Source organism: Anopheles moucheti, chromosome X (assembly GCF_943734755.1).
Source record: "Anopheles moucheti chromosome X, idAnoMoucSN_F20_07, whole genome shotgun sequence".
Classification (NCBI taxonomy): domain Eukaryota; kingdom Metazoa; phylum Arthropoda; class Insecta; order Diptera; family Culicidae; genus Anopheles; species Anopheles moucheti.
The window spans coordinates 14,157,173-14,278,139 of NC_069142.1; the positions used below are offsets into that span (position 1 = coordinate 14,157,173).

General features: G+C 43.4%; 11 protein-coding genes across 15 annotated transcripts; 4 read left to right on the plus strand and 7 right to left on the minus strand.

Annotated features, from left to right (window-relative positions):
* Positions 1-1,505: 1,505 nt before the first annotated feature.
* LOC128306866 (uncharacterized) lies at positions 1,506-12,109 on the minus strand. Its single transcript, XM_053044499.1, has 4 exons — positions 11,694-12,109; positions 5,917-5,964; positions 3,695-4,150; positions 1,506-3,613 (listed from the first exon to the last, which is right to left on the minus strand). The coding sequence occupies exons 1-4, from the start codon at positions 11,973-11,975 to the stop codon at positions 3,101-3,103; spliced, it is 1,299 nt and encodes a 432-aa protein (XP_052900459.1). The 5' UTR covers positions 11,976-12,109; the 3' UTR covers positions 1,506-3,100.
* Positions 12,110-39,990: 27,881 nt separating this feature from the next.
* On the plus strand, positions 39,991-44,689 carry LOC128307034 (bifunctional arginine demethylase and lysyl-hydroxylase PSR). Of its 2 annotated transcripts, none has more exons than XM_053044745.1 (4): positions 39,991-40,445; positions 41,681-42,039; positions 42,117-42,461; positions 42,604-44,689. In XM_053044745.1, exons 1-4 carry the CDS (start codon positions 40,373-40,375, stop codon positions 43,048-43,050), a joined length of 1,224 nt encoding a protein of 407 aa, XP_052900705.1. In that variant the 5' UTR covers positions 39,991-40,372; the 3' UTR covers positions 43,051-44,689. The 2 variants fall into 2 exon arrangements, with proteins under 2 accessions (XP_052900705.1, XP_052900706.1); XM_053044746.1 differs by lacking the exon at positions 39,991-40,445 and adding an exon at positions 40,870-40,947.
* An 858-nt stretch (positions 44,690-45,547) lies between these two features.
* On the plus strand, positions 45,548-73,666 carry LOC128307030 (kinesin-like protein Klp10A). The gene is made up of 10 exons (XM_053044740.1): positions 45,548-45,942; positions 47,425-48,011; positions 60,548-60,768; positions 64,760-64,913; positions 70,282-70,379; positions 70,869-71,395; positions 71,497-71,743; positions 71,829-72,488; positions 72,559-72,733; positions 73,025-73,666. The coding sequence occupies exons 2-10, from the start codon at positions 47,942-47,944 to the stop codon at positions 73,165-73,167; spliced, it is 2,295 nt and encodes a 764-aa protein (XP_052900700.1). The 5' UTR covers positions 45,548-45,942; positions 47,425-47,941; the 3' UTR covers positions 73,168-73,666.
* On the minus strand, positions 67,385-68,503 carry LOC128307036 (uncharacterized). Its single transcript, XM_053044749.1, has 4 exons — positions 68,353-68,503; positions 68,130-68,268; positions 67,790-68,063; positions 67,385-67,702 (listed from the first exon to the last, which is right to left on the minus strand). Exons 1-4 carry the CDS (start codon positions 68,501-68,503, stop codon positions 67,385-67,387), a joined length of 882 nt encoding a protein of 293 aa, XP_052900709.1.
* A 4,770-nt stretch (positions 73,667-78,436) lies between the features above and the next one.
* LOC128307028 (AP-3 complex subunit delta) lies at positions 78,437-85,456 on the minus strand. The gene is made up of 10 exons (XM_053044738.1): positions 84,626-85,456; positions 84,077-84,442; positions 83,744-84,013; positions 82,818-82,891; positions 81,854-82,002; positions 80,534-81,774; positions 80,319-80,460; positions 80,065-80,241; positions 79,767-79,896; positions 78,437-79,695 (listed from the first exon to the last, which is right to left on the minus strand). The coding sequence occupies exons 1-10, from the start codon at positions 84,719-84,721 to the stop codon at positions 79,095-79,097; spliced, it is 3,246 nt and encodes a 1,081-aa protein (XP_052900698.1). The 5' UTR covers positions 84,722-85,456; the 3' UTR covers positions 78,437-79,094.
* A 470-nt stretch (positions 85,457-85,926) lies between these two features.
* LOC128307031 (cystathionine beta-synthase-like protein) lies at positions 85,927-89,584 on the minus strand. The gene is made up of 6 exons (XM_053044741.1): positions 89,159-89,584; positions 87,672-87,778; positions 86,703-87,603; positions 86,481-86,615; positions 86,211-86,401; positions 85,927-86,139 (listed from the first exon to the last, which is right to left on the minus strand). Exons 1-6 carry the CDS (start codon positions 89,326-89,328, stop codon positions 86,030-86,032), a joined length of 1,614 nt encoding a protein of 537 aa, XP_052900701.1. The 5' UTR covers positions 89,329-89,584; the 3' UTR covers positions 85,927-86,029.
* A 6,389-nt stretch (positions 89,585-95,973) lies between these two features.
* On the minus strand, positions 95,974-98,274 carry LOC128307042 (microsomal glutathione S-transferase 1-like). 2 transcript variants are annotated; one of them, XM_053044756.1, is made up of 3 exons: positions 98,048-98,274; positions 96,367-96,452; positions 95,974-96,294 (listed from the first exon to the last, which is right to left on the minus strand). In XM_053044756.1, exons 1-3 carry the CDS (start codon positions 98,171-98,173, stop codon positions 96,048-96,050), a joined length of 459 nt encoding a protein of 152 aa, XP_052900716.1. In that variant the 5' UTR covers positions 98,174-98,274; the 3' UTR covers positions 95,974-96,047. The 2 variants fall into 2 exon arrangements, with proteins under 2 accessions (XP_052900716.1, XP_052900717.1); XM_053044757.1 differs by lacking the exon at positions 98,048-98,274 and adding an exon at positions 96,546-96,671.
* A 1,264-nt stretch (positions 98,275-99,538) lies between these two features.
* On the plus strand, positions 99,539-100,789 carry LOC128306657 (zinc finger protein 33A-like). The gene is made up of 4 exons (XM_053044235.1): positions 99,539-99,676; positions 99,754-100,284; positions 100,349-100,500; positions 100,561-100,789. Exons 1-4 carry the CDS (start codon positions 99,539-99,541, stop codon positions 100,787-100,789), a joined length of 1,050 nt encoding a protein of 349 aa, XP_052900195.1.
* Positions 100,543-102,511, minus strand: LOC128307043 (microsomal glutathione S-transferase 1-like). Its single transcript, XM_053044758.1, has 2 exons — positions 102,335-102,511; positions 100,543-101,394 (listed from the first exon to the last, which is right to left on the minus strand). The coding sequence occupies exons 1-2, from the start codon at positions 102,458-102,460 to the stop codon at positions 101,065-101,067; spliced, it is 456 nt and encodes a 151-aa protein (XP_052900718.1). The 5' UTR covers positions 102,461-102,511; the 3' UTR covers positions 100,543-101,064.
* Positions 102,512-103,059: 548 nt separating this feature from the next.
* LOC128307032 (uncharacterized) lies at positions 103,060-107,891 on the minus strand. Of its 3 annotated transcripts, none has more exons than XM_053044743.1 (5): positions 107,483-107,891; positions 106,962-107,058; positions 105,094-105,736; positions 103,989-104,135; positions 103,060-103,924 (listed from the first exon to the last, which is right to left on the minus strand). In XM_053044743.1, exons 1-5 carry the CDS (start codon positions 107,882-107,884, stop codon positions 103,843-103,845), a joined length of 1,371 nt encoding a protein of 456 aa, XP_052900703.1. In that variant the 5' UTR covers positions 107,885-107,891; the 3' UTR covers positions 103,060-103,842. The 3 variants fall into 3 exon arrangements, with proteins under 3 accessions (XP_052900703.1, XP_052900702.1, XP_052900704.1); XM_053044742.1 differs by having other exon boundaries at positions 105,094-105,742; XM_053044744.1 differs by lacking the exon at positions 103,060-103,924 and having other exon boundaries at positions 103,964-104,135; positions 105,094-105,739.
* A 6,001-nt stretch (positions 107,892-113,892) lies between these two features.
* LOC128307035 (lipid storage droplets surface-binding protein 2) lies at positions 113,893-118,079 on the plus strand. The gene is made up of 3 exons (XM_053044748.1): positions 113,893-114,386; positions 116,371-116,808; positions 116,885-118,079. The coding sequence occupies exons 1-3, from the start codon at positions 114,200-114,202 to the stop codon at positions 117,214-117,216; spliced, it is 957 nt and encodes a 318-aa protein (XP_052900708.1). The 5' UTR covers positions 113,893-114,199; the 3' UTR covers positions 117,217-118,079.
* Positions 118,080-120,967: the final 2,888 nt, after the last annotated feature.

The window sequence follows — 120,967 nt, forward strand, 5'->3', positions numbered from 1 at the left end:
ACTGTTATTTGAATAATAAAACAACAAAAAATATTTTTAGTTAAATTATTATGTACTTTAAACATATAACTCAATAAAAAATCATAAATCAAACTTATTGTACAAGAAAAATTTCCAACCGATAAATAACATTATAAGTAAATGGAAAAGTAAATGAAAGACGTAGAGAACAGCAGAAAAGAAAAGGAAACAAACAAAACAAATGGAAACCAAAATTAGTAAAATGATATTCTGAATGAAGAAAAAAACCCCTACAATTGCTAAACATCAAACATTGCAACATAATCGGTACCGAACAAAGGCTAAACAATCAGTAGATGCAGCAAGCGTGATCAGCGGATATCGACACGATCGCGCACACACCATGACACCCATTGCCATTGCGCCGAAACGATTCCCCCCCGCGGAACCATATTTTTTGCCGTCCCGTCGGGAAATAGCATACAATAACCGTCAGTCGGTGAGATTTTGTTCTGTTTGCGCACGATCCAATGTTTTTTTTCTCCCCCTCCTACTGGGCGATTATTTATTTTGTACCATGGTTTAATCAAATGACAGTGTCAGCAAAATTGGGACGCACCAATCGGATACGGCACGCCAGCGCTGAAATGGGGAATATTTGTCGACCGCTTTCTTCGTGCGTACCGGGTGAATACTGTTTAATATATTTATATATTTTTGTTTTTAATATTAACATCTCGCTGCAAACGCAATACCGCCAGACCGTTCCACTAGAAATGAAAGCAATACATATGCATCTTACTGCAAATGTCAGCAAATTGTGGGAAAACCATGAAGATGAAGAAAAAAGGAAGGGATGGTGTTTTGAGGTAAGCAGACGGCAAGATGATTTCCTGGTGCACCCATTGCCGTGAACGGGGACGGGGAAAAACGACCATCGATCGATTGCAAAGATGAAGATAACGGAAATATGGCCATTTCAAGCAGCCAAAAGCGGCCTGAATCTGTGGCAGGCATGTCAAACTTCCCAAATAAAAACTGAGGAATAATGTTTAGCTTAACGTTATAAACCACTTACCAAAACTAATGAATAATATTTTATAAACTCATCCCACAAATTGCCTCATACTTACTGCAAAGGATTTTTTGCTGCATCTTTTTTCTATATATCAGTTGGACATCTCTGACGTTAAAAATACAGCACACATTCCAATCAAAACTACCATCTTCCCGATCAGGCGCAACCTGATCCGCAATGATTACCACCCAGCCATCCCCAGACCGTCAGTGAACTAGCTCTCCCTTAGTCATCGAAACGAACAGGCCATACATATCGTCATAGTTATACGAGAGCAAACATGCGAAGTGAAATGTATTTATAGTATCACCAACGTTCTGATGGCACCATGGTCCGTTGCACGAAACGATCCTCACATCCACAAGGATCGCGATGCATCAAAGCAAACTGTCATCATCGGCACAGGGGTGTAGAAGTACGGCATTTGCCAAAACAGCAAGGTTTCGCTTTGTTATAATATATTTTAAAAGAGCTTTATTTTACAATGATCTTGAGTCAGTCTTTTTACACAAATGTACACATGCTTGCTTTATTCCTTTATATTACACCCACCATCTCGAATAAATCGCTTCCGCACTGCCCGTTCGCAGTGTGTAGAGGGAGATACTCGAGATACTTCATTTATTTCCATTTGTCTACTCTAGTGTTTAGCTGTTAGTTACGGTTGGACCTTCCGAAAACGGGTTTCCTTATCATTCTTTTATTTCCTCTCTTGCTGATTTCCTTCATATGTTGCTTTTGCCATTTTTTCCTAAATCATGTTGCATCAGTTATTCATATTTTACAAACTGCTTTTCCCGTTTCGGTACTGTTTGTGAGTCAGATTTGTTTTAGTTGCTTTTCTTTCTACCTTTGTACGACTTTCGACACAAATTGGTAAGCCTAGTACACCCTGTTTTCTGTTCTTAGCTACTTACTTATCCACTTTCACACGTGATTCCGTTTTGATTTGGTTACCCCAATTGTAACATTTTTCATCTTGTTTAATTCTTTTTTTAACCTTTCCAACACACGGTTGGTTTGTTTTGGACTGGGACGCTCACCTTGGGACAGTTCGCATATGCACATGCTATCTGTCGAAGGAAGATATTACAGAGTCGCTGCCTCTATCTGATGCTTTTCGGTTATCGTTCACTGACTCACTTGCTATTGAAAATCATATGTATCTGCATAATTTGGTTTATCTGTTATTTCTGCTGCACTCCTCCATTCACCGGGAATGCAAGGTAAGGAGAACATTGGTAAGGTTGCTAGTGCGGGTATGGATGTTTTTTTTTTGTTATCTTTCCTTCACACATCTAAAACCATTTCTTCCCCGCACGCTAACGTTCGATATCTCTTAGCTAGTTTCACAGTGTTGGGCACCCCTGACATCCCCTTATTTGTAGACTAAATTTTTTAGTAGTTTCAACACGTTTAAATATCTGCCGGTTCACACATCACTCAGAGCAATTGCCCCAATAGTTCCCCCAGTTTTTTTTTTTTTTTTGGTAGGCGTGGGTCGGGTCCATGGTTGGATCGATCACCCGCACCGGCCGAAAACAGAAACAGAAAAGAAAGCTCACCTCATACCTTCCGCACTGCTACGAAGAGACTGTCCACACCTGACAGCAGGAGGGAAGAATCTAGGCGAATTGCCAATTTTACACGTTCTAAGACTAGTATTTCTTGCTTGCGTAGCTTAAACCTTCGTAGCTTGCCATATCTTCTGCTTCCTATATTCAATTAGTAATAACTTAGTCATGATGCGCGTCTTGTTGGAGAATGGGAATAGATAGATAAAGAGATATGCACCCGAATTCCTTGGGGTATCTTTCGACATTACGATCGAGATTCGAGAAAGCGAGGGAGACGTGAAGGAAGCAAAACAGAACCCTATTTCTCCCCATAGCGAAAGAATAAACCAGAAACGTAACGGGTGGACGAAAATGGAAAATGGGATCACTGTCAGCATCGTCAGACATCGAGCAGAATAGACTTACGCGCTCTTAGGATCGTTGATCATAAATAGACTATTTACAGCAGCGAACGACGCCGGCGTCTCGGTTCTGCATTCCTCTATCAAACGTGCAGAATCTTCGGTAGGATTTCGCTCTCGATCAGCAGCTCCCGGTCCTCGTGCGGTCCCGGCTTCCGGCGGACCATTATCACAACGGTGAGCGCTACCAGCACGAGCGCAAGCAGGGCCACGAACACGCCCAAGATGACAATCTCCTTGGAGCTACCGGACGCACCATTCGACAGGTCTCCTCTGCTCCGATTGAATGGCCAAAAGCTATGATGCCGATGGTGTTGCTGTTGCTGCTGCTGCTGCTGCTGCTCTGCAAACATCTGCAGATCGTCATCATCCACCGGGGATGGTAGATTATCCTGGTCGGCGTCTACCCGGTTGGAGGTGATGGACTGGATGGCCGAGTTGATGGAACCATTCCCCAGCGCCGGTGGTGGTGGTGGCGGCGGTGGCGAAGGTGGAGGAGTTTCAGTCGTAGTAGAGGTAGTGCCCTGCAGACTCACAATCACCGCCTCGCTGGTGTCGACGAGCAGGGACGACGAGCGGATAAGGGAATCCGTTTCCTGCCAAGAGATGATGTGTCCCCGGTAAGAACACGGCTAACAATCTAAAGGATTCGCAACCCCCCCCCCATCAACACTTACCTTATTTCGGCAGGTAACATGCACGTGGTACTTTGTGTTTGGCCACAGGGACAGCTCCACCTTGGACGTTTCCGTCAGCAGGTTGCCGGTGAGGCCACCGCCGGAAATCTCCCACGACACCAAGCATTGGTGGTACTCCTGCAGGTGTGGTTCTTCACTGGGCGGGTTCGGTGCCGGTCGGTTCGCTAATGTCTGCATGATGCGCGACACACCGTCCCGCGCACCGACACCGTCCCGTGCGATCCGTGACAATCGCTCGACGTTCTCGCTGGCTGCGAGCGGTGAAGGTACAACCGGATGTGGCTGATGCTGTACCAGCTCCTCCGGTGTCGTCCATTCGATGTCGGCCGTCACCACCGACTCGTTGCGTATCAAACGCACCAGGCTCAACAGTAACCGGTGAGCGAGCTCGTTCTCCTTCCGGATCTGGTGGTTACGGTTGCACACGTCCCAGCACTCTAGAAGGAAGGACCGGTTAGAGAACTTCTGTGGACCACAATATCCTGGAAAGTGGGGGGGTTTCTGTCCATGAGGTACTCCTTTACTAAACCCCTAAACTCGCTACTCTTACGTCATGATTAAATCTGCTCTGATTTCTTCAAAATGTTTTCTCTACAAACTGTAAGATGTGTTCGAAATGGGCACCATATATCAACAAATTCCGTTCGCCGCGACTCGTATTAAGATTACGACCGCGACACAGCGGTCTAAATCTCCAAAACCCGCCTAATGGCGCTAATGCAACACGCATCCACGCATTAGTTTGCCCGATTTTTTGGGGGCTTCACCTTCACTGCGCAGTAATCCTACACCTTCCGAAACACACAAAACATCCGAAACCCTCAGATGACTAGCGGGTTAAGAAAACCCCCACAAAGCAACCATGGGACCTTGCGTGTCTGGCGAAGGTTGTCCCATAAATCCATAACCATTCTTCGGACATCTCGTCGGGATGCTCGTTAGGGTCGGCCGATAAGCGTTATACACCGTCCAACAGTATCTTCTCCTGTGCCGTGGAAACCTGTTTCGGCGCCGTGTCGAACCGTTCGGGAGCGTTTTGTCTTTGCGCCTTATTAGCCTGTTATCTGTGGGTCGCGGCAGGACATAGTTTATGGGCTATATGCCCCAAAACCCATTCTCGCAACTCCCGCAAACGGTTCCAGTGACACTTCAAAGAATATGGATGGCCACGGACACGGTTCATCTTTCTGGTACGGTAAGCCAATCGGCCGACCTTCGTCTAGAAGCAGGTGCGTTCCCCGTTCCCCGTGAGCATCCGTTGGAAATATTCCCTTTTTATTGGTCTTCTCCAGCATCTCATCGAGGCTGATTGTTTTAAATATCGATCGTTTCGACAGCATCCGAAAGAAAAGCAAAACAAGGCCCGAAGCAAAAGCATCACCTTACAGATCCTTTGCCGATCGATAAGCGATGCCTTCGGGTTACATCAAACTTTTCCGTTCCCGTTCTGGACGGGAAGGTAGAAAGTGGGACCATCGCCGTCTCGCACGAACCTTCCTCACCGGTGGAATGCAATCAGCACTGCATCAACACACCATTATCGCAACGGTACGGTCTCATCCATCCTATCGGATGGACCCGCAACCACCGTAAAAATGTTCACCGGCCAAAGGGGTATCTAATGGAATTGGAACATCTACAACCCTGCCGACCCCGTCCCAACCCCCCAACGGTAGACCACTTTTCGCTGCAATACACCCGAGACGACCGCATCACGGAGCCGGAGCTTAATTTCACTCTTTTCCTTTTGTGGACCAGTGTGGTGCCTGGTGCTGCTGTGTGGGTGTGTATTTATATGAAAAGGGCCACAAGGCGGCACAACTTTCAAAGAGGGCTACTGCTTCATGTTTAATTGCTTTTCCGGCAGTATCTGTACTTGTTTTCATACATACTTCCACTTCCGGGTGCATCCGGTGAAATTCTAACCGATACTCAACATATTTCTTTGGAAGTGAATTTACTTTGATGTCAAAGTGTTGATCCTTAGGTTCTCGGGACTTCACAAGTACCTGGTGTTATTTCTCTGGTTGTAAACCCTTTTTCCCTGGAAAGGCATTCTTCCGACAGCGCCAGTAGTTCAGTTATCGTATTAAATAATTAACAATTTTCTCAAAACAACAAAAAGAAACCCCTGACTATTATCCTTTTCCTAAGCTACCGTACTGCCCTAGACACTTTCCGTACATAGAATTATCGCTTACCATTGAGCATTCGCGCTGTTGTGTGCAGAGGATGTCCTTTATAGATCGCTGTGAAGAAACAAAAAGACAGAAAAAACAGCACAATTAGTATAATAAAAGATAGATAAAATTGCTTTACGTAATTTTATGACCACTCTGGATAATACAATCAACCTATCAGCATATTATGCTAATATTTCTACATTGTTTTTTTTTTTTGTTTGTTTCGTTCAGTTGTTGCACGCTGACAATTCTGGGGCGCAACCAACCCTCCACACGCGGAAAACTATTCCAACTTCAAGCCACCCTGGTTGTACTACATCATCACCTTCGGTCCCAACTCCCAGCAACCGGCTACGGCTACTTCACACGCTAAATGACAGCTAATTGCTTGGCTGCCTCTTGCTGCAGATAGGAGTTTTAAGGGTACCAAAGCGAAGCAGTAACGGCAGCAAACACACAAAAAAAACAACAGTACTCTCAGCAGTGCTGGACGTGCGCCAAACCAGCCGTTAAGTTATGTCCACCATTTAAACCTGGCACAGTCTGTTTTTCCGGGCGATCTATTTTATGGTTTATTTGTTTTTTTTTTTTGGCTTTCCGTTTCCGCCGTTAGCTTTATTCCCAATTCCTTTCTGGTGCTAAAAGAGCTTCTTTTTTCCTTTCCCCCAGCGAGGAATAGCATTCTTTTCCCGCGTTGGGAAGAGTTAAGATTATGTGCATTTGATTTTGGCCAATATCCCAGGATTTGTGTTGTGGGCTTTGAAGTAGTTTGCCAACTGGAACTCTTTTGATAGTAGACTAAGAGGATGCTGACCAAGTTTTGTTAAGTAAAGTGTTGAAGGTCCTCTTAGTATTGCTTTATTCATATTTGCTAGGTTGATATGTAAGACATTCCTGAATTTTAACCGAGCGGATGTGTTTGAGGTGTAATAAATGAATGGCCGCATGATATTGTATAATTAAGAAGGGTTCAACGTAAACACGCAATGTACAACTGAACAAGACAACCAGAACCGTCTGAGCCGGCTGGAGACAACAAGCCTGCACGAAGAATTTATTAATTCGTACCAGATATCCTGTGAGCTGCAAGGATACAATTAAGCGTCAATATATCCTCTTTAGACATGTCCTATGCACATAGACGAGAAGCCCCAGAGATGCTCGGAACTCTCTTCAAATCGATCACCAATATAAATGCCTTGTTCAATAAGGATATACCGCTTGGAAACCCCAAACATGGGTTAAGACACCGGGTGTGCTGACCCGGTGTCCAACCAATACCACAACATCCCGACAACTTCAATTTCCGGCCCATTTCAACCATCCAACTTGGAAGGTCCCTTGGCGGAGACTTGGAAACGAAATTATGCCGACGGTTTAATCACCGCTGTGTGCTGTTTACCGAGCCCGAAAACCCACCCAAGACGGCCGAACCAAAACGTCTTCCTGTCCTGATGGACAAACACTGCCGTACGCAATGTCCCGACGCCAAGATCTCCCCCGGGGAAGGTGACGATGGTGAGATTTCCGTACCGAAACCCGGGCAACAATTCTGCAATTACGTGGCTTTTCGATTAAAAGCACTTCCGTCACGTTCCGTCCAACCGTCGTCCCGGTTGGGCATCTCTAGGACGGTCTGCTCTCGGACAACGTTCCGTTCCCCCGGGGAAACCCCCTTTTTTGCACCCCGCACAGCCCTTTACCATACGCTTAATTGGTATTGTTCGCTGGAAGGCAGTCGACACTATTACCGGGTTTGATCCCGGAAGTGTAGCGGAAACACATTGCGCATCACGCACCGGGACACACCGGGATGTACTACTCCATCCCGTACGAACACTCGATCGGGCCGGTTCGTCAGTGTTTCGTGCTTTCCATTCGAAATCCGATATCCGATTTCAGATACGCGGAGAAGAAATTGCCACTTACTCGGTTCGGTTACGCGCCGGAAAATTCGGTATCCATCCACTCATAACCATCGCCCTCGTATAGCCATCGCCAGTCGGAGGGGGGATGTGAAAATCCGTACCGCAGTCAGTGTTGAACCCAACCCACGATTTGCATGTCTGATGATTTTTTGAATTTATCCATTTCCGGGTTTTTCGAAACGGGAGTACCCGGGCTCGTGGCTCGTAGGAGGTGTTGGGATTCGAACAACTATCGATAAAACTTTTGCCCACTTTGCTGGCAGCCGGTGTACGGTGAGCCGCTCGGCTGGAGTGCGGGCTCGGTAGGCACGCAAAAACAAAGCGCACCGAACCAGCTTGTCCAGAGCCATGCCATGGGTGCGCACGGTTTGCTGCTGTGATGTTTCAATAATGCAATTGATGGTGATGGCTTACCCATCGTACCGAACGGTCTCATGTCATCGGTGGCAACGATGGACCAGTGTCTGGGTAACGAAACGCTACCCAATGTCTAGGCGATTTCCAACATTTCCAACCCATGGCAGGATTTTCATCGGTAAATGGTAGCCGCAGGGCTAATATATCGTCCTGTGGCTTTGAGGTATGGAGTCCCATCTGTCGCTAGGCTTTGTGAGCACACCGAATCGTGTATGCGTGGTAGCGAATAATTGAAGAATTTCAATACAAAATTCCACTTCCATGTTCAGAAACAGTTGCAAAGCTTGTTCGGAGGAACTGTTTTGAGTGATTAAAAATATTCCCTTCCCATAATAAGTGTCTATAACTGAACTCCAAATTTTACCAAATATTTAGTAGACAGACAGAGCTAGCTATATTGCGGTTGCTTTAAATCTCAGAGTTGGATCTCTGGAAGTTCAGATACTTCATGTTAGAACGAAACTCACTAGAATGAGATTTCTATAAATAACCAAACAAATCTTAAATATTTTTAATCGTCTCAAACTAGTTGGACAACTTAACTAATGGACAACTAGTTGGACAACTTAACACAAAGAGCATATGAGGAATTTCTGATCTGAGCGCAAAAGCTCGTGCCCTTCAAAATATTCTTGTAGTTTGAATTGTCTATCATACGTTTTTATTGTCAAGAATTCTCCTGTATCGTAGAATTATCGACTTGACTTGCTAAAATTGACAATATATGACATTGGTTGGTACACTTACCCTCCCAATGACAAAAACCTCCGTCTTTCAACATGGTGGCCCCTTTGTGCAGGTCCAATGGAAAGGACACGAAATTAGACGACCTTTCCGCTCACACGCATTTTGCGGCACTTTTTCTTGGGTCGCCCAAGAAAGTTCGCCTTTCGCTCTATAGGTAGGGTCGCCCACTATTCTGCTGCCGTACACACCATTAAAGAGGATACGCGTACCCAGCAGACGAGAGGGATCAAAATATGATAAATAAATTCAGTACGCATCTTTACTTCCTTTCCCCCATTTTCTGCTCCAAAACCCTCCGTACACCACCGTCAAAGAAATCCTTTTCTCGCATCAAATTCGATTCGGCCCGATAACGATGTGGTACGATCACATTTATTGAGAGCGCCAATTTCTACCGAGCAAAGCGAAAATAAAGCATTATAAAGCCAAAGCACCACCATTCGGGAGTTCATCCAGTCGCATCCTTATCACCCTCTGTCACTTCACGCTGTCCTGCCAGTCCTGGCGCTGGTTGACTAGCGAGCGCATTCACCTCACGTACGGCGCTGGGTGAGTTTTTCGGGGGTTTTTATTTTCCTTTGTCTGTTTGCACCGTTCCCTGGCCACCCATTCGGGGCGGGTGAGCAGGCTCCAAACTCCTTTCACCCCCCTCAGACACATCGTGTGACATGGCGCACAAATATGAGGCAGCCACGAAGGAGAGTTCATTTACCTACTGGTTTTCTTCGCGAACACTTGAGAGCGAAGAGGAGTCTTGTCTTCTCGGTCGGATGCGTGTCAAAATGCTTCCTACGGGTTGGATGCTGAATAATTTGCATGCTGTGTGCGCACAAAATGGTCTGCCAAGAATGTATATATGTGTATCGTAGTAGTAATAACAAACGATTTTGATGCTTTACAAAGCTACAAATGCTATTTTTCATAACAATTGTTGGTAGCATCGACGCAGAAGTTTCGTTTTAGTTTGAAGCTTAATAAATCAGATTGGTCTTAATAAGCAAATAGTTGACAGTAAACAATTCCACCTACAAGACGGTAGGCAGGTATCTGAGATACGTAGAAGCTTCAAATAGGACTTATTGCAAGGCCAGCACTATCTGGGATTTATGCGACTACTGAGGAAAGATCAGAGTGAGTTCATAAAAATATGTTCAAAAATTCGTTTAATAAATCGGAACTGTAATAACAAACGATTTTGATGCTTTACAAAGCTACAAATGCTATTTTTCATAACAATTGTTGGTAGCATCGACGTGGAAGTTTCGTTTTAGTTTGAAGCTTAATAAATCAGGTTGGTCTTAATAAACAAATAGTTGACAGTAAACAATTCCACCTACAAGACAGTAGGCAGGTATCTGAAATACGTAGAAGCTTCAAATAGGATTTATTGCAAGGCCTGCACTATCAGGAAGTTATGCGACTAGTGAGAGAAGATCAGAGTGAGTTCATAAAAATATGTTAAAAATTCGTTTAATAAATCGGAACTGTAATAACAAACGATTTTGATGCTTTACAAAGCTACAAATGCTATTTTTCATAACAATTGTTGGTAGCATCGACGCAGTAGTTTCGTTTTAGTTTGAAGCAAATAGTTGACAGTAAACAATTCCACCTACAAGATAGTAGGCAGGTATCTGAAATACGTAGAAGCTTCAAATAGGACTTATTGCAAGGCCTGCACTACCGGAAGTTATGCGACTAGTGAGAGAAGATCAAAATGAGTTCATAAAAATATGTTAAAAATTCGTTTAATAAATCGGAACTGTAATAACAAACGATTTTGATGCTTTACAAAGCTACAAATGCTATTTTTCATAACAATTGTTGGTAGCATCGACGCAGAAGTTTCGTTTTAGTTTGAAGCTTAATAAATCAGGTTGGTCTTAATAAGCAAATAGTTGACAGTAAACAATTCCACCTACAAGACGGTAGGCAGGTATCTGAGATACGTAGAAGCTTCAAATAGGACTTATTGCAAGGCCAGCACTATCAGGAAGTTATGCGACTACTGAGGAAAGATCAAAGTGAGTACATAAAAATATGTTCAAAAATTCGTTTAATAAATCGGAACTGTTGTTTTTTGGACATTTAATAATATATGTTTTACTCTCTCTCTCTCCAAGCACCAGTTCACCAGTCCGAAGTATAATTTTCTATTCTCCACACCGCAAAACAATCGTCCATATTTATTACCCAGGGTGAAATCAAAACGCTCAAATTGTACACACATACAGCTGGTCCGGATGCACTCGATTGAGATAAATTTGCAACCAGCCAGCCTAAATAACAAAACAAAAAAGGCAGACATCGTCCCGCCAACTGCAACCGGCGGCATTTATGATCATTGCTGATTAATGTTCGTCAAGCGAATGCGTTGTCTTTTTGTTACTTTTTGTGATTTAAAGTGAAATAAAGCGCTGGGGCAAATGGTGTACGCCCGACGCATTACGGCGGATATGATGCATTTGAGTGGGACAATCTTTTCTCGGTTTGACTGCCTGGGAAGGCAACACTGAACAAACACAACGAAGAACGATGTACGGTTCAATATTTTTTGTTACCTTTCGGACGCGATGAAGCAGCCTAAGGTTGTCCTATTCCCCATGCAACTTCGAACATGATTTTTACACAAAGATATAGAACAGATTCGACCTATTATCGTGGTCCACCCTTCCCAACAGTTTTGGCTATTGAAATGTTTACCTTTTGCAGGCAGCCCTCGCGGCAGCGCGTCGTCGAACGGGTTCGGGCCGGTGTTGGAGCAGTGGCCAACCCGGCCGGCACACCGAGCCCATCGGCACCGGGCGTTGATCGGTCGTCGGTTGATAGTGGACGCCTTGGTTCGATTCGGTCGACCACGAACTTGGCATGGAAACGGCGTGCCGGCGGGACGCTCAAATCGGACGTGTCCGGTGCAGCCAGCAGGATGCCAACAAGCGCAAACAGTACGCCGGCCCGCACGGCAACGGTTGAGATGGTAACCATCTTTCCAGCACCCGGGACAACACTAGCGCCAACAATTCTTCCCTTCCCCGCTGGGAAGACACCAACAAGATGGCAGGCGGTTTCGCCCAAACTATGCGATCGTACAGAATATGTTAGCCTTTTCCTCCCGTGAGTAATACGGTAAACTTGAAGACACCGTGCACTATCACCGCTAAGTCTGACTATTGTACCCGTTGATGTGCTAACGCGAGACGAGTCACAGCGGATAAATGGCCGCAAACGGGAACGGCAAAAGGTTATCACTACACGGCTCCTGCTGATGGGAGCGTTTTTGTTTTGAGACGGCGCCAGCGATACGATAAGTGCGATGTATCTTTCAGCTACCAGGGATGATTCACTGCGCCTATACGCTTATCACCGCTTTAACACCGCCGTTCGGGGCCTCCCGGATCCGGTTTTCTTAAACTCATCACTTTTATTCCGCCAGTTGGCCAACGAAAAATCACTCGCACACAACCTTTCTGGCGCACTTTCCTTCCAGCAAGCCAAAACTCAAAAGAAAAACGTACCAAATACACATGCACACGAAACCAGGCAAGCAAACACCTACTCAGGCAAGGAGACCGTTGCACAGGCGGTGTGGAAATAATTTTCTACACACAGTGAAGTATTTTTCCCGTTTTGCACTTCCGTTTTATAAATACGCAACGATTTGCTTGTGTTTGAAGTTGATTGAAGAAATTTTTGAAAACCAATTCGCTCACCACCTCGGAGACACCGGGCTTCGTTATTTGTTCAGCGCGAACACGAGCACAACTGTTTTTGGGCTGGCGGGGTTTTCGATCCAGTAGAACCTGTCTCGTCCGTTGCACGAATGAGATTGAACGTTCGCACCACTTCCAGGCGCGTTGTTAGCTTCGCATCACTCAACTGCCGAGCACTCACTCTCACCACACCGTACGTACATGTGCTCTTCGCTCACTAGCTACCCTTTTCTACGCACCGAATTCGTACACGAACTCACGCGAAACGCTCACGCAGTAACTCACTCTCCCGTGTTAGCGCGCGAACTCGTGGAAAACTGCTCGAATGCTTAAAACATAACACCACATACATTTATGTTTTATGGCAAACTGTGCCTTGTACTGCTAGGTTGTTGCTTGTAAGAGCATCAGAGTCCTTCCTTCTTTCCTATTTGTATGCGGATGTGAAAACAAATTTCTTCCATTTTCATATTAATATTCAACGCTGATAAATTGTTGCATATTTTAATCCATTCTTTAGCTAAATATAATACTTCAGACAAATATGGTTAAAGTTAAGTTATAGTTAAGTAAATAAATATGTATGTTGGGCTTTATTGATGAAAATTACTGTTTATAAACTATTTACATACCAATTGGTTCAACCGGGTTCGTCGCTTCACTCGCGCATTTGTTCGTTGAAGTCTTTCTTATTTTTTTGTGTTTTTTCCGCTTTCTTTGAACAATTCGCCAGAAAAAACGTCTCGTCTTCTTTTTTCGTACTTCTCCGTTGTCTATAAGTCTAATTCCAGTTGGTAATACTCAGTATTTTCCACAACGATGCTAATTTGTGGTCACCGTTGCACATGCTGTTCGCCGTCCGCGCGTTTTCTAGACAAATTTACACCACTTATATCGCTTGCCCCAGTCACGGTATGATCCACGGTGCGAGATTGTGCACGAGCCGGTGCGCCTAAAAAGGGCAAAGAATTCGGTATGATGGTATGGACCGAACTTACCGGAACAGTATGATCGAGGATTAAAGCCACTCGGATCGAACTCTGTTCTGTTTTGCCCACTCATAAAGGTACCAAACGGTGCGTGCGGTGGTGGTAGACTTATGGGTGCGTTCTCATTCTCCGAATTGTTTTTTTTTTTCTTCTTAAATGCTGTGACGTTACCCGCATTAAGGTTGCGTGCAGAACATTGAGCGGTTGCATCGTCTCCCAGGAGAGTCAAACGAACCACCAAGCACTGCAAGCTACAATCGATGGAATGCAATGCGTTTTGGTCCACTTCCGCGTGCGGTTTTGTTGTCGTTGGATCGCTTTGAAACGGCCCGCAGAAAGTGAACAGTCGTGTTTACGCGCCAACCTTCATGCCATTCATGCAGTAACGCGTCTCCAACCACTCGGCTAAGGTACAGTGAGGTGACATTCCGAAACATCCGCCCCGAAACACCCGTCGAAAAGGGTGTCCTTTTCGGAAAGTCGCTTCACATTCCGGCACGTTTCTCCTAGGACGCATGGTGTGCCGAACGTGTGAGGAAGTTTGCTTTCCGTCGCACAAGGGCTATGTTATGTCATGTTACATTTCTCACTGATTTGCTACATTGTTGCATTCGCTCGCCAACTAGCTAAAGGCAGAATGAGTCGTATGACTAGCAGCTGGGGATCTGCTGTGTAGTATGCGATGCAAAAACAAGAAAATCCAAAGTACCTCGCCAAACAACTTGCCACGTTTAAAGCGGAAAATCATTTCAAAAAATCCATAAATGAATTTTTGAACCATGTTAAATGATCCAATCAGTCTATTTCTTTGTGTTTTTATTTATTTATTTATTTACTTATTTATTTACTTATTTATTTATTTATTCATTTATTTATTTATTTATTTATTTATTTATTTATTTATTTATTTATTTATTTATTTATTTATTTATTCATTTATTTATTTATTTATTTATTTATTTATTTATTTATTTATTTATTTATTTATTTATTTATTTATTTATTTATTTATTTATTTATTTATTTATTTATTTATTTATTTATTTATTTATTTTTATACTTATTTTTATTATTTTATTTTTATTTTTTTATTTATGTTTATTTTCTTTCATTTATATACGTCAGATTTATTTCGTTTTATGCTTTATTTAATACTGTGTAATGTGTGTTGTATTTTTTTTGTTAACTTAAGTTGATATTTATTTAGTTTTAATCAGGATTTTTTATCAGTGTTCTAATAATTACATTTCAATATTTTTTTTTCTTTTTCACCCCCTCAAAATTAACATGCCAGTTGAACCTAGAAAAGAAAAAGTCTTTTTTACGGAAATCAAAACCGAATCCGACTGTCGATGGCAAAAAAACAACTCCCGGGACTGTGCCGATTGCGGCGCTCGGGACAATCTTGATCGGCGCACACACAACAGTTTTACTACCTTTATTGCGCACATAAACATATTCATCGGTTTCGGGCTATCTTTATTTCTTATTTATCGAGCAATAAACGGACCGGCTCGGCTTAAGCTGTCTGGCGGGGTGTTTCTTTCTTTTCTTGTTCTGTTTTTTTTTTGTTTTGTTTTCAAAACCCCCTACGCTTCGCCTACCATCCACTCGCGCCCCACCCGTCGCTCTTTGCCATTTTTGTTTTGCGTTTTTTAATCACCGTCACATCGATGCGATGCGCCTTTCGCCAAAGACGACCTAGAGCTCACCGGTTTGCTTTTGGGACTGGGTTGTGCGAGCATTCGGTAAGCCGGGATGGTTGCTTCTTCGCGATCACGATCGAGTTTTTTTGTTGTTGTTTTATTTCCCAACTGCCATACTCCGTTTGCCTTCGTTTGTCTCTTCACCGCGGATTTCGTCGCCGGCGCAACCAATTTCGCCTGTTGATTTTAGCGATCATTTATTTTATTCCATTACGTTTTGTACTTTCTGCTCGCACTGTTCTCTTTCGTTCGATCTCGTGCTCTTGTTTTACTTTTCGGAGTTTTTTTTCTTTCCTTGTTTTCTTTTGCTTTACTTTTTTGTTTGTTGCTTCGTTGGGCTACTTATCATGCACGTGTGTGTTCTCGCTGCTGTGCATTTTTCCACTCTTTAAACAATTTTTTTTATGTGTTGCACTGATGCGTTTTCATTTCTTATTTCCCTATGTTCTCCAATACATTTATTTGTATTTATTTTGTTTGTTTTTATGTCATCCTTTAAATTATGGATTTATTTTCAATCCTCCGAAATGCATGATTTTTTGGTTTTCTTGATTTGTTTTGCTTTCTATTCCAAACATTTGTGGAAATATAGATGATTTCTCTATCCATTCTACTAGTGTCCACCTTTTACTCTTTATAATATCACCATAAAACCATAATCTCTCTCCTCATAAAACCAACTCATATCGAACAGTATTCTTCACTCTACGGTGGATTAACTTCCTGTTTTGCTTCCAATTCCAGGGGCAATCGACTTAAATGGGACCACCTTCAACTGTATCCGCTTCTAACGAACGTTTCCAGCACAATGGTACGTGTTTCAACAAATGAAACCCCAAAGAGAAAGTTAGCAGAAACAATAAAACACGTGCTCGATCCATTCCGTCCATGTGGGGTATACAATCTTAAGCCGAGCCCACAACGTAAAAAGCCCCCAAAAATGCATTACGAGTTTTCCCGTGGGCAAACCGATTCGCCCCGGGATGAAGTGTTTCGGATTAGGTGGAAAACAAAATAAACAAACCGTACAAGTGGACCACGAATGGCTACCGTGTGGAACGCGCCAGATAGATGTTATACTGTCGTTCACGGGCAGCCTAAGCCCTTTACGAGGAGTGAGCGTTTTTTTGTAGAGAGGAAGTACAGGGCCTACTCGACTGCTTGATGGATTTATCGTCAGTTCCTTGCTGATTGATGGACCTACCCTAGGTACGTTCTTGCGGTCACGCGGTCAAATTTATAGTGCTGAACTCGATTTAACCACCATAAATGGTTAGCATCCACAAATGCATAGAACGTTGATAGAAGCAGGTGAATGTATAGGTGAGGATATACTTTATTCCCATAAGCATATCTTTGTTTTAACAAACCTAATAGTATGTGATGCGGTAAACAACTGCTTAATGTTATAAAAATTGGTTTGAGAATTGGAAAAACACTTTTTCACACACTGCGTAACATAACTATACAACTAGTTGTTATTGTATTTTTTTTAATTTAAAAATTAAAACTAATTCTTGTTCCAAAATAAGAAAATTTCTATTTATGGTCTTGGTAATAATCAAAGTTGGCAATACGGCTAGGCCGTTCTTTTTTATTAAAAATTGCAATAATAATCACTGTTGAATATAGATTCTAAAATTCTTTTCAATTATATTTATAAAACAGGCTGACACATGTTTCCTTCATATGTATAATCACATATCTCGAAGAATATTCCATCCTAAATCTTAGCCTATCTGCAATCATCTTTCTCTACCTTCTTTTTTGCATCACCTCAAATGACAAATCGGTCACATTTTCCACACCACACGCCCATCACAACCGTTGACGGATCATGTGTGACGATAGTACATGTTCCAGCGAATACAATGCACCCATCATCGTCCATCATGGCTAATGATACGCAAATGACATGCAGCACAACGGTTGCGAATATTCCCCCCCCCCCCCCCCTCCCCCCAGTGGAACCCGGGTGCATGAAATGGGTGCACAACGGTCGGAAAACGAGAAGTACCGATGCATGCAAAATGCATTCAATCGCATAAGAGATGGCGGTAAAAGATGACAAAGGCAATCGTCATCGTCGCGGCGCCCCTGCCTCGACACACCGCTATGCTGCATTTCGTTATGCAGCCAGAACATAAATCGAACTCTCGATGCTCATGGGTGAAAGAAAATAGGAAAATGGCCGGTGGATTCATGGGGACAGGGAGGGACAAGCGATATGAGTGCAAGGGTGACACGCGCATGACAAATTGGCTCGTTTGCTCCCGATTGCGCGGAATTTTTGCAATCGAACCAGGGCTGAATTGAGATGGAGAAAGCTCCATTTTGTTTTGCTATTTGGAAGGTTTTTATTTTATTCGCATGAGTTACCAACATTGTTCAACTATTTTTACTTTATGAATACACTTTTGTGGAGAAAGCTCCATTTTGTTTTGCTATTTGGAAGATTTTTATTTATTTTATTCGCATGAGTTACCAACATTGTTCAATTATTTTTACTTTATGAATAAACTTTTGTGGAGAAAGATCCATTTTGTTTTACTATTTGGAAGGTTTTTATTTTTATTCGCATGAGTTACCAACATTGTTCAATTATTTTTACTTTATGAATAAACTTTTGTGGAAAAAGATCCATTTTGTTTTACTATTTGGAAGATTTTTATTTTATTCGCATGAGTTATCAACATTACTCAATTATTTTTACTTTATGAATAAACTTTTGCTTATTTAAATATTATTACTCAAATCTGGCTCTAGCCTCGAATAGCGGCTGTCAAATATTCACCTTGTGTGATTAATGTTTAGTCACCTTTATTTTAAATTCGATGAACTCATGCTCCACGAACTGGTAGTCCGAAAGTCAAAAACCAGCTCGGCTAGAATAAGACCAGGTTGGTCTAGATTAAGAGAGCGGAAATGTATGACTAACTTCTAATAAGCTGCTTAGTTTATCTGACATCTCATGATGCGTGATTAAAGGATTATTTTACATCAATCGGGTACTCCTGATCAGAATAGCAACATTAGTCCAGTTCTCCTGACAACCAAAGGTTAGTTATGAATCCAGAAGGTCGTTACTGCATTTTACTATTGTATTTTCTTATGTATTTTCTATTATCCACTAAATTTTTGTTTAAATCATCACATCTATTTAAAAGTCCCTGAACCATCAGCCTTCGCCTATATAATTTTAAACTCACACAGAAAGAAAAAGAATCATTACCTTTGCCATTAGCCCCACATTCTACCTACCGCATGATGGCTGCTCGCAAGTAAAGTTAGATGGCGGATCGATGGCGGCGACAACGGCGATCGTTCGCAACGGATCATATTCTTTAATTCCGTTGCACCTCATCTTTGTTGCATGCGCACCGCACCCTGGAAAACCGGTCCCCCTCCCCCACACGGTCGACCCGGCGCACGATCTCTGCCCGCTGCAGATATTGAATTATTTCATTATCTTCCTCCGTTCGCCGGTCCACGCCGGATCACGTCCACCCTCGGTCGGTATTGCCACTAAAAAAAAAAAAACGCTCCCTCAAACGCCGCTCCCGGTGCCGATGACGACAAATCTTCCGATCTCCGCACACAGGGCGATGAGAAACGGCGGCAATGAAACGATTACACAAACGAGACCACCCGAAATGTGATGAGAAAGTCGTGCCATGGCTCGGTACCTATCCCATCCTTCCGATCCACACCGTCTCGCCACTGGAATTATTTTGCTCCATGCTTTGGAAAACACAACGAGGTGAGTTGATAGATTTCCGTGTGTCACACGGATCGAGTGGGGCTTTTATTGAAGAGTTATAATTATTTAAGTTAATAAGTTTGAGTTAATTATTTTAAGTTTCCTTAGTTTCGCTTTGGTGTATCAAACGATTTCGAGTTCAAATTTAAGCATTTTCCAGGTTATATTCAAAATAAACTGAAATACATTGAGATTAATCTCTCATCCTTCCCTCTGGAACTTGTAAGAATTCGAATGAACTCTGTGCAAAGTATTCTGACTCAAAGCTTTGAAAATGTGAGAATTGACAAAGCTTGGAACAGAATCTAAGTAAATTCCTCAGCCATTCTCTCTGCATCTCGCTTTCCATGTTTTCGTAGCTATTTACCGTGAAATCATGCTACTCTTCAGGTACATTATTCATGTTCGCAAATCTAATTTGATAAGCGTAGTTTAAAATAGTTACCGCAACAGTGTGGCGATACATGACTACACGAACTAGCGAGCGGTTAAATCTTCCTCCTGCATCCTGTACCACTTTCTCAATGCATCAAGGCCAAAGGGCATACCCTTTCCATGCCCGTTTCCTTAGCGTTCGCATAAAGCACACGCGGCACCGTTCTCGGATTGCACGCTAGCAACCACACTGATACACCGCGTTCCGATTTCTATTCTATCCCGCTTTGTTCTTTTTACCACCAGGAGTTGTATTTTTTTTGTTGCATCAATTTTCCGAATCACGATTTATCTTCAATTGCTTCGGCGCGGTTTCCTAATGGGCAAATGCCACTACCTCTCCACACGTGGTATGCGTTCGTACCGAGGGCCGAGCTTTTTTCCCGCTCAAGCCCGTGCCCGATCATAAATCAGCAAAAGCCGTGTGCCGCGCGAACACCCGAACGGGCGCGCTACAATGTTGCCAAAGTGCACTGCGGACTGCTTTTTCAACTGCTTGCGCTTCTGCCCGTCGCCGGTAAGATGTCTTGATTTCCGCTCGTCTGGCCGCGTACACCGGACCATACCCGCGCCAAATCGTTCCGGAGCAAGTGCACCAACAACCCCAAAGCGCTTAGCCCAAACCTGGCACGAGAGACATCGCTGGGATAAGGTACGGAACGAAAACATATCGCTTTTTTTTTTGTTTCGGGCTCCAGAATCGATTACAATGTTGGTACAGTCAATTGTGTCAGCAGATACAATGTCTCTGCTTCCTCTAGAATGCAGTGCCAACGGCTACGGTGTACCTCACCGGGGTGTACCGATTAAGCAGTGCGATTATACCGCGGGATCTGCAATCGATCGCAGCCCAAGAATTCCAATGGAGGACCATGGCGCGCTATCCGAGTCACCGTGGAAGTCACTGAGCGTTTATTAAAACATCTCAGCAGGCAAAACGAGCCGCTATTAACATGTTAATTTGAAGTTAAACACAACCCACCGCCACTCGGTAGGTGTGGGAATTGTACGGTACTGTACAGGGAATTTCTCCAAGGATTTCCTGGTGACAGAACAAAGCGACAAACTACAAGAGTTTTGTCCATCCCCCCGTCAAACAGTGTCCAAAGTATTCCCAACACCAAAAAAAAATCGCGAAACGACATCTAAAAACATACTCACACACACACAATTAGTAATAGAAAGAAAAAAACGATGACTAGCTGTTCACGAATAGCAATAAAACAAAAACCTTCTGCAGCGCACAAAACATCCCCAAACTTCCCGGTCGTGGTAAACTTTCCTAAAACCTAAATTCCCGAAAACAGCCAAGTTGTGGACCCATTAATTGGGTCTTTTTGGTTGTTGTTCTGTTGTTTTTTTCCCCCCCTCATCGAGGAATGTAATGTGCATTCTGGTCCACGCACACGCTCACACACTTTTATGCACAAAAACAGCCGCTTTGGCAACCATCCATATAGCCAACGAGGGCGCCTTATAGCGTATGTCCTCCATTGACCGAACCCAGAACGGAAAACGCTTCCGCTCTGGTGGTTAAGGAGTCGTCCAAGCTCACCAGTTTTGGGGAGTGCACAAAGTTTGTTTTTTTTTTTGGTTTTTTTGGAGGGGATGGTCCACAATGTCCAACATCGGATGTAAACCCTTCCCATCCTGCTAGAAGAGAAGAAACCAAGAAATAGCTAATGGCCAGCCGTAACAAAAGTGTACTACTCGCAAGCAAGTGACAATAACTCGTTAGGTTTTTCTGTGTGGCTCTGTGTTGCTGTTGTTAGCCGGTCTTTCTGCCCGTACTTCAGATGCACTACTAGAGCGTAGCTCAGAACAAAACAGTACACGCCAAAGAGCATAGACAGGATGGTGGAGTTGGTAAAACATTTTTAATTTGAACACATTCGCCTGCCAGTAGCGAACTGTTCGCGGCGAAGCGTGTCTTCAGATGGAGGGGCGGCCTTCTTTTAACTTTCTTCCCTGGTTGGGCGTTTTTGCTTTTTTCTTATTGTCTTTTTTTTTTGTTGTTTTCAACTATCCAAGTTCTCCACCTCTTGCAGTAGAAGACGAGAACAACGTGTTGAGATACAGATACAGTGCAATTTTCCAGCTTGACAACTTTTTGATTGAAATATTGCCCGGGTTTTCCCTGGGTTTTTTTTTCATGCCTGCCTGCCAGTTAACATGCCCTTTTACGCCCTTTTTGTTTTACATTTTCCACTAGCTGATCTCTTTACTGCGCTGCAGTGAATGGATAATTTTTCCTTTCTTTACACTGCAGAGTTGCATGCCGCTACTAAGGTGCTTTTAGGTTTGGGTACGTTTTGCTAAGGTGGACTTTAGTCTAGTGTTATAAATATGTTACAAAGCTGTCAATTAAAGTAGATAAAATAATAGCTTTAACGTTATGTTTATTATGTTAACTATTATAACTTTTACACAATTATTTTTATAATAAAATAGCTGTTAGATAAGTATTCAAAATATTACATTTTTTTGACAGTTACAATTTGACGCGCCTGACGTATGCGCTGTTGACATACATACACGTTAGTGTCAATTTACTTTACAAACTTTGATCTTTTGTCACGCGAATGCTTTCAACTAGGCGTCCCAGTTTCTTCACCTCCTGTTTGACGTACTTTTGACTCCATTTTCCCAAAACGGCATGGAAGTTTTCCCGCAACAGCGTACGTATGCATCGTTCTGCAATGACACTGTAATGCCACGAGTACGGGACCATACAAGTCCTCCCGTTTCGCCAATAGTTTCAGGGTTAATTACAAAGTATTTCTGCTCGTGTATTTTTGCGAAGATTCCCTTTTCATTCTTTTTTTCTACCAAACACCCTTTCCAACTGTGGACAGCTCTGGAAGTTTGTCGTTCCGTGTCTACCATTCTCCGCGGTGTATCCTTGGTACCCATCAACTCACAAATTAAAGTTTAAACAGCCGAGGATTTGTGCGTTTGGTGTTTTTAGCTTCTTTCTTGTTGACGCTCTGTTTTCATTCTTTGAGAACTCGAAAGATTTACAGATCCAAAACCAATGAGCACAATGCACCACAGTTTTAAGGCAACTTAATGCATTTTGGAGTATTTTCATACCCAATTACCTTAAAGTATGAAGGAAGAATGACTTCACAAATTAACGGAAATAGGCAAACTCAAATATCCTCAATATATTGTTTATATGATTCTAGACTCTATAGTTTATATTGTCTTGTAGATTTTCTTTATATGAAGTAAATATATGTAGACTCTATTTGAATCTTTGTGTCATTACTACAACAAAGAAATAAGTAGACATCTTAAGATTTATGACCACTTGAAGTGTTTAAGGTGGCTATGCACAGTGACATCACATCTGTGAGTTAATTTGGTAGGCTCTATGTGTCCTCGTTAGTATTTTTTACAAATGATAACAGTTCGTATTGATTGATCGTGAACGTATGCATATTCGTAAACACCGAAATCTCTGCTCCGCGTTGATGTGGCGATGTTGGGAAAAAAGGTCCTGGCCGAAACTGGCAGTCTGTCAGAAGCTGCCAAAACACTGCCCAGATTCCAGCAATGCTCGCCAATCTCGACCCAATAGCCATGGTCATGCAACCAACTTAAACCACCTTTGAGCACACACATACATGCCCGCTTCATAATCATTAAAATAATCCCACACGCTCACGGTTGGCCCTACGCGCGGATTGGCACATTTGGTGCGCATTCTTGCAGTCCACCCGGTCTCGTGACCGAATGGTGGACCGGGCCTGCGTGTCGGCATGTGGATGTTAATTAGCGTAGGGATAAGCCTGCGCGCACGAGCGCATCCTTTCGGCTGTTGACCCCATAGCTGGGCCCGGGATGGGTAGCAGAAGCATTGCGAGCATACACCCAGCGCATGGGAGCATACCCTGGGCGCGATAATGGATCCTGCCCCCGGCCGGCTGGTGTTCGATCTGTCGAAGATTACGATCACTTTAGGCGTCAATCAGTTTGATGTTTTACTTTTAGCGGGCGCGGAAACCGCTCAGGAAGCGGTCTTTAGGTGTCTGACTCGCCTGACAGGGTCTGATGTCGAGTGGGTTGGTTTTGGGGTCTTGGACGCATTGAGTAGCAACACGACAGAGAAAAAAAATGAGCCACTGGTAGATAATGGCGGCAGCACGATGTCACAACATCAAGTTTTCAAGACTTTGGTTACGTTTACACAAGAGAACACTTTGGGGTACTTTGATTGATATCTTGTAATAGAGTTACTTTAACGCTTAGCTCATGAAATGCCTGTTTTTGTACCAGCGTGAATAGGATTGATGTGAATCAATCGTATACCTAATTAAACTTTCAAAAGATGCCTAACGTCTTAACACAAGTCCGAAGACTTCAAATTCACCCTTCATCAAGAATAATAACATATCTCTAGCTAAGAAATTACTTAAAACTGTATTCTAATGTCTCTTAGACAAAAAAACAATACCTTTATATATTGGGAACTTAAACCTAGCCAAATTCCTTGAAAGTTCCCTTTTTTGTTTCTATCGACTCATTGGAGGAATTGGAGGAATTTCAACCTCATATGTCCATCTTCAGAAAATTAAGTTGAAATATATCAAACATAAGCTCTATTATTTTATGCCAGCATTTTGCACACACACACACACTCAGTATACGTGATGTCCTGCATTCGTGGCATGTCTTCAAACCAGTAGCATCAAAATATGACGAGTCGTTTAGAAGTGGTCCATGACCAGGCGGAGAAAGCGCACATTAGTGAGTGTTATGGCGTCGGCAGAAAACCGCGGTATGCATTGCCCTGCAGAGGACTAGTAGTAGTCCAACAACAACAACGAAATCCAATAAAAAAAAAACGCGGCGGCGAAGATCCCGATCCGGTCCTTAAAAATGACCGGGACCCAAAAAGAGTCAAAACCAATTCCGACAGTACATCGCCGATGACAACCGCTAATGGAATATTAATAAGGTTCGATAACAAAAAGGCAAGGGAAAGAAAACCAAACCAATGTTCAATGCGGCTGCCGGGCTCACGGGAGTTGTTTTCGTTTTATTGTTATTGAAAGACACACACGCACAAAACAGCGGTAGAACGGGTGGAACAAACGTTTTGGGTAGCGAACTGGAACTGCACGGAAGCGTAGGGTTAGCAGGAAAAAGGGGGAAAATAAATCAATCGAACGGCCCCAGTAGGAATCAGTAAATTAGGCAATCTGATCGTTGATTTAGTTTTCTAATTAATTCAATTTTACGGTTGTGGATGGGTTCACCTTCTTCTTATGTACGCCATTGTTATCTCCGTCGAAGATCGTCGAATTTCGGTCAGTCAGCAGTGGAGAGCTATGCCGATTTCTGCTGCTTTAGCACGCTTAATGGGTGTTTCTGATGTTGGTGAGATGTCTTGGGTACGTTCTGATTGGAAGAGGCTTAATATAGAATATTTAGATAGCTTGCTGCGAGATAGCACCCGGATGGTTATGCAGGTGGAAAAAAGCTCATTTTATGATTTGTGGGCCACCTTCGTACGCTTTTGGAAATGTATTCAGCGGTTGGAGGGTGTAAAATATGTTTCGGTTTTGAATGCGATAAAGTTTTATTGGCAAAGAATTTCGATACGGATTGATTGGAATGAATAAATCCTGTACGATATGCGAAGATTTTATTCTTGGCTGCTTAAATGCAAAGGTTAAGCACACACCATACAGACTAGGTTCCGTGGTCGTATACGTTCGCGTGCAATCTAACTCACCGCAGGTCTGTGGATCTAATCCCATCTCGCCCCAAAGCCTAATTTACCTTAATATATTGTATATAAAATCTATCTATGCTAAGGTCCCACAAAAAAGCATCACCAAAACCGAATTACTAATGATAACGTATGCTTTTAGTACAAGAAAAACCTTCGCAATTTGTGTTCATCTTCCGCTTCACCTTACGCAGGAGGTATGTCCTCATCGATTCGTTTCGCTTACCAATCACTTTCAGACTACCGCATGTCTTCGCTCCATACACCCTGATGCACGGGCCACTTTCACAACGCACCCCGAAGAACTGATGAACAACAAATCCGGTTTGTTCTTCTATCGGATCGGTTGCGGCCGTATGGACGGTTGGTTTGCACAACCATTCGGATATCGTCCTGAAACTGGCAGCACATTGACAGACGACAAACAGTGTAATTGGAACTGCGGAGGAGATATTTTTTTATAGAGCTTATAACTTATTTTATAGGATCTTACATAATTATTAAGCCAATGGCCCAATATCCGTATCCGTAATAACAGCAGTTAGTAGCATTGGAGATAAAATCTATTTTATATATCCAGCATTATTTCCTACACGTTCTCTTAACCTTTTATGCAAGTGATTCTATCGTACAACCATTTGCCAAATGTAAATTCTAAAGCGAACAATAAAAATGTCCTAATGTTTGTATTCTGGCTACTTGCGATGGCACATAAAACGCTGAAGTTAATCAGAAGGCTGGATGAAGCAGAACTTCTAGAGGAAATAACACTTTCCTCCAAAAAACTTGAACCTGTTTTTTTTTTGTTTTGGCAGAGCTCTCAATACAAGTACGCATTTTATGGCAAGCGGCACGGTGCATTGGCATAGCGTAGCAGTTGCCCGGGACACGAAACTGCAAGATAGCAACAGAGCACCGAGTTGACTTTCAGGTTCATGAACATCTTCCTCCTTCCCAACAAGCAGCTGTTTTTGCTGGTCGAAATTGGTCTTCCAAACCTGGGCCAAACGAGAAAACAAGTGCACGAGTTGGGGGATACAGCAAAGTTTTGCACACGCCGCACCTAGCGTTGCGGAATAGTGTTGTTTAGTCTGTCGGACGGTCAGATAACAAACTGCAAGCGAGTCTCGCACGGTTGAGAAAGCAATCTGCCACTGTTGAACTTTGGTGCCCCGGTACGGTGCCGGATCCGCCGGTTGTTCGCCTTGATCTTCGTTTGTGTAGATGTGCGGTGCGTGCGACGTGTATGTGTGATAGAACTTCCCGTCCGGGTTTCTTGAGAGCAAAATCCAGCTAGATATACGCCACCATTTTGGGCGAAGAATTTCCGCACTGGAAAGTTCTGACAATAGCTCGAAGCAACCGAAGGTCCCATCATCTCCGCGACATTATTGAATGTCGAAACAGGCACACCCACAAGCTTCCGTCCCCAGCCAGTTGGCCAAACTTTGTGACCGTGACGCAAAACAATAGCCACCAAATAGCAACCGGCTCGCGGCAGAAGTTCGTGCGGTAGCTTCCGGAACGAAACGAAAACTTTTTTGGAGCAGCTCGGACGACATCTGTCAACGCAAAACCACGCTGAAACGTCCCAAATGCGTCCCAGGCGGCGGGTAATCAAGTTTATCAAACAATTTCACCGAAAATTAACGAAAATAGCCCCACACTAATTACGTACCCTGCAACATCACCATCATCATCATCATCTTCTACTCCTTCCTTCACGCTGCGAGCGTGGGGCGACTTATTTCGTTCTCCCATCGGACGCATGCTCATCGTCTTTTCCCCGTTTTCGCAACGGTCAATTTGCTGCTCCACTGGGTGGTCGCGAGGATTCTCCAAATAATTTCCTTTCCAACGCCCGTCAGCCATGACGAGCATCCTTCCACTTCTGAGCCCCGAGCCTGACCTGTTTCAACCGCACCGACAAAGCTCACCTTCATCCAAACCCCCAATAAGATGCGTCGAAATTGATCGAATAATTCTCGATCGAATTCATCTCTTCGAATTCGCCACAATCGAAGGATAGAAATAAAAACAACAACCCCGGATGCTTCAGAATGCCCCCCAAGTATGCTCCAGAATAAAGCGACTTCAATACTGGTCCTCCTATCTGCGGACTACATCCCTGACCACCTCAGGTGAGCACCGAGGAGCAAATTATGCAGCTTATCTTCGTCCTGGTAGTGTGTCTTCTCCGAGCGGAATCGAGTAACTCGGTTAGTTGTCGAAAAGCTGGGAGACCGAAACTCTAAGTGCTGCAACCCTATCCCGCCACTGTACTGTTTACACAGCTGTTCCCGGCTGCAGCAACTCGTGTGCTCCAACTGCAATAACAAAAACCAACGAACCAAGTCTAAGAAAAAAAAAACAAGCTGGGAAAGTAATCCCAGGTCCGCTGAGGTACACCCGTCAAATCACGAAAGGTCATGATTATCCGAGAGGCAAAAGGCATTACCCGGACGTCGGTCGGTCCAGTTTTGTGGTTTTGTTGTCTGTTTTTTTTTTTTATACTGCTTGCTTTATGTATCTCTCCACCACTGCTCAGGTTTTTCAGCCCCAGAAATCCTCCTCCAGCTCATAAAATTCGACTTGCTCACCGAAAAAGAAACCGCCTGTAAGAACTCACCAAATTCACCCAGAAACCTATGCACCTCCGAATCTTTGGGTATTCCAAGGAATACCAGGCGTGCAACAGGGCTGCTGCCTGCACCGTACACCACCCAGCCACATAAGCAAACACACGCATTTACACACGCTCCTGCCCGAAAAACGTGCACCGAAAAACTGCAAAAACAACGTACACGAACCAGCGCAAACAGCGAAACTCAATCTTAACAAGATAATTACTCACTTTAGCGATGAGAAACGTTGCCCTGCAGGATGCCCACACGCAGTCAGGCCTCCGAGTGGTTTCGAAGCGATAAAGCAAAGGAACGACACGACGGGGAGGCAAGAATCAAATCCCACAACGATAGCTTTCCCCGTGCTTTCTGCCCGCTTACCAACTTCCAACCTAGCTCACCAAGCCCAGGACCTCCCGAAGTTGGCAGAATTGGCAGATGTTGATCCGACTGGCAAATGAACATCATCATTTCGTTCCGTTCCGTGTGGCCGTTAATGAATTCTTTCCCTCGGATTCTTCCCGCCGGTCGATCGGTTCCGAAAACGTGGAGTACGTTGAACAGTGTTACTGCAAGACGCCATGCCACCGTTTCCGGTGCCACTTCAGCTGATGTCTAGGCAGTGGTGTGTGAATACTGAAGACACCTTTTACGTCAGTCTCGTGCAAAGTTGTTACTAGGAACTTTTGTAGTAATTGACTTCCTTTTGAATAAATCTCAAGACATGTGTAAGATATATAAAGCATCCAAGCACCTATTGGGGAGTCCCAATTCTAAAAAACGATTGTTTAATCGTATTAACGCCCAAAACCCTGATGTTCTCTTTCCATCCGAATTTTTTGTTTCATGTTTCTTCAATGCATTCTACAGTACGAGATCTCCAACACCACAGCCACACCGTTATTCGAAGCATTTGGGATAAATGATAGGCACACACCATCATCCTCCAACCTTAATTGATACTCATTTCCAACCATGCGATCATCGCCACTACCCCTTCATGCAGTAGTTCGCCAGAGAATTGAGACCGCACCGTGTGCACGACGCTGAGCGACGGTTGCCCGTTTATGTCGGATTGTTTTCCGTTGTATCTGTGTGCCTGTGTACTTAAGCTGCTGGCAGCAAATCTTTGCGGTAGGTCTTCACTCTTCAAACCAGTGTGTCGGACTATCTCAGGCGCCCTCCCGTTCACAAGACCAAACCCAACCATGCCGCGAGCTGTCCGCTATCCGAGCAATAGGGTGTTCTGCTTCCCATACCGCAACTACAAATAGCTCCCCTTTTCGATCGGATACATCTTCCACCAGCGGATCGTAAGTGTGAAAATGCAATCGCCATTTCCTTTTCTGCTTGTTCCGTTTGTGTGTCTTGTTTTCTTCTTTCGTTGCTCATTTGATTCGTTCATAGATTTGCGATCTTTAACCACTGTTACTTCGCTTGCGCAATGTTGCGTTTTACATGCGCTTTGAGTTTTGGTTTGGCTTGATAATTTAAAATGTTTGTTTTGTTTTACATTTGTTCTTGCTATTTTCAATTACTTTTTTATTTATTTATTTATTTATTTATTTATTTATTTATTTATTTATTTATTTATTTATTTATTTTTTTATTTATTTATTTATTTATTTATTTATTTATTTATTTATTTATTTATTTATTTATTTATTTATTTATTTATTTATTTCTTTATTTATTTATTTATTTATTTATTTATTTATTTAACACTCGGTTATGCTTCCTGTTACTTCTCTTTGTAGTTTACTATTCTTTTTCCAACCGATAAACAAATGCAGGTGATTTTTTTCGTGATTTATTAACACAACTTTTCAAGATCAATAAATTCCTTACTCAAATTACAACTCATCTTTTTATAGCCATTCTTTTCATAGTTTCAAGAAACACACAAACCCTTGCCAATATTTTCCGTTATAGTCGGACCTGTGAACCGAAAATCGATCATCCAGCAGAACAGAAACGACTTCATCCTCCATGAATCCCGTTCCAACCGTGGCATCCTTCGGAAAAAAAAATCTATGGGCCATTTTCCTGCGTGAAAGATCTTGCATGTATGGGGCGGAAAGGCGAACAAAAGAAATCACGTACCGCATAGGGACAGGGCATTTTTAGGTCGTGCAAAACGGGAAGAAAAGTTTTAAAGGAAGCAAGTATGATCCACCATTGAAGCAAAAAAGAAAGCTCCCACATATACACCTTCTCACACACACACACCCAATGTATGCGGCAGCGCGGAAAACTGGAAATGGAAAACTTTATCTCCTTCAAATTTTTCGCATCATTGAATTTTCATGAATTATAATTCGGCTTATCGGGAACGTTCGCTGAAGGTACCGAGTGTGTCCGACCGGTGGCCGGCAGACGCAGGGCACGCGGCAAAGTTCATTTCGTTTCGTATTCCGAAAGGAAAATGCGCTGGAAGGTCGAACAAGTCGAACCGTTCGTTCGGTGTTGGACGTGGTAGAACTGTGACAGCTGCTTGCTGTCTTTCGCTGAACGATTTTTTATTATTCTCCCTATTTCCGATTCGTTTTTGGCTGGATGTTCGTGGATAAGATTGGAATGCAAAGTGTGTTCTTCTGGGTGGGTGCGCATCACATACTTTTGCGAGCGTACCCGAACGTGAAGACGGCAAAGCTTCTTCCCCTTTCGGTGCGGTGGCGAGCTTAAGGTATATTTTGGACCTGTTCCCAATGGCTTTCGATTGATGGAAAGAGTTAGCGTTACAAGTTTCGGGACACTACACCGACTCGAAAATAGTAGCAAAGAACACCCAAACTTACCGAAACCAGTTTGGTTTGACTATCCGGAAACTTACAACTACTTTTATTAGTGGCGTAAACTTATTCATTTAAGTTTTAGCATTGTATTGAGACGAGTGAGTTCTGATCCAAAGTTAGCAATGAGTAACGAAACATATGGAAAACGAGGAAAGTAACAATAACTGTCACCAAAAACAGTGTCTACTATATTTTGATGAAAGTCTTTTAAACTTCTTTACCCATTATGCCGTAATAATACAATTTATCTTATCTAAATTATCCATTCTATCCCTTTGCAATACTAATTTCTTGAGCTTTAATTGTGTGAGAGTTAACGTGACGATATTGTGGAGTTTTAAGTATTTTATACGACCATCCGCTTCGAAGTGACTCCTTTGCCAACTCTTCAAACTTTGAAGATGAAGATGTTAAGGCCCTTTCAAGTAGCTAAACATAGCTAACAGATTTCGTTCTCTTCAGATCCGGTTAGTCCAACTGCTCGGATGTAGATAGAGGTCCTTATAAATAGAGAGATAGACAAATAGACAGAGACCAATCTTAAATCTTGACCTGTGCATCAGAAGACTTGAAGATGTTTTCGACTACCTCAGAGCTTAGCTAAGTTAGGACTATCAGTTATTTTTCCTGATCACATTCCTACGTCCGTAGATCACCGATCAGACCTCAGATCCCTCTCAGATTCTTAATAGCTCCTAGAGTAATAGCGGATATAGTCAATACCACATTCGTCAACGATCTCTTCCGCATATTTGTCACATTGCTCAGTCCTCCATTTCTTTCTCAAATTATTTCAAGCGAGTAGTTGTCGAACACTACTCTATTCTGAACATATACGCAGCTGCAGCATAAATTCCACAAACCCTTTTTACAAACCCAACAATTCCAATGAACTCCTGGATCCTGGCGATTCACTCCCTTCCTTTAAGAGAAAGTTACCTTCGTGTCGTTTCTGCACACCGGCGTCCATATCGCATCTCCGGCACAACAGCATAACCTCATTAATAACCGCGGTAGGAAGCCGTTAAAAAATGATGGAGCTCGCTCTCAACTCGCACCAGGTCTCCCTCAAATGCCCGGCACATTCCCACTTCACGAAAAGCTCGCCTCTGGCCGGATTGAAGGCGGTACCGGTCTTCACTTTTGGCTGAGAAAAAAAACCCATTCCATCTCGCTATCGTTTAGATGCTCTGACGTTTCCTCACCGGACCTGCCCCTGGACTCACACGATATCTGTTTTGGCCGTTCCGAACATTTCCCTACACACATATTTTGAAACGGCACAAATTGATTTTTAATGTACCCTGTCATCAATGTCTGAGTGGGCTGACGGGTGTGCGCATATTTTTTTATGGTAGTATTATTATTTTATATATTCTTTCCGCTCCTCCTTTCCTGATTCTGGTATCCGTGGCCACAGCAAGAAAGAAAATCTTGGCAGTACTGCCGCGCTTGGCGTTCGACGGCAAGTTGCCAACATGTCGCCGACACACAAACGGATATATTTAATGCGAATATCGTAAGCGAAAATCAGAATCAATAGCAACGAAAAGAAACAAAGAAATCATTTCCAGCAGGAGAGAATCCCAATCATAAACCTTTAACTCCCTCCTGACTCCACGCCGTCTGTGCACCGGTTGAGTAGGTTGAAATATTTATCAGTAGTCAACATATATACACACATTTCGATGAAGGAGATGCTTAGAGCGAAGGTCTGAGCAACCTTCGTACATCTGTCTCCAGTTTTTTGGAGATCACGGTCCGTTCTCCTGTGCAGGTGAAGAAGAGGACGCAGTTCACTGACGGGATGGGATGTCACTTTAGGACTGATATCGATATGCTAATGTGCTACCAATGGAGTTCGAGACACGGAGGAGGGGTCATAGAGGTCGAACAACTGGCAACACCTGTTTGCTTCCGTCCGTCCCCTTGCCTCATACCCCGGTGATATTCGAACGAATCCGGCAGCATGTTCGAAAACCTCAACTTGCACAACACCACGTCCATAATGGCCCTCAACAACCGTACTAGCTTTCCAGGGAATCCGTACTGCTGCATGCCGTTATCTAGTGCTCTCGGCATGTCTGGAGGATCTGCCGTAGAGTAATGATTTGGTCGATGGTCGTCCGATGGGCCTCCGATGCCTCAGAGATCGATTAATCTTTGGAGATCCTTGAATCGAGCTTTCAAGAATTCATGAAGCATTAGGGAGTTACTTCGAATGACATTTCACTGAAGGTTCTTTTGGATAACTATCCTAAAAAATACATTAGGTACAACTCACAATACGATCGTCGTCGTTGTTGGCCGTTGTTGGCCGTAAGGAAAGAGATCTCCTGATAACAACGCTTCGACATAAAATCGGTAATACGCACGTTTCTTCCCGTCTATTCTCCTAAAAATACACGACGAATTGGAGCTTCCGTTGCATAAAGCTCTACTGAGCTTCAAAATGTCGTGACAAATTGTTAGTTTCGCAAAACCTCTTCCCATGCACCGCAACGTACCGCACTAAACCTAAATGCCCGGTGTGTTGTTCACCTGCAACCCTAAAGGGCAACACCGTTAGTCCCATACTCGGGTTTGCGATTACCTTCTATTCCCATTTTGTTCCACCCTCCCGTACCAATGCCAACCAAACCCTCGATAGGATTATTTATTTATATTTACTTCTGATGCCTTGTGCCGTCCACCAACGAGGGAGAAGGAGAAGCAATAAAAAAAAAACCAACAAACTCGCTGGCTTCAGCCACCTCCTCCGACGAAGGAGGTTTGATTTTCCGAGCGTCATCATCCCGCTACTTAACGCCCGGGTGCTATAATACATTTTAATTAGCACTCGAAAATTATAGAGTTCTATTTTCTATTCCCGGCCCCGCACGCTCGCACCGCCGCCCATCCGACTTGCTCGGTTCCTCTTCAATTAAGCCGGATAAGCTTTCATTAGCCATGCTCCGTGAAATCACTCAGCACCGCCACCACCGACGGGCCGACCGGTATTAATTCCAGCTGCTAGGGTACCGTGCCTGCCTACTGCTACGTGCTGTCGTTCTTCGAGTTCTCGAAAACGTTGAGCTTTCCGCTCTCGATCGTTCCGAACCGTTGCACCATGCAAAGGCACGACGTTTCGAGCGGGAGGTCTCCGATCGGGTTAAAATCGCAGTCGCTACTACCTTCCAGCATGGTGGACCGTGACTCGCAACAATGCGCTATACACCTCGGAATAAGAACATTTTGACCATCAACTGGTTGTTACAGTGCGAGCCCCAAAAGTTCACAAGTGTCACTCGTTTCTTTTTGATTTCACATTAATGCTATTCGAACATACTAATTGACTATACGTTTATTCCAGAGTTAGAACAAAATTGTAAATGTAAATGGTTATCAAACTCTATAAATAAACATATAACACGGAACGCACTGTGGATTGATTCGTCCTACTTCAATTCTTCTCACCTTCTCGAGTGTGGGCATGCAACAAGATGGAAACGGTAGGTAAGCAATTAACCTAACGGTGCACCAATGTGCGCTCACTTTCGGGGCAGTGTAATGGACAAGGCCGTATATGCAATCTTTCCCACCGATGACGCAAGACCGAGAGTGTGAATTTTTAGATTATTTTTGCATTCTGCGTAAGTGGCGCGGTAATCAAAATGCTTGCGAGATAGATAAGCATCAAGATGTTTGCACACCCTATTATAGCACAGACGGAAACGCCTAAAGGTATACAATTTATTTTATTGATGTAGAGAGAAGTTAGTATAGGGAACAATGGAAATTTAGTCTTTAGTATGTGAAGATGTCAGAACTATCTTTTGAAAGACACCGGCCAGTAAAAATAATTCCTATATGTATTTATATTGCATACATTTAGGCACTGGACGGTGAAGAACTTAAAATGTCGGTTAAAACGGCTTGAAGCACGGACATTGAAGACAATTTTGCAGACAAAGTCCGAATTCAAAAACTCATGTCAAAAATTGACACATGCCCAAAATGCGTAGCAAAACTTGCACATTTCCAAAAGCTGTCAGTAACACAATGGGATTACCAATTAGAGCATTTACTTCCAGCAGCATTGCCCGTGCGCTTCCGGTACATCTCCAGTAGCACACCAACTTGTGCGCTCGCATTTCCGTTTTTGCATTCCTTTGAGCCATTCTTCTGCAGCCCCCACCCCATTTTTTTTTCTGCCCCCACCGTCGCGTCGAAGTTTGCCGAACGGCAAGATGCTACCGCTGGACGACAACGCCACTCCGCCAGATACAACTGTCAAACAAAGTCGGCGGAAAAGTAAAGCGCACGAAAGTTACCAGCTCTTGACGCATCCCGGGGGTGGAAAACTATTTCAGCGAATTAAACTCCCCCATTGACTTCGGGTCGAACTTTTGATTGGTACAACTTGATTTCCTTCTTTTCACGGACAGCTGCCAACGGGGGCGCGCACAGCAACGGTTTGCGTGTTACACTATCCCGGTTAGCTGTTTCCTGGGAGGAAAGTGAGAAAAAAACACTCTGCGCATTGATAGAACTTCCTTTCGTTACAGCAACGTCTAAGAGTTTGCCTGCACGGTAGATAAGTATTTCTGTCTAGACGAGGTGTGCAAGGCAAAGTATATGTTTTTTTTTGTTCTGGTTGTTTGAAAAAGATAGTTGTACAACATACTCTTTGTGAACTCGTAATATCGACAAGGAGTTTAAGTAGGACTTAAAATTTATTCAAACGGGGAGTTGGCACTACGGCCACGATTATATCATTGAAATAAGCTTCAAACACCATTTTTAGAAGTAAATAAACGTGTCTTCAAGCTCTTTGCTATGGTGATCATTTAAAGTTCAGACAGTTCCCGAGATACCTCGATTTCTCTTATACACGGATTCGGATAAGCGGATTTTTTCCGAGTTATCTTAGTCCGCTATAATAGCGTATCTCGGCAAGTGCCTGAACTTTATAACTGCATACCAACTACCTTAAGGCTGACTACTACGGACTTACAGGAATATTGTTCAGAGAGATAGAGAGATCCTCTGTAGTGTGGGAGTATCATCCATGACTTGGTGAGGTGGATACCTCCTCGATATTTCGATCTTTTATCTAGTATTTTGGATCTCGACATATTAAGGCCCCTTCACAGCATATCACCCTTCTACATTCTCTTCCGACCATAAATCAGTCATCAAGACATTCGAAAACTATATCCATCGTACATTTAGAATCCAAGCTAGATTTGTCTTCTCCTAGAGTTACAGACGAAGTTCCACAGTGTTCCAAATTTTGTCAGATGTTCAAAAAAATCCTATCCGAGTTTGACTCTTTACGCTATTTGTGCCGGGTGTCGTCTAATGCACTGATATAGCATCGAGTTTAAGTTTAATGGAAGTACTACCTAGTGATTGGGATGTTCTAGGGAGTTGAAGCAATATTGCGTGAAAGTTCTTTCCGTTTTGTTTTATTTTTGTTGCAACGAGGTTTCATTTAGCTCCAGATGTGTCTCCAACTGGTGTTTTTGCTTGACACAATGGCCTACTCTAAAGTTAACTTTTTGATGTCAATTTCTGATTCTTGAGAAATTCCTACTCACAAATTTAAAGATTTTGTTTCAAACACCTTCAAGCGATGGACCTCTTCATGGTTAATATTTATTTAATCTGAATATTTATGGTTGCTAGCGATGGTTGCTGTCAGTAGCATGCACCGGTTGTAAGTTCTGTCAAACGTGCCGATTTCTTCTCGGCATGCCTGCACCAGAAATCGTTCCCAGAACCAACGGTCTGTCGGTGAGCGATGGGAGTACGCCCTCACGCCAGGTCTTGGGAAAGATCGCTTTAGATATGTAGAGGGTGGGGTCGGCACTACACCTGCAGACACCCGGTGCAAACGGTTCGGTGAGTTGATTTATTTGCGTTTGCTGCAACGTACCCGTAGAACTGCATCTGGCTACTAATGTTGGCAGGAAGCTACAGTTATTCCCTTTCCACAGGAAGTAGGAGATTTACAAGCGGTCAGTTAACAAGTTAAAACATTCGCAAACGTATGGGTGGTTTGTATGCATAGATTTACGCAACTTTAAGAAGTAGTTTGAAGAAAACCAGAGTAGCTATGGTTAAAAAATACGCTTTGTTCATGATAATGGATAGAATAGTGGTAACGTGCATTCCCAACAGCATATCCACACTTGTTGATTTATGTAATTCCTCTTGACGCAGAAACTGTTCATTCGTTACTAATATCTAAATTATATCTTCCTGTACACTGTACCAAATCGGCCAACAAAACGATGCATGTTTTAACTCAATTACATGATTTATTTTGCCACTCACAATTTCTTCTTCTATATCAGCATAACTGCCTCAAGAGGTCTAGGCCTACCATTCCTGGTCTTCTTTGACTTTATTTGCTCGTACATGGATAGTCAGTCCTGCGTACGGGCTCTACAATTTAACTCCTTTTAATATCACGTATGCATAACACATCATAACTTCCAAGAATTAAAAGAAGGATTACTGAGCTACTTTTTGGATAAAAACGATTGAATTCAGTCTTCAGTGAGATATGTGTATATCCCTTTTGAGACCATTTACAGTTGAGATGCATTCTCAATATACGATTGCTTTGTGATGCGAGTCATCGAGTGAGTTTTGAAATAACTGAAAACACAAAACTTAATCTTTGAGAGTTCTGAAAGGACCTCATAAATTTCGTTCGGCAAGGTAGATGGTTTTTTTGGGAATGATGCGAAGCTGAGTTACCAAATATCCAATGAATTCGATTAAACTCAGACCGTACGAGTGCTCCAGATCCGACGTGGGCAGAAGTATTGTCCCCTTGTGGGTGTTATCGTTCGGCAGCGTGCTCTCAAAACCATTGTTTAATGGCTGAACGTTAAGCTTTCCGCCGTACCCGAAAATGCGCCCGGGAAGTAAAGCGTAAAGCGAGACCTGGTACGTATTGCAATTACTGGTGCATTAGGTGTTAGGGCTCATTCAATTATTACGTAACGCTGATAGGGGGGGGGGGGGAGGGGGTCAGTACCAGCGTTACGATTTGTTACATAGGGGGGTGGGGGGGGTTAACTTTTTGTTACGTAACATACAATAAGATTATACTTAGATTCCCGCTTCATATTCTATATATGAAAAATTAACTTATTTTAGGGATTTTTATACCAATTCCATATTACCTATCTCCTTTTTGATCATTTAAAGGTCAAGTTTCTTGGTATCTTTTGATACCCACTCATTGATGACTTCTGATGTCCACTCAGATGGTGATTTTGGAACCCTGTATGTTGTAGTTGATCCAGTTTGCATCCATTGTCACATAGCAAGCATCGTCGACTCTTAAAACTTACATTGAGCTTGAAGAGCTCTAAACAGACTCAGAATGATGCATCCAAGTTATCCACTATCGTAAAGAGCTTCATACACCAGTTAATTATTCGATATCATTTAGTGCTCGAAGCTCATTTACGGTGCAATGAATAACTTTTGCCAACTAGAACGTGCAACATCGTGATCTTTGCTTGTATGGCTGTATTCGAAGTCAGCATACCGGTTAAAATTGTTGGGCCGTCTATTCTGCTGTACGACTGTAGGTTCGCCGTACAACCCATAGAGCTCATCATTGTAGCGGCTCCATTGTCCTTCCACACATATGTTACGGCCAAAAAACCTTCTGAGCATCTTCCTCTCGAACTCGGCTAAAAGGGTTTCGTCAGTTTTGGACAAAGTCCATGTCTCACTGGCATATGTAAGTAATAGAGCTATATAAGTTCTATATGCTCCTAGCTTAACAACTGAAAATTATTCACTCAAATTCAAATCTACTTTACCAACAAATGTATTTATACTTTCGTCATTTTTAAAGATCCTTTAAATCTGTGTTTTATAAAAAAAAGTTAGTCAAAAAGGTGAATGAATAATGAGAATGAACAGAAGACAACTACACAAAAGAAAGGTTGTTAGATAAATAAGAGAGCAATAGTACTGATAAATAATTAACGTACGAAATCTTGTTCTTAATAGATTACATCGATTCGTCATGTAATGTAAACTTTAAAACGATCTTCTTAAGCTTTTCTCAGTGGACGATTAGCGAATGAAGCCTTCGTTTGGGATCTGTGGTGTTAAAGACTTTTATACGTAGCGTCTTCCAGAAATTACTATCTTTATCCAGAACCTATCCAACCTAGGTTTAGTTCACTTTGTACATGCCAATGATGAATTATATTGATGAAAGATACGGACAGCCTATTAACAAACATGGTTAATGAAGCATCGTATGCAGAATCGTAGCTGTATAGATAGAAGTAGGTTCTAAAACCGCTTCAAATTATTAGCAACGATGAAGCAAGTCAGCCTGGCGTGAGTAGTAAATTTATTAGACAGTATGTTTGTTTCTTTTTGCATTAGTCGAAATACGATGGAATCACATAAATTACTCAAGAAAACTTCATTTTTTTTAATAAATGGGGGGGGGGGGTCAACAAAATGTTACGTAATTAATGGAGGGGGGTTGCGTCCAGTGTTACGTTTTGTTACAATAGGGGGGGGAGGGGGTCGAAAATTGACTATTTTTGCGTTACGTAATAATTGAATGAGCCCTTAATGATTTTCCTTCCCTCACTGTCATCCTTGTGTCTGTGCTCACAGCGTGAGAAGCGAAAAATTATTCTTGAGCTAGCTGAGACACAAACCTATTTGTGAATATATTCGCTTTTGGAGTTGGAATTTCATGCCTCTCCATAGATAACCAAGGTTATGCGGACAAGTTCCAAGAAAATAATCATGATTTAAAAATTATTATGGTGTAGTGAAAAAACAGTTGCAATCCGTATCGAATGAATACAAATTTATCTAATCTCATAAATCGTTTCCATTGTTGAAATCCGTACAAAATCACATCGTTTATGTAAGCACCTTATTTCACTATATTTTTCGCTTTTTGGAAACGGTTGGATCATCTGTCCGCCATGTTCAGCAAGAATGTCAAATTATTTAATATTCAACAGTAAAGCACTTATTTCACTATCGCCTAGAACTATGAATGATTCATGTGCTTAAGTTCATAATCTTTCAAAATGTACTCTCTGTTCCATGCAACACTGTTCAACAAAAGTATTATTTTCTCTCTTCTTTTAGGTAAACTTCATTGGCGCTACCAGCCCGTCGCTTATTTGATCGCAGCTGTCATTTTTGCCATTTTGACAAGCAGCTAGCAGCCAGATGGATCCGTACCGAAAGCAAGCTTGTGAAAATCGTTCAACCACATAAAAAACGCCACCACCACCGACGGAAGGAAACCGTGCGTGCATAAGGGGACGGTTGCCACTTTCTTTACTGCGGGCGTTTTGTCGGTGGATTCGGTTTTTTAGTTTTCTGTTCCGTTTTTAACTTTTTCCCGCCTTATTGACGCAAACCCGGTGCCCGGTTTCCCTGGGTGCGTTCACCGACGCCAAACACTTCTGCCGCCTTCATTTTTTCCACCGCACAGAAGTTTCATCCGGTACTCCGGCGGACAGCAATCAACCGTACGAGTGCTCCAGATTCAACGTGGGCAGAAGTATTGTCCCCTTCTTGTGGGAGTTATCATTCGGCAGCGTGCCCTCCAGCCCCATCGTTCGATGGCTGAACCAGTTAAGCTTTCCCACCGTACCCGAAAACGCGTCCGGGAAGTAAAGCGTAAAGCGAGACCTGGTACGTATTGCAATTACTGGTGCATTAGGTGTTAATGATTTTCCTTTCCCCACTATCACCCTTGTGTCTAAATGTACGCAGATGGGTAAGGTATGTATCTAATGCATAAAAGGAGGTAGAACTAGTGGGATTGTTTCAGCAGCTGCAAAATTGCGAAACGACTCGATAATAAACACCCCTATCAACCTGCAGCTGACAAAAAAGAAACGACAACGAGCCACAAACATCTGTGTATGTCTGACGTTTCTCGTGACGGATCAGCAGCGAGATGACTTTGAAATGCAATGCACACAAAATACCTTCTGGATGCTTCGTCGATACATTCCGCAACAGCAGAAAATCCTTTCCGGTTCTTCCTCCCTCCACTGAAACACACACACACATCCTGGCGGCTTTTACACTGGATGCTTCGTATGTGAACTTACTGCAGATTAAGTTCATAATGATTCTTTATTCCTTTATTGCAGTTAATAGCCGATTCACAAGTCTCGATAAAGTCAAGGTGACTGACAATTTGTTGCAAGCCGAAGGTTATGCACATTTATATCTTGCTGAACGTGATAAAGGCATGTAGTGTGTTTGTGTCTACAACGATTGATATGTTACACAAAGTAAATCCCGGAAAAGAGGGTCAAGCAATGAAACAGCACACAAAAGCTGCTACAATTGTAATCGAGATTAATTTAAAAGCATATTCACTAATAATAGATAACACACCACGACGCATGCAGTAGTAATGATGATGAAATGGAGACTTTGATTGCTGAGGAAATTTCTCGTGTCCCCGAGCATGTAGTGTTTATTGTAAACAGTCATCCTAGACAGGAAGATAACCGTCAAACAATAATTGGTATCTGTGCCGGTAGTGACTTCACGTAGCGTCGTCTCTTTCCATGTGTTAGGTCTAGTAAGATAATTTATGAACCTTTTGAAAAGTATCGTATCATGCAGTGAAGAATAACCTGCATCATAAGTCCACTTTGGTATCTCTTACATGATTGGTTCCGACTGATTCAGTTGAAAAGTTTACCTTTCTATTCTATTAAAAATATTCAAATTTATACAATGCAATATGTATGAAATTCTATTTCATAATTCTTCAATATTGTTAGAACGAAAATACTAGCTGTATTGGACGGTTGTATTAATCGTATTACCCGGCCAAACTTGCCAGAACAAATTTTATTAACTTGTTAAACGTGAATCGTACCCCTTTCCTCTTACGCCATCCACAGAACTGTCAGACAAATCGGCATGGGTACAGCTAGGCTATCATGAAGAATTCGAACCCTTTAGTCAGTTCGAGGACAATGTGAACCGTATCCACGTAGAGAAGGTGAGCCCGAAGGAATTTATCGAGCGCTACGAGCGCATCTACAAACCGGTTGTTATAGAGGGGATGCAGGATGGATGGAAAGCACGCCACAAGTGGACATTGGAACGACTGGCGAAAAAGTACCGCAACCAGAAGTTCAAGTGCGGCGAAGATAACGACGGTTATAGCGTCAAGATGAAGATGAAGTACTACGTCGAGTACATGCGCAGCACCACAGACGATAGCCCACTGTACATATTCGACAGCAGCTTCGGCGAAGTAAGCGCGATTGCTTTTACAAACAAACACAAGCAGAATTTAAGCAACTCTCCTCGCTCTCTTTATTTTACGTGTAGCATCACAGACGCAGAAAGTTGCTAGAAGACTACGACGTACCGCTCTACTTTCGTGACGATCTGTTCAAGCATGCGGGTGAAGTGCGCCGACCACCGTACCGGTGGTTCGTGATGGGACCGGCCCGATCCGGTACCGGCATACATATCGATCCGCTTGGTACGAGTGCCTGGAATGCCCTTGTCCATGGCCATAAACGCTGGTGCCTGTTTCCGACCCATACGCCCAAGGAGCTGCTCAAAGTGACCGGTTCAATCGGGGGCAAGCAACGAGACGAAGCGATCACCTGGTTTAGCTTGATCTATCCGCGCACGAAACAACGCGATTGGCCCAGTGACTGTAAGCCGGTACGTATGCAAAAGGCTACGCTTAAAAAATTCTCCAAGCCACTCTGAGCGTACAGTATTTTGGGTTAACCCGGTTTTCCCTCTAGCAAAAAAAAAGGATTATACCCGTCACTAACCGGTCCACATACGACTTTCTTTATAGATTGAAATACTGCAAAAACCAGGAGAAACGGTGTTCGTACCGGGCGGCTGGTGGCATGTGGTACTTAACCTGGACGATACCGTCGCCGTCACGCAAAACTTCTGCAGCCGTACCAACTTCCCGGTGGTATGGCACAAGACGGTCCGCGGCCGGCCAAAGCTGTCGAACAAGTGGCTCAAGGTGCTGCAGGCGGTCGAACCGGACCTGGCCAAGATCGCGTCCGAGACCGACATCGGACAGAGTACGGGCGTTGCGTCGGACAGCTCGAGCAACTCTAGCTCATCGTCTTCCAGCTCGAGCAACTACGACGACAGCGACTGTGAATCGAACACCGACAGCGGCCAAGAGTCGCTTTCCGCACACAAATCAAAAAAGCATAAAAAATCTAACGGCATCAACGATGCCGATAGCACCGTTGACAATTCTCTAAATGATTTTCCACTTTAACCCTAATTCAGCGTATTAATAGTTTGTTTCTTCAAATTCTTAACTTTTGTTTTGATTACTCATCCGTCGTAATCTATCATCCGCAAAGCGCCAATTTTCTCACGGGACAATCGGTCGAACAACTTTAAAGCGACCAGTGAAAAACATAAAAAAGGAATATTGCAAAAAGTATGTTCACATGATACAATTTCTGCCCGATTTTTCGACCCTCAGCGAATCTTTTATTTGCATGTGTATTCGAGCAGAGATTTGTTTGCCACATTTGCAGCGAAATATTACCAGAACGTCGGTGTTTGCATTCGTTTGCCGTATTTTAATTTATGCGTCACGGATTAGAAGTGCGAAGGAATTGGCAAGTAGAACAATGTAGAATAACTAATTCAATTATAGACTATCGCAGTACGTACCGCGCACTGATTGAAAGGGATATGGTGTAATGTTGTGCAAAAAAACGCAAATGTATTGCGTGCTCTATATAATGCAGTACGATCAAAGAAGAGGCTCTTGTCAGGGATGCGATCGGTGGAAGATAGTATGGGGAAATTGTTGCTGCATTGACTAAGGAAAAGGGCTGCTAGGACGGAGGAGCATCGACTGAGGTAAAATTAGAAGAGATGTAGTATGTGCGATACAAGCGCCAGAAGCATCAAACGTAGAGTTTCACACACAAACACGACAAAATTGCATGTAATCAGCGGTATTGTGCCTTTTGTAACGAATGGGTGAACGAAGCAAATACATGGAAAAAACAAAACAAAACGGAACAAACAAGCAAAGGAAAAGCAACACATTTTGACGGTAGATTTGGTAGGTGCATTATACCGTCTCCTAAGATTAAGTAGCTAATATACATACCCGTACCCCAAACGAAGCAAAACCTGATACGAAAGACAAAAGCATAGAGCAACAACCTCAAGCAATCATCCGTAATAGCAAACGCAGAGAAATAGAAAAAGTTTTGGCATTTATTGTTTTTGTTTTGTTTGTTTTTGGGTATTTCAATGAATATTTTTTTAGCACAACGTTTACGGGACCCTTTAATTTGACGGGCGCCTGTAGGGGTAGGTTAATGAGAAACGCCCGTAAACCCGTAAGTGTTAGTTAATCGTTTTTGGTATTTAGTTTGTTACAGCATCCAGCAACATGTTGAGAATAGCGAAAACTGAGGTAAATCTATTAAATCTGAATCATAAACAGCGAAAGGAAGAGTGCGTTTGTAGTACACGGTACAACGACCATTTAAAAACACTACACTAATGACCAAGCTATACGATTGCAGTAGAACATGTAAACCACTCAAAGCAAAACATACCGCTGGCATATACGAAATACAGTCATTTCTCGCGTTACGCGAATGATGCGTGCCAGTGAACTCGAATACCCTTTATAACATCGTTTATATTTTAATAATGATTTTTCTTCGTTTAGTTACACAAATAATAATGAAACGTAACGAGTGTGTAACTCGGGAAACGACTGTAGTAGCCGAAGGATTTCATTAGGAATCGGTGCATTTGTACCACGAGGAGGCGTGCTTGCAAAAAGTCGAGGATTCTATTTGTACAACCCCCTTGTCGTAGTCAATACAAAAAGCAAAACAGGCTCTCCCACCTTCCTCAATAATAAGCAACATGCAAAACGGTACATAATTCCTGAAATTCTAGTTAGGAAGGATAACAAAGGAAATAGGAAAAAGAAATAAATGAATTATGCCAATGGAAACACATGATTGTTTGTAGTTATAGACAGGAAGTTTACAACGAAATGAGATCAAAAAGATCATCGAATTCTTCCAGGCTGTCTTCGGAGATAAATCGGAATGAGCACAGCAAGGTGCCCCGAGGTGTTCCGGTAGGTGCCATGCAAAATACTCGTTCTCTCCAATTCCTTGGCTTCACGAATGATATCCAGAAATTATAGTTTGGTCGGTAGCTAACTGCCGGTGCGGTACGGTACCGGTGGTAGGTATAGCTAAACTGTTTTTGTCGGATCAAAATACCTGACCTGGCAAATCCCTAACAGATACGATGGTAGGAGCACATAATGAAGAAAGCGGACTCATACGTAAATAGGCCTTCATATATCGTCTGCTTCGTTTAAGTTACATTTCAATTTGAATCGAATTAATTTTGCGTTTGTCCCTAACAAGCGTTTCACGAAACGCTTAACGAAGCGTTTTATTCAACGCTAGATATTCCCAGCGAAAAAATCTAAACAAAATGTTATTTTGATCTAACCCAATTTGATAAAACACATTTTAAAATATTAACAAAACAATTTAAACCCGTTTTGATAACTTTTTTACTGCATGGTAACTGCACAAGGCAGAAATGTATGTTGGCAGTTGAAACAATTGAATTAGCAGTGGCATTTGATGTAGCTGTGTGCAAAACGCGTGTGCATGTGTATGACTGTGTATGGAGCTGTCAAACGGTTTCGCCCGTATTCGCCGCATACCGAAACGGGCAGCCGCAGTCTGTTCGAACGCCTCATACCAGGCAGGTGGGCAAAAGCGATCAAGCATTTTAGTGTGGCTAGTGCGTTAAAACAAACCCCGGATTTGCGAATTCCCTGCCCCGATTTTCAACAATCATTCCAGCAAGCAAAAATCGCGCGCGCGTGTGTGAATATCCCTCCCCCCGGGTGGCAAAACATTAAGGAAGAAAAGATACTGTTTCTTTTTTGAGCATCGCGTCCCGTCCCAGCTTCTTCCTTTTGCGGTGGGTTTCGGTGTTCTAGGCCAGCACAAGCGAACCAACACAGCTGCAAGCCGCACACGCACACAATTTTCGCATGGTTCCTCGCTTTCATCGGATGGTTTCGGTGCGTTGGCGATTCGTGTCGATCCGTGGGGAGCAGCTGCTGCCGCTGGCGGATGTTCTCACCTGCACGGTAAGCGTCTGCATCACCCCAAACGCCATCAAAATGGCGCTGGTTGCAGTAAAAGAAAAAATGGTTGTGATGGGGAAGTGTTCCGGCTTCAAACTGCGGCGCCTAGCGGCTTCTTTTCATCTGGTGATATAAAAGGGAGGAATGGGAGGAGGTACGGGAAAGAGGGCGAAGTTGCCACACCGCCCCACCGAGTCTCTAAACCGTGTTTTCGGTGCGATTAGTAGCGTAAGGGCTGTTTTTTTTTTTGCTGCCAGACAACAATTGTTGGAAGGAATATTCGCGTTTCTAGGACACAGTATAGGATTATAAAAAGACACAAAGGTACAAGAAAAAGGAACCCATCTTTCTTGGTGTTCCAAGGGGAAAACCCCTCCCGTGTAAAACCAGGGAAAAGTAGCCCAATAGTTTGTGGCAGCTGCTAAAGGAGCGTCAATAGTGTTTTCTTTTTAGTCTTTTCGAGCTTGTATGCTTATCTGTCAGTTGTAGCAGTGAATTGCGTACAGTGTTACCATTGGAGCCCCCACGGGGGCCCAGATTGCGGAGCTCCACTCCACTGCTCTACTGACCAAATGGTCAACCCAAAATGGCACAGAAAAACTGACCATCGTGTGGAAAAACAATATGGACAGTAGAGTGGACCCATCTTTCTACAGTTCCAGGGAAAATTCCGGCCCCAATCCTGTCCACAACAAGACAAAAGTAGCCCAACTGTAAGGGATGCGAATATTTTTTTTTCAATTCGTTTTTGTGGAGATTGAGTGGCATCCGTGTAGTTAGCGTTATATGCGTACCGGTTGGTCATAACTGCTTTATTCGGGTGCTCAAAATGGTACTGTCAGAGGGCACAAAATGGGGAGCCATCGTCAGCCATGCATGACTAAACCTAGAAAATGGCCTAGAAAAAATGGAAACTTCAGGAAAACTACCATTCGAATGAGGAATGGCAAAACACATCACCAAAATTCCTGCAAAAGGCTTGATGAGAACCATATAGCGTTTCAATTTCCATTCAGGGCTTCCATTTGATATTAGAACACATAGAATAGGATCCTGGGTAGCCGGTTCTTAACCTAACAGGGAATTAACAGGAATCCTGAGGTAAGCCTAGGAGGTAGGAATACCTTGAACAGCATGATGCTACATACATGAGGTCAGACATATGGTGGCATGCCTTAGAGGACTTGAGTTTGTTGTGTCGACAAAGAAGCAGAATTGAAGTCTTCATACATCCGCTAGCAGCTAATGTACGCGTGATCCGCCAGTATACACGACACCGTCTTTGATGTTACATTTCGGAATTTTTATACAAGTAGATTTATATTATATTGCAAAAAGCATATATGTCAGTGGGTGACTGTTAGTCCTACGGAGAGTTAGTAGATACATTTTTTTTTGAAATTTAAAATCGTCCAAATTTGCCAATTACTTTTATATTTGAGTTGATTCATTTGTTTTTTTCTCTCTATTTGTTGTTCTTTCCAGTTGCTGACCGTAACTGCTTGACGCAGACGTGTCTTGTGCTTCGTTAGTGCTGTACTCGTTGTGTGCTCGTACGTGTGAATGTTAGGTGTTGTCAAAATTGTCCATTCACCAAAATCTGTTAGCTCCTTCGTTCAGTACCCGCGGTTTAATTGAGCATTGTGCGAAAGGTCCTTTAAAAAAGTACCCCGAACCCCGGGGGAGGTGTAAATATTAAGTTCGGTGAGCATCGGGAAATAGTCGCATCTTCCCCACACCTTGGTTGTGTTGTGGGTGGCGTGCAGTGTATGTGTGGTAGAAAAAGAAGAAAGTGAGTGGTATAAACGCCGAAAAATACATACACATAAATCCGACAAGCAAATTCGCAGCATACAGACAACTGCAACACCCAAAAAAGCAACAATCAAACTCAATTCCAACCAGTGTGTGTTCTATTGTCCGTGCTTTATCAACAACACCACCGGAATAGTCCAATTTGGATCCGATTGTATCGAGCAGTAAGGCAGACGCATAGAACCGGATGGGAACAGAGCAAAACAACATGGATATCTTTGAGAAAGGCAACATCATATACATCAAGCGAAGCGATGGTAAGTCAACAATTGTTTATTTGGCATAGTCTTACATATATGGTCAGAGTTATTACATTCGAGTACACATCCATGTATTGATACATTATGCTTATTTTAGCACGCATATGCTTAACGTGTGGAGGAAGAACATATTTTTGATCGTATGTACGTATTCGCAGTAGGGCGCACAGCAGTTACGCGTACAGACGCGGGTGAGAAAGTATCCAAAAATAAATCTCCACCGTTTGTCGTCTGCTTCCCGTCGTACCGTACCCGGAGAAAACTGCAACTATTGCAATCGCGCGTATCTCTTCGCGATGCATCTGGCTCAATGCGCCACTTTCGCTCTAACGCTCACAATCAAGGGACACACATTTAATGCACTGACGTTTTCTCACGTGCATCATTCCCACGCCACTGTTGATGCGCACCGTGTGGTGTGCGTGTGTGTTTGTGCACATTGCAGCATAAATTTCTCGCTTTTCCACATCATATGCGCCCGGTGTAGTTTTATGCTGTAGCGTAAGTGTGTTGGTTAGCGCACAGGACATTTTCATACAGTAGGGTTTGCCCTTTCGAGCCTTTATTTGTCTATGTTAGTAGGGTTTTACGATATTCTCGAGGTCGCGATACAGAAGCAGCTGTTGTAAACCAACATTTGTTACGCTACATCAATAACTTGAAAAACTAAAATATATATTTTATTGAGTACTATTTATTATTTATTTTAAATATTTTATTGAGTATTGAGTATTATTATTTTATTTATTTTTTTTTTCAAATCTTATGTGTATTCACCTATTCCTCTGTAAAATTATATATAATAAATATAGTTCATTATACATTATCATTTTATACAGAAGAATCAATAATTTAATCTAAGATTCTATGTCTCCATTGGGGTAGTTTTAGACATTATTCGAAAATGGTCGCTTAAATGCACTTCGTGATCGTGAGAGCATGTGACACACTGCACAACGGGGAAGGCGCACAAAAATGTGGTGCCTATAAATAGCTCGGCGTCCTCCAGCGAGCGAACAGGGAGCGACCTAAACTTGTGGCCGCCGTTTGGAAAGCAGCAGTGCGAGTAATTAAAAACTAATGAAAATTTTAAACACTGCTCCCACATACCGGAAGTGAAAAAAACCGTGCGAGATGTGTAGAGGTGGTTTGCAGAAAAACGGAGGAAAAAATAGGAATTCCTTTTTCCGTCTGTATCGTGGCATTGCGATGGAAGGATGGACGAACAGTGATTGATGTCTATAGTTAAAACCTTATGCACCTGTATTATCGTCTTTTTGGACAGCTTTAAACCATATTCTACAACCAGTATATCTGACGATCATTTATTAAATGGAGATCGAGTAATAAAACCAATACTGGGCACTTTCTTGAGAGGTGATGTTATTCTAGATATCTTCTTAGACGATGGTGTATGCCTTCACATTGCATATGCATTGCCCTCATTCATATATTAAACGATTTTTGCATCTTTATGATTGGTTCACGTCCAGTTCCGTTTGCGTACGACTCGATCGCCTTGGATATTGGACGCACTCCCGTGTGTCTTTGTCTTGCGTGGGAGTCGCCAACGGTGTGTGCCTATGTGTGATTTGTATCGAAAATGTTTACTGTACCTATTGAAGACTCAACATTTTATTTGAACATTTCCACAATTTCGAATGGCAGTTGCCACTCTCAAATCTTCGGTGTACTTCAAATCGAGAAAATGATTTTTTTTCAAGGGAAATTAAAATATTTATCGAACATGCCTTCGGAAGCATGGCTTGCATTCGCATGCGACATACGCTACGGCTTGTTGAACGGTGTACCGGTGCCAGGAAATCCATGGGAAGGTTACGGAGTAAAGATGCCCACGCGAAAAGCCGCATACAAAGGCACGTACACACACACCACAGTTGATCTTGAAGTGGTCTCTAACACAGTTGCCAGCAAAATTATTACGAACCGCCCCTGCATTTCGCTGTACGTGGCCACCAAAGGCACAAGCGAAGTGGACTCCAACTCCAAGCCCCAACATTTCCCCCCTCTGGTACGGTCCAGATGTCTCCATTTTAAGTTATAACGTACACACACACAAGGCCTTTGTCGAGCTTTTGTTGAGAGACGGATCAATTCGTGTATGTGTGTGTTTTTTTTTTATGTTTGCTTCTTCAGCAATATCGTATCTTTTTTTGTTTTTGCTTGCTGCAACTTCCGGCCATCGAAGAGAGAGGAGGGAGGTCACCATTTCGATGACGTCCCACCAGCAGTCGGTGCGAATTCTTGAAATTCGGTGCGAAATCTCCTAAACAGATAAGAATACTCTCTTCAAACCTACAAACGATACTTGATACTTGAAACAATGATTGTTATCATCATATTCTTAGCCTACAGAGATCTTCATTCATAACCAATACCTCAAATTGGCTATTTCTTCCTTACTTGACGAGCGCATTTCATACCGGTTGATTTCAGACTGACAAGCAAAGCTACGGATAATTTTGCTGGAATGTTTTGTGGGTGCATTGATCTGCATGCATCTTTCCTCATGGAAAATAAGAATAATAGATCACACTACTAATCTAAACCGCGTGCATGAATGTGTGCCGAATTTGCTACTTGATTCGATTATCTGTGTTGGTTCTATCTGGTACCATTTTATCCAAAAGCCGGTAGGCACGCTTATCTCTATCTGTGATCGTTAGTATTGGTAATTAGTGTAGCATCCCTTGCGAGTGCTGTCGGCACGCTCGGCATTGTAGTTTATCGCGCCCAAACAGTCGTTACGGTAACTACCCTTAATGGGTAAGAACAGGTGGTAGACTTTTCCTGCACAATCGCTCTAATACAAATCTTTATCACCAGGTGTGAGATAGTTTCGTACCGGGTGGACGGGAAATAGTGATTACGACCTGTCCTTTGTATCCTATTATCGCCACAAGTGTTGGTGTGTGACCGGACATGATGGCAGCCCGGGGAAGTCACTGTAGTCAGCGTCTATTGAGTGCAGTAGGTGTTGTTTGACAGATTGTGTGATAAAATATAAAGTGTGCCGTGGCTTCATATCAGAAGTGCTCAGTCAAACCGACCAGGATGGCAAAAGTGGAAGGTAAAAAAGAACAAGCGTGCAAGGTAACGTCTGAGTATCGCCTCCGTTGCTTCACCCGCCCGTTCTTTCTCTGTGTTCCTGCAGCGATGGTGTGTTGTCCGAGTTCATTTCCTTTTACGATAGAGCGCGTACTGTCGCTGATTTATTCTTTTATTGCTGTTCGATTCGTAGCGCTCTTTCGCTTGCACGACCTTATGCTTAGCCGCTCGATTTCATCCGCTCGTACGCGTGTACCGGCATTTGTTGCGATCTTGACAGCGCTTTGGTAGGATCTCCCCCCCGCGAACCGGTACGTCTGCGTGTGGGTAGCCGGATGGGTACTATCTGGTGCCTTCCGGAGCACGTGTGTTGGTGTGCGTACGCGCACCTATTACTTGGAAATCGACCACAAACACTAGAGAAAAGAGCGTATTTCATTGCGTAGCGGAAACCGTTTCGGGATGGTTATTTTTCTTGAGCTTTGCCCCACAATACGTTAGCGTTTCGTGACTCATCTGGACAAACACACACACACACGCGCGCAGACGCCACAAAAGATGACGTGTAGTGCGTGCGGAACACCGCGAGCAAAGGCAGTTGCGCCTGGCTCGATTACTCACCCGTAAGAATGTGCGGAAGATTGCATTCGTCGTGCCGTGGTTCAACACTTTCGAACGGGGGGTCTGCATGCTCTCCGTGTCATTAATGTGTACCACATGGTTTCGGTTCTCCCCATACTTTATGTTCAAATACTTTCCCAATGACCATTTTCTTGTCCTTCCTTTTGCTCTCTTGTTGTAATTAACCATAAAAATAAATCTTGTAATGTTGTTTTTTTTGCCTTTTCAACAAACGAATTCTATACACTTATGCTACAGATTGATGGTGAGTTATGGCAGACGAGGGAATTTTGACAGAATACTTAAAAGTTAATTAATTTTTAATTAGTAATGCTCGTATTGCATACAGTCCTTTAGGGATATTAATTATCGGCAAATGAAAACGTGACAAACACGACACGTTGTACACGATTCTTAGGGCTACCGGAACAGAAATAGAATTTAAACCCTTTCCACGTCGATTACGAATAATTCTAACATCTGGACTTGTAGGTTCCGTTTTCAGCATTCAAAATATAAATGGATCAAATGGTAAACATGCAGTAAAATTGGTACTGGTCGATGATGTCACACATGATGATGACTGTAAAGCTGCATTGATTGAGCCATGTGGACTAGCGGAGGCTACACCCGGGCGAATACGAGATTTTGACTCTTTATAAACACCTTTGTTTGCGGACATGATCCCCCCCCTCCTGCTGGCATTTAAAAGCATCTACAGGCCAGATCCACACCCAAAACCCAAAACCCGGATATTTGTGAGCAGGATGCGAGGGTTGGATTTAGTTATTACACTTACCTTAGTGTCCTATTTTTCAACTACAGCACATTAGCGTATTACTCTCCAGAACAATATTTGAATAACGCATTAAAACAACTCTTCAACAAAACATAAACCTGCAACTGTGCTGCAAGTGTTCTAAGAAATGTGTTTGACATTTGTTGGAGGGTTTGAAGATGAATGATATTACGTAATTTTTGTACGTTTTGACAGATTTGGCATTGTATGCGCATCTCCATCTCTCGCTATAGTTTTCTATAAATTCCTGTACACAGAAAAAATTCTCGCTACTAGGTGATGTTTTATGCTCTGTTTGCAAATTGATTGCAAAAATATAGTGGCAAACAGCAAAAGGAGGGGAAGGGGGAAAGGGGAACACTATTTACTATTTCTGGTGTAACTAAACACACTTTATAGCTTATCTACACTGGGGAGGGGGGAGGGTATCTGTACACTACTGGGAGGGGGGACTGCAAACTACCGGTAGCCGAACCATAGCCCATTCACAAGCAGCATCCCTACTTGAGAATATGCCTGGAACTAGCCAGCCGATAGTTTGCAATTCGTGGTAACGGAACGTTAGTACAACCGGGAATCGAACCCGATACATCCTCAATATCGCAACATTTTGGACAGATCAGGCACTTTACCGCCTGTACTACCGTCCCGGCCGACGAAGGTGACGATTTTTCTCGATTAAAGCCAGCCGAGCCGATAGTCGGTGACATGTTCTCCCACAGCCTCACTCTCTTTCCCTCACACACGCACACACACACACACAGTCAGGCGTTCTTAACCCGAAGGGGAAAAAGGGATGAAGGTGCAATTCAATGACGACTAATGATTGACACTCACAGGGGAAGTAATACGCCATTGCAAAAAAAAGGGGAACTACTAAGAGAAGAAGAAACACTCATTGCTCAGGAAAAAATATTTTCTCTCAATCCATGTGCGTCATCATCTTTCTCGTCCGTGACGTCACGCGCTTACCGATTAGACTAAAAAGGGCTAGGCGTGGCGCGCAGATCTCAAGCGGCTTAAATACGGCGCATCGTCGGTTAACAAGTTTCAGTACAAAAACCCTATAAGTTGCAATATTTTTAACAAAAAAAAAACACATGTGTAAAAATAGCATAAAAATATGTAATTAAAAATAGAAGAAAAAATAATCATCGAACCATCTTAAGCTAAAGTGTTTTAAATATGCCAATGACACGAACAGCAGGGCGTATCGCTTGCACACCCTTGCCAATAAAACTAGTCGCAGTGGTAGTTAAATAAGTGCAATCGAACGCACTCGCAATTAAATTGGTTTCACGAGCAATGAAATGAGACTGTGCGAGCTGTGCTAAACATCATTCGGAGGTTAGAAATAAAGCGGTCGGTAATTTTTTTTATAACCTGCGTAAATTTTTCATCGAAACAAGGCAATCATCGGCACACCTCTCGATGCAACGACAACGGGACTGCATTATAACGCACCGAAGTAGGTTTAGCAGTAATGTGCCCGGAGACAGCAGTAAATGTATGGTCATAAATTTGCTATAAATTAGGACAGCTTACGAACGAGCGCAAGCGCCAAGATCGTAAACCAACAGATGAAGAAAATATTATTGCACTTGTTAGGGGTTCATCGCTTACGGTCGCGTATCATTTATCCCTCCCACATCCTCTGCTTCATCCTGGTGACGGTGGTACACGCAAAACGCATAAAAATCTCAAGCTTTACATCTTAATTTAATCACCCTTTTAAACGATTGCAACTAAACGCATGCGTGCTGCTGTGCGCCGGCCGTTGGCAATAGAAAGACTTGGCCAGTAACGAGCAACGAACCATTTTTAAGTATATTTTTGATTTTCACTAAACAAATAAAATGTTTGTTTTTTTTTGTTAACGCACGGATTTGAAAGTGGATTAATTAAAGCAAAGGGGAAACCAAAAAATAACACAAGATACGGCATGATGTAAACGTACGTTACGTGTGTGAAAATGAGACCGAAATGTCAAAACAAAAATTAACATATACATTCACTTTCAGCGGTATATTTATATGCATTACATATTGTTTTGTTAGTGTTTTCTGTTGAATTATTGATGTTGATTTGGCGGTGAAGTAAACTTCAAGTTACTTAACTTAAGCCATCTAATAAAAGCTGTGGATAACGCAAGCCTTGTGTGTTTGAAATAAAAAAAAACTCATTGCGTTTGTATTAATTTACAATACAACTTTTGCAAACTACCATCAATACTGCTGAAAACTCTCTGTTCAAAAAGTTATCCAATATCCTATATATATACAGAAATTCTTAAGAGATATATATTCTAAAAGTTTTTCTCTCCCAACCATGAAAAACCCACTATTAATTTTTTTATATTTCCACCACGTTTGGAATGGGTAATTTTACCGCCACCGTGACTCAATTGATTATACTTTTCATTTTCCTTCCTTAGAGCCACTAGGGACAAAAGCTACCGACTTGGAAAATGAAAAAAAAAAAGTGATGTTAAAACCAGCTCGCGAAGCAGACAATACGTTCTACCACACACCGCAGATACCACCGTAAAATTAACGTGTGGAAAACAAGGGAAAATCGATCGGAAAACTCTTAATCCGTCCAATCGCGATAAGTCCATATCTGTGTCCGTCATATCGGTAATTTTGCCTAGCCATAGTGTATGATAAAGAGCGGACGAGTTAAGAAAAAAAAAGAAACATACTCGATGGGACAGGAAAAGAAAGGGGAACAACATATCTCGTCCACCGGGCCAGCACACACAGCTTCACAACATCTCTCTTTTTCGCCAGCGATCAACCTGGTATGAGGTGAGGAAAAACAACGTGTTTTTCTCCTACCTCCTTTCTATTCCGCTTGCTGCTGCTAAATGCATGTTCGTTTTAGTGGGGTTTTCTTCGTTTGGCTTTTCTTCTGCTGTTGCTGTATCCTCCACATTCCACCACGTCGTTACCCGGCGCACACACAAACCGTGTGGCGTCAACTTTCCAATCACTTCGTCTTGTTTTTGGTGGTGTGCGGGGCTTGATGGATGGATGCATCGACATGGAAAATTTCTAAAACATTACAAAGAGGAGAGAAAAAAGATAAGAAGCAAATATTACGCATATGATGAAGAAAAACCGGTGATCAATTTAAAACAATAAATACAGATGGAAAACTATGACAACTTTAAGAAACTGAAACACTTCCAACTCGTACAAAAACTAAGTGTCAAACGAATCACCTAACCCTATGTTCCCTGTTCTTTTCTACCTTTCGGGAACGAATTGCTTATCTATTGCAAAAACGTGGGAATCGTGCTCGGGGAGGATGTAGCTTCCGGGGCGTCGGGTTGCAAGAATGTAACATCTTCCGTAGGGGATCTGCGTGGCTTTTGACGAACCGGATGAGAGGCAAGCAGTGAAGAATGCACCTGTTTCCGTAGGGGAGACGCTCCATCAATCGGTGATAATGTCGTCTAGCTCCACTGATCGTATGATATGCAGACGACCGGATCACACGTGCGACGTAATTATGTGCTTCCATTGGGCATCCAATACGCAGCTGCCCTTCCCTTCATTTGTCATACGTTGCCGGCGATTTGTTCCTCTATTAAGGCAACATTTTCAATCGCTTTTTTTATCCTTGAACAATATGATTTAAGTCACATTTTATGAAAAGAGACAAAAAAAGGAATATAATTTAAAAAAACCGTGATTATATCACATGCCACCCGTCACCATCTTTCTCATCCGTGACGTCACGCGCTTACCGATTAGACTAAAAGGGCTGCACACCGTCGGTTAACAATGTTCTTACAAGGTCTTTTTTCATCAATTTTATAACAAAAAACCTTTTTCCAATAAATCGTTCAGTTGGAACTAAACGAAAATTAGACTTAAAATGAATATTAATTTAGGAGACAAATGAAAGTCGCTAAATTATTACATGGAATTTTATGCAAAAACAAAATCAAACGAGAATACGATGATTAATCGTTATCTACATACACCGTATTGTTGTATAATGATAAATATTGGGAAGAATTTTCTGTTTTGTTTCCAATTTATCTTAGTGTTGCTTGGAGTGAAAATGTGTTTCTATGTGGTTTCTTCAACTCATCATTGTTTTCTATTGATTTTAAATTGATCACTTACTAGCCTTACCAGCAGTGTTTCTTCTCGTCCAGCGTCGCTCGCTTTACACGGCACAATACAAAAAAGGAAGTAGAATAAAATAGCCACATACAGACACATACACTCGCTTTAAATGTGCGTGTGCAAGGGGGTAAAAGCTGGAAAAGGGGCTGAGTATCTAGTGTTGTGCTGCGAAGAGGAATCACTTTCCGCAGTTTGTTCGGTTTCCTATAACCTGCCCCGGACCAGTTACCATGATTGGGCATGATGGTCTGCTGTACCGTGACCGTGACCCTGTATGTGTGTGCAATGACGAAGCAAGTATCCCCCCCCCCCTCGATCCGCGTGACATTGTTCCAGTATGTGTGTGTGTGAGGTTTTTTTTTCGTGTTCTCTTTGCAAAAGGCTGCAACTTTTATAATGCAGTCAAGCGCTAGCTTAGAAATGCACACAGACAGCATAAAAATAGGGTCGGAAGGGGAGGGTCGGTATGCTTATCTTGGGGTCGATTGAGCCACAAATAATCTGTGCTTGTGTGGTTGTGAAGGATAAAATTGTTCCTTATTTTTCAAATCACATTTTCTTCCTTTTTCTTCGCCCACACCATGGTTTGCGTCCAGCGCTGTTGAGAACCATAAACTATAATGTATTCCCATACCCGGCGTTGCGCCTCTCCACGCGTTGCTGCATTTTTTTTTTGGTGCGCCTGTGCGCTTGTGTCAGTTGCAGTTGCAACGGCTAGGGTCGCCCAATGCCGACAGTAGGTCCCTTTAAGGCGCCTTCTACTAGCGCCCCGCCGCGTTTCGTGCATTCGCCATTGACAATAATGTCGTGCGGCCCAAAAATAGTCCTCTCACGGTCTTTGCGCAACTGCAAAACGTCACCGGTAGGACGGAAATGAGCAAATTGTGTGGGGGGGGGTGGGGAGGTATGGGGAGGGAGGTAAAACGCAAGGTCGCCGTCAGGACGTCACAAGAGAAGAAAAAGCTTATTTTTTCTTACAAAACAGTGTAAGAATGAGACGAAAACGCTATAATTGGTGTCTTTGTTTGTACTATTAGTGGTATGCTTTTGTTTAAAACGCACATTTCTTTCACGCTATTCTGTACATTCGCAATTATGTTACAAATATGAGGAATATGAGTGTAGTTATGAGCCGTCATATTTGTTTTTTAATCCCTCCACCTTTGTTTGCACAATAATATTCCACTTGAAGCAAAAAAAACAAATACATATTTTCCTATATGTTTGTCGATTGTGCCATACATATTAAATTGGATACATTTTTGTGTGATTTAGTTAATATATCTCTTTTCGAAATCGTTAGGCAAACAAAAAAAAAACGTAGTATGACGAAGAAAAAGAAAAAGAAATTACTATCTATCGATGGATGGTGTGTGGAAAGTTATGTTTCACCTGTAGGAGAAAAAAAAGAGTTACGAGGAGTTTTTCCATGCCGGTATTGCTTTTTTCTTTAATTTGCTTTCTTTCTTTCGCTTTTGTGGAGTGATGAAACTCTAACGAACTGTACGCCACAAAAATGAAATAAAATTCAATTCACCGGGAGACGATTGGAGAAAAAGGGAAATGTTTTTTTTTTCGGGCGTTTGTGGGGTGTAGATACTTGTTTGGTAATGTAGGCCCCTGTTGTTGTTTTTTTTTTTATATGGCAGGAAACGGTTGAGCAGAAAACAAAAATCCGGTGCGCTGTGAATTATTGATCAAATATCGAGGGGGAAGTTCCGGAATGGAACAGGGTAGAGACACACCAGACTGTGGTCGGTAATGGAAAAATTAGAGCAGAAGCAGTACAGTTGCTCTGAAAGTTACACTAAAGCGAAAGGAGAGGGTACCATGTGTCATTCAATGTACCTGTCCTGTGGACATTGCGTTAGCCGAGAGGTAACAGACGGAAGTTAAAATTCTTTCATTCGCTTCCAAGACATGAAGAACAATTTAACTAATTCCTTTTTATGAAATTAATTGTAAATTTTTTTGATTTTTTTTATCCTGAAAATTTAACCGTGAATCACACGTAAATGCCACAAATCATCACCAAGGACAACTTAACACAAAGGCGGAAGTTAAATAAACCCTATCCATCCGTAACCCACCGACCCCTTTTTACGGTCATATCGTTAGGTTCCAAACAAACGTCAATCCGCTTGTTGAGGTCCTTAACATCACGCTGTTGTCCTTTTTTTATTATTGTATGCGTGTGTTGTCTGCTGGAGCAGTAAATATAAGTTTGTTGGGAAAAAAGGTACAGAGAAAGAGTGTGTGTGTGTGAGAGAGAAAGAAAGAGAGAGACAGCTGAAAGTTTTGGACCCCCAGTTCCACTGCAACATTGGGGTTCACAGGCAGCTGTCCAAATAAGGATATATCACGGTTGGTTGCCTTCAAAACCTTCTCGCGACACACACACACACACACATACGGCCCTTATTTATTAAGGGTGGTTGAAGGATGTCCTCACTTTTCTGCTATCCACGAGCTTTGGGAAGTAGTTCTGGTTGTGGAGTGTGTCCTTCCGGAGCACATTGTTTAACCCGCACCCGAACCAGTCGTCATCGTTCGTTGATAGACAGTGGACGTTCGTTTGTAGCGAACCAACTAACTGTGACTGTGTTGCTTTTTCTCATCTCTCAATTTAAAAACAAGAAGCAACGCACCACCACGTGATCATTACGAGGTCATGCACTCGCCATAAACACAGAGTACGGGAAGGAGATCACACACATCATCAGCGTGCGGAAATATCTGCCAAAAAAGGCGTGATTCAATTGCGGAAAGACGTTCGGAACGAGAGGCCATATTTTAGCAGAAGTAACGGAGAAAGAATCGCCCCCCCGAGACGCCACCATCGCATGATCAGTTTATTCGACCTCGCACGCTACCACACGCATGAAATGATCGACGGATCGCTGCACATTGGTGTCATCGGGTCACTTCATCTTCCTTTTGTGTACGACGGATCTGTGCACTGTGCCTCTGTTTGCCGTTGATCCTCCCCCAGTTGGTAACGCCGCGGTCATTGAATATTGGATATATATTGGATGATCGACGCAAAGATATAGAGATTGGCCATCAGGCAGTCTATATATATGTGTGTGTGTGTGAGGGCACCGGAGGGGCTGGAGGAGGTGCTTTAGGAGAAAGAGGCAGTAAAAGTGAAACACCAGTGAGAGCGAGCGGACACCACGGATATTGCCACGGGACGCGTGTCTGCAGTGTTGGTGTTGCGCACGGTCCTATACGACGGCTGGATTGCCGAATTCACGCACACACGACCGGAGTGCGGATCGGTACATTGTACGCTTGCTCAGCGGTGATCGGTTCCTCCACTCGACCAGTTACACCGAGAACACTCGACGCATTGCACACTGTGGCTCGTTTGGCTTGCATATCCTGTAGACGCGTGTTTGTGTGGGGTTGACTTTGTTTGTGACTCAAAGAGTAAAAGCCTCCAGTCATGTTGTGGTTTAAGAAGCGGCTCAGCACACTGTTCGGTGGTGGTAAACGTGCGGCTAAGCGGGGAGAGCAGGGCAAAGATCCTGGCGCGGAGGATAGTGGACGTTCCGCACCGGCCTTGGATGGCACTAGTGTCCCGACATCTTCAACAGGTTCCTCCAGCACGGTGTCGACGGACATCATAAACGCGAGCTCCTCAGATACAGCAGGCAAAGCCACGAGCAAGATTCAATCGAAACATCCGAAAGCGGGCAGCATTCGGAAGAAGAACCACGGCGAAGGTAGCACTGTCCGCTGTGAACAGTGTGCTCGCGGGAAGCAATGTAATCTTAAGCCGTAGTATCTCTCAAACCTATTTGCTTCCTTCTCTTCTATATCAGCCCCAAAAATTATCCATCCCATATTAGACCACACTAACATTCTTTCTGTATTTCATTTTCTTTACAACATACATCCAGGTCGTATCCATACGGCGATCGTTTCGCGGTTCCACGAAGCCACACGCTCCGTCACGGTCGAATGGTACGAGCGGGGCGAATCGAAGGGCAAAGAGATCGAGATCGATATGCTGCTCGAGCTGAACAAAAACATCCAGCATCAGCCACAGCAGCATGCACCGGAACCGGTAGCGGAAACGAACAACGAGCGGGAAACACCCGCACCGGCCAACCTAGCACGCGTAAGTATATTCCGTTTGTTATTGCACCGTACTGACAAACTGTCCCTTTCCGTTGTAGCGAATAAGGAACTCCGGGCAAGAAAAAAGGGAAATATTAAGTGAAAGCTCCCAATAAAACGGAAGTATTTTCATGTATTTCCCGATTCTAGTTCCTGAGAGCCATTTGCAGAGCCATTGGCAAAGTATCTTTAAAGCATTTATTGCTCACCGCAAGTCTGTCGTTTGGTTGCAACAAAATCTCAAGCATACAACCCCTCTACGCAAAGAAGTCACGTCGGATCGAACTGCAGAACTTCAAAACGAGTTGGCTTTATTTAAAGGGTAGAAGATTAATCGGGAGTTCGGTGATTTCATACAATATCTCCGTCGTTGAGTCGTGACTTAGTGCCACCAGAACACTTCGTTTAGACTCTTCAAGGTTTTCAAGGGCTGAGTTCTTTTCCAGCATAGAAAAAGCACTTGCTTCTGTAAAATCAACATCTGTTGAAGTCCTGCTTCTAAACAGAAAGAATTCCCTAACTAAATAACGCAATAGTATTGAATGCTATATAGCTTTAAAAGGCTGGATCAGTCAGGATGGGTCTTCTATGCTTTCAGCATATTAATTGTTTTTCGATAAGACACGCGCAGGTTTGACTTACTCAACCTTGACTTATAAGGTATACTATGTACGTGTCTGGCTATAATCATCATTTTATTTTAGCTAGTTTTTATTGTCTATAGAAAATTATGTTTTTGAAGTCCTGCTTATTGGCAGGATCGGTACCTCACTAGATGGCGCCACTAGTGTTTGTTACTATTTTTAGAACTTGTATTTTTTGGAGAGGGAGGAGAAGCTGCGATGAGTTTACCTCGGCTCTCAATCGTGCCGAGAGAAGTGATGATGATGATAATGATGACGGTTGGCTGAAGAAGTCCTGATTATTTGGCAGCAAATAGACACCGCTAGGTGGCGCAATAGTGCTAGATGCTATTTTTAGATTTTAAGGTTTTTGGAAACGCTGGATAAGTTTTTAGGGGATGACTTTCCTTCTTCCATGTTAGGAGGAAGGGGCAAAAAGTATAGGGCATGATAGTATTGCTATTTTTAGAATTTTAGGTTTTTAAGGGCCAGTAAAGTGAGCGAGTTTGGCCACACAATCTTTTCTTACCCGTGCTAATTATTTTGACCGAATTCGGCGCAGGATTAACTTACTTTGGTTTTGTTGCAATCTGAGGTATATTTTTTTTTGCGTGTGATCGATGAAAACTAAAACATGTACGAACAAACTTCTTGTGTAACTTTCACATCAACGTACAAAATGTTGATAATCCACGCATATCGATTCGCAAAGCAAATGCGCTGTTTTGATATGGACATTGAATCCCCCCAAAAAAAAAAAGAAGCATAATATACACGTGCTTCTTTCTAATCATCATTTTTATTTTAGATGTTTTATTTTTCGTGTTTTTCGTTGTCAAAACAAGCTACCATTACCGTGGGGGTAGGTCCGCTTTCGGTAGCTAAGGTACCGCATCCTTCCGGTTGCCGTTTTGTGCACGGTCACCACGGACAAGGCCGGTGCGGTGCCGGGATGCGAATGGCGTTTTTGGATTGCGCAAAGCACAAGCGCACTTTTGCGAAAGGGGAATATTTACCCTGTTTTTTTTAATGTGAGGTTTCCCAACAAACATTGCCCAAAGAGAGAGGACCAAAAAAAAACAACAAAACGATGCGCCCATGGCAACGTACTGATTCACGAACAAACGGTTTCGCTTTGCTCTACTAGAAACCCCCTGGAAGGTGAACGAGATGTGTGTAATGTTGGTGGAGGAAATTGGGAAAATTGGGCCGTTAGATAGAGGTATACATCCCTTAAGGAGCAACCGCCAGTAATCCGCCGAATACGGAAGCGAGTGGACGCATGTGTGTGTTTTTTTTTAAGTATCACCCCCCTGTTGTGAACTCTAAATATCTATTTACCTCGGTATCAAGATCTGATATATTCTGCTGAGCCTTGAATGTCTGGAAGAACTCCAAGTGGCACAACTGTGTAACACTCGTCAACCCATCGTGTAGAAAGTAAAGCACAAACCAACGGCAGTTTGTGTTGTGCAGTGTTTCAGAATGTTCCCAATATACTTTGAGATCAACCTTCATGATCCTGGACAACCGTTGGCTACCCGGCTGGCGCGTCGAATTCCACGAATTAAGCGAAAAGACATTAATAACAACGATCGTAACGGTCGAATGGTTGGGGATGCATCGCCGAGGGATATCGCGGAAGATGATGATGATGGTGAAAAGCGTCCGATCAAGGTAGTAGGTCGAGAAAAGGCTGGTGAAGTACTTAGATATCTCAAGGTTGGGTTAAAGGTTTTACCGGGATAGGGCTAACCTGGGCTAAAGGATGGGGCCACCGGGCCGACATGATGATAGCGGCGCCGGTCTTCACACGTACGGACCGGACCAAAATCGGATCCGAACCAATCCTCTCCCCGTAGCAAGGACTTTTGACTATCTGGCTACGTGGTTAAAATAAGTCTAATAAGCTAGAAATAGGGCCCAGGCATCATGACCTAGTAGTGTAGTAGATCTCCTTTACAATGTTAGAACATAGAAACTTTGAGTTTTGCTCCAGCAATATTTCAGCTATCTCTAGTCTAATAAAGACCTTATATGATGGCGGTTATATTTTAACATGCTTTATAATATTCCTGTTTCTATCTCCTTCTCGCTTTCTCTTTATCCATGTTTTTAATTTCATCTCAATGCCGCTCGTTATAACTCCCTATAAAACGTCTTATTTGTTCCATGTTTCGTGCAATATCATCTCAATTGTTGTTTTGTTTAATTTCGTCATTAAAAAAACAAACATTCCACCCTGCAAACAAATTCAAACTAACCTTTACCCTTAATTTACCAACAAAACCATACCCATTCACCCCGCTAGCGTTCGAGTTCCGTCGAGGACGAAGAGGATTCCCAGCCAGAACAAACGGTAGGCGGCTTAGCAAAATCATACTAAAAGCTCAAGAACATTCCACCTAGTTGCATCCACGTTGTATCTTTTTTCCATCTTTCGGTATCTTTAATGCACACGCCTGGCCGACTTGTGTGATGTGCACTCTCCAAACACAACGCTTCTACCCTTCTGTGTGCGCGCACTTGTAACCTGCTTCCGTTATCACTTCCGGCCACTTTATTCTTTACTTTATTTATTTTGTTTTGCTTACTGTTTTTAAAGAAACAAGTTTGAAGTTGGTTTTTATTATAATCTTAAAGTTTATTAACCCATTACACCATTTTATCGACATTTCGTAATACAATTTGTCGTCTTTTTTTATGATAATTTATGACTTAAAGGACACAACTACAAAATATTAATATAAAGTGTTTGTAAAGTCATAATTTTCTGATAGTTTATTGGGGAAGAAGAACATAAATCAATGTTGCCCTAATTGGTGACGTTCGCCCATTTTCCGTGGTGATGTGATTAAAAATGATATTTACAGTAAAGTTGAGTTTTGTGCTGTTTCTAGTTTCTCGTTATTTGTAGAAGTTTGAATGAGAGTTTTTTTTTTGTTTATTTATTTCCAATGGGTTAGGGTGGTTAATTAGAATGTGGTTTCATTTTTCTGTTGCAGCTTTTTCCCCTTTGCTGTCATCTATTTAAGTATTCTATGCACCCGACTACTGTTTTATTAGTTCATGGTTTCTTTCTTTTTTGTATTTGAAACACCTGCAAAGCACACAACACACCCAGCGGGATTTTCATCGCTTTTGTTACTTTTTTAAGTGTTTTCAGTAATGTTTGAAATGTTTTATTGTTTTGCAGCAAAAATTATATAAAATTGTTCATTACACATTTTTCTAATCTGTTCTTTTCGTTTTCTTTTCATCTCGCCTCCGTCGAACGTATGGATACAAACCTCAAACGTTGCTTTGGCATGCAACACAACAAACGATCAACGATCTTCCATCAAATGGCTGATTTCATTTATATCGCAGAATCCGACACAAGCAATAATACGCTACAATAATATATTAATGCAACGTGCCGAATCGGGCAAATCTGGAGTACCGTCGGCATACAATCGGGCCACCGTCGTCACGGGACAGTCGAACCGTCCGGAGCAGTCCGGAACCGGGCGTACAACCAATGGTAAATACCGCTCGCTTTGTATCTCTGCATCCGCTTAGCAATAGTAATTGAAACAACGCTGTGTTTGATGCCATATTTCATCCTTACCTCCTAAGAACGTGATATGTGTTGAAGCTGTGTTTCGCAATAGGTTAGTGCCAGGAACTGAAATTCGGTTGTTCATACGAAATACGAAGGACATAGTACGAAGTTACGAAGGATAGAAATAGTCGTATCTCTTACTAACGAAAAGATGCTTCATGATCTTAAAAAAACACCCAGCATCGCACGATCGGCGATAGTATTCGATCATGGAACGACTTTTTCAAACCAAACAAATTTAAAGTACAAGGTTGCGAACAAAGTAAAATATTTATTTCGTTGTATATGCGGTAGCTAAAGACGTATGGTCGTGGTCATCATCATAACGCTATCGGGATAGTTGTAAAGCCTATGTCCAAGGGAAAGGTCATTGAAATACTAATGACACAAGGTAGTGTTACGGTGTAGCGGCTAGGGAACTCTACCTTAGTAATTACCGCCGTTGCACATTTTTATCCATTTTCCGTTCGCGACAGGGCATGCACACAAAACACCTCACATATGATTCCCACGACCTCTATACGTGTGGGTGTGTGTTCAGGGTGAGAGTAATAATAATTAGTGAACTAGGTTCTTTCTTTTCAATCATCATACCCACAAAGCTTTTTATGTTGACGCGCAAAAAAATCCTTTTTGTTGCAGTTTCTATTGACCATGTTTGTGAGAGCGGAGAGAGAGAGAGCGAGAGTTTTCCCTAGAGTTCAGTACAGGATGTCAATCGGTTCTGGTTTACCCCCAATAACACCGTGTGAAAGGATAAAACACAAATGACTTGGGAAAAAAAAAACCGTGAGCCCCCTCTCCTTGCGTGGTCCTTCCGGTCACGCACACAGACACCAAGGCATAAAAACTCTGACTCGTCCTGTGACCGAATTAAATAAAAGAAAAGGGGAACCCACCGAACAAGAACGATTAAATCGAACGGTTGGGTCTCGCGTCCTCTGCGTACGAGGGCGGATAATGGGGAAGCAGGATAAGGAAATTGCTTCATGGTCGCGTTGTTACCCACACCCCGAGCATATATCTCCTTCATGCGGCGGGGCCCTCTCCACCAACGCCGTGTTGTTTCGCGGGGAGGAGGGTGGCCCATTCAGAACGTTAACCACACACAGCTGCCAGTAGTTGCAGAATCGTCGACTAGTGCAGAGGACACAATCCCCGTTCGGTTGGTGTTAAAAATCATTATCCTGACATACGTTTGCTTGCCTCGGGTGCATGTGGTTCACCAACGGTTTTAGGGGGGGTGGTAAGCTAGCGTTGTAGCGGTCGCGGTGGAAGGGTTCGGAAATTGATGATGCATGTGTCTGTGTCCTTCGATCGGTGGGCGAAAGGGTGGAAGATACGTAGATAAACCGCGTTGAGTCATAGGAAAGTGGCCAGCCAGCGATGGCGCGACTTCATTGTGATCGATTTGTATACGACTAACACACTAGCCCAGCGAAGGGAAGCAACCTATTTTCCGGCTAGCTTTTGAATTATAACACTTCATTTATGCTGTGGTACAACCGTTTTTCTCGAGCGTTTTTTTTTTCTCGCCAGACCGTTTGTGAAGTTCAGCGTTGTGCAATGTTCCATATGGTGGTGTTTTGCTGTGAATAAATATAGCTCCGATATTGGACCTTCTGAGATTGGGCCATGTGCTAAAAGAAGCAGAAAGAAGGTGTAGAGAAACAGTCAATCGTGAATAGTGGAACAGCAATTTCAGGGATATTATACAGTGTTGAATAGTGCACTCCAAACCTTGCTGATGTAAACAACATGTGAAGGTATAAAGTTGCAGGTAATGCCGCAATCCTTTCCCAAAAGTTTCTATCAGTGGAAATAATTGCGATTTGTGCAAAAAGATAATACTTACCCCCCACACACCAAAAGAGAAGAAAGGATTTGAAGTGAAGAGTGTTTAAATGCTGCGCGGCCTGAAGAGAGTGAGATTAGAACCCACAACCCAGTTAAAGGCCAGATCAGCCATTTTGACAATTGAACTATTGCTTGTTCATGTATGCGTTGAGCAATTCGGACGTATTCGGACGGTACACCGCAATACATGCTGGGTGTTGCATACTTTAACGCTATCATGCAATGCGCTCAGCTGTGTGCGTGTGGTTGAAGGATGTGCAAAGGAAAGTGCTGTCAAAGATTGATTGTTTTGCGCTTTGAAGTTTTGAGATTCGATGTGCCGTGGAGGTCCGTATTTGTTAACTGTAAATGCTTTATTAGTCCCCAAACCGTTTGCCCGGGTTTGCCATAATAAATCGCGTCTGTGGGCGTAAATCGGTCACTTCACAAATGGGCATTCCTTAGCGTCTAATGTGATTCCGCGTGCGTGGAACAGTGGTGAATAGTGGTGCGGCTTTGCTCAGCTTCTTTGTGGTGTGTGCTTTGTTTTTGCATTAAGCCCGTAGCCAACCGACAATCTCATCACCGGTCATCGGTGCATTACCGTCACACTGCAGCGAATCCGATGTACCGTCCGCGAACTTCACCATACTTGTGACCAACCGGTCAAAGTTGAGGCTGTGCGAGTTGAGCGCATTGTTGATCGTGTTCATCGCGTAAAACTTGGCACCGCTCAGCAACCGGCTCAGATACTCGATCTTCAGCTTGCCAGCATTGAACAGCTCCACCAGTATGGGTAACGATTTGCCGATCGCTTTGTTCCAGATCTTGCTCAGCTTGGCACTCTTGGGGAAGAGTGAAGCAATCTTAACCTAGCACGAGAGGACGTACACAAAGTGGTGCATGATAAAGATGGGAATGTAGGTGTTGTGGGAGCGTTTTCTAAGTGTTGCTATTACCTTCGCATCTTCGAGGAGCACCGAACCGCTCAGTTCGGTCACGTAGAGCAGATCGTCCTTTTCCTCGTACTGTGCATCCAGACGTACAGTGATGTTGCGCAGCTCCAGGAAGGACGTACCGTTTGCACCGTTCAGTGAAGTGTGAGCGAATGCGGTCACATTCGGAAAGGAAAGTGGCACGGTGGCAGACGTGCGGGTAAACCGTGTCCGAGACGGATCCCAGCTAAACTCGTTAAGCCCGTGCACGGTAAAGTTGGATGCCACCACGCTGATTCTGCAATTGAGAGTGATTTAGTTGTGACAATGTGGCAATGCAGCCATAGCGGCGATAGTGGCTTACTTCTTCAACGAAAGCAGATCGAACGACGTCTTAAGGGTGTAGCTTAGCTTCAACGGTACCAGCGAAGGTACACCAAACATCGGATATCCGCACCGTAGCTGACTCTTGACGGCGGTGAAGAACCGTTCCACTGTGGGTTCTGTGTGGTGTCAGAGAGGTTGGGGTTTATACGAGGTAACACTGACTACGACCGACCACCACTACGACCGCTGCTTCGACTTACCATCGAAAGGGAGGGGCTCGGTGGGACTCGGCATGGCCGGTGGTACGCTAACCGTTTGACCCTGCGTTTCTGGATCGGCCTCCGTAGCGACCTGGCCCACCACTAACAGCAGCAGAATCGCCGACACAGTCTCAACTGCTGGACGTTTCATTTTAGGTGCCAAGTGCTCGGGATTCTAATAACCCTTGTCACGTATATATACACCGGCAAACAGATGCCAACAACACTCGCAATCAAACGGAACAATCACACCTACGTCAGCTTCTTCGTACCGGGCACACCAAAACCCCGATCTGACCTACTAACTACTTCACCTATATTCGAACTCCGAACTTTAAACACTTCCTGTTTTTGCCGCCCGCGGTGTACCAACACAGCGGCCACGAGATCTTACCGGTTGTCTTGCGGTTCGTCGATATTCTGACGCTCGGAATCAGTTTTCCACTATCATTTATACCTTTTTTGTTTTCGTTTGGTGTGTGTCGTCCGTTGCTAAAGTCGTGTCCCCGAGCCGTGCCACGATGAAGAAAGTGGCGCTGAACTGAATTTTTGAAACTGGTTTGCCTGTCGGGTTGAATGCCCCACAACACCCAACCCGCGGCCCAAAACCTCTATTGTTCCCGATATGCTCGTTTGCTACTCTTCTTTCACTTGTCCTGCGGAGGAAATCTTGCCGTGTGGATTCTGTTTTCGGTTCTCTTTCGAAACTACACCCCGCGCGTGTAACGGTTATTTGGCATCGAAGGGATCGAAAAATGGGTTCGTTTTTTTTTTGTTTTTTTACGTATAGATGTTACGCCGCTTTCGGGATTTCGGGAGTGTGTATGCGCAACTCTAGAATGTCTACCTTGCCCTGGCGAATACTTGTCCCTATGTAAAGCTGCTGCTTCCCGAGTTGTTCTTGATTTTGTTTGTGACATCCAGCATGTTGTGCACCAACCGTCAGCTCTCTCGAACTCTTGGGGGTAGAAAGCTAGGTTTCTATTTTGTGTTTTGCTAATGCAGCCTTTTTTTCTTCCCCGATTTATCCAAAAGCGGATGAACGCAGGGAAGTGGGTGGTCCAATCGAAATGTAGGGCTCCAATAAAACGGGGCGAAAGCACTAAAGCCTGGAGACACACGCATTGATCTAAAGATACCTACCATTCACGAAGCTGTTGCGATGCAAGGAAACCCGCTAATCAGCTGTATTTTTGTTATTGTTGAACGCGTTGTCTTTGTTTTGGACCGGCTTCCTAATGTCTGAACGCACGTTTTATCCGGGGACCCATCGCCAAAGGGTGGGGAATTGATATATGCTCCGTTCGGATCCGTTAGATTTATTGCGTGTGTTTAACATTCTCCTGTCTTCTACCGGGAAATATTGGACAGATATATTCAGGCTGTCTCAAGTTTTCTTCACCACCACCGTCTCGTTGAAACCCGTTTATATTTTGCCCTTTCAAGTTGGGTGTGGGTGGATCGGGAAGTAGTAATGTTTCGATCAGTTGTGCAGACCGTGTTCTGAGCTGGGTTTTAATCTTCACGAATACTGGGTCACTCGTTGCAACGGACGAAGAAAATCCAGTCCTATCTCGTAAGGTTATTGTATTACGGTAAAAAGTATTCCCGCTTCCAGGAATATTTTTTCCCGTATTGGTGTAACCTCAATTTTATTGTAGAACAAGCTCCTCCACATACTAACTGTTAGGGCTGACTCAGATGCACATGCGGTCATGGTCGAAATCTTGTTGAGATATGAGGTGCTTCAATCGTCTTGAAATCTCTTCGTTGTACTCGGTGTTGTTAGGCTAAAATTATTCTAAACACCATACGATTCGATGACATCGTTAAGTCACTCGGGCTTTACAATCATTACTACCTAAGCTAACCCGAAACCCATATACTAAGAATTTATTAATATTAAAGTTACCTATTACGCTCTTTCAGCCACACGGAACATTACCAACAGCAATCACAACGCACGTGCTACAATAGTCAACAACCGAACAGCCGAACAACCAACGGAATCCAGAACACAGCCAAAGGTACTTATGATTGCAATATCGTATGCATTGAAGAAATAGACTAATTTTATCGTTTTTTTTTTTCATACGAGTTCTCTCCCCTCGCAATGTTGAGAACCGTGAATAGTAGCAGTGGGGCGCAAAACAAGATAAAAAATAGATAGGGTTATCAGCTAATTTGTATCCGGTAAACCGTAAAAAAAGTATTTCTTTTTTGTCCGGTAAAAGTATTTGTAAACCGGTCAGGCAGGCAACACCGCGAAGCGAAGAAGTTACACATAGTGTGTCGCTTCGTATCTGCCGGATATAAACTATCGGAACTTTACGATATCCGAACAAATTGAACATTGTTATGCTAGATTATCTTACGGTCGTTTGTCATATTTGGAAACAAACAATTCAATAGGGAATCGCTAACTAAACCCGAGGGTTCAACTTCAATTATTATCAATATTTTATTATTTATTTATATTTATCTGAAATATTTATCTACTACTTTACTCCTTGCAGGCACTGGGAAAAATGTCTATCAGCAGCAACACCCAACAGCAACAACAGCAGGCGGCCGCACCAGCAGCAGCCCAGCTGAACGCGAACAATGCGGTGGCCGGTTCGATACCGCGTAAGTCATCCTGCGTCGTGACGGTCGGCATGATGGAGGAGAACCGCATCAAGCAGCGCGACAAGTTTAAGGAGATACGCGAAAAGAAGAATGCGCTGATGAGTCAGGACGGTGGTAACCCAAACTGGGAGTTTATCAACATGATTCGGGAGTACCAGAACACGATCGACTTCCGTCCGCTGGTCGAGGGCCAACCAGTCGACGTCCATCAGATAACGGTGTGCGTGCGGAAGCGACCGCTCAACCAGAAGGAGATGACGCGCAAGGAGGTAGACGTGGTGTGCATACCGAACAAGAACACGCTGATCGTGCACGAACCAAAAGCGAAGGTCGATCTTACGAAGTACCTCGACAATCAGAAGTTCCGGTTCGATTATACGTTCGACGAAACGTGCTCGAACGAGATGGTTTATATGTAGGTGTACTCGCGCGCTCATATCGCACTCTGCAATGTGTAATGTGTAAGGAAAAAGGATGTTTTTTTGAAATATATTTGGGTTTTAATTTCATCCTTAGGTACGCGGCAAAACCATTAGTACAGGCTGTGTTCGAGGGCGCGATGGCAACCTGTTTTGCGTACGGTCAGACTGGTTCTGGCAAGACGCATACGATGGGTGGCACATTTAACGGGCGCACCCAGGACAGCAAGAACGGCATCTATGCGCTAGCAACCCGGGACATCTTCGAGCTACTGCAAAGCCCTAAGTACAGGTCGAACAATCTTGTCGTGTCGGCAAGCTTCTACGAGATCTATTGCGGCAATGTACGTGTCCGAAATGGACTGTTCGGCTAATGACAAACCATACTAACCAATGTGGCTTTTCCTTTTTTTTCCCGCCTTTTTCCAGGTGTTTGATCTCCTGTCGAACAAGAACAAGGCGCGCGTACTGGAGGATGGCAAGAAAAAAGTACAGGTGGTTGGCCTATCGGAGAAGGAAGTTTACTCGGTCGACGAGGTACAGGCCATCATCAGCAGTGGCAGCAACCTGCGAACATCCGGCCAAACCGCAGCCAACTCGAACTCGTCCCGTTCGCACGCCATCTTCTCGCTCACGCTTCGCGTGAAGGGTAGCGCCAAGGTGCACGGCAAATTTTCCTTCATCGATCTAGCGGGCAATGAGCGTGGCGCGGATACCGTGTCCGAAGACAGACGCACGCGCTCGGAAAGTTCGGAAATTAACAAATCGCTGCTGTCGCTGAAGGAGTGCATTCGGGCGCTCGGGCGCAAAAAGCATCTGCCGTACCGTGGCAGCGTCCTGACGAAGGTGCTGCGCGATTCATTCATCGGCAAAAACATTCGCACGTGCATGATTGCGATGATTGCGCCAGGGATGACGTCGTGCGAACACACGCTGAATACGCTCCGGTATGCCTACCGCGTGAAGGAGCTGGCCGTTATCGATCCGGACGAGCGAGTCGATCCGGAAGAGGATCTGATCGAAGGTGACGAACCGACCAATGGCGGTGCGCACAATTTTAACGATCTCGAACAGTTACGCTCACTCAACGTAAGTGATTGTCGGTTGTGAAGTCGTTTTGGACGGGTGTAGTGTAACGAGTTGTACCTTTCTCTATCAGGAAAACGAAATGACGATGGAGTTGTACAATCAGCATAAGGCCATATCGGATTTGCAGCAGAAGGAAGAAGAGGTACTGGATAATCATCTGCGGGTAAACGAGTTTCTGGAAAAGTTCTTGCCCGAAACTATGGAACTGTACAACCTCACGAACTTGGTAGACTACGATCAAGATGGTAAGAATTATTTTTTTTAATTTGCTAACGTAAAATTACTGAATGTTCTTGCCATGCTTGATATTTATGGCTACCATAACTTCACTTCTCTCCGGATGGGTTCGGACTAGTGTTGTGCTTAATATGATATATGATCATTCATATGAACCTTTGGTGAGGAGTCATTCAAATCAGGCATCGACTGTCAAAAGATTCATAAAACTTCAAAGTATTGGCGAATCAAGCCTTTTGGAGTTTTCTCAGCAATATTTTATCATGAACTTATATGTTTTCCTTATAATTTAATTATAGCCTACTGTAAGCGCGGAGAGGAGCTGTTTACGCAGCTTGCCGAAGTTGCCAACTCATTCAAGGATCTAATGTCCGAGTTCCGTGCGAAACTGGCACAGGAGGAAATGGTATCACAAGCAGCCAAACTGAGCCATCGCAAGTAAAACCGGCAAACTACTCCGAAGGGTGGATCGCCTTAACCCCATACTAATGACTTCAACAGCAAAACAACTAATGACAGAACCCCCTACAGGCGATAGTCTCTGCTTGAGTCGTTTCTCTCGCAAGGAAAAAAACGATCGAAAAAACGAAAAACGAATTATCTTGTGAGTGAAGAGAATCCAATGAAACACAAGCGAGGATGGTAAATTTTCAAAATTTCTCGTTTTGTAAAGATGCTACACGGTGCGCTTGCAGCATCAGGATGTTGAAAAGAATTTTTTTCAGGACATGTTTTATTTTATTTTTTTTCCTTCTATGATTCCTCTTCACTTTCTTCCCTCCCACTAATAGCGTTTAATAAATGTACGCGCCGGTGGTGCCTGGTAGAGTTTTGAATCTTATAGCAAGTAATTGAATGGGAGGGAGAGAGAGAGAGAGAGAGAGAGAGAGAGAGAGAGAGAGAGAGAGAGAGGGAGAGAGAGAGACATAGAGAGTGAGAGAGAACCAAAAACAAACCATGTAGGCACCAAGTCTAGCAGAAGAACATTCCTACAGCGCTTCGATTGGTTGAACAATTGTCAAGAGATTAGGTAATCATCAGCGTAACTAAAGATGATACCCTTATGTAGACATGTGAGATGCTTATTAGCATACCGATTAGAAAGAGAGAAAGAGAGAGAGAGAGGAAAAAGAAAGAGAAAGGGAAAAACGGAAGTAATCGGTTTTGTTTTGCTTTCAGAAGTGTTTTTCACTTTTTTCCGATGAGTCAAGCGTGTGCCCGGGTGCCAGCACTATATAGGTATTATTAAATCTTTATTGCGATTTTACATAATTTATCAAACAAAACAAATAAAACCCACAAACGCTCACAAAACAATCGTTCACATTAAGGGACATAACTTTGCGGCATTCAGCACTAACCTCCTAATTACTCCCATTTAACAACTCCCAACAGAAGGCATTCCTTTTTGACAGCGAAATAGCTCCGTGTTAGAAAAGGGTGTGTTTGAGAGATAGAGAGTATGTGTGTGTGAGAGAGAGATAAGCCCCGACTTAACAATCGTTCATATCAGCTAATAATTTTTGTTTAAGTGTGTTTGGAGCAGTTAGTTTTGATACGAGTGCAAAAGGATACTAGGAAAGGATGCACGGCTCAAGAGACGGCCCGCAGTCAAACTAATATTTAACAAAACATCCATCACTGATTGCATCCACTGAGCAGCAAATCCGGTTCCCTCGGGGAGGAATATGACGGGATTACAGGAAGCGTGCAGTGGTGTAAGCAGACCACACACAGATACGAAACTCCTGATGGGATATGGAAGAGCCATTTGTAACTACAAAATAACGATGGCAAATCCCCCACTCCCCACTATACTATTGTTGTATTATTATTATTACTTATTATAAATATAATTATTATTATTATCGTAGTTATACTAGTAATGCTGTACTGTGTCCTAATGAAAGCAATTTCTGTACCGGAGCGCGCAAATCAACGTGATATGTTAAGGAGTGTGGATAGCGAGAGAGAAAAACACGACAGCAAAATGACATTACATTTGAGACATTATATAGGCAAACAAATTATGAAATTATGAGTGTTGCAATCGCTACGAGTGCTCGCGCCTCACGTACTGCAGGTGATTACGAAAAGCTAGCGACTATGTTTGTACGCGTATGTGGGACTGACTGGATCTCTATGGGAACGAACGGGGAGAGATTAGTTGGAGGTTTGAGTAGTAAAATGTTTTTTTAGATCACACAATCCAATTTTTTTGTTTGGCCTGTAAGTCCCTTAAGACAAAAGTCAAAGTATGATAATGGTGTGGTCCTGCTCCCAGCTGTGCAGTGCCAGTGAGCGAACGAGGAGCAGCCACCCAACAAACCCTGGCAGGACGTACAAGTGCATTGATATAGGGTTGGACAAGACTGGCATAGACAAAAAGCGACTCCAATAACGGTATGGAACATTTTCCAAAATTACGAAAGTGATAAGTATCTTTTTTCTCTCCCAGACACACACACGTACACACAAATACATACAGTCATTACTCGGCAAAATCTGCGAATATAGGGATCGAATTCATATTTCCACGTTACGAAGCACATTAAAAAAAATGAGATTTCCACAGTTAGGGTTAAATTTCTTTTAAATATTATGTTTACAATAAAGCATCTTGTTTCTTGAGAATTATTTGAAATCAGCAAACCAAATCGTGAAATGTAAAATTTATAAAATCCGCGTAACTCGGGTATTGACTGTACAACAAACAACAGCCACGCAGTGTAAAATATGCTCTCTCTTTATGTGCAGTAGACAAAAAAAACGCTTTTAATATGTGGTTCTTATTTAAATTAATAAGAACGAAAAAAGGTTGGCTTTTCTCCATTTGGAGCTCGTCGTAATAGTTTTCTTTTTGTATATGAGTGTTTTGTTGTTTTTGTTTTTCCTTTGTAATGTTTCTTATGTTCCCTCCATACTATCTCTTATCGTAATGGTCGCATAATAAGCAAGAGGGAATGAAAAAAGACATTAAAACTTTGTTGAAGTGTAACGTGGTTCTTTAGTGTAAACAAACAACTAAACAAACTACAAACCATTCTAATGATTACTGTATAACACTCACTCACACCGATACATGGTAGGTTTATTTAAAAGAAAAAAGCCCCAACTAAAAGAAACGGTTATATGTTTTGCTTTAAAAAAAAATCCCCCCGCCAGCAGAGCGTTGTTTAAAAGCAGCTGAAGATATACTTGAAATAATAAAAAACCGTACCCGCAAATATAAGGCAACAAGAAAATATAAACAAATAGGACAGATTATATATTATATTAACACCGTTGGAGAAGGCAGGAATCGAAACTATAACGAAACCGCAAATGCAAGCGAAAGGAATGTAATATTTGCTGTTAAGAAGGAAACAAAACCGAGCAACAACAAACTCAAACAGAACTAACATGCGATAATTTTTATAAAGTCTGTGACAGGAAGGAAATCTTAAACGCCGCGTGAAACAAAACGAAAGAGGGGTGCGAAAGAAAACAACAGCCAGAAGATTTGGATCTTTTGGAAAATCATCTGGAAGATACGAATATCAGCCAATCATTGATTAAAAGGTTTGATATGTAAAAGGCAACGAGAGAAAGAGAGAGCGAAAGTGAAAGTGAAAAAATGGAACGTAGATAGATAGATAGAAAAGAAGAGCGTTTAAATAAGCGTTAGAAGAATGACTCTTTTGTGAAGTTGCATAAGGAAAATGTAAAACCACTACATGATAAATAGAGGCAAAGGCAAGAAGGAAACAAAACTAACTTGAACATAAAGAGAGAAAGAGAGAACGAGATGGGGGATGGATACCCCCCAAAAGGTGCAACCGATAGTGGCACAAAGAAGTAAGAAAGAAGAAAGTTATTAATTAATTTCAATAAAAAAAAAACTACAACTGCAAACACATTAACTAGTGAACAAATCAAAACAAAACAAAAATCAGCGTTTAACTTTTTTATTGTTTTTATTTGCTGTTTAATTTTGTTTCGTCAAGCTCGTACTCTCTGAATAGTACTCAAAAGCAGAAGCAAAAATTCTTTTAAGCAAATGTAAAATTGTTTCTCCCTCTCACTCTCACTGTCTCTTTCTTGCGCTTTCGTTCTGTTTTTACATTAAACAAAATCAACCCCCCCCCCCCCTCGGCTAACATAACACAAAAAAGTAATAAAAATGTATAAATCTTATTTTTATTTTGCGTTCTTTTGATTCACTTACCGGTGAAGCCATGTTGTGGAAAAATTATAAAAGAGGATTTGATTTGAAAGGATTAAATTTTCTTATGAAAGAAACATTCCCATTCGTGCAAGAGTTTGCAACAGAATTTGCAATTTCCAATTTGCAACCAACTTCATAAACTCTCTCTCACACACTCACACGCTAAAAAGCAAAGAGTGCACTGCTTAATATTATTTAATTTTGTTTATTTTTCCCAAAACAAAATAAATATTTCACTGAAAAACTAAACACATTTTCACGTTAAAAAAAATAGGAAAAAAAACTTTAATTTCTTCCTGTCCCTTTGTGTTTTTGTTTTCTTGCATTCGAGATACAAAGATTGATCTTTTTTTTGTTCTATAATTTTTAGTAGTAGTTGTTGTATACATAGGCCTTGTCTCCTATGCTAGAAGGGGCCCCAAAGGGTACCACAACAGGTGGACTGGTCCGTTTGCTCCGTAACATGTGGGTGAGGCAAACAGTGTCCACGTCCGTCGGGCACCGGCACAGCTCAGCTCGTCGGTATATTCATGCAAACTTTATACTCAGTACAAAACGGCATGCAATTATGAGGTGCGATCAGCATCTGCTGGTGGCGACGCTTTTACGTACATACGTGTTTATATGAAGTATTTTGTGGATAGTGTTTTTGTGGGTTTATTAAAAGTTTATTTAATAGTTTGATTTTCGGATTCTTGGTTGAGTTGAGAAAAGGGATCAACGGCGGATCAAACGGTAGACGGAGTAGGTGGTCGCCTAGGGTCTCGCCGTTTTGAAGGCCCCAAAAAATGTGTGTAGTAGTAAAAGGTGTATACATAGGCCCCCTCTCCAAAGATGATGATTCAAAGTGAGTGCAGGAACCCCAACTTACTGCGCCTTTAGCTTTGCCTCATTTCAAGGGTCTCAATTTATTGTTTTTAAAATTAGAGGCCCCATTTATAATTCCGCCCTGGGTCTCCAAGGGGATTGATCCTTCACTGTGTATAATAATAATAATGATCTTTTAATAACATATCGTTCTCGTCTTTACCTCGAAAGCGCGAGAAGCATTTATTCAGCCATCGTTTTTTTGTTTTGTTTCACTTTTAAAGGGCTGTGGAACGTTTATGTTTTGCTGTCGTTGAAAAATTTGATTAGATGGTAGGTTAAGGCGAAGCTTTTTTATTATTACATTACAGTTTGCGTTATGTGTCTTGCATTGAAGGGCGCAAATGTTGTGTTTATTTTTTAAAGAAAGGGACGTACATGTTAAAAGGGGGACAAAAGGGACAAAAAACAGCAGAATCACAATCGGATCGTTATTGAATGTGGGTGAAAATAAGCGAGATCGCGCCAGAATTGAGTTTGAAGTGTTTGCATTACGCACACTAACCACGGAGTTTCATTCGCACACCCCAAACCGTTCGATTTGCAATCAAATTAATAAATTAATTAAAGAGCAAAATACAACACAAGATGAAGAAGCAAAACAAAAAAAAAAGCACCAACTCGTAAGGAACAGAGATTGGAAGGAATATTTTGTTTATGTTAATTAGTAATACAGATCTCATAATGGCAATAATAATAGTAATTATATTGTATTAACATATTAATTATGAGACGATAGGACCACAAACGACCACATTTGCTAACTGGGGAGGGATTTTTCCTTTTATATACTGTCTTTACCAGGAACGCGTTTCGGCGGAATAATAAATTGCTCTTTCCATTCCTTACCATAATTAGACACTTGGACAAATCTATAATCCTAACTTTCACATCTCTATACCGTGCGAATCGCTCAATACCAGGCCATGATGCAAACTAATAAGAATCCTTGGGAACGTTGATGGTGTAGCGAGTATTTTGATCGTTCGATCCCGCCGATTCCTGTACGATTCTCGTACAAAGAAAGGGATTTTGTTCCTTGTGTGGCTCATTCATATAGATACAATATTACGATACGGTAACGGGAGATGCTGTTTTGTTTTGTGTGTGCGTATGTGTGTGTCGTAAACAATGCGAAAACAAACACACACATTGGGTAAACGCAACATAAAGGATATAACTGTAACATTTTCCTTTTTTGCTTTCTCTCTCTCTCCCTTTCTTTCTGTGGGATCTCTTCGAAACGAAATTCACCCATCTTCAGTACGGTTGCACGTAGTAAAAATTTAAAACTATTAAATTGCGTCCTTACTACCGTTGCCGCCCGGTTGCGCCAGCATCTCCTCATAGCCCGCCTTCGGTCGATCCGCGTCCCGCTTGCTATGATGATGATGGTGGTGTTTCGATGATTTTTTGCTGTGCTTCTTCTTCTTGCCTTTGGCATCCTCCTCCTCCTCCTCCTCCTCCTTTTCCTCCTGTCTGGCCACCTTGTCCTTGTTCTCCCGTTTCGTCCGTCCCTTCGCACCTTTAGCCGCACCGTCTCTGCTTGGTTCCTCATCGATCATCAGCATCATTGTGTCCGCATTTTCGCTCGCCGCCTTTTTCACACCTGACGACATTGAGGCGACACGCTCCTTGTCGTTTGATTTCTTCTTTTTCTTTTGCTTTTCCCGGTGTTCAGATTCGTTTACGGTCGGTTTCGCGTGCTTCGACGACGAACGGTTACCACCGGACCGTGGCACAGTCAATTGCTCCCCGCTCGGTTCAGTTGGGTCGGCGCGAGTGGCTTTGGCGTTGGTATTACCGTCTCCATCCCGTAACAACATAACGTCGTGATGTTTGCTGTTATTGGCCGATTTTCGCTTCATTTCCGCTGGGTACTCGTCATCGAACGGGCTATGGATAAGAGCAATATGTTTTTAATTTGTTTGTTTGTTTGTGGTGCAGTAGGGCAGGAGGGTACTTACGCATCCAAATCGATGTCGAGCGCCCGGTGCGGATCGTTCGGGTCGGCGTTGTTTTTATCCTCTGTGTCGGACAGTATTGCACCTTCCGGCAGCTCGATTACTGTGTTCACGACGTGCAACGGTTTGGGATCTGCAGGATTAACAAAGCAAATAGCGAATTATTCATCTGGGATCTCTCAAAACTAGTGTTGTGCTGAATAAATCTTCTTGACATATCGCCATGCTAAAATCAAACCTTCTTTTGTACTTTAAGGTACTTTGAATAGTGCCAAATAAGCAGTGCAACACCTCGGCTTACCATCGCTTTCCGAATCGGACTCGTCCGAGTAGCGTTTGTTTTTCTTGCCATGTCGCTTCGATTTTTTGCCCGATCCAGTCTTTTCGCCCTTGCCCTTGCGTGACGATCCTCCACCCTTGACGAACACGCGCGATGAACGATCCGTATCCATGAGATATTTATCCGAACGTTTAGTGGCTGGTAAATGGAATCAGTGACGGTTAGTGTGTGGCTATTGCAAGATTACAGTAATAATAACAGAAAAAGCAACGTACAATGTATTTGGAGAGGCACTTCGAGTGCAATTTCAGCGATCGGTATATCTTCGTAAGCGTCGTGCTGGTAGTCGGTCTTCTTTTTGGCCGGTTTCAGATAGTTGGGATTGTTTGTTTGTTCCAGCAGTCGTGCTTGTCTCATCTGAATAAAAAGAAATCGGAAACATTCACAATTTCATAAAGCATTGCTTGTTTTTGTTGTAAGATCTCCGTACCTTATCAAGCTCTTCCTGTGTATATTCTATGCGCTTATAGGAACGTGATCCACCACCACCATTTGTTTCACGTTCACCCCCAGCACCACCCCGACCCGCACCGTCCGTCAGGAACAGTGGGAATTTGTCGTCATCGCTCGTACCACCGTCCGCACTGCTGGCGTCCGCCGATTCGGGCGGTTGGTTGATCCATTCGTCGAGATCGAGCTCCTCCGGCAGTTGCACCTTGCGCTGGGCTTTTGGTGCGACCGGGTTCAGCTCGCTGGCAAACAACCCCTGGAGATCGGACGCGATCTGCTCGATCTCGTCCCATGCGGCCGTGGCATAGCCTGAGGTAGTATTCGTCGTCCCGTATGTTATATCTTCTTCGCCCTCGTTCGAATTTGCGAGTGTATCCGGCGCTAGCTCAAGTAACCCACCTAGCGGTACTGTTGGTTCAGCCGCACCGAGCGACTCCCGCAGCATCGCAACCAAAAAGTACACGGAACTGGCACGCTCCTGCACCTCGATGTCGGCTGAACTGAGATAACTGCGCAGACCTTCGTGTAACTTCTGGCAGTACGAATCGATTGCGGCCGCATCCCGGTGACGTACAGCTTCGCCGACCAGATGGGCAAACAGTTTCAGTGCATTCTGCACGTACACCGCCTGGATGTGGCCGGCGACCGGTTTCGGTTGCAACAGCACCCCTAAAGTACGCTCCGGCCCATCCAGATGGGTGGCGAACTCGCCCACAATCCAGGCGGCCGCATACAGTACCTCCTGCATCGTTCCGTTCGGTGCCGCAGTAACGGGGTAAGTCTCCAGTAGTGTTGCCATCTCGTTCACCGCGAACGTACGCACTGCCTGTACGCGTATCGCCACGTCTAGCAGCTGGGCGGCAATAAGACGGCCGTGCCGCGAGCCTGATTCGAGCAGAATCAGCTCAACCAGCACGGTTAGGTACCATTCAAAGTTGGTGACGTACTGGTACGAACCCTGCGAGCATATCTCGATCACCTTGTACAGCAGCTCGTCCCGATACGAGGACCCTTCGGCACGTTCCATGTGTCCGAGCAGTCGACGGACGATTTCCATTAAGTTCTTTTTCGACACCATGCCGTACAGCAGATCGAGCGCACGCAATCGTATCGATTCGTCCTTATCGTCCAAACAGGCCAGTATTAGATCCTTGTGCGTCTGGACACTCTTCGGATGGGTCTTCAGGATCTTGGACATTGCTAGCAGGCCGAGATATTTCACTGTACCACCCAGAAATGGAAATAGTTTCATTAGTGAGACAGTGAATTATGAAACTAATTTTTAAAACATGCTACATACGATTCTGGTCCGAGTCCTCGATCAGGATACGAAGCTTCTGGACGCACAGCTGTATGGAAGCGCTATGATTCGGCATTCCGCTGCTGATGCTTATCAGTACCGCGATCACGGTATTGATGCACTCGTACAGCAGGCTCATTGCCGACGTGCTGTCGGATTGTACCAAAAGAGAACGGGTTAAACGATATATGTGATGGAATCATGCAGATGTTTTGGAGTGTTTGTTTTCCCCCTTGTCTAACAAGAACAAAGGTTTCAAGCGTTATCTGGTAGCCACTACAAACTCTACGCAAAATTACTACTGTTTTTTTTTTGTATAACAAACTAAAAGGTACGTTTTTCTATTCTGCCTTCCTTATACAATCCCTGCAAAACTATTTCAGGGTCTATTTTTAGGAACACAATGAAAAATACTAGCCTTTTTGTATTTCTAAATCTGTAATACATCTAATATGAACCTTTCCTTTACATACGGTAGTCTCTTTTTAAGTTTTTCAACTAACCCTGTATGGTTTTCGAACGTTAAGATATGAAAAATCACTTGATTAAGCTTATATCACGCATTTGGCATTGCTTCTAATTATCTTGATGGTGTACGTAGCCTGATTTTTAAGTTTGCTAATACTTTAAGAACAACGATATTCTTTAAATTTTAATTTAAAAGAGAGAAATTTATCTTCAGCAGTATATTACATTAATTAAACAATTAAATAGTGGATATTCTAGATACTCTTTAAGATTCTTATTACTGTTACTAAAAAATACTGTTTTATGAAAGCATTTTTTGTGTTCATTATGTTCTAAAGATAAAGGGCATATTTCTAGTAGCAATGTCTAAAAATAACAAGCATTTAGCGGAACAAACATTACATTTCAATTGGCTTCTACGAATCGGCGTATGCAGACAGACAGCCACATATGGAAATAACCAACAACAAAACAATAACCATTGTATCAAACTTGCCTATGGATTAAATTGGTCAACGGTTCAATTAGCTTTTTGCCTAATCTGGGTTCTAGCGGAGTTAAAGCACCGAACTGGAAGTAAACAGAAACGAAACAAGAAAAGAAACTCGGTTTTAGCGTAAAACGGAAAGAAAACAATCAAACTGTTTGTGTCACAATGTGTAGAGATATGTAAATAAAAGATAACATGGAAATTAGCATCAGAAATGGGTTTGGAATGGTAAAGTAACCCTATTTGTTGCGTTGTAAGAATGATGGGAGCAGTGTTACTGTACCGTGTTACTAAAAATCGTCGAAACAACACCAACAAACAAACCGAACCGAACGTAAAACAGAGATCACGCGTGTCATACACATACAGACGGCCACACACACCATTCGCAACAGGAGAGCTGGTGTATTGTTTCCGTACTTTTGATAACGAATGGCAAAAAACAGTACGTGAAAATGATTTAAAAACAAAAGGAGCATCCATTAGCCAGTATTTCCGCCGCATGTAAATGTTGAATATTTGGAGCAATAGAGAGATAAAGAGAGCCAGAAGCTTGAAAGAAGCTGGGGCGGGGGAGCATTAAAACAAAACGAATGAATCCTACGAGATTTTGGGGGTTTCAGCGGGTTTGTGCGCTTCACAAAACTCTAGCTTTTGAAAGCCGAACCTGGAAATTAACTCGATTAGCGGATGCGTCAGTTTCTTGCCCAACGCTGGCTCGATCGCGGTCAGGCTGGCAAACTAGTCGTTGGGACACGGAAGAAGAAAACATTCGTTAAAAAAACCATCGCTTTAAATAAAGGTGAGTTTTTCGTGTAAATTTCCCTCCATTTAGGTTCTCTTCCGGTATGTAGTAAATCAAGTGTGGTTTAGTGAATCAAAGAATATTAATTAACCACATTAAACACAACGCGTAGAGTGTACGCACTCACCAGTTTGATAATTTTGATCAACATCCAGTTGTTGGTCGATGTGGTCATCAGCTTGAAGAAAATGGGCGCGAGTGATAAATAGTTTTTCGGGTTTTTTCGCGCCAGCTCGCAGATCACGTTTACCGCCGCGGACTGCACGCTCGGGTCCGGATCCTCGAGCTTTTCCTTCAGCTTCGGAAAGGCGGGCCGGAGCGCTTCCGGGTACCGGAGGAACACTTTGTACATCATCAGCACCGCCTTCATGCGCAGATACGGTTTGGTGGAGCTCATCTGAAATTGTAATGATGCGACGATGAGACATTGCCAATCGGACATGGTTGTCCTTTCGCTTACCAGTGTCATGATGTCGTTGGCCAGATCTCGGGACAGATCGGTTGAGATGAAGCAACTTAGCCCGGACAATGCAACGCCCGCATCGTACTGATTGGTGGAGCTCAGATCCTTCCGGATCATGTTGGTTGTTAGCATCAGCAGTTCGCTGTCCGGATGGAAGCACTGGCTGGCGGCAAGGTAGCCAATCCGCTTGCAGGTGAATCGGTTCGAGCTCATCACCTCAATGATGTTAAAGCCGGCCCATGAGATATCGTAGCCGCACATCTGCAGATACGTTAGCTTTGCGACCGCATTGCTCTTGACGCTGACATTGTCCTGTCGCAGCTCCTGCTTGATCTCCTCGATGCACTGTGCGATATACTTGGCCTGCAATGGGTAAGAACTGATGAAATATCTGCGATCAACGCGGTACAGCAAATTTCGCAACCGCGGTCGAGCCTTTCCGAGTAGCTCCATCGTGCAGGGCACGACATTCGCGACTGTCCAAATGGTCGTTCGCTTTCTTCTCAGTCCTGTGTTGAACGCGCTAATCCTTTCTGCTTCACTTACCTCGTTATCTTTGTTGTTACGTATGCCGCGCACCAGATCGGTTAGGTTTTTGTCAAACATCCGCTCCAGGTTGCCTTTTACCATTTTCAGCGCCATTTTGCCTGCTGCGCTTTTCGTCGCGTGAAGGAACAGTGGCAGCAGCAAGGATCAGTCTGATTGTGGCCGGCTTCGGATGCGGATTCGAAAGTGCTGGTGAAACGACTGTATCGCGTTTGATTGATTCGTGCGTGGGAGACACACTCCCGTGTTACAGACAGGTGTGCCGGTTGATTGATTCGCTTTTCGGACGGGAATGCGATGGGTTTGCTTGGTTATTGAGTACCCCACAGCGGGGTGCGATTGACATTGGCCCACAAGCGGACCTGAGACTGGGGAGCCGCTGTCAGTGCGCTTCTTTTTTGCTAAAGGTGCCAGCTCACACAATCCTACTCCGGTCACCTAGCGTAACTACGCATCCCTTCGTTTACCTAAGCCACCCCCGACAAACTTCAACAACTTGCTCGCCTGGAACAGATTCCAACCCCGTCCCAAAACACGCACGCACACAGCAACTGACCGAGCAAAAAAAAAACAATATATTTGGTCTACGTGGTGCACGATATGGAATGCACCCCAATGCGTTTCTGTCTGTTTTAAAGCACCACGGATACAGCAAGACTTGCCAAGTCACTCTACGCCTGAGCTGTGGATTAAAAAACTGGTGCACCAAGAACTTTCGGCACCCTTAACTCCTCGTTATGGGGGTTGTGAGAAATAACAAAACCGAAACCTTCTCCGGAAAGTGTTTCTGTCGCTGGTGGCGGAAGAAAATTTTGCTACCAGCGAGCCAACTTTTTTGTCCTCTCGCTTGCTAAACCGATAAACATACGGTGGGGGCCCTATAGAAACAGCAGCACACAAACGAGGAGAAATGGAACCGCGCGGGCATGGTGAAGCAGCGCACGAAATAAAAAAAAGTGATGATCTGTCAAAATCGGGTGACGTTTCTGCTCGATTTTTTCCCCTTAATTTGAGCAGCTGTCAAATCTCATCGAAGTGGGAAATTTCAAACTGCTCGACAGCGCGTTTCGTCGAAAACTGCTCGAGAACCGTTACAAACGGGATTATGTTGAAAATTGTAGACGAAATGAAACGTCGTTTCATTACACTTCAATTATGTATTTGAAAACAGTTAATTTACAGCATTAAAACATTTAAATTACAGCAAAGCTGAGATATTGATTTTTAAATCAACAACTTATGATAGGATGCACGGGTTATTGAAAAATGACGACATATAAAGTTCATGCACTTTTATTTTTTGATTCTCGAAACAATATTCCATCTAAAATATTTGCCATACACACGCATGTAAGTAGTTCAATAGTTTCGAATTGTCGAATTTAATGATTTTTAAAAAATATATTACTCTGCATTTCCATTTCCATTAGAAATAGTTGCAGCCTGCTCGGCAACAAAGTCAAACAGTACACGCTGCGTTAGGACCCCTACGAGACGTTCGGTAGGTTCAGCACCTTAAAAAGTAAAAAAATATTATTAGCAACGTTCACTGGCTTCAGTAATGACAAGAATCAAATTTACTTACCCGTCTCTTGGCGTGTTACGAGCAAAAAGCTATCCTTTTCTAAAATCCGCGAGGCACGGCCAACGTTCTCTTGGTGGTCGATCTTAACGTACTGCTTGAAGATGGCCCGACGCACAAGATCGGAAGGTTTAGCCAAGCGATTGAGCAGTTTGCCCAAAAGGTTTGGTAGATGTACCACACCCTTGATAGCGCTGTAGGAGAAGAAGAGTTTTACATGTTCAAACTGCTCTCACTATCTTTCTATGCCGAGACATTAGCGGTGTGACTTACCCGGTGGCGTCAACAACAGGCAGATGGGTACGATTGTTCTCCTTCATCGTTGCAATTGCGTCACTGATAGGCGCATCATCGCGCACCGTTAGGAGCGTCTCCATCGGCAACGTTTGTACTTTATCATTCCACCACCTTTGGCAATTAAAAGAAGCAAAACTCAGCCAACCATGTTACGTGCCTGTCAATCAGCAAAACCCGTCCCGGCCCTATCAAACTTACTTCTGATTATGGCAGTTGTCCGACTCCTTGAAGTAACGCGCCTCCATCCAGTTGTCTGATACGAACTTGGTCAGATAGTTGCGAATATTGTCCGGCAGGATCACCACACAGTTCTGGCCCTCCTTTAGCTCCTTGGCTGCCTCGAATGCCACGTGCAGGTTGCCACCGCTGCTACCACCACATAGCAAACCCTCGTCCCGGATAAGGCGTTTTGCAAGGGGGAGTGCTACACGGTCGTTAAACTTGTACCACCGGTCGACGACAGTGCGATCGAGTACCGTCGGCAGGAAGTCGTACCCGACGCCTTCCACCTCGTAGAAGCTTACATTCGTCTGGTTAAGTTCTTCCGGTTCGGCCAATATGGAACCTTCTGGATCGGCCGCGATAACCTGACAGTTTGGACAAGACTCCTTAATCTTACGTCCAATGCCGGTCATAGTACCACCGGTGCCCGTACCGATGACAACCATGTCCACGCGCCCTGCCAGCTGCTCCACTATCTCGGCACCCGTACCGTCATAATGTGCCAGCGGATTGCCGGCGTTGCGGTACTGGTCAAGTATAACGGAGTCCGGGATGGAACGTTGCAGACGCTGCGACACAGCGATAAGACCTTCCGGCGAGTCGAACGCTGCCTCGGTCGGTGTGCGTATCACCTCAGCACCGAGCGCCTTCAACGTGTCCACCTTCTCGTTGGACATCTTCTCCGGCATTACGATCAAACAGCGGTAACCGCGGGCAGCAGCAGCCATCGCCAAACCGATCCCAGTGTTGCCAGACGTCGGCTCAATGATGGTACAGCCAGGCTTCAGTAAACCCTTGCGCTCTGCCTCCAACACCATCCGCACTCCGATGCGATCCTTTACCGAACCACCCGGATTGAGGAACTCACATTTGACGTCTAGAATTGAAACCGTTCCAGTTCCAGTTAATTCCCGCCAACTGACTACATCCCTCGACCATACTTACAAACATTGCATTTCAAACCCAACGATTGGGGAATTTTGTTGAGTTTCACCAACGGTGTTCCTCCAACTGCTTCCAGAATCGAAGGCAGCACTGACGGCTTAGGAGCGCTTGTAAAGGAATATAGCAAAAAAAATGGAGGTAAAACTATACTGATCTCTGGTCATCCGTAGACTTGTTATTGAGGAATTACCCTGCTTGGTAATTATTCGGAGCTAAGCAGCGGGCGCCACGAGCAGATCAACTACATTTCACGCTCCAGTGTCTAGATGGAAACAAACATCGATTGACCCCGCGCATATAGTGACCCACCGGTAGCACCGTCTGGTAGGTTTATCACCTAGTCGTGGCAACAATACACACCCATCTTCGTGGGGAGCAAAACCCAACACTGAGATGAACGCGGGCGATAGATGCGTCGAAAATTAGCACGTGCTCGTCCGATCATGTATGATGTAAACTATAGTTGCAAAACGACCTAGGTTTTGTGCGCAAGATAAGGGGTTTTACTGAGAATTTCCCAAAACGTCAAGCATCACTAAGCATTTTGAATGTTTTTGCATGTAAAAATAGTATTAGTTGCAGTTTTGCATAATATGTAGCTGTAAAATTTGAACGTCAACGCGAATTACGTTTCGTCGAGAATTTAACTCAATAACATCAGGTGCAACAAGATCTCAGTAACCACCATCATCAGAGGTGTTTTCTGGACGAAAAATACGTAATTAAAAGTGTTTTCACTCTCCGATTGTAAATTGAGTTGATTAAGAAAAATGTGTATAACAGGCTAAATTTTTGAAATACCAGAATACGCTCCAAACCACGTGTCAACGCAGCGAAACAAACTGACCATGATCCCTGACCCCCGGACAGGCGAATGTTGAACTCGTTCGCTAATAGCCCGAGATCGTCTGCCGTCGGGTATCGCGCGTTTTGCCGGAAAGGGCCACATTCAATTGGCTGGACACTATCTGCCGATGCTAGTTGACGTAAATGATCATCTAGTTCTGGTGCCTTTTGGGGAGCTGCAGAATTCCTGTTATCAGTGAAGTAGTTTGGGACGCAAATAATGCTGATAACTTATGTCAGTTTGCTTGGTTTTTTGTTACCTTTCCTAAATTATTCAAAGTTACCGAATGTGTAGGACGGTTGGGACACTTGGGCGTTTGATGCTCAGAACTTTTGAGGTGCACTGCTTTGTATAGAAAGATATTATTTTTTTCAATGTCAGTCTACATTGAATGTTGCTGTTGTGCGCAGTTATATAAACACTCTTCTGTGCTGTGGTGTAGTCTTTTTTCCATTACCCGTCATATATGCGGACATTGATTTATTTATATAAACTGGGACTATTTTTTAGAGCAAAGCCTAGTGAACCTTTAAGAAGGCTAGAATCCAATAAGTACTTTACCAAGTTTAAGTTCCAATAGGCCAAAGCAGAATAGTTATAACTAAACGTCAAGCATGACCGCCTCACCAAGGTAGCTTACAGTGGTTCATGATGATGCGGGCTAGTTTCCGTCGTTCCCAGAGACCAGGTACACCGCGATGGTTGATCGGGACGGATAAAGTTCGCCATCGGGTCCTCCTCGGTGACGGGCTGTTGCTTGGCGTTCACTGCCTGATGCCCATTCATGGGACAGCTGCGATGGCTTGCCATCCTGCTATTCTGCTGGTTGATAGTGATCACACTGCACGCCAAAGCCAAACACCAAACAAACGATCAACACTGGCACACCTCTTACTTTTCTTCCCACACGCACCTACACGCAGGTATGTCCAATGGATCGAAATTGCCCTGTTCTGGGACGTCCGAACGGTACGGATGCTGGAACACAAATGGGCTGCAGGAAAAGCTATCAAGGCACTTTACACGAGCACCGTGTTCAGCAATCAAATGGCGAAAATCTCTGCAGATCAAGTGCCTTTAAACCTCAGCATACAGCATCACATCGGTGAGCGTGTACGGGTGTGTTCCGGTTGTCCGTACAGCAGTATTGGTTACTCCCTTCTGCCATGCTTCCCACCGCGTACACATCCTTCCAGACAGTGCCGGTGCCGATTTTGCGCCATTACAGCTAGGTTTAAATTGGACCATTGGAGTCGGACAACCCGGCACCAACACCACAATCACCACGGTCAGCAATTGGGCAAAGGCCCCAGGAAGCGAAGTCTTGATGCTGGTTGCAGCAGTGGTTGCGGTTAGGTGATAACCGATCGGCGCACTATACACGATCCCTCCCGCCAATACTCCAACCACCGCCGCGTCTTGTTTCGGTCAACGTTAGGGTCGGTTTAGGAAGGCGATCCAACTTATCATCGATGGGCTCTAATTGACCGCATGGTTTCGGTGATGCTAAAAAAACGCACTTTAAGGGTTGGTAAAGATTGAACGGAGCATGCGTAACAAGTGAAGTTATTTGTGCGCATTCAAAATATTTGCTAAGCCTTTCTTTACTTGTCCGAGATTTATTTTTAAAGGTATTAAATAAAAATAAATATTTTATACTTCCTCAATGTTTGGCGTTGTCAGTTGAAACCCCTTCTAGGGAAACAGCAAACTATATCAAGCAACAATTGCTAACCTGTTTGGGTAATGGTAGGAAAAATTCGTCAATCCATGTTTGCTTCATTCCATTTATTTTATCATTTGCTCCTCTACCCTGACCTTTATCAATCGTTACTTCTTGGTTTTTCGTACCACCTTTTTTTTGTTTAATTTTCCTGTGTGCTAAATTGTGTTCATCGCCCTAGCCTTCTTGTTTCCGTTTCCTTCTTGTGTACATTTATGCTGCAATTTATTTTATGAAACTTCAATGTTCTGTCTTTGTCAACAATTCGTCTCACATCGGGCAAACATTTCCCAGGAATTGCATTTCCTACATTACATGAGAATGTGGTTTTACAGTACGATCGCGTTCTAACCACGCGGGAAACTGATAAGCACAAGTCTAGATATCTTTCGACGATAATGAAACCACACTCAAGCATGATCCACGATAAATAGCGCGTTTCGAATAGCTACAGGACATTTATACTTTTAAACATGTGACTCTCGATGGTTGTTATTATAATTCCAATTATTAACAAACAGCATTTCGTATGCTGCTTGCGGTTAAGTGAGGTTAGCATTAAATACATAAGACAGCATTAAGTTTATCAAAATGTTTAACAAAAGCTTGTTGGACAAACAAACATAAAATAAATTGTTGAAACAACTTATTTAATTCTAGCTTATGACTTTTGAAGTTAGATGAAGTTTAATTATCAAACAGGTTGAATTTAGAGAACTTATCTTATTAATTAACAAAAAAACAGTATTTTTAGTTCACTTCATTGGACGATTGATGTTCGCAACAAGGTTGTGATAACCCTGTAAAGGTGGTACTCACCGCCAGCAGGTGTGTCTGTAGGCGGGAATGGCTGATAGTGAGATAGACTCTGATAGTTTTATTTTTTAATATCAGTTTCCAAGCTTTGTTTTTAATATGCATCATTCTTTTTATTCTTAAATTATCTTAATAATGGATATTTTTTTGTAAATATGGATGTAACGACCTTTGCTTGCCTTGTAATAACAGCGAAAAACATAAGCCTGTTTAGGTTTGCTTATCTACGTATTTTAGATAAGCAAACCTAATGAAATTACAGATGAATTTGGAAAATAAAGACATAACCCAAGGTATTTGTTGAATAAATGTACTTTTTATTTTGTATATAACATTTGTCTGTATCACACTTCTCTGACACTTACTGGGTCATGGATAATTGTGGTGAAATGCTTACTAAATTTCCTATTATCTCAAATTCAAATCGTTTTCCAAATGGCATCGCCAACACTGTAGCTTGAAACAGATTTTCACACCGGAGCCCACCGGTAACTCACGCATTTGCGAGCTCCCGAATGAACACCTGCATCATCCGGCACGGCAAACCGCTGCGTCATGCGGTGTTAGGTTCATCCGTCAGCTGTAACGAAACTATGCGTCTCGCACCTTGAACTGCCGTTTCCTTCCGCTCGTTCCATCGTTGGGCGCCGATTTGCACAATTCGCACACGCCGGTCCGGTCGCGAGCAGGGAACGCTTGCTGAATCATCATCATCGCCCCGTCGATACCGGGAAAGTATTATGACGTGTTCGATGTCGTTCGATTGTGCCGCCGATCGGTCGGTGTTTGGTGGATTGGTACGGTCGATACACGTAGCTGACCAGTACTCACAGTACCCGTATGCGGTACGTTCTCCGAACCCGTGGCTTCGATACGTATCGCATCATCGGGCACACATATGGCGTCAACGGTGATAAGCCTTGGGTGACCGTGTCTTGCTAAATCATGCCCATTTCCGCCTTAGTCATGGTGGACGATACTGATGACTGGTTGCAATGTAGGGCATTGCAATAGAAGGTGCAACCTGAAAATGTCCTTACGCGTTTTTTTGTTGTATTGGATTACAAAAAAAAGTCTTATATTCCCTGTAAGAGATATGACCTGATTCCAAACATTATATAACGATGTGGACGATCATGAAAATGTGTGAAAAAAAAGAACACCCGAGAGGGTGAGAGATAGCAATGAATCAAAGATGTGCGGATTTTACATAACTGAAATTATTTGGTGATGCAAATCAACCAGTTGCGATGATTCACTCTGCAACTTTTACAATTAAGATGACAATCGATGCGAACGGTGGTGCTGACTCATGGTAGCTGGTGAAGTATTTCCAAACTACTGCAATAACTCCTGCTCTGACATCAGTGGAATGCAATTAGAGAATGAGTCAGAAATAATGTAATAGCATGCAACTATGCTTTGCTAAAACTGTAAAGATAATTTCTAGCGTTTTTACAATATTATAGCTACGTAGCGCTTTAAGAGTTGAAAAAGGCCGAGAAGCTAGGTTAAGTTTGAATATTTTTTGGAGTACTTATCTTAGGAAATGTTTAGAAATTCTTGGAGATGCGTATGAAAATCAGGCATTAAATATTGCAACATGTAATGCAATTTAAAATAAGATTTCTAGTTAAAATGACTGATTCGCTGAGTGAATTCGTCACAAACATGTATTTCCATAAAATCAAACGCATCACGGTATGGAAATTCCTTCAACATTCCTTGCCCAACGATACGCTACGCACGCAAAAGAAGATACTGCCTGCAAATAGGGAATTTCGTGTCAAATAAACATCAACAAACAAACACGTGGTGCGTCACACGTTTGGCAAGCGTCACAGGACGACGCGACGAATTTGATGACGAAATTATCGACACACTAAATGATCAGCTGTTTTATTACACCGACAGCATCCCGTCACTACTTTCACGGGGTTGATAGTTTGCGTTTAGTTTGTTTTGAAAGGTTGATCCGATTGATTGATGCAGTTTTGGAATGGTGCTCATTTCTGTGAGTAATCATCCGTTTCATTGAAGCAAATCTCGTTCCTAGAACGCGAACTATAAGCAACGGTGAATAATCAAATGGCATGATGGAATTTCCGCCCATCACCCAAAGGCACATGCACAACCGCCTGAAACGACCCACAGTGTTCTGTGCAATGACGCAATCTAGCTGTTTTGTTACAAACGTCTGTTTCTCTCTGTCCTTTGCTCCCTTTTGTCGGCATGGATGGGCCGTAGTTTACACGTACGCATTGGTGGCCTCAAACAAACTTCGTACCGGTTCTAACACACAGGATGAGTGACCATTTTTGGAGAATTTTTTAAAACAAAAAAAAATCACAAAAGACGCTAACAGCGTCTTGAGACATCGGTTCGGAGTGCTGGGACATCTGATTCCAAGCGGATGGTACGGCAGGGCCAAGCACAGCAACGTGTTGAACAGGCGCAAACCTGTACGATCATGTTCCGCACACGGGCAACGGCTAACACGTGCGTGCGCGTGGCTTTTGACGCTAGTGGTCCACCCGAACCCCGCCAATTGCGCAATGTTGAACGTGAACGTCGCTATAGCGTCCTCCACCAATGGGCCGATGTATTATACCACAAACAGTGATCTATCTCTCTGTCGACAAGACTTGTTGCTAATTCACTTGTTTCGACAGACTAGATAAACCATTGCCGGCAGTGTACTTTGTTGGCGTCGGATCACACCTGCACCATGCACATCACCGTCACACAACCGGCATTTCCGTTTAACTGCAGCGTTCACCGTTTCAAACACTGTCCCGGCACGAAGCAAGCACCCAAAATACACTGAGCCACAACTGCACTAAATCACCCATTCACGGTTGAAGGCTGCTATAAGAAATCGCACACGGAGGCCCAACAGTCCACAATCCGCACCGGAGCAGATGATCCCAGTGCTCGTGATGAAATAAATGCAACAGCTAGCCGAGGCCGCGCTTTTATCAACAAGCACGCTCCGTACCAGCGCTTCGTAGTGGGCACTCACGTCCGGTCGAGATGATTCATGCGTGTTCCCCTCGCAGTGTACGCGCGCGACTTGAATCGTGACCTGAGTGCCGCGTACGCCTCTGATTCATCCGGCCCGATTAACCCTGCCGTGGCGAACGGCGCGTAAATGATTTTCAAACCATTACAATCGATTTTATTTTATTTTTTACATGTAACGTCACCACAGTTTAGACCGCAGCTGGTTCAATTGATTTAATTTTATTTTTAAATAGAATAACAACGTTCAGCAGAATTGCAGTGGGTTGTAAATGCCTGGAGATATGCCGTTTATTTTTATGATCATTGCTAATATCTGAAGGAAGCCACATAGTATCATAGGATGACAATGATCCTAACCTTATTACATGCCTACTTTCAGGGGGTTTATACCTAGATAACAACCCAATAAGGTCCAATTTTCCCATTTCCTTACGTTTTTTATCCGCTTATTTCGGGTATCGACTGTATATAAGAAATGTAATGAAATAAACATTTAACGCTTAGCGCTTCCAGCTTATAGACGATATCTTTCGCATTCCTTTTTATTCATTCGATTCGCTGTTCCATCGAGGGTTAGCACGGGTTTCCCTCGCAAATGCGTGAGAGTTGTTTTTCCTGCTTCTGGCTACCGCCATTCCGATCCCACTGTCCTTCGACCGAATCGTTTGTACCGGCGTGTTGGATGGGGTTCACTACCAAGATGCCGTGCATGAGCATGTTGCACAAAGGGAACCCATGGTCTGGTCAAACATGTACCGACACGTTTGGGCACGGTTTCTTGCACCGTAGCCCCGGCATGGTTGTGGGAACATTATGTTTTTTTTTCCCCCTGAATATTATTATTCGTTACTGTCCTCAAGAATGCGTTGAGAGATTTCCGAATAGTGTTACGCATCCCTTCTGTCACGATCGTCGCCACGGAGTTATGCATCTGGGTACGTGTGGACGTTTGCGGAGCCTGCCAAAGTGTTGCTTGTTTGGTCCGTTACTCGCCAGCAAAAATGTGGTACCATTTCCGGACCGTGTGCTGAGGGTGGTTTTATTTCTGGGCGGTTGATTTGTATCCACTTTCCAGCACCAATATCCAACCACTCATCTGCTTGCATGATGTATGCATAACGTCTCGTTTACGCTTTGAACTCTGTTCGAATTTAATTCATTGCAGCTAATGATTTATCGAATATATTTTCGCATTTTGCAAACAAACTATTTATACAGACAGAAACATGTTTATTAGCATCAATATTCTAGTATTGCACTCACGAAAAGTACGGGAAGGTTCTCCTCTCTTTCCACCACGCCATAATTTCTTACTCCTTTCCTATGTCCAGCGGATAGCATGGCAGCGTGTTTGGCATCGGTAAGCGTGTGTACATGGGGAAACCCATTTTCCAACCGGTTGAGTTATTGAGGAGTAGCAAATCGATCGTGGCAAAGATTGCATTACTCATCAAGGCCGAAGAGTGTATAATGCTTTTGATCTATTTCTCCTATTTCTGGAAGTTGAATTGTGTGGTGCAACTTCAATAACTCAATAGTTTTAGAACTTTTAACCTTCTTTTACTGTAACTTAATTATCTAACTTTACTCTAGTCTTGCCTAAACATAAAAGAAGTGTTGGGGATATAAAATTGTATTAGAATCCACAATAGTGTTCCAATTTTTTTTTACTTTTAATCTTTAAAGCTATTGAAGTTTAAAAAGAAAATAGTTGTGTTCTCCATACAAGTTGTGTGTGATATCCGGTAAGTCTTCTCGTGAAGTTGTATATATTGATTTGCTCATGGACACAATGGTTAACTGCTGGTTATCTGTGCCTTCTACAAGTCGTAAAGTTTCTCAATAATCGGTGGGTATTAATTAATATCAGAACCCTATCCAATGTTCCCTGAATACCAACTAGAGCCTTAGTGCCCGTTAAAATTTATTCCACTGCATTGAAGGTACAGCATCCGATGAGGTGCTGTTACACCATGAAGTACAGTATCGTCTGCAGTGTCATGTATGAGATGGGTAGCATCCCACCCACGAAGGCGAGAAAACGTGCCGGCTGTGGAATGACAACGACGGCATACACGAGCGTATGCAAAATCCGCGAGACTGCCACCACTCGAAAGAGGTTAACCGCCAGGAACGGTGCCGGATTGGTCAGCAGGTACAGGAAACCGATGACGAAGAACGGTAGAATATTCTCCAGATCGTTAAGATGGGCCCTAAAAGACGTAAAAAACAGAACTGTAGATTTCACGTGCATGGAGCTACAGAACAAGAGTAGCGACACCAACCTGCGCACCCGCTCAACATCCGGATCGTCTAGTTTTGGCTTCAGCTTCTTGCTTACCGCACTGGAATCCTCCGGATTCGCGAAGGCCTGTAAAAGAAGATTAAACATACGAAAGGGTTAATGCGGAACAAATATGACGCTAGTGACAACTAAGTTGCATCATGGCCACGTCTCATGTACCATCTTTCGCACACGAGTCAGTGAGGTTAACGGTGACATGAGTAACATTTTCGCCACCAGCACCGACGACCAGAACAGGTACGATCGCAACACTGCATCATTAACCGCCTCAAACACACTCGACATAATGATTGTTTATTGTAGAATCACCAAGCTGCAATAAAAAAAAACCACCAGTAAATGCGGAACTACGAGGGTTCCAAAACAAAACAACTATGACGAACGCTTGTTCAGTACTGACAACCTCGGATGAGCCACAAAAACTCGTTTTACTCCCGAAACTATCCACACCTAACACCACCTGTTATCCCTTCCCGATGGTTCGTGTGTGCGTCCACCTTGTCTGGTGCGTTGTGCCACGCGGTGGAACAGTACGAGACCGTTCCGCAACGGTGAGGAGAAAGTTTTTCTATTAATTATTTCATAACCAGCTTGAAGTATACGTCTATGGAAGGTATTTTGTCTACTTTCATCACACACAAAATACGCCCAGAGAGCATTATTTGGCTTCATAAGAAGAAAGATAAACATTTTACCAAATGAATTGAGAATAAGCTGAAGTTTAAGCTGAAGCTTGTTCATTCTGTTTTCCTTTACTGATTTATCAATTGGGAAAATAGTAGTGGGTAACGAAAGGGATATTAGTATTTTTCTTATTGTACTCTGAAGTTTGTTTTTTTTTTTATGTATAGAACTATAATGCATGACCAAACACATCATTCATCACTGTCTCAAATGCCAATCGACTTAACCCTGACCGTCTCCAACGTCGTTAAGTGCGCGATCGTTACTCGATCGCATGTGCGTATTTGTGCGTTTACGTGGCTTGGTAATCTCGTCATCTGCACGCAAGCAATAGCAACTCACACAAGCAACAAACCAGGAACAATAATAAACAACCGTTTACATAAACAACAGAGAGAAGACATCATACCGCGCCGTAGATCTGCGTTACACTGACGCTGGAACTTGTACGTGTGTGTTCAATGAAAGGCATATTAGAGGGAAATAACTTGTATCGATTAGTTTTTTTCCAACCTTAATCTTTATGAAACTACATTTAGCATTTTTCCGCATACGAAACATTAAGCAGCTTATGTAACGCTAATGCTCTGTAACGCACTGTTACTTAATATGTACAATCCACATCTTATCTATTATCGATACAGGTGGATTATTTGTGTGATAAAAATCGCTCAGACCGTTGTTTGTTATATTGGTTTTTTTCTTTAAGCAATAAAAAATATGTTATCACCTTCGGGTAACGGATTAACACGGAACATCGACAGAAACTGAAATATGTGTTGCAATTATTAGCGATGAAAATACATTTTAGACTGAGAATATTACATGACATTCTTTATGCCACACTATTATTGTACTAAAGATGTCTAGAACTATTGGAACTTGTCGAATACACCCTATTAAAATGGCTGTTTGATTGAAGAATATGCTGAGAATATATTGAAGAGTAAACTACGACTAACGGTCCACAAACGCACATTGTTCTTAAACCTCTGCATAGCGGTCAGCGGTGCCATCAGCAAAACCTTGGCCACCAATACGGCCGACCAGAACACGTACGCCTTGTAGACATCCGGGTTGATAGCGTCGAATGGGCTTGCCATGATGGTTTACAGTTGCAGTTGTACTTCAACAAAACTATCACCACACACCGAACCGGGGTTTGTGGTGTAAAACTGATTAATTGACACGGACGACACTCCACGCGGTAATTACCAACCGTGCACTGACGCTGGCCGAATGTTACTAGTTGCATGAAAACATTTGCAACATCATCATTACCGCCATTTCGTCCCACCTATAAACGTGGGGAGGGGAGTCGCTTCAATACAACGGCTCCATATCTCCACGTTAATCCACAGAAAAAAAGATCATGCGATAGAAATATTCGTTACAGATCGGCTGAAACGCCGCTAATGACCTTCGGTCAGCAGCCGAAGTCAGAAGGTTAGCAGTAGAACTAGACAGTAAGCAGAATAGAACTGCTTAATTTTTCCTGTTATGATGCTATAACGTTTAAATATTGGAAAATACATTAAATGTTTATGTAATTCTATTTTTTATAATACATAGATAATATTGTATTGTGCTCATCAATTACAGAAGAAAAAGACAAAGCTTTTGACAGAAATTTATTTATTTGCAATTAACTAAACATCAGGTGTACGTCGGACGTAAAACTGTGGCAAAGATTTGATGCAGGTTGAGGAACAATGTGAAGAAGATGAAGTTGCTGGAGGCATGTTTGCTGGAAGTTCTATGTGACCGTGACCGTGTAGAAATATGTAAACGTGTGGAAGTTAAGGACGCAACAAGAAAGAGCTTGAGCTAGGTGAGAAACCTCACATGCCCGAATTTTTTCAGTTACACCCATCAACCCCCAAACGAAACGCTTAAACAAAATGACGGGCAGCTGTTTGCTTATAATTTATACACTGCATGCTGCAGCCATCATCTTCTAAGCCGCTTTACATTGCAATGCTCCGGCTAGAGAATTGTAGCCACATATACCACGATTAAAGACGAAAAACAGATGCTCCCGATTGAAAAGGACTGCATTCGTTGTCATCTCATTGTCAGCAACATCACGACAAGTTATTTGTGTTTTGATCTGCAGGTGAAGGAGAGCCCTAGCTCGAGTTTCCTAGAAACGGATTGGCGTCCTGGTAATGTTAACATGATGTGCTGACATTGGCAAGTTAACACGCTGATAGAAATATTAAGAAATAATAATGAAAGAAATATTAAAACAGAGATAAGAACAATTTGATACAATTTAATGGCGTTTATCTAATACTGCTGTTAGGGTGAGTCATTCGCCAAAATCCGTATCAACGGATGTTTTTAATTCAAATTGATGAAGCGTTTCTAAAGCGTTTCAATTTTACCGTTCCGCGAACGTGATCGTTTCCCTTCGGATGACGTTTGTTACAATGTAAACAAACTTTTTACTGTGTGGTGCACAACAAATGGGTTCTCGCGTTTATTTATTTTCCAACGTGTGCAGATTTTGTCTGTGCCAGGAAGAGGAAAATCTTTATCCATTATCGATTGTAATCGATAACTCACTTACTGTGCAGGATATTCGACTGCTGACCGGTATACAGGTAGGATTTGAATTCTTTATTTGCTGCCACTTCCGTTGTCCAATGTGGTTTGTAATGTTTACAATGATTTGTTTTAGAATCTGGAAGATAACACAGCACCTTACGTGGTTTGCGAAGTTTGCTACGAAACGGTGAATAAGTTTGCAACGTTTCGCGACACATGTGCGAAGAATGACACAATCTTTTGGCGAATCTGTACGGAGTTTAGCGAAGATGGAACAAACGGTGCAAATCCCGAAGATGTACTTGACGATGAAACAGAAACGAACGAGATCAGCATTTTGTATGAAATCTACGAAAGTGAAACGGAAAACAAGGAAGCTACGTATGGAGAACGTTTATCACCGAAAAGGAAAAGGAAACATGTACCAGAAGAATCTAGCAAAAAGCTGTGTGATATTTGTGGTACCTTTGTATCGGAAATTGTTGCACACAGGCGCGTACACACGAAGGAAACACCATACACCTGCTCGTACTGCGGCATCAGTATGACACACAACTCGAATCTACTACGCCATATAGATTCTGTGCATCTTAAGCGTATAATTAAACGTTGTGAAGAATGCGACAAAGGTTTTACTAGCTATTTTTCCTACGGTTCACACATGGTATGTAATGTGAAACGATCGTGGCACCAAACGTAACTAAATTGTAATAATGTTTACCCTGTAGCGATCTCACCACTCAACCGAGAAGAAATTCGAATGTAAAACGTGCTACAAAAGATTCAACCATCATAGCAGCTTGTGGCTACACAACAGACGGGCACACAATGACGAAAGGAAATTCAAATGTACCGTGTGTGGTCTGGACTGGAAAACCAAGTACGTAACAATTAAGAGCATTTGTTTATAAACTTCGTTTAACTAACGTTTCATTTACAGAGAGTCGCTTAAAACACACGAAAGATCACACTCGTCGGAGCGACCGTTTACCTGTCAGCATTGTTCGAAAAAGTTCAAAACGCGATACGGATGGAAGTCGCACGAGCTAACGCACACTGGCATTGTATTTAATTGCCAATTTTGCGATAAAACTTATCGCTACAAGACACTCATCAATGCACATATGCGAACCACTCACCCGGAAGAGATCCAATCGACAGCGGAATGAGTAAGTAGCGTTGAGGAATATTTGTCGGTTAAGTAGAAGAATAAGTTTGAGAGCATATTGGTATAAGATTAAAAATCTTATAATCATTATGTGCTGCACTAATTCTCTAACGAAGAACCCAATCGATGGTCCCTGAAGACCACGTCTTTCGTCTTTTCACGTTTTCGCGAGGGGAAGACAAACGAACTGGTAATATTGAGTGTTGTATTTAAAAAAAAAACAATTATCTATTTCTACTTTCAATTTCCAGAAACACGCTCAAAATAAGCGGCAATCTAAAGGAAAAATAGTATGGTCTTCACCGCCATGTAAGCGGTGGCAAAGTAAGCAATGGCCCACGATAAGCCACGGGCTGGTTGGGGTACGACCACGACCGCATACACAATCGTGTGCAGAATGCGGGCCACAGCGACCGTACGGAAAAGATTGATGGCGATAAACGGTTCCGGGTTGGTCAGCATGTACAGCAGCCCGGCGGTGAAGAATGGCAGAATGTTCTCCAAATCGTTACGATGGGCCCGGCGCACACGCTCCACGTCTGGATCGTCAAACTTCGGTGTGGCACCCTTCTTGGAGGGTTGAAGATCTTCCGGATTGGCGAATGCCTGTCGAAAAGGGAGGGAAAGAAAACGTAACATTAAATAGGAGAAAATTGTTGGTTTAAATTAAAATTTAGATTATGAGCCTGATTGAGAACCAACATTCACGATATGCTTTTCTCCAAGGTCAGCTTCCAACGTGATGGAGAACAGATGGAGCTGACGACACCACGCGATGTGCAAGTCATGCTGAATCGTAATTGTGAAAAGGTTTAGCGCAGCTCACTTCTAATGTTTGGCGCGTATGAGCGTACGTGTGGTATTTTGGTATTGGTTTCATCCGCGCAATACACGTGTGAATTTGAAAATCATCCCGTGTATTTATTTCTGCGTTATGATTTTACAACTTTATTATGCTAATTATTTGTTTTTTTTTTTTATCGTTGGCAAATGGGACATACGTAAAATTAATATCAAAACACATTTTCCTATCTGAGAGCTGACACATGTTACACGATCTCGTTATACGTTTAAGTTTATAGCGCTTTCGAAAGTGCTATCATCGTGTGAAGTTTACAGCCAGGAACTTGAGGTGTTATTCTAAGATAAGCATTTAATCATAATTCGGCATGTTACACTAAAAGTTTAAGAACTTTAACCAACACTAATACATTCTACGTAATACTAAATAATAATTCTTTGTATGTAATACGTAATTGCGCACATTATATCATACTATGCTGGACATTTCGATTAAATGTTAATCATAAATATGTCCACGTACGTATCAGAGAAGGCTTTATCAAGCAATCAACCTGCAACTCACTTTGATGTGAAGGAGCTCTATCAAACCACGCACACACTTTCAGACCGAGCGTATCGCTCGCAAGCTAATCAATAGCCGGCATATTTGGAATGTGGGCACACAAAAACATTTTGTTGCGTAATCTGGGTGTCGGTTCGGTTTCGGTTCCAGACCTTGAGGTCCACTGTTCACAATTCTTACCTTCTTGCGGAAACGCTGACGGCCAGTCAGTACGGACATGACGAGCATCTTCAGCACTAGCACCGCCGCCCAGAAGATGTACGTCCGGAACACCTCATCGTTGATGTTTGCCAACAGGGATGTCATGTTGATTGTAGGAAGGAAGTTTTACTGGTGCCTACCAGATGTGATCCTGTTGATTGCACTGGTTGATGGACAGGATGGGTGGAAAGATTAAGCGCTAAATTTAGCTCCCGACACCTGCCGAATGCTGCTAGCCCTTACCTCGGTACAATTGCAAATGAATTGTCCCTTTGAATGTCAAGTGCCTTGCCGCTGCTGGAGGTATACGCGGATGTGTTGCTCACGACTACACTTCCAGCGCGCTCGGAACACGCACACATGCTGCTGCACCGTATGGAGCATACATACCGACCGGCAAAGTTGCGTGACGCGCAATAAAAAGTGAATTTTGTTTATCATTTTACGTCACCATGGGGTTTGTTTGCTTTTCTCTTTTTGTTGCACTGCATGAGGATGATTTTTTTTCTATCGCTCTTTACGCGCTCATGCTTTATGTTCTACTACGATCAAGAAATAGTAATTGTTTATAACTGTATTTTTATAATGTTTAAAAATTCTAAAAATTATCATTATCATAGTTTTGTACATTTGTTCAAATGTAAAAAATAAACTACAAATAAGGACTGTCAAAATCTACCTTCGCCGATAGGGAATCATTTTCTTTTAAAAATACTTACCCTCCGGTACATGAACTCCTTTAATGTAAAGCTGTGATTGTAGTATTACGGAATCAGTTTATTACAGCTAGCATTGCAAAACTATATCGTAAACAAATGGAAGTAAAATTCTATCCGGCGCCTACTTTACATTACATTGTAACGATAGCACCATCTTACCGAACGAATAAACATACTTTTGCTTTACTTTTAAAGTTAGTGTGAAGTCTTACAGTACGTACTATAGGATAAGAAGCGTGACTTTATGGCGATATGTGTAAATTTCGTAAGTTATTTTTTTTCGTTTCTTTTCTTTTCTTTCTATGTGGCTGTTACCTTCTATCACACTCAATTGATAATTAATTAAGGTTTTTACTGCATTTGATGCATAAAGTAAGCTAAGTACTCCAAGTGGTTTGACCATCCAATCAAGCATTATTGGATGCGCTAGCGACATTTGTGCGTGGCTGAAGTACATTTGTTTGTCTTGTTTTGGGTTTTCTTTCACTCTTACGCCGTTTTGGCTTGGCTTATGCTGTAAGTCGATCGCGTTTTTACATCTAGCATATTCGACACGGTAGGGTTGCCATGTCGTTATTAACCCTCCACGTAACATGGGTTGCGTTGAATGGAAGCCATCTTTTTCGGAACGCTTACTTTAAACAAAAAATCACCCCAACTTCACTACTTTGTGCCGGATGGGTTGGGTGCATCGTACCTTCGTACTCGGCTGCGTAGGGTTTGCCATGCGCCGGCACCATATATCACTAGCTTAATACATACGGGTGCTTAAAAGATGAGATTATCGAACCACTGCCACTGCTTGCTCTGCTTTTCGTCCACAACGTACGACAGGCATTTGCCCTTACTTCTGCAAAGAGAGACGGAGAGATGTGAGCGTACCGAGTTGTTAGACAAAACGCACCCAAACGTACCTTTTGGTGCAGTTCAGCTTGGGATGCTCGTACCGGAAGCATTGTGGTTTCAGCAGATTGAAGTACGTGTAGCCGATCTGGCGCGAGACGAGCGTGTTGGCGTTCTTCAGACAGTTAAAAAATTGTTTATCACAGTCACAATGGGATCTGGCGTGCAAGGAGGAAAAAAAAAAACCCGAAAACGATCAATGCGTCGCTTGGAACATTGGTGTTTGGCGAGCAACTCCGCAACTCATGTGCACACGCACGCTACATTTGATTGCCTAAAGCAAGCGCTATATCCGTGTGTCACAATACGGCGCATTGGGATTGGCATTGAATGGAATTGAAAGACACGCTTGGTATCTGTGGGTCAGACACACCGATTGTTTGGCCGATCAGGTTTGCCAATTTCCTGATTTATTACGAATACGTTGCGGTTGGAAGCGTCACAAAGGGAGGGTGAGAGAAGAAATAGGTGTCTAAATTCTGTTGAAATGTATTGGAATTTAATCGTTGCGTTAAAGTTTACTTTGCTAGATATTTATGTTTATCCGTTCGAGTATGCCAAATTAAAGGAAATTCAAGTAGATCGGCTAAATGCGTACTTTTAAGTGGCTCGATAGTGTGTTTGGTCTTCACACGACGAGGACTGGTCCAAAATCCCTAAAATCTAAAATCGTACAGCCTCCTCAATGAATTATAGGTGCAAAACACGGGACACTGTGTTCAAGTTGAAAAAACTTCAAGAATTTTCCATTCACCTTCTTCATCTATGTGTGAAGGCCAAAGACACATTAATTAGCCCGAAGACGTTAGTCATGTCTGAATGCAAAAATAAAAATAAAAAATAAATTCTCAAGTTCAACTCAGAAGACGTTCATGGTCTGGAGGTTAATTTTAACCATCGTGTAGGAGCCTTTCAAATTAGACTTCTTAAGATGTTATACTGTTGTTATACTGTTTCACTCTCTGTCCGCGGAGTCGGGTATACATTAACCTTCCTAATTAAAAGTTGTTGCGTCCCACAGTGGAAGATAAAATCTTTATTAAAGCGCCGAAAAGGTTCCTTCCGAATGGTGAATCAGCAAGTGAAGCGCGACAACCAAGGAAGTGTTATACATACCGCGTAAAGTAGCCATTGTTCTTCAGCCGGTTAAACTGTTCGCCGGCCGCAATGGTGATCGGGCAGAGATCATGCGCCCGGCAGCAGGTGTCGGTCAGATAGAAGAACCCGATGTCGTTTTCGCTCTTTGCCTGGTTGCCGTCTCCGCACCACACGGTACCCGGATAGATGGCTTTGACTTTGCGCTTGAAGGCGTTGAACAGGGAGCTGATCGTACCGGAACTACCACCGGACGAGCCGGGTGGTTTGCCGGTAACGGTCCCACCACTGCTACCGGATGTCTGTCCCGCCGATCCGCCAGTCGGCTGTGTTGTGTCTACCCCTTCCGCTACATCATCCGGGGCCGGCTGCAGCTGTCCGTCGTTAAGCTGGGCCGGTATGTTACGCAGACCCTTGGCCGTGTTGACAAAGTGAGGCCGAAATCGGTGCGGTATGATGCGTTGCAGGTGCGATGAGAGACCGGACGGGCCGGTGGTGGAGATGCCACTGGTGGTGCTGCTGCTGCTACTACTGCCGGTGGTGGTACTAGTACCACCGCCCTGGTACGCCTCAATGTACCGGTACACGCCAAATCGCTGCAGCATACCACGGAAGAACTCTGAAACACGTGACAAAGACGGTGCCGGTGCCATCACTACCGGTTCTGCTGCTTGGGTGCACCGGGTACAGTGTGGCAGTGTGGAGTGTGTGCGTTGGCGTGAGCGTGTGCCGGAATTCTGTCCCACGACGTACATAGCACAAGAGATAGAACATGTTCAAATGTACCCACTACCGTAAGGAAATGGTTGGCACTACTTACCACACACGATGCCCGGCATCCGTTTACGAGGATAGAGTGCGGAAGAAGGGTGTTGGAATTGATGTGTTTGGAGCGAATTGCAATGCAGTGAGAAGAGGAAAGGATAGATAAGTGTGTTGAAGCTGTTTTACCATAAAGTATCCCTGAAGAAGAACTTCTTGTTTTATTATAGGATTCACAATTCTTAAAGGGAGGGATGTACGACTTAACAGAGTAGAAGAAATCTGTCGAAAACTTCAAGTCAATCTGTTCTCAATTGATTTGCAATTTCAGATATTCTTGAAACGCTAAAGTTCCTGAAAAATAAAATTGTTTTTTCAACCTCGTGAATCTCCAAATAAAAAAATGATCTCCAGCTGATGCATATCATTTCATGTTTCAATGTCAATATTGCGAAACTTGTTTCTTGAAACTTGAAAAAGAAAGTTAGAATAGAAATTCATACCCTTGAACTAAATTGAGAGACAAGAAGCAGAAATGTTTGCAGAACGCCTCCTCGTAGAAACAATTGCGAAACACTGTGCTTGTGAAACCTTTTATTAGCACAGCCCGATGATCTGGCGTGTTTACGGAAGCTGATGTCAAATGGTGCTGCAATTGTTTGCAGCCAGCCGTTCTGAGTGCGCACCACACACCGGTAAAAGAAAGGCATGCAAGAAATAAAAATTAAAGACAACCCAGTTCTACAGCTCCAGTGAAAGGCCGTTTGAAGGGACACGTGTTGTTGCGGTAAAACCCTATGACCGGCCATCATCGACGTTACGAGCCGCTGATCGGGCACAGCCTCAAAACGAGCCCTCGAGCACCGTCGTGTGCTATATGGAGCGCGCGATGATGCGACACCTTCACCGCGGCCGCTTTCAAAACCCGTTCAAGTGCAACGGTCATTTTGCAACGCTAATAATGCTCGGGCGGTGTATTATGTCTTGTGGCGTTTGTTCGATTTGATCTATTGTGCTCGGTGTTTGTTGTTGGTTGGTGGACCGCACGGTGCATTATGCCAGCAGGCATCATAAGCACCAAACACCACTGTAATACCCCGGTCTGGACTGAGTGCAGGTAGCCTTACCTTGCGACTGGAGTGCCGCCGTGGACGGATAAAAGCCGCCCGTGTCCACCAGCTCGCCGCTGGAAGTGGTGTGGAAGGTGGTGTCCAACGGTGTACGCTGGAATGTACATCGATAATGGGGAGGGAGAGGCGGTAAATGAAGGAGTTGTATGAATCAACACAGAGAAGGAGCAGTCTAGGGAGGTCTCGAGAAATAGTTGTTGCGATGATAAGGTTGGATCTTTGTTGCTTGAGAAAATGTCACATTCTAGTAGATAATGCTAATGCGCTAGGGCCGGTGTATATCCCATACACCCTAGACTCATTAGCTTCGATCAGGATTGACCTATGCATAAATGTGTAATCAACGGCAATACGTTCATGTCATGCGATCAAGAGTAATGAAGTTGAGATTCTTGGTACCGACAACACGTTCGAGAACGAAGCATGACATCAGGGAGAAATGTAACTCTTGTGCTATAAAGAGTATACTAAGTGAAGTATAGTGAAGTTTAACACTAGATATCCTGCCAGGAACTCACCAAGATATCACTGGTAGTTAATTTCTGGTAGCCACCTTCATCCCTGTACCTGTTCGTCGTAGTCCCAAAGCGACCCGCATCGAACGGTTTCACCTCTACCACTCGATAGGGTTCCGGTGTCAAATCTGAACCACCTTCCACCAGACGTACTAGTTCACTACCTTCATCATACCGATCGGTGGTTTTCCCATCGTCGGTCCATTGCAACGGGTACAGACTGAACTCTTCACTACTGAGTCCCTCGCCGAATGCCAGGAATCGTGCATCCCTCGATCCGGTACTCGCTGCTGTCACAGTATCGTTAAACGTTACACCGGTCACACGGGTACTGGTGGCAAGGACCACCGTAAGAACACACAACCGAACGCGCTGTCCTAGGGACGTCGACACCTTACCGCACATTGCGATCGACTCGAGGACCCAGCAGCACTACCGTCGACTGTCGGGACGGGCAAATACTTGCGAACAACACAACGCCACGTACGGTACGATGGATTGTGGCGCTTTATTCTCATTCTCGCACGCTCGATCCTAGGTGTGCACCAGGTGGTTAATTGCAGTGCAACTCTCGTACACACACAAAGCGAACGGGTGCTCGTTGCTGCGTGAACAAGCGCGTGCCTCCGCTTCGTCTGTTTGTGCTTCCGTCGCGTTCAGATGCTGCGGAGGCTTGCCAGCGTCTGGCTGATGGAAGTGATGGCTCCGTGAATGGGGATGCACGAGCGGATCACGCTGCTGGGTAACGTTTCTCAGCAGAGGGATACCCGCAATTACCGACGACACCATGCCATATTTGGCATTTTGGCAGATACACACAGACACACTGCAGACTATTCGAACAAAACCTACAAGACACGAACTGCCACTACCCGGAAGAGATGGACGTCCTCGAAGAAATACACAAAACACTTTCCTGACGAGGACGCTAGGCTGCACTAGCACCGGTTGACTCTACGTTGATGGAGGTTTAGAATGGCCGTCTTCGTTTTCTTTGCCGTCGTAAGCAATGTTGGTTGACACTGAGGTTGATCGTTGAAGGTTTTTGGCGTTCTTTGAATATAGCGACGAGTTCGTCACCCACTTTCCTGACGCGGCTGTTTGGACATCTTGAGCAAAAGGGGTGAACTTCGGTGTAGAAGCACTCAGCTTTGCTGCGTTCTGACCGAAGTAAAGCACCACACTGAGCCGACGATCGCTGCTAGAGGCCACCACAACAACAGCCGCCTACCTTGTGCAGCCGCCAACCAAAACAAATCAACAACAACAGCACCGAAAAAAAACGTAACTGACCACCGTGAGCCGCGTGCTCCGGAGCGTGCGATGGTGCGAAAAGTGCACGCCTCAGTGGAAGGAAAAAAAAACCTTTACATTTGCGGTTGGAAAGGTGTGTACACGGGCCCTTACGCACCCAAAGTCGCCCACTGGTCTGACCTACTGTGCGACTCTCCACCTGGTTAGGATTTCGTGAGGTTAGGGATCCCACCGTCCAAGTGCGGGCCGATCACTTCCGGACTGGCAGGGCAGGCCCCTTTGAGCGCGTGGTGTTACATTGGTGAAATATTTATGTTTTCGCCTTTCTTGCGTGACAGTCTGGCGTACTCCGGCGGTGCTGCGTAACTCCGTGCAACCGTTGTCTGTGCGTGACCAGCTCGCACCTGCTCGTAGCCTACTCCAACAATCAAAGTCACCTGCGCCCTCCCAAAAAACAAAACCGCGCATCCTGGCTGCGTGCCGGGTTGTTTGTGGTGCTAAAACAGAACAGACATCCCCCGTTTGCTAATTGACACGCTCCCGGAAGCAAAGAGGAGTGACGGGTTTCGCAACGAAAAGAGTTAACCACTAGTCGCAACCTTTCGCTTTTTCGGACCAATTGTTTTATTCTTCCATTCTTAATTTCTAGCAATTTACGTGCAACGTTGAATTACGTGAAGTAAGGTAAACGTAATGTCGCACCGGTCAAATCTGTAACGGTCACCCAAAAAGCTTTTGAAATTGGTTTGAATATCGTGTAGCACCATTGCCTACCTTTAGGCGCTTATCATGGATGAATGCTTTCTACTGACGGGCGATAATTTGATTCGTAGCGCAGAATAGAATTTTATTTGTTTCTTAGGATCATTATCACTTTTTAGGACTTTTTAGGACTTAGGATCATTATCACAAGACAAGCAAAAGGGCTTAAAAAAAGTAGAAACACTTTAATATATTTATTTTTAAAGTAAACTGATATTTTATTAAAGTAAAAATAGGATCTTGTACAGCGTCCTCGGCTTGAGTTCGCTGATTCAGACGACGCACAATTATATGTTACGAAATCGAATCAATTATCATTCCCCGAGGCACAAACACATTGCTCATTTTCCTAGCGGCGAGCAAAGTTCTCCAAAACTCGTCCGTCTGGAACGGTAAGCGGACAAAAGCGGAATGTCATCGCATACACCATCTGCGGCCGGCGTGACCATCAGCGATAATGACAATCAGTGAACGCTTTCGTGTGTCTTACTGCGTGGTAGTGGCATGGTACAGATGGCTTCGTTACCCGTGCTCTACATTTTGCCGATCAACCCACCGTAGCGATAAGTAAGAGTACTACGGAAGTATCCTGAGACAGGAGCTTATGTGGCGATCCCGGGATATCGGTCCAAAACCAGGGCACGAGAATGCCGAAGGGTTAAAGGTTTATTTTTGGAGTCGGACCCATTTGTCACTGGTTGACTGCGTGGGTGGAAAAACTTACACGATAACGATTTTCAGGGGTTAAAATTCAACAAGACAAGTGTGTGTTACCGGATACATTTATGATGTCCACTGTAACTACATGATCTATCATAATCACTGTTAAGCTTAGCGATTTATAAGTTGCTACTGCTTAATGTTTAAAAGTTTAATCTGAAGTGACTTGTACTTAGTGTCACTGTGACAACATCGATCTAAAGATATTGGTTTTTATTGGTCTCCATGTTATTATTTGCACCAAGTTTTTTTTTTTGTATCTTCAGAGTGTATCAGAATTTTTGGAACACCGATTATAGAAGAATTTTGGTCTGTGAAATGTCCCATGAAACTCATGAAACTCTATGCGAATAGTGGGAGGCTTCTAGCTTGAACATCTTCCAGCTTCGCGGTCACGATTATGTCATACGTTCATCCTCCCATTCTGAGAGCGCGTTGCCTTGGGGAGCCCTACTCCTCCATTCGGCTTCTAATCCCACAACCTTTCTAAATCATCGCGCATCTTTAGAAATCGGAAATGACAAACGTCACCCCAAGCACGGAGAGGGCAACGTAACGCAGCTGGTTATCACACGCCTGATAACGCTATCTTCCAAACCACTCGATACGGTACCCCAGCCAGAATGAAACGCATCCCTAGTTGCCTGCTCACACCGTCGCACGGTATTTGTGGCGGTGTAGTCCCGGAACGGGGGAATCGGAACAAATCGGTTGACGCAACTGCGCACCATACGTTGCTCATATGGGTTCAAAGTCCACGGGCAGTAACGACGAAGACGACGACGACGACGACGTCGGTAACTTGTGTGCCTTCATACCGCCTCCGTCTGATGATTCGTCTATCGCTCTGTACCATCTCGGTCTTGCCGAATGCTTGATGTTTTTTTCTGTGCATTCATATGCGTATGATGATGGTGGACTCGCTGGTTACAAAATTGGTTTAACCGGCTGTACCTAGCGCGATGTAGAATAAAAATTTGCTACTTCTAGAACGTCTGGCACCGATGAGGGGCTCTCGGGTCGAAGAATATGACAGGCAATTAGCATTGTGAACATCTGCCCCCATGGTTTTTTTTTGTTATTGGGCACCTCGTGGAACTTCCACTCCAAAACAACACCAGAAACGTGCGAAAGATAAACCAGTGCACAGTGGAAGGACGTGGAAAGCTTATGAGCAAATTTATTTAAATTGCCTTCAATTGACACCTTCACGCATCACGTTGAAGCAATCAAGCTAGCCGAGATTCTCGGTGCCAGCGACATAAACAATCCCGGTGTCCATCGGTGTGGTAGTTGCGTGTCCCGCATTTTGAAAATAAATCAACCACCGATAGCCTGAGCAAGGGACCGTATCACACGCTATTATTATCAAGTGCCAAGCGAATGAATGTCACTTGAAATACGTTCCAACCGTTGCGGGGAGATAGGACTATGTCACAGCAGAGAAAGATGATTAACGTACTGCCAAAGAAAGAAGTCTACAGTAAAGATGCACACGTAGATAAGGCAGGACAAACTCGACTTACTGTTTGTATACAGAGACATTTTGTACAATATGGAGCGCTTGAAAATGTTCTATTGCGATTACAAAGACGTGTGGTTTCTAAGTACGTACTGAGCTCTGTTTTGTCCACCTCATGTTGCGAACCCGTTCCAAAGTACAATCGATAAGACCGACTCAGCTCCTCTTTTTAGGGTGTAATTCTCGATTAAACTAATTGAATTAATTGACTCGACAATGTGTACATTAAAAAGACATTGCATAGCGAGTCTCCAGCGATAGGCAATCAAAACTGGCCGGAGAGTAATACCGCAATCGTCGAATGGCATCCGTTAAACGATGAGTGCCCATAATCACCCATCTCTAACCTCTGAGCTGTGATAACAACGGTACCGTGCACTTTGAAAAGTTTAGCTGTGAAGCATTCGTCACACGATTGTTGTTCACTGTGTTCATGAGACACACACTGTTTCTTTGCATCATCCCAAATGAGTATGCTGTTTTTCGGTGTATTTTACTGAGTGATTGACGCCATTACTATCCAGAAATGAAGAAAAGAGTTGGAAAGTAAACAGCGAGGTGTATCGTTTTCTTGTTTGATGTTTCTTTAGTCCCCTTTTGATTCTGTTTCACCTTTCTGCCTCATGTCGGTATCGTTGACTATGTGGAAGAAAAACACACGCGCAATTATTTATTTATTTTTTTGTTGCCAGCGACTTCAGAAATTAGCATCATTAATCGGATTACTCATACCATCTTTAGCATAACAAACGACCGGTTCTCTGGTGTGACCCTCGAACCCGGAGCGACACTGCCTTCCGTGCAGCTCACGTTGCTAGAGCGGTTCGCCGTAAATTGCTACATTTGCTACCCATAATCAGCCGGGTTTCTGTCGGAGGCTTGGGCACAAGCTGTGGAACGGTAAGGGCAGGCGGTAAGACTCAACGTTAGCAAACCCCTATTCGCACCGCATCAAGATCAACCGGCGGATGTCATCTCCCGTTCGGTGTTACTATCTCGCTCCTGCAGGTTTTAATTTCATAGATTTAAACAAAAAAAAGCTGGCGCACAGGAACGTATCAAACGCTGCTCCTTCACGTGCCTGCCAAGAGCAACAGTTGACCCCGTGCCTGCTGTCACACACGCCGTACAGCCATGGTCCATGACCAAGGCAAAATGGCGCGCTGAGTTCAAAGGTTAGACCCGTTCGGAGCTTGTCGTCAAGGCATCGGTGTCTCGGAGGGAAGGGAAAAAGGTCCACACATACGAGGAGTTCGGTGTATGATGGCAAGTTCTTTTTTGCAAAATGGTGACCGAAGTTCGTCTGCTCCTCACCTTTACACGCGTCGATTCGTTCCGAACCAAATTTGGTTTCAGCTAAAGCTTAACGAGTGTCAAGCAGAAGCAAGGAGAAGATAAGGTGCAAAGTACTAGCACGGGATAAGGTGCAAAGTACTAATTATCTAGACGTATGCGTTATGCCTCTGAATTGTCCGCCTAGTCTGTGTATGGGAGTTTGCGTTCCTTTGAAGGTGGTAAGCGACTACTCAGTGGTGTGGAGCAGCTGCCCTATGTCTCGTCCATCCCGCAAAGGATGGATGGTGGGCAACTGATAAGATGCCGTGTGTATGTTTCACACGTTCCAAGTTTTTAACACCCTGCCCCATATAAAAAGCTTGCATGACACGGTTGAAGCTCCAATCGTAAGGTTTGGACGTGTAAAGGCGTAATATTAGGAGACTTCTTACTAACTACAGAATTTCAGAAGCTTCTGCATTCGCTTCTAGTAGGGCGTATATTGGCGATCCTCATCCCCTCTTGATTGCGCGATTAGCCGAGACAGTCCGCAGTGACGTGACGTCAGCGGCGCATTCTATCAACACCTCCGGGTAACCATCAACTGTGCGCGAGCCTAGTATACGTCCAGGTCCCTGTCGTCGCTGTGCAAACTGCGTACGAAACGTGAAGTGCATACGCATACAGCTGCAACCGCCCGCATTCGCTTTGGTTGCAGTGGTCGTAGGGCTCATCAACCTGATCACAATCATTCGCGTTCCCGTTCGTTCGTGTCCGTTGCGTACGTCCGTGCGAGTGCGTGTGTGTGAGTGTGCTATCCTGCTCTATCTTGTTTGCTGGAACCGGCACCGGTTCCGCACAGTGCCTAGCGCTCACGCAGCAATTGGGTAGAACGATCGTTTCGGTCGCCTCGGCTCGTTCATTCCTTCGCTCGCAATCATCCGACACGGGTGCGCAGTCAATTCTGAAGACCCACAGTGGCTAGCACGGTAGCAAAGCGCAGTATTGAATCGTTTCGTTGCGTGTCTCCCAACCAAGCCAAGTGCATACTCGAGTGTATTTTTACGTTTACAAGGTGTTGTGCATTCGCTGTGCAGTAGAGATCTCTTCCGCCAGAAGCCAGACAAACGACAATCAGAAAACTCTCACCCATTCTGCGTTTAGTTTTTGTGAAACCGCGTGCAAACATGTCGTCGAAAGTGCAGGAAAATGGCAGTGCCACCACCAACACCTCCGCACCAACCAACACGGATGCCGTGACACCGAACAACAGTGCCCTGCTGCCGCACCTCGAGTCACTCGACCGGATGCTGAAGCTACCGGTAGTGGATGCGACCTGGCAGCAAACCCAGAACGTGTACGGCCGCGTGAAAGGTAAGCCGCGGCCACGAACCGCCATTGCAAACGGCACCAGGTCAGCCATTGCTTTCGCGTTAAACTCCCTTCTGATCGATAATTCATATGACATTCGGGGGTCATTTCACTTGTGCCGGGGGGGGGGAAACCTGGCGACGTCGTTACGCTAACCGCCATCCGGTCCCCATTCGACGGGGGCCTTCCCCGTTTACCTCAATCGGAAAAATTGAGAACGGCAAAAGACAGAAAGCACATTCTACAATGGCTTCCCTCACATGTCCGCCATTTACTTTCGATCTTTTGTGGTGCGACCGACATGCACCGCAAATGGCCGAATGGCGATCAAACAAAAGGAAAAAAAAGCACGTGGTTAAATTACTTATTCACACACTGATTATGCCGTCAGCCTAGACACAGCCACCTTGCAACCTTCGTGCCGATGATGATGACAACCGTTACGAAAGTCCGCGTCCGGTCCAAAGTTCATCCGCGCACACACGTTCCCAAAAAAAAAACCGGTCTACTGTAGAAGAAAAAAAAACGATACGTCGGACGACGCCCCGCATGCGGGATATGCGTGTTCGAGATGACGTTCGACGTGCATTCGGCTATTCTTGAATGTCGTACACGAATTTTACGGCTGGAATGTTATAATCGTCTGCTGCATAAAGTTGCTTCATAAGCTTGTTACAGAACCAGCACTAAATCTTTTTTTTTTCTCTCTCTGTGGGGCTTCTTTAACTGTTTGTGCCCTATTTTTGTACTGTACTTCTCGATGGGTTTGTTCGCATGGTTGCGTTTTATTTCTCTCCCTACGCAATTGGTTTCCCAAGTGTCTTAATATAACAATAAAAGCACCCCAACTTCTCGCGAATGAATGAATAGACGAAAGAGAAGAAGCCTGCTATCAAGAGGCTGATATAGTCTTATCTGTCCACCAGTAGGGTGCCTACTGTTGTAGGTTACTCGTTGCAGAATAAAAAAGGCGCAAACAGAGGAACTCATATTCCATAATTGTGTTTTAGCTGTGGCGACCATACCACAATATAATGTAAGAGATACGATATGTTAATCCCATTACTATAGGCGGGAAGGGCTTGGAGCTCTAGCTGGCGCGACACCCAGCCTATACTCGTCGGTATAGCTTGCAGTGTTGGGCCACTTTTTCAATGGCGAAATTGATTAAGGTTGAAAAAAAAACAAACCACACACTGCAAGTGCTAGATGATTGCAACACTAAGCTGCAGTGTGCAGTTTGTGTTTTACAGGTAACACGTGACAGACGCTACACCGGAACACAGCACTTTACTCTTTAATAGGCCGGCGACTCAATACCAAAGCAGGTGCCACTTAAGGTACAACAAAGCTTCAATTACATCAAGCGGTGTATGTGTTGGCCGGTGCCTCCATGATTAGTTCTATTTCCGTACCAGCTTCAGATGTAGATCTGTACTGAATGGCCGATATTACAATGAGTTTATTCACTATTAGATACTACCATTTGCTAGCACAACTGGAAACCGGAAAAAGAGACCTTCGTGGGCGAAGACGGGAACGTCGGACGGATGCATGTTTCCCGCATGGGTTTATGTACGTGCGCAATGAGTGGGGCTGGTCTTATCATCGCGCACGTCGCATTATTGGCCTTCGTTGACTGTGTGCATTGGTTGATAAGGTAGCGAAGGAACCACTTTGGGGCAGGGAGTTTGGAAAATGGGTTCATCAGTCGCAGCACCCTTGCCTCAACGTTTCTGGTAAATGTGAGATTCCTTCTTATCTCTGCGCTGCGTCTAATAGGAATGTTCACTTTCTTCGACCAACCACTACGAATGTGAACCGAAAGGAAAAATCCAAATGTAATCGAGCTCTTGAGATGCATCTTGAAGCAACATTGCTTGGAGTTTTGGACCCGTTGAAGAGACTTTTTTCAAAGCGCTCAAAACTCCCATGAAACACATACTTACGAGGTTTTTTTTCTGTGTATTCGTCTCCATTTGAACAGACTACAATCCACTGCTGACCTGGGCGCTCGGAACGGCTGAAGATGTCGTCTGCCGGGCTGTTACCATCTCGGCACCGCTCGTCCAAAAGCTCGACCGGCCACTGCAGCTGGTGGACCAAACGTTGGTCAAGGGTATCGACAAGCTGGAGGTGAATGCACCGATCATCAAGGAGCAGCCGGCAGAAATTTACCAGCAGGCCCGCACCAAGGTTATTGAGACGGTAAAACCACACATCGAGAAGGTATGCGAGCTGCGGTCCGCTTCTCAACAGCGTGCCGCCTCGCTGAAGGATCTATCCTGGCGCAAAGCGAACGAGGTGCTGGCAACCCAGTACGGTAGCCTGGCGGTGAACGGTGTCGACACGACGGCTCAGCTAGCCGAGCGTCTGCTCGATTACTACTTCCCAAAGTCGGACACGGACGGTGATGATGATAATGGTAGGATCGGCTTTATCTTCAATTTTCTTGGAAAAACAGCAGGATGACTAAATAACACACTTTGCCCACTTCACAGTGCCCATCTCCGCGAAGGACGATCCAGTGCTGCACACGGTACAAACGGTTGGCCGCCTATCAAACAAGGTTGCCCGCCGCGTCTACCGTACCGTGTCCACGCAGGTGAAATCCCTTCGAAAGGAAGACGTACGCGACTATGTTGCGACGCTTATTGCCGTGCTGCGCCTTACTCAGTACCTGAACTTCATCAACGAGAAGCGGCAACCGGTGGAGGGCAGCACGAAGGATACGGTACCCAGCACGCCCAGCACCGCCTCCAACACCGCCAGCACGTCCGATGTGGTCGCCACCACGAACAGCAGTAAAACTTTGCAACAAAAGCAAGACTAGACAGACACTCGGTGATTCATAGGGGGCGGCAAAGAAGGGAAGGGGGACGGGTCGGGGAGAGGGGGCAAGAGTGGGCAAAGGGATTTAGGATATTCGACAACCGTCTCCACGCAATCCGTGTCCACAGTCGCGCGCGCACACATACACCTTTTGGGTAGTAAAGCACATGATGTCATATACGTTGTCGTTGAAACGTAGTCACACCCATCCTGCAAATAGCTATATGTAGAAAAGGTCCTTAGAGCGAAACCACCGCATCATCATCATATATCTACATTCGTGCAATTACTTTTGCAAAAAATGCATGCAAAAAAGCAAACGATTATGTATTAAAGGTTGACGTTCAATGTTTTGCAGATGAGGAAGGATAACCGGCAGGGGTCCGGTCTTATCAACCGTGGTGACCGAACGATCAGTCAGGGCCAGCACGAGTACGAATGCTAGAGATGCGATGTGTCAAGATGTGTGTGATTGATTTATATACGTAAGGTACGCATCCCGACCGGAAGCGTGATAAGTGTTAACAAAACAGCACGGAATGCACTCGGACATAAAGGAAGGTTTCTCGTCTTCCTGTCTCTCTAACGTCCCGAAGTCTCCGGCTTATGTCTGCGCGTGTGCACGTCGGTGCACCTACCGTGTGTGCGAGTGGCGCGAAATTCGACCCATTCGCAAGCTTTCAACTTTATACAAATAATTCGACAATAAGCTTTATCTTGCGCACATCGCTACCGTGTGTGTTTGGTCGTCTTTGTAGGTTTATTTTTGTTTATATATGTATTTGTATGCATATGCATGTATGCTGTGTTTTTTTTTGTTTCTATCCTTTATTTTTTGTTTATCAGAATAAACAAAACAGTGTTAATAAAACAAGTTTAATTAAAATTGCTTTTGTTTTTCTTTGTGGTTTTGTTACCGTTCTATTCTCATACAATGGCTTATTATTCTCAAACACAGAATTATGATGCTTTGTGTGATGAGAAAGAAATGCTTTGTGCAATGATTTCCTAATATCTATTTACTTAATTATCCTTACTAACTGTTTCCTGAAGGTAAACTTTGCTTCTTAAAAAACTCAAGAATTTTGAAAAATTCCTTTCTGCATCATTTGACAGATAACAAGACTTTAGCAACACAAAAAGATCAAATAGATGTTAATTTAACCAGTTTGATTGAACCATTCCTAACCCCTGTGACTATTAAAATAAACAAAATCAGCTTATTTTATGGACATAATAATTTATTTAACTTCGCATTTGACTCCCTTCTTTGTATTTTATGGCTGTTAATGGCTTTGTTAATGAGTTCGTTTCAATTAGTTAGTGTGAGTGCATGTCTGTAGTATAAATTACCCATTGCCAATGGGTCCAAACATGTAAAAAATGGGTTCAATAACAATTAATTAAAGTTTTGTCCTCAAACCGATACCCCCTGTATAGGCCGGCAGGTCACCTTAGTCTGGGTGCGGTAACCTACATGAGTGTGTTTTTGTTTCATGTTCCAAACAAACCTCCACCATGTGTGTGGAGGAAAAATGGCGTGGCACACAGAACCTTACCCTTAAGGGACGTTAATCAATCGACCCCACTGGGAGGAGGGAGACACCCTTGTTGCGCATTCCGCTGGTGATAATGGGTCGCCACATGCAAAACGTATTTGCTTCACCATAACTTCTTGCTTGCTGGTGTCCCAAAAGAAGTGCACATCCAGCAGAAATATACGACGTGATAAGGATGTGGTTATATTTGTTTGAGATTTTCAAGCAGCTAAGAGTCATTTGTACCCAACTATCCAGAGGTCAGACATACACGCTGGTGACTTACACATCTAAGTCACTTCTATGTAGAAGAAGTTCATCAAGCAGCTAGTAGTTGAATCCCCAAGTGAGCATTGCGCGCTGACAGAGTCATGATCAAACCCAACCAAGCTACTACTGCCTCGGAGTCGACTCCACTACCCAATATGACACACTCCAATAATGGCGCTCGCTTGGCAAGGACTCCCCCGTTCGGAACCATTCGGTATGCTCAGGGGTTTTTTTTGTTACTGAGTACCACTAGGGGTAGGTACGGGGGTGGCAAAAATAAACATCGTCTAGCGTAGCTTGATTCATCCATCTCGTGCCCCGCGTCAGCTCTGTGCGTCACTAGCACCTGCGGTGGATGTGTGGATGAATGACTCGGTACAGTATACTTTACCCGCGGATCACGCCACTTTTGTACTTTGATCGTTTTGAAAAATCAAAACGCTTTCCCCCACCGTACGCTTTAAGTCACCACACCCTGCTACCCCTCACATGTTTCCACCGTACTACCGTTCGGTGACTTTGCGACGGTCGCATTTACAGCGGCCCAATCGTGAATCGTGCGCCGTCACGCAGGGCCGGATGCGGGAGGCTTTCGTTTACTTCGACGAAGTTAATGTTTGTTTATTTTATTTGTTCGCTTATTTGCGGTTCGGTGGCGCCGGTGGCTCAGTAAGCTGACAGGAGGCAGGAATGACGCCTTTACGTCGGCAAAAGAAAGGTCCTTCGCCCTTATCAGCCAGCTACAACGCAAGCAACGCAACGCAGTGTCTTGTACGATTTCTTAAGTATTTTTGTTATAACTAAGCTTAAATCTTCACCAACAGTTTCATTCCTTTTACTTTGCGTTAGATATAGTGACGCTTGTACGATATTCTTTATAATTTACACACTTGACGTAAATCTCATGAATTGAGCACAATGGCAAAGATTGCTTTGCGTGCATCGCGGTCGCGTCTTGACACGCCGCCATTGTTGTTGGTATACAACAATTGTGTAATCTTATCAAACGCGATAAGACTGCTCGAGAAATGCGTGATACTTTCAACCGGAGCGGACCGTTTTGTGGAACTTTATGATGTACTATTTACATTACTATTACATTATAAAGAAGTAAACACGGTTACCAAACTACAGAACACAATTTTATGTACGTATTTGTTCAGAAAAAAACAAAAAGGTAGTTTTAAAACACATTTTAAACTTCCTCGTAGTGAAAAGAAACGTCATTGCATTGCGTTCCGAATTGCATACCTTCTGGCGCACATGTACGTGCATACTCACAGGCGCAATAAAGCAACCCTTATTTTGAAAAGCTTTCGAAAGCTTTCACCCTTGATAAGTGAAGTTTTAGCAGTAAGGGTGAGTTTTGCATAAATCCTTAATGCATAATCTTTATACTACGAATGACTATAATTTTACATTTTAAATTTATTATACAAATTTGTATTATCCAATTTATTCATCAATTTATTTTCTAATTTAAAAAAGTTTTATGAAGATTAGACTTAAACAGTTACCCTTAGTTTCAGGTAAGTAATTAAGGTACACAAAAATTGTAATAAATAAATAATAATCCTTTACCGTCAAAGGCATCGATCGAGATCAAATTCGATCATATGCTTGTGGTGTTTAAAAACGCCGAACTCTACACTATGGGACCTTAATCGAATGTTTAACAGTTCCTTATTCTCAATTATAATCAATAGCATATTATGATATGATGCAAATGATAAAAATGGTATATGATATAAATGATTTGTTTCTATTTACTATATTATTTTAGTGTAATTAAATTCAATTTAATTTAAGATTCAATTTAAATGAATATTACAACCTACTATCATACTGAGCATACTGTAGAGAAATAGAAAAAGTTTATCTAAATCATTCTTAAATTTGTTAACCCAGTTCAAATGGGAGATTCTGGCGCATTTTAACCATACT

What these genes read in the sequence shown, in the direction of transcription:
- LOC128307036 (XM_053044749.1), bottom strand. Translation starts at nt 68,503, where the DNA reads ATGAAACGTCCAGCAGTTGAGACTGTGTCGGCGATTCTGCTGCTGTTA. An exon ending in CGAGCCCCTCCCTTTCGATG is followed by an intron (nt 68,269 to 68,352) that starts GTAAGTCGAAGC and finishes GACACCACACAG; the next exon opens with AACCCACAGTGGAACGGTTC. An exon ending in GATCTGCTTTCGTTGAAGAA is followed by an intron (nt 68,064 to 68,129) that starts GTAAGCCACTAT and finishes TCTCAATTGCAG; the next exon opens with AATCAGCGTGGTGGCATCCA.
- LOC128307043 (XM_053044758.1), bottom strand. Translation starts at nt 102,460, where the DNA reads ATGACATCCCTGTTGGCAAACATCAACGATGAGGTGTTCCGGACGTAC. An exon ending in GTCAGCGTTTCCGCAAGAAG is followed by an intron (nt 101,395 to 102,334) that starts GTAAGAATTGTG and finishes CCTTTTCGACAG; the next exon opens with GCATTCGCCAATCCGGAAGA.
- LOC128307032 (XM_053044742.1), bottom strand. Translation starts at nt 107,884, where the DNA reads ATGTGCGGTAAGGTGTCGACGTCCCTAGGACAGCGCGTTCGGTTGTGT. An exon ending in TAACTACCAGTGATATCTTG is followed by an intron (nt 107,059 to 107,482) that starts GTGAGTTCCTGG and finishes TGTACATTCCAG; the next exon opens with CGTACACCGTTGGACACCAC. An exon ending in GGCGGCACTCCAGTCGCAAG is followed by an intron (nt 105,743 to 106,961) that starts GTAAGGCTACCT and finishes GGTGCACCCAAG; the next exon opens with CAGCAGAACCGGTAGTGATG.
- LOC128307028 (XM_053044738.1), bottom strand. Translation starts at nt 84,721, where the DNA reads ATGGCGCTGAAAATGGTAAAAGGCAACCTGGAGCGGATGTTTGACAAA. An exon ending in CGAGGACTCGGACCAGAATC is followed by an intron (nt 81,775 to 81,853) that starts GTATGTAGCATG and finishes TGGGTGGTACAG; the next exon opens with TGAAATATCTCGGCCTGCTA. An exon ending in AGTGCCTCTCCAAATACATT is followed by an intron (nt 80,242 to 80,318) that starts GTACGTTGCTTT and finishes TCCATTTACCAG; the next exon opens with CCACTAAACGTTCGGATAAA.
- LOC128307042 (XM_053044756.1), bottom strand. Translation starts at nt 98,173, where the DNA reads ATGGCAAGCCCATTCGACGCTATCAACCCGGATGTCTACAAGGCGTAC. An exon ending in TGCAGAGGTTTAAGAACAAT is followed by an intron (nt 96,453 to 98,047) that starts GTGCGTTTGTGG and finishes CTTCTTTTACAG; the next exon opens with GCCTTCGCGAATCCGGAGGA. An exon ending in GATGTTGAGCGGGTGCGCAG is followed by an intron (nt 96,295 to 96,366) that starts GTTGGTGTCGCT and finishes TACGTCTTTTAG; the next exon opens with GGCCCATCTTAACGATCTGG.
- LOC128306657 (XM_053044235.1), top strand. Translation starts at nt 99,539, where the DNA reads ATGGGTTCTCGCGTTTATTTATTTTCCAACGTGTGCAGATTTTGTCTG. An exon ending in GACTGCTGACCGGTATACAG is followed by an intron (nt 99,677 to 99,753) that starts GTAGGATTTGAA and finishes GATTTGTTTTAG; the next exon opens with AATCTGGAAGATAACACAGC. An exon ending in TTTCCTACGGTTCACACATG is followed by an intron (nt 100,285 to 100,348) that starts GTATGTAATGTG and finishes TTTACCCTGTAG; the next exon opens with CGATCTCACCACTCAACCGA.
- LOC128307030 (XM_053044740.1), top strand. Translation starts at nt 47,942, where the DNA reads ATGGGAACAGAGCAAAACAACATGGATATCTTTGAGAAAGGCAACATC. An exon ending in ATACATCAAGCGAAGCGATG is followed by an intron (nt 48,012 to 60,547) that starts GTAAGTCAACAA and finishes ACATACATCCAG; the next exon opens with GTCGTATCCATACGGCGATC. An exon ending in AACCGGGCGTACAACCAATG is followed by an intron (nt 64,914 to 70,281) that starts GTAAATACCGCT and finishes ACGCTCTTTCAG; the next exon opens with CCACACGGAACATTACCAAC.
- LOC128307035 (XM_053044748.1), top strand. Translation starts at nt 114,200, where the DNA reads ATGTCGTCGAAAGTGCAGGAAAATGGCAGTGCCACCACCAACACCTCC. An exon ending in CGTGTACGGCCGCGTGAAAG is followed by an intron (nt 114,387 to 116,370) that starts GTAAGCCGCGGC and finishes CCATTTGAACAG; the next exon opens with ACTACAATCCACTGCTGACC. An exon ending in GGACGGTGATGATGATAATG is followed by an intron (nt 116,809 to 116,884) that starts GTAGGATCGGCT and finishes CCCACTTCACAG; the next exon opens with TGCCCATCTCCGCGAAGGAC.
- LOC128307031 (XM_053044741.1), bottom strand. Translation starts at nt 89,328, where the DNA reads ATGGCAAGCCATCGCAGCTGTCCCATGAATGGGCATCAGGCAGTGAAC. An exon ending in CCTGTTGTTGACGCCACCGG is followed by an intron (nt 86,402 to 86,480) that starts GTAAGTCACACC and finishes CTTCTCCTACAG; the next exon opens with CGCTATCAAGGGTGTGGTAC. An exon ending in CGTAACACGCCAAGAGACGG is followed by an intron (nt 86,140 to 86,210) that starts GTAAGTAAATTT and finishes TTACTTTTTAAG; the next exon opens with GTGCTGAACCTACCGAACGT.
- LOC128307034 (XM_053044745.1), top strand. Translation starts at nt 40,373, where the DNA reads ATGGCTGAACCAGTTAAGCTTTCCCACCGTACCCGAAAACGCGTCCGG. An exon ending in AAAGCGTAAAGCGAGACCTG is followed by an intron (nt 40,446 to 41,680) that starts GTACGTATTGCA and finishes CGCCATCCACAG; the next exon opens with AACTGTCAGACAAATCGGCA. An exon ending in GGCCCAGTGACTGTAAGCCG is followed by an intron (nt 42,462 to 42,603) that starts GTACGTATGCAA and finishes CTTTCTTTATAG; the next exon opens with ATTGAAATACTGCAAAAACC.
- LOC128306866 (XM_053044499.1), bottom strand. Translation starts at nt 11,975, where the DNA reads ATGGTTACCATCTCAACCGTTGCCGTGCGGGCCGGCGTACTGTTTGCG. An exon ending in GCGAGGGCTGCCTGCAAAAG is followed by an intron (nt 5,965 to 11,693) that starts GTAAACATTTCA and finishes GTTTCTTCACAG; the next exon opens with CGATCTATAAAGGACATCCT. An exon ending in AACAGCGCGAATGCTCAATG is followed by an intron (nt 4,151 to 5,916) that starts GTAAGCGATAAT and finishes TTCCTTCTAGAG; the next exon opens with TGCTGGGACGTGTGCAACCG.